This window comes from Zeus faber (assembly GCF_960531495.2).
Source record: "Zeus faber genome assembly, chromosome: 20".
Taxonomy (NCBI): Eukaryota; Metazoa; Chordata; class Actinopteri; order Zeiformes; family Zeidae; genus Zeus; species Zeus faber.
In genome coordinates this window covers 26,777,319-26,887,715 of record NC_137207.1, presented here as the reverse complement: position 1 = coordinate 26,887,715, position 110,397 = coordinate 26,777,319, and the positions used below count along the sequence as shown (strand labels likewise).

At 49.6% G+C, this 110,397-nt stretch overlaps 4 protein-coding genes across 4 annotated transcripts in view; all 4 read right to left on the bottom strand.

Moving 5' to 3' along the window:
* LOC307245720 (zinc finger protein 385C-like) overlaps positions 1-1,130 on the bottom strand; it is an 87,931-nt gene extending 86,801 nt beyond the window's left edge. Inside the window, exon 1 of the mRNA XM_080021370.1 lies at positions 1,096-1,130. Coding sequence (XP_079877496.1) covers positions 1,096-1,117 — 22 coding nt within the window. The 5' untranslated portion in view covers positions 1,118-1,130. The remainder of the gene's footprint in view (positions 1-1,095) is intronic.
* Positions 1,131-9,862: 8,732 nt separating this feature from the next.
* On the bottom strand, positions 9,863-18,644 carry LOC307245719 (ras-related protein Rab-5C-like). The gene is made up of 6 exons (XM_080021369.1): positions 18,521-18,644; positions 17,479-17,822; positions 13,438-13,589; positions 12,686-12,808; positions 11,924-12,017; positions 9,863-10,854 (listed from the first exon to the last, which is right to left on the bottom strand). Exons 2-6 carry the CDS (start codon positions 17,645-17,647, stop codon positions 10,724-10,726), a joined length of 669 nt encoding a protein of 222 aa, XP_079877495.1. The 5' UTR covers positions 17,648-17,822; positions 18,521-18,644; the 3' UTR covers positions 9,863-10,723.
* Positions 18,645-28,198: 9,554 nt separating this feature from the next.
* Positions 28,199-87,078, bottom strand: LOC307245684 (voltage-gated delayed rectifier potassium channel KCNH4-like; the record flags this gene model as incomplete). Its single annotated transcript, XM_080021331.1, has 16 exons — positions 28,199-29,434; positions 33,200-33,276; positions 33,819-33,910; positions 34,719-35,137; positions 36,828-36,863; positions 42,704-42,918; positions 43,697-43,946; positions 44,849-45,048; positions 45,891-46,085; positions 48,972-49,179; positions 50,188-50,345; positions 52,054-52,294; positions 63,377-63,510; positions 64,978-65,109; positions 68,657-68,890; positions 87,003-87,078. The coding sequence occupies 16 exons, from the start codon at positions 87,076-87,078 to the stop codon at positions 28,199-28,201; spliced, it is 3,903 nt and encodes a 1,300-aa protein (XP_079877457.1).
* A 15,684-nt stretch (positions 87,079-102,762) lies between these two features.
* Positions 102,763-109,746, bottom strand: ghdc (GH3 domain containing). Its single transcript, XM_080021368.1, has 11 exons — positions 109,531-109,746; positions 108,582-108,881; positions 107,838-108,034; positions 106,945-107,139; positions 106,468-106,587; positions 105,962-106,259; positions 104,895-105,084; positions 104,566-104,637; positions 104,147-104,280; positions 103,496-103,584; positions 102,763-103,365 (listed from the first exon to the last, which is right to left on the bottom strand). The coding sequence occupies exons 1-11, from the start codon at positions 109,613-109,615 to the stop codon at positions 103,144-103,146; spliced, it is 1,902 nt and encodes a 633-aa protein (XP_079877494.1). The 5' UTR covers positions 109,616-109,746; the 3' UTR covers positions 102,763-103,143.
* Between the last annotated feature and the right edge of the window lie 651 nt (positions 109,747-110,397).

The window sequence follows — 110,397 nt, the reverse complement described above, 5'->3', positions numbered from 1 at the left end:
CCTCTCTCCTCCTCTCTCCTCTCTCCTCTCTCCTCCTCTCTCCTCTCTCCTCCTCTCTCCTCTCTCCTCTCTCCCTCCTCTCTCCTCCTCTCTCCTCTCTCTCCTCCTCTCTCCTCTCTCTCCTCCTCTCCTCTCCTCTCCTCCTCTCCTCCTCTCTCCTCTCTCCTCCTCTCTCCTCCTCTCTCCTCTCTCCTCCTCTCTCCTCCTCTCTCTCCTCTCTCCTCCTCTCTCCTCCTCTCTCCTCCTCTCTCCTCCTCTCTCTCCTCCTCTCTCCTCCTCTCTCCTCCTCTCTCCTCCTCTCTCCTCTCTCCTCCTCTCTCCTCTCTCTCCTCCTCTCCTCTCTCTCCTCCTCTCTCCTCTCTCTCCTCTCTCCTCCTCTCTCCTCTCTCCTCTCTCCTCCTCTCTCCTCTCTCCTCCTCTCTCCTCTCTCCTCTCTCCTCCTCTCTCCTCCTCTCTCCTCTCTCTCCTCCTCTCTCCTCTCTCTCCTCCTCTCTCCTCTCTCCTCCTCTCTCCTCTCTCTCCTCCTCTCTCCTCTCTCTCCTCCTCTCTCCTCTCTCCTCCTCTCTCCTCCTCTCTCCTCTCTCCTCTCTCCTCCTCTCTCCTCTCTCCTCCTCTCTCCTCTCTCCTCTCTCCTCCTCCTCTCTCCTCCTCTCTCCTCTCTCTCCTCCTCTCTCCTCTCTCTCCTCCTCTCCTCTCCTCTCCTCCTCTCCTCCTCTCTCCTCTCTCCTCCTCTCTCCTCCTCTCTCCTCCTCTCTCCTCTCTCCTCCTCTCTCCTCCTCTCTCCTCTCTCCTCCTCTCTCCTCCTCTCTCCTCCTCTCTCCTCCTCTCTCCTCCTCTCTCTCCTCCTCTCTCCTCCTCTCTCCTCCTCTCTCCTCCTCTCTCCTCCTCTCTCCTCTCTCCTCCTCTCTCCTCCTCTCTCCCCTCTCTCCTCCTCTCAGACAGTCGCGTCGGAGCCGCGACACGAGGAAGTTTCAACGGAACAAACGAGACGCGGCGACGCGACCCGCGCGCGGTGTGAACCGCCTCGTGGACTTTACCCCCCCCCCCCCCACCGACAGACAGTTTGTCTGCGCGCGGGAAAAGGTCCGTTCCTACCTGTCTCGCCGCGCGGCTCCATTCCTCACCTGTCTCACACACACACTGACCGCCGCGCGCGAGCCCAGCCGCGGGCGGCGCGCTCGCGCGGTCCCGCGAGCGCGCGTGGGGGGGGGGGCGTGTGTGTGTATGTGTGTGTGTGTATGTGTGTGTGTGTGTGTGTGTGTGTATGTGTGTGTGTGTGTGTTTGTATGTGTGTGTGTGTATGTGTGTGTGTGTGTGTATGTGTGTGTGTGTGTATGTGTGTGTGTGTGTGTATGTGTGTGTGTGTGTGTGTATGTGTGTGTGTGTGTGTATGTGTGTGTGTGTGTATGTGTGTGTGTGTATGTGTGTGTGTGTGTGTGTATGTGTGTGTGTGTGTATGTGTGTGTGTGTGTGTGTGTGTGTATGTGTGTGTGTGTGTGTGTGTATGTGTGTGTGTGTGTGTGTGTGTATGTGTGTATGTGTGTGTGTGTGTGTGTGTATGTGTGTGTGTGTGTGTATGTGTGTGTGTGTGTATGTGTGTGTGTGTATGTGTGTGTGTGTGTGTGTATGTGTGTGTGTGTGTATGTGTGTGTGTGTGTGTGTGTGTGTATGTGTGTGTGTGTGTGTGTGTATGTGTGTGTGTGTGTGTGTGTGTATGTGTGTGTGTGTGTGTGTGTGTGTGTGTGTGTATGTGTGTGTGTGTGTGTGTGTGTGTGTGTATGTGTGTGTTCAAATCTTTGAAATAAAAGTAAAAACATTTAAAATTAGTTTGAAAAAGTCACAATAAACATGAAGCAATAACAACCACGTGACCCCTGTAATATCACATCTTTACATATGTACACATGTATTAATACTTTGTGTGTATACGTATTTATTAATAGTTAATAAGTATACAGATGTATTCATATGAATACTTATGTAAAATATGTAGCATATTTATTAATGTGTATACATGTTAATAAATATGTACACATGTACATATGAATACATATGTATAATATTTCTAAATAATACAAATTAATATGTATCATGCTTAATATCTATACATATGAATTAATACATAGATATTTATTAATATGTATACACATTTATTAATATTTATCCATATGTATGTATTTATTTATATGTATACATATGTATTCATATGTGTACGTAGTAATTCATATGTATCCGTATTTATTCATATATACAATATTTAGCAGCAGACATACTGCATAGAATACATTTTATCTTGATTCCCCACAAAATAAAACCACGATTCTATATTTTGGGGACATTCTTTTCCTTCCAGTTCAGCTGGGAAAGGTTGGAGCAGTGAAACACTTCAAGGCACAAGATCCAGTTCAGTCCTGAAATATTCACCTTCATCCTCCAAACGTCGGCTCTGAAGGTTCCCACGACGTCGCTGACGCTGAGGAGGCGGCGGCGGCGGCGGCGGCGGCGGCAGGTCCATGCACCGTGCAGCACAGCTTCAGCAGCTTCAGCAGCTTCAGGAGCAGACACCTGCAGGTGGAGGTGGTGCTGGAGACAGGTGGGGGCTGGAGCTCATCACAGGGGACAAACCTCCACGTTTTACATTTCGCCCGTTTTGCTCCGTTTTCCCTGCGTCAAGTGGATTTAGCGAGAGACGATCCACGGCCTCTTCTGGGGGCGTGGTCCTTGTTCACCTGAGGTGCATCCTTGCAGGTATTCCATTCACCTGTCCTCGTTACTTTCACCTCCTGGGTTTGCAAATCCACCTTCTTACCTTGTCAATGTTGTGTTTTGAGTGGTTGTTTTGGTACATAGCTACAGCATGTATATGTAGGTACAGCATGTATATATAGGTACAGCATGTATATGTAGGTACAGCATGTATATATAGGTACAGCATGTATATGTAGGTACAGCATGTATATATAGGTACAGCATGTATATGTAGGTACAGCATGTACTGTCAATATAGGTTTCAGCATGTAGGTAGGTACAGTATGTACTGTGTATATATATATATAAAGGTACAGCATGTATATGGAGGTACAGCATGTACTGTCAATATAGGTTTCAGCATGTATATGTAGGTACAGTATGTACTGTGTATATATATATATAAAGGTACAGCATGTATATGGAGGTACAGCATGTACTGTCAATATAGGTTTCAGCATGTATATGTAGGTACAGTATGTACTGTGTATATATATATATAAAGGTACAGCATGTATATGGAGGTACAGCATGTACTGTCAATATAGGTTTCAGCATGTATATGTAGGTACAGTATGTACTGTGTATATATATATATATAAAGGTACAGCATGTATATGGAGGTACAGCATGTATATATAGACACGCGTGGCGGGCACTTGGCGAGCGGCCTGTTCACCCATCTGTCTTCCTGCTCCAACCAGCCACCTTGACCTGTCTGTCCTCCTGCTCCAACCAGCCACCCCTACCCGTCTGTCTTCCTGCTCCAACCGGCCACCTTCACCTGTCTTCCTCCTCAAACCAGCCACCTTCACCCGTCTGTCTTCCTGCTCCAACCAGCCACCTTCACCTGTCTGTCTTCCTGCTCCAACCGGCCACCTTCACCTGTCTTCCTCCTCAAACCAGCCACCTTCACCCGTCTGTCTTCCTGCTCCAACCAGCCACCTTCACCTGTCTGTCTTCCTGCTCCAACCGGCCACCTTCACCTGTCTGTCTTCCTGCTCCAACCAGCCACGTTGTGTCACATGTCAGTCGTTACACCCCCACCCTCATTAAAATAGTTGGTGAGCGTCCAAAGGCAGAAAGTCCGAGGGTGGGTGGGGGCGGGGGGTGGGGGGGCAGCTGTCGGCCGCACCGTGACGGAGGCGGTGGAAACATACTTGAATCCAGGCGACGTCCGTTCTCTGGCTCAGGCTCCACAGACACTGCAACACAAACAGAAGACCCCCCAAAATACAACGAGAGGGGGGGCTGCAACGGCGAGCAACAACCACTTTTAGAACTTTAATAACTTTTATAATTTGAATAACTTTAATAACTTTAATAACTTTAATAACTTTTAGAACTTTTAGAACTTTTATAATTTTAATAATTGTTATAACTTTTATAACTTGAATAACTTTTAGAACTTTAATAACTTCTATAATTGTAATAACTTTAATAACTTCTGTAACTTCTATAACTTTAATGACTTTGGTCAACATGTTTTACTGCTTGGTTCTGTGTTTTATTCATCCAGGACGACGCCTCCTCACGCTGCTGCTGTAGCACACATTCAATGTCAATGTTTGTATTGTTATGTAGTGTTTGTATTGTTATGTAGCGTTTGTATTGTTATGTAGCGTTTGTATTGTTATGTAGCGTTTGTATTGTTATGTAGCGTTTGTATTGTTATGTAGTGTTTGTATTGTTATGTAGCGTTTGTATTGTTATGTAGTGTTTGTATTGTTATGTAGTGTTTGTATTGTTATGTAGTGTTTGTATTGTTATGTAGTGTTTGTATTGTTATGTAGTGTTTGTATTGTTATGTAGTGTTTGTATTATGTAGTGTTTGTATTGTTATGTAGCGTTTGTATTGTTATGTAGTGTTTGTATTGTTATGTAGCGTTTGTATTGTTATGTAGTGTTTGTATTGTTATGTAGCGTTTGTATTTTTTATGTGTATGTGTATAGTTTTATGGGGGGGGATTAAAACTATTTCAAAATGTACAGTAGTTTGACAGGAAGTGAGAAGGGGGGGACGTTTAAAGGGCCGCATTTGGCCCCCGGGCCCCCAGTTGAATACACCCCACATAGAGGTAACACAGTTAATCTGGAGGAAAAAGAGCGCACACACACACACACACACACACACACCCTCATCTCTTGTTAAAGGTACATTTTGGATTTCTTGCTCCTCGCTGCATCAAAGGCTCCGTCATTATCTGGAGTGCTTCCACGAGAGGCCATTGTAACCTCCACCCTGCCGAGTCAGGCCCCCGGACTCGTCTCAATCAAGACGCGGCCGCCCCCGTCACCCCCGTCGCCCCCGTCACCTCCTTCGCCCCCTTCGCCGCCTCACGCTGCAATTAAGCGGTTGCTATGGCGACGCCTTTTATGTTTCCCATCAACATACGCGCCAATTTGTTCTTTGTTGGCACGGTGGCGCAGTGCATTGCACTGCTGCCTCACAGCAAGAAGGTCCTGGGTTCGATTCCCGCCTGGGGCGCTGTTGGCACCGTGCTCCGGTGGGTTATCTCCCAAACAGGAGCCTTTCTGTGTGGAGTTTGCATGTTCTCCCCGTGCTCACATGGGGTTTCCTCCACCTCACGTCAGTAAGGACCCCCACCAAAAACATGCCCCCATCATGGTGTGACCAGCGATGGACACTTATCACCTGGTCCCCGGGCGCGTCCACGTACGCTGCCCACTGCTCCTGGCTGTGCCCCCGGAGGAAGGACAAGCCAGGATGGTTCAAAAGCAGAGGAGCCATTTCACCGGCACCATCAAAGCATGTGTGTGTGTGTGTGTGTGTGCAAGCATGTGGTGTGATGAATAAAGACTATTTCTTTGTGCTGCAGGGTCCACGTGGCGGGAAGCGTTTCCGGGCGGAGAAGAGGTGGAGGTGAGGCTGGAGGAATGAAAAGGGAAGGTTGGGGGGCGGTGCGTCCGGCAGCCCGTCAAGGGTTAATCAGTGTTAACTGATTCATTGATTTGGGCTTAATCTTGCAGCGTCGATCATGGAGGCTCTTTGGGAACAAACTGATTCAGCCTCTGTTTGAGGGCCAGGTGTACATTTTTAAAATAAATAATAATAAAAGAACAACAACAATAATAATAATAAAAATAATTAAATAACAATAAAAAAATAATAATAACAAAATTCGTTTCCCTCAACCTGGAATAACCTTTGACCTTTGTGTCCTCTCCACGTTGTTCTGTTTTCCCCGTTTAAGGTCTTCGAGCTTCTCCAAATCAAAAATTAAAAAAATAAATAAATAAGGTTCTTGTGGGCGTGGTCGTTGCCAGAACCGCCGAGCGGGCGGCGGCGGCGGCTGTTTGGGAGATTTGGCGTCAAATCTCCTCGCGCTGCAGCGATAAGCCACCGCACGGCGGAAACACGATTCCCAGAAGTGTATTTATGAGCTGGCAGCGGCGTCAAGGTGTGAAAGGCTGACGCAGCCTCCGCGGCTCAAACAGGTGTTTTACTGATTAAAGCCCCGACGCTGCTCTGGAGTCGCCGCCCACGAGAGGCTTTTTGGACGGCGGCGTCAGGGAGCGCTGGGGAACGAGCGTGGAGATTTGAAGGGAGAGCAGGGTGAATTACAGTATGTTTACCTTTTTATTGAATTGTCGCCGTTCGGACGCAGCCGAAGGCCACGGGACGCTCTTCACATCAGGGAAAGTTCAAACAAAGGCTTGAAGTAAAAACTTTTTTTTGAAATGGGGTTAAAAAACGTTTTTTTTAACCCCATTTCATGATTATTTTTTTACCCGCCTCTGGATTCCTTGGAGGCTCATGAGCGCAGCAAAGCTCCCACAAGGTTTCCTCGCGTACGTCAACGTACCTGGAGAAAACAACACGATTACGACTGCGACACGGGCCCCACTTCTCCACACCTCCGACCGACGCAGGAGGCAGGGTCGGGGCCAAACCCCCCTTTGATAAGCTCCGCCCGCGCCGCCCCCGGCCTGGAGCGCGTCCCCGACAACCCGCGGCCCCCCCCCCATCCGCGTCACAGCACGCAAAGAGGCCTACGTGGCGGCATCCCACAATGCATTGCACCAGGCCCAGAGCCACCGCCCCCAACAAAGAGAATTTTCGGTGCAAAAAAAAAAATCCTGACGCTGAGCGAGGACCCCGCTGCGGAACAAAGACGCCGTATATTTCCAAAGCAATGACTTCAGGCTCTGTGCTCCACCTCCTCCACCCACTCCCCCTCCCTCCCTCCAACCCATTACAAGGCGGAGAGATGTTTCATTTCAGATAAGGTGGAGAATAATTGTCGCTGGCGTCAGACACCGTCGGCGGAGATAATCTCAAACGGCAGCGACGGAGTCGGAGCCGTCGACGGGTGGCGGCGGCGGCGGCGTGGCCCCTCCCTCGGCCCCCGGCGACGCCCCTCGCGCTCTTCTGGTGACATTTCTGTGAACGTCCCAGGAAATGGGGAGGGTGGGGGGGTTGATTTAGCCCCCGTCGGCAAAATACAGCTGGGGGGGGGGGGGGGGGGGGCATGCATCCAAAACAAAATGGCCGATCAGAGCGCTCCCTTGGAGGCGGCGAGACGCAGGATTAGGGACAACGCACGTCGCAGTGGCCCCCGCCGGGGGGGGGGGGGGGGGGATCATTCACTCCACTGTGTCAACGTGGAAAGCGTTCATGTTGCTATGACGACGAGGCCTCATCAAAGTCCATTACAGACAAAGAAACAAAGATTGCGGTAAAAAAAAAAAAAAAAAAAAAAGATGTGGGCAGTGTCGGGGAACGCCTGCGTTCATGTCCGGTGCATCTGTCTCTCTCTCTCTCTCTGTCTCTCTGTCTGTCTCTCTCTCCATCTCTGTCTGTCTCTCTCTCCGTCTCTCTCTCTTGCAGCGGGGGTGCGTGGTTGGGGAGGTGGAGGATGGAGAGGTGGAGGATGGTGTGGGCTAAATGGTTTAAGGAAGAAAATCATCGCAGGGCAGTTAACTGTGTGTGTGTGTGTGTGCACGCTGTGGTTTTTGATTAGCCTAACCCTCAGCCTGGTTGGTGCACATGAGCTCCACCTGGAAAAACAAAAGTTATTCCTATGACGGTGATCTCTGAATAATAATCAGTGAATACCTAGGAGGGTGAATATTCGTACATTTTTGGAACAAGTCATTTCACCAACCCCCTCACGCAGAATGCTATAGATGCTGAAGTGGGAGGTGTGGATGCAGTAAATCAGCGGAAAAAGAGGCGGCCACGTCCCCACCCCCACCCCCACCACATCCATAAACGCTCTTTCAAAATCCTCCACCAACCTCCCTGGTGAGAGCACCCCCCCCCCCCCCCCCAGCGTGGAAGCCGCTTAAAACACGTTTTTCCTCAACCGATAGAATTTAAAGCTCAAAGGGCGACGAGCATCAACGAGGTCTTTTTCACCGCTAAAACGGGGCGAGGCACCGGGCTTTGAACCGGCCCTCCCACCTGGACTTCTCCACAATAACGAGGCCTACGTCTTAAATGATTTGCAGTTTGTACTCATTCACACTTGATGGTGGCACGGGGACAGCCCACGTTTATTTCCCACCTATTTTTTTATTCTAAGGGACTCCATTTAATACAAAGGCTCAAACGATTCTCCATAAGCGTCAACTCAAACTGCTCCTGTTTGAAATGAGCCTCGTGCTTGGTTCATACGTGTCACTAACTACTAATATCAACTGGGAGAAAAATAAATTCCCTCTCAAGTGGAAAAGAGCATTTCATGTTCCACTGCTGCATGATGATGGACGTCACCCCTGAACTCCTGTGGATGGAGTTTCTATCGTTACCAAAGAGCTGCGCTGCCCCCTAGCGGTGCAAGCATTTAACACATGACCGTGTTTCTCCTGGAATTTGAGAGATATTCCCTATTTTTTAACTATGAACTTGCATCTTAAAACAAGTGAATTGTTCATTGAACACGATACCAAATCCCCGGCTCGCAGCCATGAATGAAAAACTGAATTTCGCAAAAATAATATGGTACAGACATTTAAAGACAGAGCGTTGAATAAACTGCAAACGGCGTTCACGCCACACAACTTACAGGCTTTAGTTTATGACTAAAATCCTTCGTGCCGCAGCTGAATGTCCTTGTTCTTCTGTCAACATTTACAGTTTTTGTGACGCCTTGGGAAAATTTCCAAATTCCCGTCTCGGGGCTGAAGTTAAATTCCCCAAACTTTCGGCTGCTCAGCAGGACACGGCCCCTCCAGGGATTTCTTTGTCCTTATTCAGCTGAAAAAAAAAAAAAAAGAATAAAAATGCAGCTTCTGCAGCTTTTCCTGAGGATCAGCGGTGACAATAACACGCCTGTTCCAAGCTTTTGACATTGTTAAAGTCTTTATTTGTGAGACTTATTCCCACTAGATATTAAAAACCATCCATCTGCATGCACGACTAAAGCCTTCTCTGCTGTTGTGCCTCTAGTTGTTCCCACAGTGAGTAAACAACCTTCAGTTTAAATTAAATCGATTGACAGCTTAATAGCTCTTGGAACAGCCTGGATAAATATGGAACGCCGTCTTTATTCATCATTATTCATTTAAATCATCACTTTGTTTTGTCATTTGACCCCTGTGCATGGAACTGCTGCTTTTCAGCGCTCAGTGAAACGATGCATTGAGAAAGGTATTTGAATTTTAGGTTGTTTACTCACCATCCATTCATGGTTCTCCTTCAAGGCAAAATGATTCAAATAAAAATGAAACTGACCCAGAGTCTCTGGACGCCAGCGAAGCCGACACAGGTGAAGTTAATCACATCAATTGTGAATGTAAAATAGCTTCATGAAACAGTTGTTGTTCTCTTTTTGGCTTATTCAATCGAAAAGAAGTAGAAAATAAGAATTTGTACAGTTTGTAAAAAAAATATATATATATGTATATGTGAAGAATGATGAAAAGAGCTAATCAATATGAAACAGTTATCATACATTCACATTACATCATTTTCTTCTGGTTGTTTATTTTTTGCTTCTTTGTGAATATATAGTTTTATTTTACACAGCCCTTTCACACCCTTCCACTGCCCCGCCCTGACACACAACCTCAAATCTCTTCAACCTGGACTCCCTCCTTTTTGAATATCAGTGGATTCCGCGGTGACTTGAGACAAACAGGAAGCGGATTTCAGCCAAGAAATCTAGCATCATTTTATTACTTTTTGTTGTTGTTGTTGTTGTTGTTTTTGGTCTCACAATTATCGTACAGCTTTTAGGACATGGCTAACGACTGGTGTTACAGGTGTTAATACAATGGACACGACCAGCTGCTCAGAATCGGCTCAAAAGGTCGACTTCTGTACCAAACCATGACCTTGTGCCAGGGCGGGGCGGGTCCAGAGCTTTCTCAAGATTCTGTCTGGAGCACAACGCCTTCAGAGTTAGTTCCTTTTTGTTGCTTGGAAAGGTTGTTTTGTTTCTGCAAGGACGATCAATGCAAGGGTCAGTGACAGCAGAGAAAACCACTGCTACACTTCTACATCTACCTCCCACCACACACACACACACACACACACACACACACACACACACACACACACACACACACACACACACACACACACACACACACACACACACACACACACACACACACACGGCGATTCAACGTGTCGATCATCACTGTTTTAAAAAGCTGATTTGAGACAGTTTGATCAATCAACTGGGAGGGGGTTGGGGTTTGGAGATGGACAGGGAGGGAGTTTAAGGAGAGAAGGAGTGAGGGACGTTCGGGAGGCTCCCTCTAGCTTATGGCTCAAAAGAAAAACATAAAGAAAAGAAAAGAAAGGACTAAAGAAAGAAGGTTCCTTTGATCAAAGGGGAATCAGATAATCTCATCTGGAATCTCAGTTTAAGTGCAGGGTGGCAGAGCGTCCTCCTCCCTCCTCCTCCTCCTCCTCCTCTTCTTCACCCTCCTCCTCCTCCTCCTCCTCCTCCTTTGGATTGCCGTCAGACACCGCCCTCTAAAAAGTGGGTGGAGGCTGGGTCTAGTTCCCGCCGCAGCACTGGCCGCCGCTGCGTCCCTGCGGCGCCGCCTCCTGCAGGTCCACCCCCGGCCGGCTCCGCCCGCCCCCCGTGCCGCCCGCCGCCTGAGGGTCGCTCTTGGGGAGTTTCTTGGCTACGGGGACACAGACAAGGGCGTCAGAACGTCAGTTATTGATATGATCACGTCTGCTGTCATCTGCGGACGGGGGGGGGGGCGGCTCTGCTGGTTTGGGAAAGCCAAACGCCTGGACAAACCTCCTCATTTTTAAAATGTTATTTATTTTTTACTATTTTAGATTTTACATTCTTCAAGGTAGCCATCCTTTGCCTTGACAACAGCTTCGCACACAGTGTGGCTACTTTGGCGTATCTAAAATATAACATTTCACTGCATATACATATGAAAGTATATATATATGTATGTGACGAATAATCCTCTTGAATATAAAATCGACAAAAATTAGAATACATTTTTTTTAAATTAAATTTAAAAAAATGTTCCACTTTTTTGGTTACTACATAATTCCATATGTGTTAATTCATAGTTTTGACATCTCCACTATTATTCCACAATGTTGAAAAGAGTGAAAATCAAGAAAAGCCTTTGAATGAGTAGGTGTGTCCAAGCTTCTGACTGGTACTGTACGTCTTTACAGTACTTAGTTTGACACTTGCCACAAGTACCTTTTGTAAATAATGTCGATGAGCAGACGCAGTAACGCCACCGTTTTAGAAAGTTTTACTGTCAAAAAACCCCCCCCCAAAAAAACAACTCCCTCTGATTTGCACCGCACGCCGGGAGCAGCTTTTAAGCCGACCACATTCCATTTAGCGTCAAATCAGCTTCCTGTTGCTCATCAGGGGGCGGATGCAAGAATGTTCCATGAGGAGAGCATCCTGGCATCTACTGCTTCCTGACACAACAAGTCACAGAGCGGAGCTGGCCTCCTGCAAGCACCCCATCCACAACGTAGAAAAACAAGTATAATAACAATAATCATCATCATCATCATCATCATCATGCTACGGCTTTATATTTTCCCCCATAATTGCACTAATGCTGCGCCTGTAAACCCTTCATGGAATTACCACCACGACCCGAAAACTGTCAGTGATGAGCATTCTTTGTTTTGTTAAGAATGCTGCATCCTTGTATTTTCCGTGCAAACAGAAAACCAAATGAACGCACGTGAAGCTCTTACCGATAGCCATGAAGGTTTCGTTTACGTTCATGGCCGTCTTGGCCGAGGTCTCCATGAAGAGTAGACTGTTGTCGTCAGCGTACGCCTGCGCCTCCTGCGGGAAACGTTTCACCATTTTAATTCTTAAATAAACCATAACCAATATAAAACAAAATAACCGGAATAAATGGTTTGGAAAGATTGCATTGCAGAAATAAATTCCTTCTTTTTGGTAATGCATATTAGATGACCCAAATTGTGACTATACAGAGCAGATGTTTATGATTATTATTTTTTTTTAATCAATAACGCACATTATTTGCACTTGGAGTCAGCACCCAGGAAGTATTGATAAGGGAAATAGCCGCCCTATTGTTTTCCTTATCGACAAAAACACTTCCCGGAGTCTCACTGAGCCAGGCCAGCGACTCCAGGGAGCGGCGCCGTGAGGAGGAGGGGCAGTCGTCCAGAATCAACACCACAGCGTTTCATACGGCGTTTCCTCCATCTACAGAGGAGCTCCCCAAAGTTATTCTGTGCCAGCGACATTTCAGCCGCTCTCAAGCCCCCAACGGACCGTTCAGGCAACACAGCCGACGACGCATTTGGGAAAACTGGGCCGAGGTGAACAGTGAAAGTTGCGGAGCTCCTGGGCGTTTCCATTCCGACCTCCATTCCTCGCCGCCTCGCTCCCGGAGGCGGCGCACACCGGTGGACAACGCGCAGCGACCCTTTGCAGATCGTCGGGGTCCATTGCATCGCGCGACGCCACCGCCAGCGTACCTGCAGCTCCACCGCTCTCTTGTTGCTGATGTCGGCCTTGTTTCCCGCCAGGGCGATCACGATGTTGGGGCTGGCTTGTCTCTGCAGCTCCTTCACCCAGTTCTTTGCCCGTGTGAAGGTGTCCTGACGAGACAAACACGTTCCTCCTCATTTATGACTGTCGGTAGGACCACCTGCTGAGCGCCGCACTATGAAGCACCGTAGCACGACGCTGCAGCTTCTCACTGCGTTACATGCATTCCAATGGGGCAAAGGTAAAAAAAACGCCAATAAACTTCTGATCAACTTTTCGGGAAAGGGCATCACACTAGTGTCCGACGGTGTTTAAATAGTTTACCGATAACAAATGTTGGCAAACCGTGCATTTATCAGCTTGTTTCCTGGACTGCTGCGTTAACGCGAGGGACTAGAAACAGGAAGTTGCATCGCTTTCCACTCTCAGTCTGCGGTAGCAACTCTTGCAGGGTGCCACCGCTACACTCTGGATGAACTAAATGCACTAAAATAAAATAATATAATATGATGTAAGAAAACATAGACAAGTGACTAACGCGAGCTTCCCGTTTTCAAAAAGGAGATTAAACTTTTTTTTGAGGCTTAATCGTTTTCCTCGCTCCACAGCACCGAGCAGTGAAAATGATGTTTTAATGACAAGGCTTATTGTAGTTTCTGATAGCACCCACACAAACCCAGTCAGCGGTCACGTACTTTAATAAAAACATGAAAATAAACAGAGCTCAGCTCAGACTTACTGCGTTGGTGATGTCGTAGACCACTATGGCCGCCTGGGCTCCTCTGTAGTACATGGGTGCCAGACTGTGGTAGCGCTCCTGTCCAGCTGTGTCCCAGATCTCAAACTTGACGGTGGTGTCGTCCAGGCAGACGGTTTGGGTGAGGAAGGCAGCTGGGGGGGGGGGGGGGGGTTTAGCAGGTTATCGGACCAGATTATCACAATATCATGATATAGTGAAATGTCATATTTTCCTGCTCTTAAGAGCTGCATTACAGCAAAGTAATGTCCTCTAAATAATGAACTTCATAAATGGTTTAACTGCTAGATAACAATATTCACATAACTTATTATTGTTTTTCAAATATATCTTGTGTATAAATATCTTATGAAAGGACAAATAGACGTCTGTCAAATATTGTCAAATTATCAAGAGATGGTCGTAAAAAATTCCTGGGTGTTTGATTTTGTCAATATGGCCCAGCCCTAGACGTACAGTATATATGAAAAGAACAACAAACAAAAAAAAGGTAACTGCACCCCATGGAACACCCACCGAGGGAGGTTCATTATGTAACAAACGCCACAGAGTTTCAGAGCTGCTGTAGTAAAACTGAGAAGCTCATATGAAGGCGAGCCCTGTTCAGACCTGGAAACTTAAATAAATCCAGATTGTGTCTACGTCCATCTCAGACGGAACAGGAAGAGAACAGTTCTTGGAACATTGACTAACAATGGCTCCAATTCTTTGCATCTTTACATGTGCGTCTGGCGATACAGCTCAAGAAGAGGACGATGATATCAGCGTGCAAATGAGCAGCACATCAGCTCGTGCAGAGTGTCAGACGCTCCTTCAGTGTGTGTTCAGACTGAAACACAAATGCCTTCCTCACAAACCTCCTCACACTTGGATTTGGAGCTGAACAAAGTCAAAGTCAAAGTGTTGCACTGGTCAAATGCATAGTAAACCAGGCTCGTTCGGAACATTTAAATTCTTGAGACATGGCGAACAACAACGACGCAGTAGGCCGAAATAAATATTGAATGATTAAAAGAGTCACAAATGAGAACAGCAAAAATAAGACGTAACAGTGAACCACTAGCAGCAATTTCGGAGACTGCTAAGACAGGGAATATGAACAATAAGAATAGAGTATTATAATAACATAAATATAAAGTGTAGCAGTGCCAATGGATATGTACATTAAATTGTGGTGCTGTACATTGAAGGTCCATAGGAAGCCGCTCGAAGCACTTCATGGTGATGGAGGTCGGTGCTTCAGGGCGGTCATCATTCAGCCCGGTGACGGATGGTTTCTTTGGTGCGGGGACAATGGTGGTCTGTTTGAAGCAGGTGGAGATGGCAGACTGGTTCAGGGTTGAACATAGAGGTGAATACCGCCGCTAACTGGTCGGCGCACGCTCCGAATACATGGCCTGGAATGCCATCTGGCCCTGGTGACTTCCGAGGGTTTACTCTTTTAAAAGCTCCCCTCACGTCAGCAGGAGTTAGGGACAGAGCGTGGTTGTCCTGGTTCTCAGATAGCCTCACAGAAGGGATGGTGTCGCTCGCCTCAAACCGTGCGTAGAAGGCGTTGAGCTCATCAGGAAGAGAGGCGACGGGCTGGGCATCGCCGCTACTTCTCCCTTTGCAGTCAGTGATGGAACGCAGGCCACACCACATGCATCTGGGGTCTCCAACTTGCAGGCCAACTAGTCCTTGAAGGCTCTTTTGGCATCTCTCTCTCTAGCTTTCCGTAGGTCCTATTTGGACATCCAAGGCCTCCAGGTGCCCAGAGCTATAGGGAGAAGACCGTGGTCAGCTTAGCACCGACGTCACCAATAATCCAGAGCTTTTGGATGGGGAAAGTCCTAACATTGACTTTCGTGGTGACATCATCAATGCACTTGGAGATGTAGGCTGAGACAGAAGCTCCACTCCGGACAACGTCCGGATAATCAGGTCTGGACATTGTCCGGAGTTGCCCTTTTACACATGTAGCTTGCAACCGGAGACTGTCCGTGTCAGACACGTTTACACCTCCTGGAAATAATCTGTTTGGTTTAGACGAGGGGCAGAGCTTGGGTAGAGCGTGCAGAAGGCAGGATGTGAAGCAATGACGCGGCAGAGTTTTACAGCACACCCAAGATGGCGGACGAGGCTACCGACTTATCTTTTTTTGGGTTGATACTCCTCCATGTGTTTGGACGTATCTGTAATGTAAACGAAAGAGTGGAAAGGAATACAAAGGAAAGCAGAAAGGAGTGCACAGCATCTATGCTCTGTGCACAGAGATCAGCACAAAGGTAAATAACTGATAGTGATGTCATCAACACACGAAACGCCCACTCACTCGCTGTGAATTCTCCTGCGCTGTTCACACATACCGCTCAATTGCACAATAGGCAGACTTTGTACTCGGGTGCTGGCTGGGTAAAGTCCAGGTTATGTCCTGTACAACTGATTTGGACATTTGCGTTCACACCTACAGTTCCTCCGGATAATGTCTGGATCATTTCAGGGTTGCATTGCATGTGTGAAAGCAGCTACTCTGTGGACTCATCAATGTCCCCATCAGCTGCAACACAGAACATCTGCCAGAAGAACTGTTTTTGTCGTTTTAGACATTGTCTGTAAGATGGGAGGAGAAGAATGGAGATCCATGACCGGGGGAGGGGTTTATAGCTGTCCCGTAGTTGAGAACAATGGTCAAGAGTCTGATCACCACGGGTAGGAAAGTTAATGTGCTGGTGATAGGCAAAACGTTCCTAATATTAGCCTTTTTGAAGTCGCCAATAATAGATAGAAGCTGCTTCAGGGTAAGTGTGCTATAGTCCATTAAAGACTCCGTAAAGGTCCTCTATCGCACATTTTATCCACCTGCGGGCTTATGCAGACTGCTGTGATTATAGTGGATCTGAATTCCAGAGGAAGGTAGAATGGACAGACTTTTATAGTTGAGGGCTCCAGGTCTGGTGAGCAGTGTGTTGTAAGTACTGCTTCATCCGAACCCCAGCGGGAGTTAACCATAATACAGAACCCACAGAACCCCCTTTGTAGTTCTGTCCTGCCGGTAGATGGAAAATCCAGCCTGCGTAGTGGCCGAGTCAGGTGCCGTAGGATCCAGCCAGGTCTCAGTAAACGCCAGCACGCAGCGGTTGGCAATCTCCCGCTGGAAGTTAATCCGTGCGTGTCGTCCGTCCATTTCATTGTCCAGGGATTGAACATTTGCCAGTAAAGGCGAATTATAGTATCTTGTCCGAGATCTGCAAAGGATACCGGCACGTTTGACTCCTTTCCTCTGGTAAGTTGAGAAAAAAGGGTAACGTGACGAACAAATTTCCAAAAGTGCTTGTCGATCGTACTGTGCAGTTTGTACAAAAATAAAAACAATGCGAATAATAATAAACTAAAAACTATGTGACATTTAAGCTACATATTTGTTTTCATGAAAATAATTGTGATTCATGAATTAATTACATGATGGAAATGGAAAATTAAGTGGCTAAAACCAAATGCTCATTTTTCATTAGGGTGGGTCTGACTTGGTTTGACTCATCAGTCCTGGTGATCAAATGAGTGTCAAATTTGGATGAATCTCGACATGAGGAAAGTCATCTGCATTCCTACTAAAAGACAACAAAAGAGAAAGGTCAAATTACATTTACATTACATTTAGTCATTTAGCAGACGCTTTTATCCAAAGCGACTTACAATTGTTCAATCACCGACAGACGCAGACGTTAAGTGTCTTGCTCAAGGACACTACAGCATGCTAGCAGGAGGAGCCTGGGATCCAACCAGCAACCTTTAGATTACTAGACAACCGGCTCTACCGCCTGAGCTACCATCCCCCAAATTATTGCCCTGCCCCATTTCACAGCCGTGGTCAAAACCAATATCCAACACACAAGAGCGGTGAAGACAGTCGTGCAAACCGGTGTCCGACCTCTCAGGACCCATTCTTTACTGAAAATTGTTTTTTCAGTAAAGAAAAATAATAAAATACAGCGAAACCAGGACCCACCGAGGTTCACGGAGCCCCATTCACTGGACACGTACCTCCGATGGTGCTCTCCTGGTACTCGTGGAACTGGCCCTTGACGAAGCGCAGGACCAGGCTGGACTTGCCCACCGCCGACTCCCCGAGCAAAACCAACTTGAACTGGCAGATCTTACTGGCTGCCGCGGAGCCGTTAGGCCGCATCGCTCCTCCACCGCGCCCTGCCATTGACAGAGGTACAAGCTGGTCCAGATGACGGGGGCCCTGAGTCGTAGGAGGAGGAGGAGGAGGTGGAGGTGCTGGTGGTGGTAGTGGTGGCGGGACCTCTGGGTGTCACAGCAGATCAGATCCCCGGTGCACAGGGAACTCTTTACTGGGATGGGGCACGAGGGAGCGCCCTAATCTGCAAAAACAAGCGACATAGGAATTCAGTAAGAGAAAGCCCAAATGACTGCGAGACGGGGAAAGCCAGTGGAGCCGTCATAACTATCACGTAACCGTCTGATAGCAATCATTTGAGCAGGATCCCGATGCATGATCAGCGCATTCCAAAACCATTTGTTTCCATTCATATGTCAGGGGCATTTTGAAACCAATGTTAGGAATGTCACAACGACAACGTTCTTAAGGTGAGTTTTCCTGACTTGGGTCGAGGGAAATTAACTGTCCACGCCATTTAATTTTACGTTACAACATTAGAAAGTTATTACTAAGTTATTACCATATCCCAGGTCTCAGCTACTACGTTATTAGGACGTTATTATTATATCACTACAACATACACGGTCCAAGCTATTACGAAGTTCAAGTAATAGTTCAACTTCAATATTATTACATTTCCACTCAGAATATCGCGCACTTTAGGAACAGGAAGCGCTGATAAAACCACACAAATAATAAAACGCTGAATAGAAGAAGTGACACAATAACACCGCGAACAAAGTTGAACTTGTTTGCCTTCGACCGGAGCGGAGAGCCCGGCGGTGTTTACCCCACCGGGCTCGTCTCCAGTCTCAGCCCGAACCCACCGGGGCGACCGGGACGCGCGGTGAGAAGCACGAAAAGCGAACGGAAAGGAGGCCAGCGGGCGGTCGTCTTTACCGTCGGCCCGGTAACAGCGTGTTCACAGCCGCTCGGATCCCCGCTCACGGCGACTTGTCGCCCCCGTCAACACTGCGAGTTTTAGCAAATCATGCTAATCGCGCTAGCTGCTACTTCCGCGTTGTGTCACCAAAACACTTCCGGGATTCGCCCGTCACGCGACGCAACGTCGGAGCCAATCATTTCGTTCCAATTGAATTCTTGTATTATTATTATTATTATTATTATTGTTGTTATTATTATTATTATTATTATTATTATTATTATTATTATTATTATTATTATTATTATTATTGTTGTTATTGTTATTATTATTATTATTATTATTATTATTATTATTATTATTATTATTGTTGTTATTGTTATTATTATTATTATTATTGTTGTTATTATTATTATTATTATTACTATTGTTGTTGTTATTGTTATTATTATTATTATTATTATTGTTATTGTTATTATTATTATTATTATTATTATTGTTATTATTGTTATTATTATTATTATTATTATTATTGTTATTGTTATTATTATTATTATTATTATTATTATTATTATTATATACAGTAGCTGGGTCATAATTGTTATTTGTCATTGATCTTGATATGCTTATAGTAAGAAATTGGCACAATTATTATTATTGTGATTATTATGATTAACAATAATAATAATGATAATAATAATAATAATAATAATAATAATAATAATAATAATAATAATAATAATTTTGATTATTATTATTTATTTATTTTTATTAATTAATGATGTGATCATTGATTGATTATGATTAATCATCATAATCAATCAATAATAATCATTATCAAATAATAAAAAAAATTAATATTAACAATAATAATAATAATCATGATCATCATCCGTTTTGTTTTGTCTTCTTCTTGCCTGTGTATCCAGTTTACCCACAAGGTGGCGCAACATGAAAGGAAGAAAAGAATATGATCCCCATCAGCCACGTGACGAGGGCCAGCCTTGGTGATCTGGAGGCCCCGGGCAGGACCACCGTGAGGCCCCTCACCGCCTCGCTGAATGCAAGCGAAAGGGAACTATCTGTCTAGAGCAACTATCCATCTTGAGCAACTATCCATCTAGAGCAACTATCTATCCAGAGCAACTATCCATCTAGTGTAACTATCCATCGAGAGCAACTATCCATCTAGAGCAACTATCCATCTAGAGCAACTATCTATCCAGAGCAACTATCCATCTAGTGTAACTATCCATCGAGAGCAACTATCCATCTCGAGCAGCTATCCATCTAGAGCAACTATCCATCTAGAGCAACTATCTATCCAGAGCAACTATCTATTTAGTGTAACTATCCATCTCGAGCAAATATCCATCTCGAGCAACTATCTATCCAGAGCTACTGTCTATCCAGAGCAACGATCTATCAAGAGCAACTATCTATCCAGAGCTACTGTCTATCCAGAGCAACTATCTATCTAGAGCAACTATCTATCCAGAGCAACTATCTATCAAGTGTAACTATCCATCTAGAGCAACTATCCATCTGGAGCTCCTCTCCTTGAGCAGGGATGAATGAGAATTCAAACTGAACCATTCAAACACTTCTCACTCAGTTAGAAGAACACAAGTGAGAATATCAAATATTATATAGTTTTTATATATATATAAATATATTTTAATATATTATAAATATAGTAAATACTTCTAAATTCTATATCAAACGAAGGAGCACATTCAGAACCGGACCACGACAACACAACATGTTACAGTGCTGCAGCAACACCTTTATTACAATACATTTATAACAATACATTTATAACAATACATTTATTACAATACATTTATAACAATACATTTATTACAATACATTTATAACAATACATTTATAACAATACATTTATTACAATACATTTATAACAATACATTTATAACAATACATTTATTACAATACATTTATAACAATACATTTATTACGATACATCATAATAAATTTATTATTATAATACATTTATTATAATACATTTATTATGACAGTTATTATGATTATTGGTCTTATAGGAAAGTGAAAACAATTCACAGAAACTTTTAAAAAGTCAAACTAATTGACATCTTCAACGCGTTGAGCAGTGACTGCACCGTGATGACACCTTTAACCTTCAGTGTCCTCCCCCGACCCCACCCTCACCTCCCCCACCCTCCCCCGCTGCCCCCCTGCCACCGTACCCTCCACAGCCATTTCTCTTATCAGGCCTCGGTGCAGGCAGCCTCGGGGTCAAACTTTGGGCCGGTGTCGCCGAGCCGCTCTGGGTGTCTGGTGACGCCGCCGCCGCCATTGCGCCGCTCCCCTCCCCCGGCTCCACCTAAATTGCCCCCAGCACCTCGGCCGCCCCCCACCCACGGCCTATCGCATGGCAGAGGGCAATTTGGAAAAGTGGCCGGAGCCCGGCGGCTCCGAGCGCCGAACATAAGCCGCTGAGCGACGCGACCGGATGCTACAGAGCAGCACGAGCCACGCCCGATGAGAGATGAAAGGTGCAGCGGGTGTGGGCGGCAGGTGCAGTTGGCTGCAGGAACGCGTCGCTCCCCAGGGGCTCGTTGTTCCCATGGAGATGTTTTTTTTACTGTTTGGAAACAGGTGAAGAACTACTCCCAGCACCGCCCACCATCAACTACTCCCAGCACCGCCCACCATCAACTACTCCCAGCACCGTCCACCATCAACTACTCCCAGCACCGTCCACCATCAACTACTCCCAGCACCGTCCACCACTAACTACTCCCAGCACTGTCCACCATCAACTACTCCCAGCACCGTCCACCATCAACTACTCCCAGCACCGTCCACCATCAACTACTCCCAGCACCGTCCACCATCAACTACTCCCAGCACCGCCCACCATCAACTACTCCCAGCACCGTCCACCATCAACTACTCCCAGCACCGTCCACCATCAACTACTCCCAGCACCGTCCACCATCAACTACTCCCAGCACCGTCCACCACCAACTACTCCCAGCACCGTCCACCATCAACTACTCCCAGCACCGCCCACCATCAACTACTCCCAGCACCGTCCACCACCAACTACTCCCAGCACCGTCCCCCATCAACTACTCCCAGCACCGCCCACCATCAACTACTCCCAGCACCGTCCACCACCAACTACTCCCAGCACCGTCCACCACAAACTACTCCCAGCACCGTCCACCATCAACTACTCCCAGCACCGTCCACCACAAACTACTCCCAGCACCGTCCACCACAAACTACTCCCAGCACCGTCCACCATCAACTACTCCCAGCACCGTCCACCATCAACTACTCCCAGCACCGTCCACCATCAACTACTCCCAGCACCGTCCACCACAAACTACTCCCAGCACCGTCCACCACCAACTACTCCCAGCACCGTCCACCACAAACTACTCCCAGCACCGTCCACCATCAACTACTCCCAGCACCGTCCACCACAAACTACTCCCAGCACCGTCCACCACAAACTACTCCCAGCACCGTCCACCACAAACTACTCCCAGCACCGTCCACCACCAACTACTCCCAGCACCGTCCACCACCAACTACTCCCAGCACCGTCCACCACCAACTACTCCCAGCACCGTCCACCACAAACTACTCCCAGCACCGTCCACCACCAACTACTCCCAGCACCGTCCACCACCAACTACTCCCAGCACCGTCCACCATGACAGCATGACCAACACACGGTGCTGTGCCAGCCAATCCAACGGTGTCAATGCTGCATTTTGGCAGGTATTTCAGGTCGGAGCTTCAACAATTAGTCGATTAATTGATTAGTTGCCAAGTATCAAATTAATCTGCAACTATTTCGATCGATTGTTTTTGAGTCATTCTTTGAAGAATCCAAATTCTCTGATTCCAGCGTCTTAAATGTGAATATTCTCTGGTTTCTGTTTTCTTTGACTTCTGTTTGACAGTAAACTGAATATCTTTGCGTTGTGGACAAAACAAGGCATTTGAGGGCGTCGCCTCGGCCTTTGGGAAACCTCCATCGACATTTTTCAGCCTTTTCTGACACTTTATGGACAAATCAACTAATCGATTAATCGAGAAAATAATCGAGAGATTAATCGATAACAAAAATAATGATTAGTTGCCGCTCTATTCTCAGGGCTTTATTGACCCTTCCACAAATCAGCTATTATTTAGCTCCATCCGAGCTAAGGTAAGAGACTAGAAACAGGAAGTTGCGTCGTTTTCCAAATCTGAAAATTTGTATAATATTTACATTTTTTTTTTTTAATTAAATGCGTTTTGCTCATTTGCAATTTTGTATATCTACTTTTATTAGCATATTCCTGCCCTGTTTTTTAATTAATTTATTTGATTTGATTAATTTAATTAGTATTATTATATTATAATTGTATTTTGTAAATGCGTTTTGCTTTGCTTTTAGTGTCACCATTTGAGGGCCTTCTGTTAATGTATCGCACTTTGAGTTACATGCCGTGTATGGAAGGTGTTGTGCAAATAAAGTTTTTCTTTGTTTTATTTTTTTTCCTACTGGAAACCTGCTGAAGCAACGACCGTGGCAGTTACAAAACAGAGTTTTAAATCAAATATGATATCACTGTTACTTCAAAAATGTTCAAAAGTTCATTAAGACACATGTGACGATAATTCAAGTTTCCGGCTTTGAAAAGGAGATTTTAAGTTTTTTTTTTTTTAAGGTTTAAACGCCCATTGGACTGCGCCGAGAAGCTGCAGCAGAGTGGTAAGTTCCTCAGCAGCAAAGCACCGGGCGAGGTCGTTGCTACGAACCTGTCTTATAATAATAATAACAACAACAACAACAACAACAACAACAATAATAATAATAATAATAACAATAATAATAATAATAATAACAATAATAATAACAACAATGATAATAATAATAATAATAACATAAATAATAATAACAACAACAACAATAATAATATTTATAATAATAATAACAATAATAATAATAATAATAACAATAACAATAAAAGGCGGCAGCTGGAGTTAACTTCACACAGGTTAGAGCAGCTTCAGCACCAGTTTCTAACCACCCAGACGTCCACGCTCCAATCATCCACGGCTCCGTGTAACCGTGGCAACCTGCATCGCCGACACCGAGACTCGACCTTGAGCGCGAAGGGGGCCGAGGGCCCCCCCCCCTGGCATTGGCACTCTTCGGTAAACACTTTCCAGTCGCCCGCGGGGACGTGAACGGCATTCTGGGAAGGCTTCGGCCCCGACGCCGTGGAGATGCAGCGCCAAACGCTCTTCTGTGTGGTTGCCTGCACACGGCACATCCACCGTGCAGCGAGCAGGAAGCGTCACAACTCCCTGTTTCTAGTCCCTCGTAGCCAAAAGAGATGATTTGAAGAGGAAAAAGAGTCCAAAAGGGTAAAAAAAACCCAAAAAACCCGTAGAACACCGATAAAACACAGTTTGAAACAAAAACTTGTCTCGGTACAACTTATAAGCGCCGCCCGACCGCACTGCGAGTCCGAACGTGTTTTACAGGCTTCAGCGTTTGCCCCAGAGGACCGCGGCGGATCCCTGCAGCAGGGTGGGAAAGCGTTCAGTGAAGTCCTGCTCTGGACAGTTATAAATGGCGGAAACAACCATTTTGAGCTGAATAAAGCCCGGCCTTGCAGAACGACCGCCTTCTCCTCTCAAGCCTGTGGGTCCAGCACGGTTGATGCAGATGCTTCGCAACAGGGCGAAAAGAGCGTTTTCCTTGGACTGATGACACAAATGATTTGGCAGAAAATGGAAGTTGAGCATTTTGTCTCATTCCCAGTGGTGGCAATGTATTCATATCTTATGCCTAATAAAGAATTATGGGATGTCCTCAAATAGAAGATTCTTTATTCGTGACGCACGCGCGCACACATGCACGCACACACGCACGCACACACGCACACACACTTCCATGTTTCGGTAGGTACAAGGTTGAAAAGCCACATTTAATAGGAATGAGAAGTAATATCTATTTGATATGTGTGTGAGCTGGTTTGAGAGGAAAGGAAACAGCGAGACACCTCAACATACTTTATTGTAATTATTATCATCACACTTTATTTGACCGAGAAGAAATCATATCAAACAGAGTAAGGACTCTGAATACCATCAACGTGACATGGGGAACAGGGCGGACAACGTTCCTTCCCCCTCAGGGAGCGTTCGCCTCGTGAAAAATCCTGAAGACGTTAAACATTCATCTCTGCGCCTCAGGTGGTGAAAAGGATGGAAAACCTTTGTTTTGTTTCCTCCGTCTCAGTGGGATTTGCTGTTTTGCTGCTGATGCTTATTGAGAGGTAACTTTAATCAAAACCAAACAAGAACCCAAATTTTAAATTCCAGCCGCTTCCCGCCGCGCAGGCGTCCAAATTACTTTTACACCAAAAGGGTGTGAATGAAATACCGAACAATACAAATCCGCAGATGATGTCGTCCACGGCGATGTCAAGAGGAGGGATTTGATCACGAGCTGTTTCGGAAGCCAACACAAGACGTTCGATCAAATTCAATCCAAACCTTTTTTTCAAACAAACGTTAAGCCCACAACACCTGCGGCTGCGTCGCCCGCGTCGGATGGCGCGGATTTCGAGCTCCGGGTTCTTTTCACGAGCTCTCGTGCTTCCAAAGCAGAAAGCGCCGCGGCGGGAAAGAGAAGACGGCCAGCGAGGTGAAAAGGGAAGGACAGTCGCCGCTGCCGCCGCCGTGGGGTGGAGGCGTGTGGTGGGAGGCATGCGGTGGAGGCGAGCGGTGGAGGCGTGCGGGGGAGGCGTGCTGTGGAGGCGTGCGGGAGGCGTGCGGTGGAGGCGTGCGGGAGGCGTGCGGGAGGCGTGCGGGAGGCGTGCGGGAGGCGTGCGGTGGAGGCGTGCGGGAGGCGTGTGGGAGGCGTGCGGTGGAGGCGTGCGGGAGGCGTGCGGGAGGCGAGCGTTGGAGGCGTGCGGGGGAGGCGTGCGGGAGGCGTGCGGGAGGCGGCCGGGAGGCGTGCGGTGGAGGCGTGCGGGAGGCGTGCGGGAGGCGTGCGGGAGGCGTGCGGTGGAGGCGTGCGGGAGGCGTGTGGGAGGCGTGCGGTGGAGGCGTGCGGGAGGCGTGCGGGAGGCGAGCGGTGGAGGCGTGCGGGGGAGGCGTGCGGGAGGCGTGCGGGAGGCGAGCGGTGGAGGCGTGCGGGAGGCGTGCGGGAGGCGTGCGGGAGGCGTGCGGTGGAGGCGTGCGGGAGGCGTGTGGGAGGCGTGCGGTGGAGGCGTGCGGGAGGCGTGCGGGAGGCGAGCGGTGGAGGCGTGCGGGGGAGGCGTGCGGGAGGCGTGCGGGAGGCGTGCGGTGGAGGCGTGCGGGGGAGGCGTGCGGGAGGCGTGCGGGAGGCGTGCGGTGGAGGCGTGCGGGGGAGGCGTGCGGGAGGCGTGCGGGAGGCGTGCGGGAGGCGTGCGGTGGAGGCGTGCGGGGGAGGCGTGCGGGAGGCGTGCGGGAGGCGTGCGGGAGGCGTGCGGGGGAGGCGTGCGGGGGAGGCGTGCGGTGGAGGCGTGCGGTGGAGGCGTGCGGGGGAGGCGTGCGAGGGAGCGCGGCGGCGCCGTGCCAGCGCCGCACAACAAACGGGCTCGGGGGGAGAACTCTCACACATCGACGTGGGAAAGCTTTTCCTCGGGAAAAAGAATAAATAACTGTGGCATGCAAGGAGGCAACGCATGGAAAACGACTGAACATTCCTCTGACTGGAAGAAAGAGCAGATTGGGGAAGGAGCTCCAGGGTTCAGGGTTTGTTTTTATTTTTTGCATAATACCACAACGGAATAATGGAAATAGAGCCTTTGTAGATGGAGTTGTACATGAGTTGCAGTGGCGCCAGTTATAACTTTGTGATTTATTTCTTCAGAATAAATATAATATAAAGAATAAAGAAATGAATGAACACACAAACAAACAAATTATCAAAAAAAATAAATAAGCAAATAAATAAATGAACAAACAAATAAATAAATAAATATAATTGTAATGGTGTCGTGCTAAACGTCCGCTTAGCTATTTGTTATTTACTATTTGCTATAATGGTCATTGATAAACCAACGTTCATACTGTAAGCCCAATGGAAAAAAAAACCAAGTTTTAAAGTTGAGAGATGAAAATAAACTATGATTCGCTTCCTGTTGCGTTCCTATTTTCGACTCACGGAGCAGAAGTCAATTGGTACAAAAAACACAAGAAAACAATGAAGAGGGAGCCGTCCTGCCAGCGCTGACGCTCGCATCTCAAAGGGTTTTCTCAAAACATTTTGCATAATACCACAACGGAGTAATGGAAATATAGAACGCCTCTCATGGTTTTACGGCCGCCCGTTATAACTATTGGATAAAAACTTCCTTGATAAAAGAGTAAAAGTCAACAGCGGTGGTTGATAATAATGCCCGAACTGTGCGTAATGAGACTCTGACGCCAAATCGTTGAACCGGGATCCTAAAGCGTCGCTTTGTGGTCGTGTCTGTAAAAACCACTTCATGGCGTCGCTTCACGCTTTAGGGAGGGAGGGCGTCATATGAGTTTGTCTTTTCTAAAATGTCCAGAATTTCCCAAATTCTCACCCGAAGGTTAAAATCTGAATTTTCCATGAAGTCAACCGACTCACCAATTGAAACAACGCTGAGTTAGAGAAGGAGAGGGAAAGAAACCCGGCTCCTGGCGACGGGGTTCTCCAGAGCCGGGCTGCGGCCCCGCCCCGGCGACCGTTTGCATAGAGGGTCTGCGAGTCGCTTTGCGCACCAACAACCTTTTTTTTTCCCGACGGCGGCCGCCTCCCGAGCCACGGCCTTCCCTCAGGTAACAACCTGCTGACGCTGCCAGAGTTGCCGGTTCGGTCCAAACACAGCGGCAAAAAGAAAGAGAAGGGGAGTGGAGTCGTGGCCGCAGAACGTCTCCGCCATGGGGCTTGGGACGACGGAATGCGTCGACAAATTGCAAAGGAGTTGATTTAACTCTCACATCAGAAGCGATTATTTCAATCTTTCCACAATAACGTCGCATGGATTCACCAGACAAAACTGGATTTTCTGAAATCTGGGAGGAGACGAGAGGAAGACGTCTGGACGTACCGCCCGGCCTCCTCAATTTGAGGCGACGCCCAGGGATTTTTTTTTTGACCGAATACCATCTTCGATTGGGCGGATTATAAATTTGGTTCCTAAAGCAGCATTCTATTTTAGGATAACGCTGAATCGGTCGTAAAGAAAAACAAACAAACAAAAAAAAAAAAAAAAAAAAAAAAAACAAGGTTTGCCAAGACGACCTCTGCCGCGTCCACAGCATGAAAGGGAAGGATAGAAAAGTCCCCTCCCAGGACTCAGGATGAAGGTTAATGCCCCTGACGATGGTGTCGTTGTAATAAGACCACGGAGTCGCTTGTCTTTCAAAAATAACAAAAGTGGTCAAGGGCACAGCCGTGGGTTGGGGGCTTTCCTCTGAAATAGCAAAATAAGATTTATTTTTTTCCTATCTTTGGAACTCGAGATAAGACATGACAAGCACTTAAGAATTAGCTCTGTGACGAGGCCCCCTGTTGTCTGTGGTGGGAACGTGATTCCGAGGCCACGCCGGTGTTTTGATGAACACTGACGTCTTTCCGCTTCCGCCCACCTCCGTCACGTTTCAAGGGGGAGGGGGAGGCGGGTCGCTCCGGTCCGTCAGTCTGTGAGGTCCAGGCACCACAGCTGCTCCGTGCTCCGGGTCTGGACCCTGCTCTCCCCCGGGCCCCCGCTGCCCAGCAGGCACTGCAGGCTGGTGCGTCGCAGGGTGGGCGGGTCACGCGGCGGGCGATGGCTATCGAGAGACTCCGGCCTCCGAAGCTCCGAGTCCTGCGGGCCAGCGGGCGGCTGAGCGAGGAAGGTGGGCAGAGAGGAGGCGATGGAAGGGACAGAGGGGACAGAGGGGACGGAAGGGACGGAAGGGACGGAGGGGACGGAGGGGACGGAGGGGACGGAAGGGACGGAGGGGACGGAAGGGACGGAGGGGACGGAGGGGACGGATGGGACGGATGGGACGGAGGGGACGGAAGGGACGGAGGGGACGGAGGGGACGGATGGGACGGAGGGGACGGAAGGGACGGGAGGGACGGAGGGATGAGGCTGCTCCAGTGGGTGGCTGGACGTGTCTATTGTCAGGTTACGCCCATGCAGGTCCGTACCCAAGACGTGGATTTCCCCTGGAGTGTCCTGCGGTGGGTGGAGGTGGGAGTCAGGAGACGGGTACAGCTGGGGGTAGGAGCTGTGTAACGGGGAAAGAAGACTATGGGTGGATGTGGGAGCGCTAGACAGCAGACAGGAGTATTCAGCGCCACCGTTAGAAGGCTGCAGGCACAACGTGGGCTGGGACTGGCTGATCTCCGTAGGGCTGTCGCTCAGAGGCCTGCCGTCAGAGTCTCCATGCCCAGGATGAAGCGCCAGGCCCGGACCTCCACACTGGAAGGCGGAGCTGACGCCCAGAAGGGACGGCCCAGTCCACGGGTGGGGTGGGTTGCTCCCTGAGCTGTTGCACGGGCCAGACCTGGGCGCCGAGTCTATGAGGTGGGACTGGAAGAAGCCGGGAGGTCCCGGGCTAGATGACTGGGGCCGGAAGTGCTTCTCTGGCGGGGCTCCGGCAGCTCCCTTGTAGCCCCTTGGGCGGACACCAACATGTGGGAGGGGGTGGCGATTGTGGTGCTCCGTGTTCATGCCGTCGTGACGGAGGTGCAGGCCGGGCGCCAGGCTGTACGCCAAGCTGGTGTTTGGGTCGGAGGGAGGATTGGAGACCATTTGGACGCCGTACGGGAAGGTGGAGAGGGAGGCGCTGTAGTGGTGCGAAGCCATCTGGGCGCGGAGCAGATGCATCATGTGATGGAGGTCCTTGGTGAGCTGGGATACTTCCTGGTTCAGCGTGCCAACCTGCAAAGGGAATTGGCATAGTGTGTCATTGCTGCTGGCGATGTCGACACACCGCAGCGTCTCTAAGCTTAGTTTACACCAAAACTCCGTCTGACCTCCGGAAATTGCTCCTCAAAAAAAAACCAACATTGTTGACTGTCAGAACGTTGTCTCTGTATTACTCTGTATTTCCAATTAAAGGATGGGGATGCAAAACCACACAATACAAACGCGTATTGCATAACCGCAAACAATTATATTTTGAAAAGAAGACATCCACTGTGGTTATAATTATATTCTAACCACGACGCAGGAAGGACACCGCTTTCAAGGACGTGGTTTGGCTGCCATGACGTCAGCTGTGCTCCGGTCAGCTGAAATCACACCAGCTCTCGATTGGTGAGCTGGGCGCCGTGTGGCGTGGCGCGTGGCGATAGTGGCGCCGCCCCTAGCGGTCGCCTGCGCCGGCGCTCCGGTTACTTTCTCACTCTTTAGTATCTTTTTCCTTTTTCACCGACTGCGATGAGAAGGCCTACCGCGAGGAGGTGGCTGACCTGTCACTCTGGTGCCAGGACAACAGCCTCCACCTGAACGTCAGCAAAACCAAGGAGCTGATTGTGGACTTTAGGCGTGGATCACAATCGAGGACGCACGCGCCCTTGTGGATTAATGGGACTTCTGTCGATAGGGTGAGCAGCTTCAGATATCTGGGAGTCCACATCACAGAGGACTTAACATGGACTGTTCACACAGACACTCTGGTGAGAAAGGCGAGGCAGCGTCTCTACCACCTCAGGCAGCTGAGGAAATTCCGGGTCTCGGTGAGGATCCTCAAGTCCTTCTACTCTGGAGCAGTGGAGAGCATCCTGACAGGCAACATCACTGCCTGGTTTGGGAACTGTACTGCCCAGGACAGGCGGGCCCTGCAGAGGGTGGTGCGTTCAGCTGAACGTACCACTGGAACTACCCTCCCCCCCTTGCAGGAGTTATACACCAGGAGGTGTAGTAGCAGAGCCCGTAGGATCATGAAGGATCCTCATCACCCCAACAACGGACTGTTTCAGCTGCTGCGGTCAGGCAAGCGCCTCCGCAGTCACGCAGCGAGAACAGAGAGACTGAGACGGAGTTTCTTCCCTCAAGCCATCAGAACTGTCAACGCTGACCTCACCAGGGGTCCTAACTGAGCCATGCACTAGGCTCCACTACCTACTGTACTGTATGTAGCATACTGTACCGCATACTGTATCACTGTTCAGGGTTGTTCGTGATGCCGTATTGCTGCGCCGTACTGTTGTATACTGTGCTGTATTATCCCAAACACTACCTCACTCTATTCACATTCACACGCCACTTTAATTCACGTGCCACTTTAAATGCACATATCTGTATATACATAGGCATATTCCTTCTAGCTATTCCATTTTATTTCAATTTATTTTTATTGTATTTTATTCTATATATTTTTATCTTATTCTATAAGTATTCCACTTACTGTATTATGTTTTTGGAGTCAGTTAGTCGGTCTATTAGAAAGGAATTTTCTACTTTCTATTTTATTTTATTTTTTATTTTTTTCCTAGGACATATTGTGTGCTATCACCGGGTGCGTTGCATTACATTTCACTGCATATATGTATGGAAGTATGTATATGTATGTGACAAATAAAAATCTTGAATCTTGAATCTTGATTGATTCGCTCCCGGAGCGTTGGAGGTTGGAGGTCAGTTTTGGTCTGGAACGCCGCAATATCCTCGGACTATATTCTAACAGTGTTCTAACCGTTTTGGAAGTCGTGGACAAATAACAAAGTACAGTAAATGAAAATAGTTCGCTCCCCTTGCACAGAGAAACGGTGACAGACAAGCTGGTTTTACCTGGGGCCACATGTGTGGCCCTTATAAGGCAGGTTGCACAGCGCAGCCCACAGGACAACCAGCTCTTTCACCAATACCATCAAAGGAAATCATAAATGAAGGCATCATCGAAGAAAATATTCAAATTTTAGAAAGCAAAATACATGTTTTGCATATTGGGTATTTATTTTGAATTCATCATCAGCTGGCAGTTCCCGCCGCGGGGGGCCGCAGGTGGGCTCGGCGGCCGCTTCTCTAAGCGGTGGCCCCGCAACTTTAATGGCTGCCGTAACTGACGCAAATAGGGAAGAAAGTCGACAGAAACACGGAAATAAAGGGAGGCCTTGAAAAAAGGAAAAGGGGACAGAAAGGAAGAACAAGGTAAGTGGGGTTGTCATCACATTTTTTCTTCCCTTCCTCGTCTTTGTGGAGTGCGGAGTCAGCGCTCCTGGCTCCGCCGCACCGCAGAAGCACCCTGCTGATTAATTAATATCTACTTCAGACGGCGCCGAGCCCAGCCCATCTGGATCCTCTCCGTGCACCTGCTTTCTCTCCTATTTACATCTGCATTATGAATGCGGGGATGAAGCGCCGTGCGGGGCCAGAGCCCAGGGACCCGGGGAGCTCATCCTTCACTCCGGCCCCTTGCACCACGTGGCGCCGCGTGACGACCGCGCTGGCGTTTGAACCCATCGTTTCACCGACGGGGACGCGTTTGCGAAACAAAAGTGTGTGTAGTGACGGAGAGCTGCTCAGTGCGGCGTGGGCATTCATAAAGGTACTGGACAGTTTCAAGAGCCAAAAGGAGAAGACGGGGTCCGAAGACGGGGTCCGAAGACGGGGTCCGAAGACGGCGCCTCCCGCACGGTGCAGCGGTGGAAGGCAGACGTGTGGACTGGGGTTTGGACCAACCTGGAACGTGACTCCACAGGAAAGAAGCTCCTCCACACCCGACTTGTCTGTGCTCATTTTACGCTTTTCGGTTTACCACCCTCCTCAGAAGCGTCCTTAAAACAACTCTCCATCGAAAGTTCACATGGAAGATAAATTCAAATGTGAACAGTCGTCAAACAACACTGAGAAGAAATGAAGAAATAAATAAGCTTTTATAAGTTCATTTGTTTCTTTTGTTTGATCACATTTACTTCACTAAATATCGATCATTTTTATACAAATTGGATCCGTTTTCATGCTTTTTGAGCAGGTTAGATAGATTGGCCCAAATGTATCATTATCAGACAGGTAGTAACACCGCAGGTAAGAGACTTGACTTGAGACTTGGTTGTGACTCGGGTGAGTCTGACAACACGAAAGGACGAGGGCACCGGGGAATTTATCCTCCTCAGTTTTGCTGCGTGCTATAGTTTGGTCTGTCGAGGATGTCACAGGGCTCATTGTGATGAATCAGGCACAAGCCGGGGTACGCGGTCCCCCACCTGGACCGAAACACGAATCCGCCCGGACGCGGCTCGGATCGGACGCCCCGGCAACAGCGGTTCGCACGTAATGCCTCGACCGGCGTGGCGCCGAGTTTCACCGCCTGCCCTCAAACGGTCAGAAACAACTGACTGGTTTTGTGTCCGGGTTGATCAAGGCCGCGGCACCGCACCGTTTACCCACGCCCGCGTAGGGTTGGAGACACGCGGTGGATAAAGAAGCTGCTAAAGCAAAGTTGCTTCCACCAGCATCTCACTCTGCTCCGCCGCAAACTCCATTGGGAAAACGCCACTTGACGTCTTTCCAACAAGGAGGTCATAGTAAATTAGCGGCTACCCCACTAACCCCGGGAACAGCTTGCAGCCACAAAGAAAGATTGCGCTGGTGACTGGCTCTTCTCGGGGATGAGGGTCTCGCTTCCACGTCGTTTCACCCGGTTCGAGGCCTGAATCACAGCTCACCGCTGTAAAGGAGTTTTTCAATTTTTTCGTCTACCTTCTGGTTGAGTTGACTGATGCTCCGCCGGACCTCCTCCGTCTCCGACAGCAGGGAGGCGTCGGTGTCTCCGCGCTCTGCGGAGAGGGGGAAGAATATTTGAATATTTTGGGGGAAAAAGGAAAAGCCAACCATCCGTAACCAGGAAGCGTCGTCAGCTCAACACTGTGTGTGATGCTCCGCCTCCTTGCGCTTTCATCCCCATGCTCTCAGCTTCCATAAGATCTTTACGCTTTCCACACGTTTTCTTATTCTTTTCTGTTGGGTAATAATAACATTTCAGGCGTGACAAATTTAAGAGATATAAGGTGTAATTGTTTGTTGAGATGCAAATTTTTAGGCATTCATCGCTATAAATCTGCTTCTGGGGGGAGAGGGCAACGGCGGCAAAGTTCGAGGCTCAACGCGCCGCCGTGTCCGGTGGCCACTTGGACGCCGCGTTGGCTCCGTCCTCTCCCTTGGCGTCGGCTCATTCCCGAGAAGAAAAAAATGTAAAAAACGAAAAAAGGCGGACAGGAGGCGTCATGGCCGCCCCCGCCGCCGCCGCTCCTCTGGATCCCAGCGTTGGCTTCCAGACGGGGGCCGCGTGCGAGCCATGCCGGAGGCGGGTGCGTCTTACCGTGACCGCTGCCATGGCTGCGCGCTCGGGGCCCTGTGTGCTCCACGTCGAAGTGGAATGTGTGCGCGTTGTCTTCGACGCCATCGACAACCCTGGAGAGAGAGACGGGTGGGGGTGGGGGTGGTGGGGGGGGGGGTGTTAATGTAACAGTAGAGGCTTTCCAATTATCGCGGCCGGCAGGCGACCCAAGACGCCGCCACGGGAGCGGAGGCTGGCAGGGGCCCATCGCCGGCTGACGCGGGGAGCTCGGCCCCGGCGCCCGTCTGGACGGGAGGACACCCGACCCGCCTCCATCACACGTGGCGCTGAGCGGGCGACCTGCTGATACATTATGAATATGGATGGCTGCGAGGCGCTCGGGTAATGAGACGGGGGTATCTGTTGAAAAATTCAGTGCAAATACAATCTATTAAAATCAAGCTAATAAGGCCGGCTATAAATGGCACGGTTGTCATGGCTGTCACCGCCAAAGGACGACTATCCAACATCCTGAATTTGGACAAATTGGATTTTGTTTGGGAAGCGTCCTGGGGGCTCGGTGGTCCAGGGCAGCGGCTCTCAACCTTGTTCGCATCAGGGATCCTCAATTTGACGACGTGATTCATTCGATGAGATTTATTCGCTGGGACCAAGATCCCAGAAGATTTTTATGGATGATATCAAAACAGTCATCATTAGACAGTATATCAAGGTATATCAGTAAGACAGTATATCAATGTGTTGTAAACTGAATACAGGCAAAGTTTAACCCCCTGGAACCTCTTGAAGGACCCCTCGGTGGCCCTGGACCCCACGTGGAGAACCAGCGCTCTAAGTCAAGTACGGCAAAATGCACAATCCTGGCTTCCACGTGGGTCTGTGGACATTACTCGCACGGTATGAGACGAGGCGGTGCTGTACCTGGGGCTGAGGTCGGGCGGCGGGAAGCAGGTGACGGTGGGGATGAGCAGGTGGGAGGCCTTGGGCTGCTCCACGGCCGGTTCCACGACCAGAAGACCCAGAGCGGCGGGCGGCGGTGGCGGGGGCGGGGCGGGGGCGGCGGCGTGCTCCCGCTTGGGCGGCGGCTGCGGCGTGAGACTCTGGCCCCGCACGGGGCGGCTCAGGTTGGGCGAGCGGCAGCGGCGCAGGGCGTTGAACTGCCGCAGCTCGTCGCCCAGCAGGTTCCCCAGCGAGGTGCGGCGCACCGGGCTGCTGAGGCTCGGCAGCAGCAGCTTCCTGCGGGAGCGCGTCGCTGGGGAGAGGTGGAAGGACTCGTCGGGCTCGCCGCCTTTGGTCTCCACGATGGAGGGAAGCTTGTGCTCCACGGAGACCCGCGCGTTCTGGGGGAGAGAGCGCCGCGTCAAACTTTAACTTAAAGTGATTTTGGAAAAATTTGGTCAATCGCAAAAATCTGGACTTGTTCAATGATTTTCTTATTCATATTTTTCATAGCCACAGCATTTTCCACATGGCGACATCTTATGAGCCTGGATTCTATTTGGATTTTAACTCATTCATCCTTGAAACCTGACTTTACCTGATTTTACACTTTATTTGAAGGTTTACTTTGATATGTTCTTTATTTCTATTTGATCTTGCTGCCTCACACCTGGTAGAAATGCTTTTTTTTAGAGACATTTTTGCCTCATTAGCCATTTCACGCGGCTGTTTGTTAATCCCGGGGTTGTATATGTGAGGCCACAAGCACGGAGGGCATATGGATCCTGTGGTATTACGTAATATTAAAAGCTCAATCCTCTTCTTTAGTCATTTTGAGATACATCTACATAATGGGCTTCAACTCAAGAATGTGAGGAACAGCGCTCCCGGTGGAGACGACGGCTGCACCTTGCACTGCGTCGGGGTGATGGTTGAAAGGAGGGCGAGGAGCAGGTGGAGCTGCAGCCGCTTCGCGCCGCACGCGGAGGGGAGGCAGCTCATCGGGTTTCCCCATTAGCGCGGCTATCGACCCAGTTGGCTCGCCAACCCCCGGGGACGGAGCCGCTCTGTTTGATCCAAATGAGTTTTAACCCGAAGGGGAAGTCCTAGCATCAGCTCTCCCACCGCGCTCCCCGGCACCACGCCCCCAGGACACCCCGGGGGGTTCACGCTGGAAAGACACCAGTTGCACGCCCTTGAAGGATTTGCTGACAGTGACAGCACGGTCAATTCAATCACAAATTAACTGGAAATGTACTTATTGTGGACAAAAGTTAAAATGCTAAATTGTGTAATGCAATGGTGGGAAGTAAATAAGTCAAAATAGCAAGTAAAATAAAGACTTTACTTACTGGCAGTACACATTTCAAGCAACTGTACTCACTTTTGTATATTCAGTTTCGGAGAGTTTGGACTTTTACTCCACTATATTTCAAAGCAAAAATTGATGGTTTTTACACACGTTGGTTTAGTTTCTTTTTTCGTGTCAGGGGATGGATCGCCAAGACTGATGATGATCAATGATCAATGTTTTTTACCACTCGCTTTGTAAATTATAAACAGGATCAACATGAGCATCATCTGCCACAGCAGCACTTTATGACGCATTATAAACTCTTTATATATAGACTGTTATTATATACATGTAGACTGTTATAATATAGACTGTTATTATATACATGTAGACTGTTATAATATAGACTGTTATTATATAGACTGTTATTATATACATGTAGACTGTTATAATATAGACTGTTATAATATTGACTGTTATTATATAGACTTGTATTATATAGATTGGTATTATATAGACTAATGTCAGGGCACTGGATATGACAAGTGTTTTTAACTATAGTACTTAATACAATAATATAAGAGCAAGTGCAGTACTTAGTGGAAATATCAACGTGATACTTTCCCTTCTACTAGAGTACTTTTTGAGTCAGGGTTGTTTCAGTATTACTTCAGTGCCAGCTCTGAGTACTTCCTCCACCGCCGATTAAAAGCAACGCCTCAGACCGCGATTAAACCAGGATGTTGAGAGATGGGGCAGAAACGACGCCCGGAAGGTAGCGGCACAGGGCGACTCACGTGTTGCATTCTGGGCGACCTTGAAAACCGGAGTCCCTGCGGAGAGAAACAAAACCCGGAGAGATTAGGCATAGCACGGCTACAGGCCACGCCCAGACGCACCCTTATTTCCCGGCGGTAGGAGCCGAAAAACCCAGACGGAAAATAATTCTTTCAGCTGTGGGAAAATAATAGTCTCAGTTAAAAAAATACAAATAAAACAACCTTTTGAGACGCTTAGAATAAAGCACCGCAAATGAAGAGGCATTTATCCCTCCACAGCCGCATTTCATATTAATAAAAACGCGGCACATGAAGGGAACGGGTTTTATTACCATATTTCCCCCCGGTGCCGCTACCTCCGCTGCCGTGCGAGCTTCTCTGCTTAATTGATCGGGGAATGTGTCTTTCCGTCGGCTGCCGAGGCATCGGGAGCGGTTTGCCACGATCACGGACGAGAGGAGCGGCAGGCGGAGCGGCACCGCGCCAGGGGACTCCACCCGCGCGAGGAATCCGTCTCGCTGCCGCCGCCATGACGTGAACCTCCCGGGAGGTCGGGTCCGACCGTCTTGTTTTGAAGTTTCAAAATCTCGGAGAAATGTTCAGAAAGTGGCCATGCGTGTTTTAAAATGCTGCTTCGATGCTTTGTTTAGCCGGCGTTTCAGAGGAGGCGGCCATGTTGTGTGAGGCAAGTGAAAGGTGGGGTTCAAGTCAACACAACCACGTCACCACTAAGGAGGAGGCTTCAATGTCTCATTTGATCTGGTAAATCAACTGTTTTATACTGTTGTGATTTCTATGTATATTACTTTACCTCCACCTCAACTCTACCTCCACCTTAACTCTCCCTCAACTCTGCTTCGAGTCTACCTCCACCTGAACTCTAGCTCTACGCTACCTCCACCTCAACTCTACCTCCACTCCACCACAGTTCTACCTCTACTTTCACCTCAACCCTTCCTCTACCACAACTCTACCTCTACTCTACATCCACCTCAACTCTACCTCCACCTCAACTCTACCTCCACCTCAACTCTACCTCTACCTCCACCTCACCTCTCCCTCAACACCACCTCAACCCTGCCTCCACTCCACCACAACTCTACCTCCACCTCAATTTTACCTCCACTCTACCACAACTCTACCTCTACCTCCACCTCAACTCTCCCTCAACTCTGTCTCTATTCTCCCTCCATCTCAACTCTACCTCCACCCCAACTCCACCTGCCTCTATTCTACCTCTACCTCCCTCCAACGCTACCTGGATCTAATCTACTCCGCCTCCTCCTACTCCACCTCAACCGCGACTCTACCTCCTCCTATTCTACCTCCTCCTACACAGCCTCCTCCTACTCCGCCTCAACCCTGACTCTACCTCCCTTCACCCTCCTCCTCTCCTCTGTGGGGAACTGAGGGAATCACTCCTTTTCAGACCTACGTCAGCCACGGCGGCTGAAAAGCCTCCTCTCCTCCTCCTCCTCCTCCTCCTCCATCTCCTCCTCCTCCATCTCCTCCTTCTCCTCCATCTCCTCCTCCTCCATCTCCTGCTTTGCACCGTCAGAGTAAATGTGTTTTGGTGAAAAGCATTTTAAAGCGCTTCACACTGCAGGCACCGCCCTGAAGAACACTGACGCCCCGCACGGCTGTTTCCTACACCCTCACCTGGAGGTCAAAGGTCATGAGGACACCCTCCGCCCCCCCGTCGGGGCGGGGCGGCTCCTCCGTCGTGCCGCCGCTTGAGCGTTGGCCGCTTCGAGACGACTCGATTGAAATGAGTTGGCTGAAGGAGCTTTTAAGGGGGTGATTTGGAAAAGCAGGATGAAGAGTTTGAACAAACGCAGCAGAACGAAGGATCTGAACCCGGCCGCACAACACTCAGCAGGATGTGATCGCCAACGACGCGGCTTGAGTTTTATTGAGTCGTTTCATCGCAAACTGGCAAAAGCAGTAACGAGGGCGTCCGTTCGCGTGCAGCGCGTGCGGAGCAGCTCTAAAATACTTGTATGACAGAGCTGAAATATGCATTTTGGGGCTCAGGAAATGCGTTGTAGGTTTGAAGCCGGCCACGCAGGCCTCAGCCAGCCGCTAAAACACCATAAATAATAATAATAATAACCAACAGGCAAGGACAATGTGTTTGTGCGCCCGACGCGCTTCGTACGAAGGGAAAAGTGTAAATACTGACGAATAAGCAAATCTTTTTTTTGTCGTCATCTTGTCGATAAGAAAGAGACATAAAAACACGACGCTTTCCAAACGCTACTTAACCAAAAATGTGAGAATGCGGATGTGTCGGCGTCCGCTCCTCACGGCTCCTTCTCCTTGTTTGACCCGTTGGCGCGTCTTCGTATCTAAAAATAGCGAAAGTGGAATGTTCCCTCGTGCTCCTTCCAGCACCTTTTAAAAGAGACGTTCAGTCTCAAGCTGTGAGGAACGCCGACGTCAACGGATAAGAAAACACCAATCAGCGCCGATGACGTGCGGCTCATATTTGGCGTGTAAAACAAACACAAAACCCACTGTGACGAAATGTTCAAAAAAAAAAAAAAAAAAAGAGGAAGAAAGGAAGGGAAGGAAAGGAAGGGAAAGGAAGGGAAAGGAAAGGAAAGGAAAGGAAAGGAAAGGGAAGGAAAGGAAGGAAAAGGAAAGGAAAGGAAAGGAAAGGAAAGGAAAGGGAAGGGAAGGAAAGGAAAGGAAAGGAAAGGGAAGGGAAGGGAAGGGAAGGGAAGGAAAGGAAAGGAAAGGAAAGGGAAGGGAAGGGAAGGGAAGGTAAAGGAAAGGAAAGGGAAGGGAAGGGAAGGGAGGCGGGGAGCGCAAACACTGTTCACTTTTGAAATCAAAAAGCCCGGCCAGGACGACTTTGGCCCATCCACAATTGGAATCCTGGCACTGCTGCTGGAAGCACCAGAGTCAAACTCGTTGGCTGAGGCAGGAGAGGAATTTGGGGAAACACTAGGACTGACGCACGTAGATGATTTTATTTTATTTTTTGTACTTTATTTGACAGCGCTCCAGACAGAGCGCACCGCACCGTCTCCTGGTGGTGGCTCCAGCCCCAAGCTTGGTTTGACAGCAGTGGCTAAAGAGCCAAAGTGAACACGGGAAGAAGGGCCACGGGCCCCGTGGCCACGAAGGCCTCGTCTGCGCATGGGACGTGGAGATTTCTGAAAACGCATGTTTTCCCCTCTGTCGGAAAGGAACAATCGTGCGTTTTACAAAACCTCTCCGTCCACACCGGAAGGCAACGACGACACAGAACGCTCTGGTGAGCCCGCTGGGCCAGGAGGGAACCATGACAACGTCATGAAACCTGCGTGCAAAATAAAAGTAGAGCGTGCAGCGCGTTGAGCTCCTTCATAATATTCATTGACAATATTCAACACCCTACGGAAGGATCCCTGAAGTAAGTATTTATTTCTTACAGGTAATTTAAAGTACCTATAGGCTTTGGCACGGCGGTGTGATGGTGGCGCCAGGTTTACTTGCAAACATGTAATCGAGCCGAATGGCGCGGACCAGGCGTGAGCAGAACGGGCGTCGCCCGCCGGGTGTAGGACGCTGCTGCGGGCGGCGGCGCTGATGTCGGCGTTTTCAAAAAAAGGGCTCAGAGTTTGAAAGGCTCAGGAGGTAGAGCTGGTGGTCTAGTCATCTAAAGGTTGCTGGTTGGATCCCAGGCTCCTCCTGCTAGCATGCTGTAGTGTCCTTGAGCAAGACACTTAACCCCTCATTGCTCCTGATGGCTGCATCTGTCGCAGTTTGAATGATTGTAAGTTGCTTTGGATAAAAGCGTCTGATCAATGTAACGTGGTGTGTGTGTGTGTGTGCACGCCTCGCTGTGTGTGTGCGTGTGTTGGTCACCGTCACCACACGGGTGCACGCCTCGCGGTGCGTGTGCGCGCGCCTGCGTGAGGAATTGAGGACGTTCCTGGTCTTCATGTGGAGGCGAGGTGGCACTGAGACCCTCACGGGGAGATGTGAACCGATGCGTCCCTGCTGCGCTCCTGTTGGTTTTAATTCCCGTCTTCGCAGAGAGCCCGGAAGGAGCGGCATCAAAAAAACACTTTCCCAATTATTGGTTTTGGTTTGGTGCCACTGCGGCAAAACAAAAATCTGCCTGGTGCCAGCGACAGCGTATGACAACATCCAAACCCGTCCGCTGTGCTTTCCATGTTTTTTCGAAATAGATCATTCATTTGACTTGGGGGTTTAAGCGCGTGGAGGCCAAGGTGAGCGGACCGGGGGCATGAGTGGTGCGCGCTCTCTTTTGGGATCCCTCACGTCGCCCCGGGGGGCCTGAAGCCACTATTTGGGGGAAAACGCGGCGCTGAGCTGAGGTCAGGGCTTGGGCGTCATCCCAGGATGCTGAGCTCCAGAGGGCGAGGGGGGTGAGGGGGGTATGCCTGCCCTGCAGCAAAATGGACGCCTGCGAAGCTTCCCCACACGACCGGCGAGCACGAGTCAAGGAGAGAGTCAAGGAGAGAGTCAAGGAGGTAGTCAAGGAGAGAGTCAAGGAGAGAGTGAAGGGGAGAGTGAAGGAGAGAGTGAAGGAGAGAGTCAAGGAGGTAGACAAGGAGGTAGTCAAGGAGAGAGTCAAGGAGGTAGTCAAGGAGGTAGTCAAGGAGGTAGTCAAGGAGAGAGTCAAGGAGAGAGTGAAGGGGAGAGTAAAGGAGAGAGTCAAGGAAGTAGTCAAGGAGGTAGTCAAGGAGGTAGTCAAGGAGAGAGTCAAGGACAGAGTGAAGGAGAGTCAAGGAGAGAGTCAAGGAGATAGTCAAGGAGGGAGTGAAGAAGAAAGTCGAGAAGAGAGTGAAGGAGAGAGTGAAGGAGAGAGTCAAGGAGAGAGTCAAGGAGAGAGTGAAGGAGAGAGTCAAGGAGAGAGTGAAGGAGAGAGTGAAGCAGAGAGTCAAGGAGAGAGTGAAGGAGAGAGTGAAGGACAGAGTCAAGGAGAGAGTCAAGGAGAGGGTCGAGGAGAGAGTGAAGGAGAGAGTCAAGGAGGTAGACAAGGAGAGAGTCAAGGAGGTAGACAAGGAGAGAGTCAAGGAGAGAGTCAAGGAGAGAGTGAAGGAGAGAGTCAAGAGAGAGTCAAGGAGAGAGTCAAGGAGAGAGTCAAGGGCACTTTGGGGGCGTATCAGCTGTGTGATTCATTCTGTTCCAAAGCCTCAACTCTAAAATGACGTTTTGCTCACAAGTTACAGCTGCTCATTGACATCTTCTAGGGACATTATAAAATGAAAACGAGACAAATGTGTGAAATGTAAAATCAGGACCATTATGCCGTAAAGTGGACGGCTCCACGGCTTGAGCGGATGCCGCCAATTACCACAAGTTAAGTAGCAGTGATCCCTAAAAATCCTTGATGCCAACGCAACTATTGACACAGGAAGAACAACCATGATATTGTATTTTTCTGAAACCCAGACTGAGAAAAAAACCCCGAAAACGCACGCGTCCCGAGAGCTAACGTCGGGTCCAACGGACAAGGGGCGTGTCCTGCGACCCGCCATCTTTTTCCAAAAAAGGAGATGGGAGAGACTTCTCGGATCATAGGCCTCACATCGGATCAATATCTCTCCAATACTTTGATTGAAATAACTCGGCTTTTGAGTCACGGGAAGTGTGTACTCCGCCGATTTCACAGGAGCTAGGCTAGTCGATCCCATCTGCCCCCATGCATTGAGCTAACACAGTTAGCATGCAGCCTGTCTCTCTCTGTACCGGACACACAGGGATGTAATGGGTATCGACATTCTCGTCTGAATCTGGGTTAGATGGGCAAATGATGAATTTTCCTAAAAAAAAAGGTAAGTGCAACCCTGCTGAGGAGGCACCGATGAGCGGAGCGGCTCCACCGACGCCGGTGGGCGCACGCGCCAGCGTCAGAGCGGTGCCGTCTCTCGTACCTCGTCCTGGCTGCCCTCCCGCAGGTTGTAGGTGAGGTTGTGGTGGATGTCGGAGGTGAAGACGCTGGCGTACTCGGGGTACAGCTCCAGGACGTCGCGGAGGGCGCGCACGCTGATGTACTGCAGGTCGCAGTACGTCAAGGCCTTCACGTCGGCGTTGGTCTTGATCACCTGATCCGTCCCGGGCAGGTCGGACCCGATCAGGTCCCCTTTCCCTGCCAAGTCAGAAGCAGAGCGCTCTTTGTCTTTTGGGGTTATGCGGAAAAGTGAAGAGATTTCAGAGGTTCGTTACATTGAAGTGTATGGTTACGCAATGTATTACATCAGATGACATCAGATTATTTTTTCTGTCACGTAGAAGTTCCCCACGTGGCTGAATTTAAAACAAAGATCTGGTTTTTCTTTTTTCTTTGACTCATCATGAAAGACGCAAGATCTATCGCTAAAATAATTCCGCTTTTGAGATGAGATGCTGGAAGGTGCGTCTCGCTAGTTTTCCCCAGGAGCTAGGCTAGCTGATCCCCTCTGCGGCCATGCACTGAGCTAACACAGTTAGCATGCAGAGCTGCAGCGTCCCTGGTTCGATCCCAGGCTCCTCCTGCTAGCATGCTGTAGTGTCCTTGAGCAAGACACTTGACCCATAATTGCTCCTGATGGCTGCGTCCGTCGCTGTTTGAATAATTGTAAGTGGCTTTGGATAAAAGCGTCTGATCAATGTAATGTAATAATAATCTTGTTCTCATCAAAAAAAATAAAAACAATCACTTTAGACAACAAGAAGATATGTTGATTTCTACCTGACACACATCGCTTAAAGACAGCGGTGGACCGGTGCCCAACTACATATTTCAAGTATCTGCATTTAAATATATTACGTTTTGGAGACTTCTCGACTTCTACTTCACTGCATAAAGGTCTGGGTACTTTCTCCACCGCTGCTAAAAGACGCCTAACGACAAAAAAGAGCCAGCTTCCCGGCCAGGGCTGCGTTACCCAGAATGGCCAGCACCATGCTGTCCTTCAGCACCTCCAGGGAGCCGGAGCAGACAAAGTAGTTTGCGTGGAGGGCGTCGCCCTGGCGGATGAGGTACTCCCCCGGAGCGCAGAAGGACGTCTTGATGTGCAGCGACAGCGAGCGCAGGCAGCCGCGGCTGGCGCCCTCGAACACGGGCAGCTGCAGGATGTCCTTGTTCAGGTGCATGGCGATGTCGGCGCGCAGCTCGTCCGGGAAGTCGTGGAGAAGCTGGGGGAAAGCGGAGGGCCGGGGATTCAGGTTGACACTGAAGCGCCTCGACGGAGGCCTCTGCCATTTATCTTTTCGCCGACGCGTCGTTTTGATTCGTCCGTGTGAACGAGAAGAGGAGAAAGCGAGACGGTTGACGATAAGATTTAACTGATCACTTCTATAGACGGATTCCAAATTGTCGTTGACTGGTTGGATTTTCCGCAAAATCTTGTCTGAGATTGTGGCTAAATGACCTTAGAATAAACAATAATGAAAGAGAAAAAGTCCGGTTTACAGGGGGACACGTGTGAATGCTCTGTTGGAAATTTGAAGTCAGACATATGAAAGATGGTCATAAATATAATCAATTGCCACAAGGGGAAGAATATAACTCAATTCATATATCAATACTTTACCTTTACATCAATAAAATACATTTCCCAATCTCCTATGCCCCTATAATATAAGTCATGTTTTTGTGCAAAATTGTCTCATTAAGCTACATTAAGATCCGTCTTTTTTTGGCAGTGTCAGCCAAAATTACTAATTGGCAATTAGTTACAGATATATTTCTTTTTTCTTTTCATCAGTGGTAGTGCGAATGGTTCCATGCAACTGGATACAATTCCAAAGATTTTGATCAACGATAAAGGTTCTACTCATTAACATAGTGCCCCTTGGGCTCTGTGTCACTCGGGGATTGGGGTTTCTATTTCCGAAAAGGTTGCAGCATTTAGGGTGGCCGTTTTTGGGGCTATAATTGGGGCACTCTATGTAATTTTTGTGCTGAATAATGAAATTAATGCGAAATAATGAAACGTACATTATTCAGCATGAGTCATTTCACCTCTGGTGCTAATTTCACTGCTGAAGATGTGGTTACTTTAGGATCTCCTTCCCCGTCGCGTCCGGGCTCCTACCTCGTTGGCGTCGATGCCGTTGTTGACCGACCACGTGGTCTGGAAGTACTCCAGCATGCGCTGCTTGAGCTGCTGGGGCAGCCGGTGCACGCGGATGAAGTCCTTCAGGTCCTTCATGCGCGTGTGGTAGAGCGAGCGGCGCGAGTACATGCGCTGGATGATGGCGGTCACGTTCCCAAAGACGACGGCGTGCATCAGCGCTGCGGCAGGGGGCAGACGGAAAGGAGACCCATAAGGTTGAAAGGAAGCACAGAGACGACGAGTTAAAGGACAGCCGCGGCGAGGGCGGCGCCGGGAGCAGCCGCTAATGAGGTGAAGCCACATTTTAATAAGGCTCGGGGTGAAAGGCAGCGAAGCGAAGGCTCGCTTTGAGGTACTGTCTTTTGTTGTGCCTTCATTAAATGAGCTGTTGGGGAAACTCTTTGAGAGACAATGAGTCCCAATCTTCAAGATGCCGGGTCAAGAAAGTCATAAAATTAAAGAAACAAGCAGGAAACAAATAAGTATAAAAGTATAAATAAGTAATAAATAAATAAGTATAAAAACAATAAAATAGTGGTTAAATGAAAAAAAATTTAAAAAGCCCGATTCCCTTTGAGGAGAATAGACACAGTTCCCAAGACTCCATCTCTAAGCTGTTTTAAAAGCCCCATCATCTATCTATAATAGAGAATAAAATACCTCCAACTGTGATAAAGGTGAGTAAGTCAAAGTGATAAATACCTTAAACCAGACTTGATGTGGATCAAAAATATTTGCCACGTGTGCTTTACTAGATGGTCATGATATTCCATTTGGATTCTGCTGACATTTATATAACACAAAATAATACGGCCCAAATGGGGGGGATTTGCACCAAAACTGGCATCCGGTGCAGCGTGAATAATGTCTTTATTTATCGGTAAGGCCGCTGCGCCTCAGAGGCCAGCCAAACGTTTCCATCCCTCTTCCTGCTGACTCTTTGCCGTGCCAACCGCCACCCAGCGGCGCGGCAGTGCCAGGCGGCCGGAGGGAGCGGGCGGTGCGGCCGTGTCAGACATACCGCCAATGAGCATTGTACAGATGGAGAAGATCTTCTCGGCATCGGTGTTGGCGCAGACGTTGCCGAAGCCCACGCTGGTGAGGCTGCTGAGGGTGAAGTAGAGCGCGGCAATGTAGGAGCTGCGCACGGACGGACCGCCCACCGTGCTGTTGGCGTAGGGCGTCTCCAGGCGCTTGCCCAGCTCGTGGAGCCACCCTGGGGTGAGGAGGGTGAGGGGGGCGGAGGGTGGAGGGACGGAGGGAAGGCCGGTGTTAGCACGCTAAAAGCTTCATTTTCCGACGCGCCGTCTTCGATCGAGTGAATATCGACGAGTTTTCTATTTATGGAACAAGGCAGAACGGCGCCGGGAAGGCAAAGTCACTGTGGGAAAGTTTGGAAAATGGCCACAAAACAGTTAATTCCAAGTCAAATAAACACATTTTCTCCAGACAGTTTCAGCGCGAGACATAAAATAATATATCAAAAACGTCTTTTAATTGGTAAAATATGAATTTGATTGCAACTCATTGGAACCACACTGTCTCAGAAAAGCCATTTTCGACAGCCAAAAACACAAACAAACAAATAAGCCGACCCAACACGAGGGAGCAAGACGGAAACATGTTGAGTTGTGTCCGTTGCCATGGATACACGGCATGGTAAACATGCTTAATGATAACCTATCTTTCAAAAAAAGAACAAAAAAGGCTTGCGGTGGCACTTTTTCCTACTGCGCCTTAACACACCCTTAAGGGTGCAAGTTAATTGCATTAATGAATCAGATTATCAGCGAGTCATCAGCTAAATAATGGAGGGATAAAGGTCTAGAGTCGTGTTGCTGCGCTGCCCTACACGTGTGTGTGTGCCCATCTCCAGCTGTCACTGGAGAGCTGCAGGGTTTGGGCAGAAAGCCAAACGCCCGCCGGGCCTCGCCGGGCCACCGGCAAGACAAGCAGAGAGCAAGTGTGAGAAAGCAAGAGTGGTAGAGAGAGCGAGAGACAGTGAGAGAGGGAGAGACAGTGAGGGAGAGAGAGATGGTGACAGAGAGAGAGAGACAGTGAGGGAGAGAGAGATGGTGACAGAGAGCGAGAGACAGTGAGAGAGGGAGAGACAGTGAGGGAGAGAGAGATGGTGACAGAGAGAGAGAGACAGTGAGGGAGAGACAGTGAGAGAGAGAGAGATGGTGACAGAGAGAGAGAGACAGTGAGAGAGGGAGAGAGAGTGGGAGAGAGACAGAGAGAGAGAGACAGATGGAGTGTGTGTCAGGGGGCAGTGGCTGTCGTGTCTGTGCGGAACGGGAAGGAATTAAGACTCCACTCCAGGGACGGATGAGGCCTTGTGTTAATTAGCAAGTATGGGGTGACCATGCACACACACACACACACACAGATACTGTGCAGCATAGAACAATTTCAGACATCCAGACTATTGTACTGATCAAACACACATGATCAGCACAGTGGTCTGGTCTAAAATTGTTCTATGGTGCACAGTATCTGTGTGTGTGTGTGTGTGTGTGTGTGTGTGTGTGTGTGTGTGTGTGTGTGTGTGTGTGTGTGTGTGTGTGTGTGTGTGTGTGTTGACGAAGGCGCAAACGTTGGATAACGGGACTGTTATGGCTCAGGGGCTCACGCACCCATACGTGACGGCGAGATGTGACGGCAGACAGACAGGTCCTCGTCGAGGTGTCGCCGCTCGGCAGCAGCGGAGGACGCGCTGGGAGCTCCGCTGCTGAGCTTTAAATTCTGATGAAGCTGCTGGAGCACGGGCGGCGCAGAACGCAACGCAGACGGGACTTTTGGAGAAATAGCTTGGGGCGTCCTGGTGGCTCGAGCACGTTGCATGTTTACCATTTGGGGGAAGAGCAGCCAAGGTTCACATCCAACCTCCCACTCCGCCTGCCTCTCTCTTACCTGCTCACTGTAATAGCTACTAAATTGAGAACAATAACAATACCTCTACACCAGGTAGCTTTGCATTTTATTGCTGTCTGGATAAAACTGTCTTTGGATCCCTATCTCATCTGCTTCGTCGCCGTTTCCGCGCTTTTTTTTTTGCGCAATTGCTTTTGTGTTTTTAAACGTGCACGAAACCGTTGCGGATACTTTCCTGTATTCAAGAAACAAGAACGCTTCAAAACTTGAGTGACGCTTGGGTCATCACTTGATGACTGAGGACGAATCTGGCCAGGTTGAGAAGCTGGGTGGGTTAGGTCTTAGTAATTATAGTCAATGAGTCCAACGCACGTAGACCTGTTCATGGAAGGCTGTTTTAGTCTTAAGGGTGGAGGTCCAGCGGGCGCGGTGCCCCGTGCCGTAAGCACACGCCTCCTATGAAATCCATGTTAATCCACCGCTACGGCTCCACCGGCCATATAAGCTGCGCAGGGCCCGTGAAGGCAGCCTCTTCAACAGAAATACGAGATGAAACTACATAGAAATGTTTTTGTAAAGAGTGCAATCGAATTAAATGTGTTCTCAGTTCATTGTTGTCCTGTGCATAAGTTCATGTGATTGGAGGGGAGGTGTGCAGGAGAGAGGGAAGGTAGGAGAGCGCTGGGAGCGAGGGGAAGAAAATGAAAGAAGTCCAAGATAAGAAGGGAGGCGGCCGTCCCAGGGTGTCATTTTCCTGACCGGACACCTCAACCCCGGGGTGGTTGGAAGGCAATGAAAGCATGTTAAAAACATTTCAATCGCTGTGCCTGGGACGCTTCACCACGCAGCCGGTGGAGCCGGTTGAAAAACCACGCTTCGCACTGCACTCTGGATGGAAACCCGCCAATTTCATTACCCCCAAAATCCGCAACATCCCCTGCATCCCCAACATCCACAGCATCCCCAGCATCCACAGCATCCCCAGCATCCCCAACATCCACAGCATCCCCAACATCCACAGCATCCCCAACATCCACAGCATTCCCAACATCCCCAGCATCCCCAGCATCCACAGCATCCCAAGCATCCCCAACATCCCCAACATCCACAGCATCCCAAGCATCCCCAACATCCCCAACATCCACAGCATCCCCAACATCCACACTCTTGGACCTCCAATCCAAAAACAAAATACCATGTCTGGCCCCTGAGCCAGACCCGGACCCACCTATGTCCCAGGTGTCCGCGGCGTTGATCTCCATCTCCTTGCGGCCGATGATGTACCAGATGCAGGCCATCCAGTGCGCCAGCAGCGCAAACATGGACATGAGCAGCGTCAGCACCATGGCGCTGTACTGCGAGTAGCGGTCCAGCTTCTGGAGGAGGCGCAGGAGACGCAGGAGGCGCACCGTCTTCAGCAGGTGGACCAGGGAGGTCTAGAGGCGAGGAAGAGGAGCGGAAACACTGTCTGATCACTGAACAATTGTTATTTCTAATGTTTTTGCTTAACAATGTCAATAAAGATCCAATGAATCAAATTCAGGGGAAAAGATGGACAAACACAAAGAGAGAGAGAGAGAGAGAGAGAGAGAGAGCTGACAGATTGAGACGGAGTTGGGTAAATAGACAAACAGAGTAGAGGGAGGTAGAGTAGAGGTAGAGTAGAGGTAGAGTAGAGGGAGGTAGAGTTGAGGTAGAGTAGTGGTAGAGTAGAGGTAGAGTAGAGGTAGAGTAGAGGGAGGTAGAGTTGAGGTAGAGTAGTGGTAGAGTAGAGGGAGGTAGAGTACAGGGAGGTAGAGTAGAGGTAGGTAGAGGTAGAGTAGTGGTAGAGTAGAGGGAGGTAGAGTACAGGGAGGTAGAGTAGAGGTAGGTAGAGGTAGAGTAGTGGTAGAGTAGAGGGAGGTAGAGTAGAGGTAGAGTAGAGGGAGGTAGAGGTAGAGTAGAGGGAGGTAGAGTAGAGGTAGAGTAGAGGGAGGTAGAGGTAGAGTAGAGGGAGGTAGAGGTAGAGTAGAGGGAGGTAGAGTAGAGGTAGAGTAGAGGGAGGTAGAGTAGAGGTAGAGTAGAGGGAGGTAGAGGTAGAGTAGAGGGAGGTAGAGGTAGAGTAGAGGGAGGTAGAGTAGAGGTAGAGTAGAGGGAGGTAGAGTAGAGGGAGGTAGAGTAGAGGTAGAGTAGAGGGAGGTAGAGTAGAGGTAGAGTAGAGGGAGGTAGAGTAGAGGTAGAGTAGAGGGAGGTAGAGTAGAGGTAGAGTAGAGGGAGGTAGAGTAGAGGGAGGTAGAGTAGAGGTAGAGTAGAAACAGAGCAGAGCTAGAGTAGACTGCCTTGATCCTCTCTTTCCAGCTCAGGGGTTTGGACTCTGTGAGGCGCTGCTGGATTCAAACCTCCATCAGCGTGAAGGTGGAGGCAGCGGTGTGGAAGGTGGAGGAGAACCACGTTGGATTACCCACCACGGTGATGTTGAAGGCGTAGAGCAGGTCGAAGGGCAGCGCCGCCACCAGGTCCACGAAGAACCAGGTGGTGGCGTAGTGGATGCAGATGGAGCGCGCCTCGTACACCACCTGGCCCGACTGGCTCACGAAGGTGGTGCGGAAGTTCAGGATGATGTCTGCAAAGGCAAAGGTCAGAGGTCACGCCCCAGTCGGACCCAGTCACCTCGTGGTCCAGGTCTGAGTAACAACTACTGTGAGGAAAAGCATAGGCGGGGCGGTGGCGTCGGGCCTGCGTCCTGAAGGGAGGTGCACGTGCGTCCTGAGGGGAGGTGCACGTGCGTCCTGAGGGGAGGTGCACGTGCGTCCTGAGGGGAGGTGCACGTGCGTCCTGAGGGGAGGTGCACGTGCGTCCTGAGGGGAGGTGCACGTGCGTCCTGAGGGGAGGTGCACGTGCGTACGGTCGAGGTTTAAGCCACAGCAGCGGATCGGAGTCTTTTAAAGGGATCCAGCACGTCGCCACCCGATCAACACAGCTCTTTCCCCTTTACTTAATTTATCTCTTTTTCGACCGATTTATTTATATTCATTTGTTCTTTTCAGCCAAAATGATGTGATTATGGATCATGGTTGAAGTGGTAAAGCGGTCAATTTTGATCACATAACAGTTGAATACGTATCCGTGTATGTAAGTGTATATGGACATTTTGTTCGTATTTTTGTGATCAACTCATTCCACGTGAAATGCTGTGGGTGGTTGGGTGGGACTGTTTGATTTGGGCGTGGTCTTATAGTCTATGAATGCATACAAGTAAAATAATCGACTTCTGTTGAACGCTGGGTGCGGTATGCAACTATAAATGTGATATTTTTAATAAAAAAAAAAAATAATAATAATAATAAAAAAAAAAAAAAGGAAAACAATCCGGTATTGAGAGAATTGCTTTTTCTACGCGAGACGTGGTAGGATGGGGCAACCGTGACCACATCCTTTGGCAACCAGCAATGGCCCCAGAAGTACAGAACTGAGGCATCTTTTACGGGGGCTGACTTGTTGTGTTTTGGGCCCCTGTAGCTCTGCGAGCGTGTCGCTTGACGCTGCTGTGGTGGCGTCTCTGGTCACCCTGCGCCGCGTGAGGTCCCCTGAGCCCACGATGGATTTCACCCTCGACTTCACCCTCACGTGCTGTGTTGTTCCAAATACATTTACACACATTATCCTGAAAATGAATCCCCGGCGGGAGTGGGAGCCAGCTGGGGTAGGTCATGCCTTTCGTTTTTTTTTTTTTTTTTCCTTCCCATTTGTGATTCAACGGGTGGGCAGGGAGATGCGGCGTCTGAAGGGCAGGGAGCCGGCGCCTTATTCGGCCTCGAGTTTCACGGCAAACGCGGCGAGCAGAGGAAGCCGGCGGGAGCACGGCCCGGCAAAGGCTTCGCTGACGCATAAGCTGTCGCATCTATGCAAAAATAATGACTGAGTGCAGCCATCAGCGTCGATGATGACGTGTGCATCACATGACGGCAGCATTCTCGTGCAGAGAATTCAAGTGTTATTTAAAATGTTGTTTTTTATTCATCTAGACAATGAATTCAGGTGAAGTCACCTGAACACTTTCAATATCAGTCGAAAATATATTCAACTTATTGCGACTACTTTTCATATTTCCAAAGGGCGGAAAAAAACGTGAAAATGGGATGCAGTCTCACGTCGCCGAGGGGGTGCTGCATTTGTTTGAGTGACAGATGGAGGCAACCGTTGCCATGGAGACGGGGCGTCAACTACCTTCCCGGGTGTAACGCTAATTGCTGAACCGCTAGGTCCCCAGTACGGGCCGGAGATCCGCCTTTTTCACTTTCTCCGCAACATTCAAACACCTCCACGCTCACCCAGGATGAAGAGCATCTCCACGGCGATGTCGCTGACGATGGTGGAGCGGGCGGCCGTGTCGGCGTCGTCGTAGGGCGTGAAGCTGACGTTGTAGGGCACGGTGACGGCCACGTAGAAGGTGGCGAGCAGGATGAGCCAGTCCCACAGCGCCTTGGACACGCTGTAGTGGAGCAGGATCAGCCGGGACTTTTGCACTGAGGCCACCTTGTACTCAGGCAGCGAGGGCTTCTCAAACATGTTCTGCACGGAGGGAGGGAGCGACAGTGAGCCTCTATCTATCCACCATCCATCCATCCATCATCCATCCATCCATCTATCTATCTATACATCCATCCATCCAACTGTCTGTCTGTCTATCTATCCATCCATCCATCCATCTATCTATTTATCCATTTATCCATTTATCTATCTTTCCATCCATTTATCCATCCATCCATCATCTATTTATATAAAGGCAGAGAATACTACAGCAACATAACCTGAACATCCTGATAGAGACTGGATATCTTATCACAGATCTTGATTATCGTAACATTGTGATGTATTTAAATGTCGTCTTAGAGGAGCTTCACAGTAACATAACCACGTTTTCTCCAGTGCATAGACTCTTCTAGCTGTTCTAACCCAGGCTCATGAGCATAGTTTCCACACACACACGCACGCGCGCGCGCGAGCACACACACACACACACACACACACACACACACACACACACACACACACACACACACACACACACACACACACACACACACACACACACACACACACACACACACACACACACACACACGTAGGCTCATGAATCTCAAGTTCAACTTGATAAATACACAAAAGATGCGTCAGAAAGGCTGAATACATGAATAAGTAGAGAGCCAGATGCTCCCAACGTGGTGAACGCTGTTGAATTGAATTTCAACAAAATGGATTTAGTTGTGCTCCTATGTCATGAATGTCAAGAGCCACTCCTCTGAGCTCAATTCACGCGGGCGTCAGGGCAGTGTGAAATGAACACGCCAGAGCTGTTACCTTTCCTCGGCAAAGCCTTCAGAACGACGTCTGAAAATGCTGCGGTCAGTCAGATGCAAACCTACTGGCACCACCAGCCGCCGTCATTTCACAGGCGGCTCCAACTTGGCTCCACTCAACTCCTTCAAACACCATTAGCTCCTCGTCCCGGCCGGTGGCCAGCCGCCGGCGCCCTGCGTCATTGGCCGCTCTTTGGCGCTTAACTTTTAAAGTTATGCTTATGCATTTCGAGAGGATAGGGGCGGCCATCGCTGGTGAGCGGTCCAGCCCATTTGGCGCACTACAGACCCACTCATCTCTAGATTTGGACCCTGCCCGTGGCAGGAGAGCAGCCTCCCCCACGGTAAAGGCGGCAGGAGGCGAAGGGCAATAGCTTTTGGAAACCCGGTGGAAAAAAACCCCCAAAAAAACGGAAAAGGAAAGATGGGCAAATGAGCAGAGATCGATTCCAAGAGCAGCACGGCGGCCTCACACCCAGGCTCCAGCGACGCCCGGGGAGCCTGGGTCATGAAGTATCTCCGGCCCCCCTGAGCCGCTTCTGTGCCCCGACCCATCCCCCCGCGGGACGCCCCAGAGAGAGAGAGCTTTCATAGCGGGGGTGATGGGGGGGGGGGGGGGGTGCAGAGCGCATTATCCGGCTCCTCCAGAAGAAGAGGAAGCAGGCAAAGCAGAAAAAAAATAACACGTCCACGTCGGTCCACGTGTGAAACATGGCTGTTTGAACCAGGACGCTTGGCAATTTACAAAAAAATAATAATAATGTTGTGTTTTGTGGGGACATGAGCAAAAGCCGGAGTGTTTTCTAATTTGTCTTACATCACGGGGGGGGGGGATCGCCCGTCTGACCTTTGCCCCCAGAAGCAGCCAACCAAGGATACGCATCTGATTGCAAAGGATGAGCTCAGCACTACGGGGCCACGTGTCAGCACATGTGGGGCGGCCGCAGCTGATCTTCGCACTTCATTAACTCGGGCTTTAGCCCAAAAGCGCCGCCCTCGCTACTGCAAGCCCCGCCAGGGGGGCCCCGCCGCAGATGAGAAGACCTCCAGGCGGACGAGGACGCGCGGCTCCCGGCGGGACGGCAGCGGCCGCTCAGAAATAAACCCTAGATCTGTCTTTCGAAGAAGGCACCGCGGGGCCAGACCAGCGACGGCAGAGGAGGAGTCACGACGCTAAGGGAGAATTGACTGATTTCAGGGTGTCCTGTGTGATGCTTGGAGAGGTCACACACTCAGAGAGGGATGGAGCGGAGCAGGGACATTTAAATTAACAGCTGTATCAGCCCGAGGGAAAGGGCCACGCCGCAGACGGGATGCACGGAAGGATGCCCCTGGTAGTGTTTTGGATATGAATCGTCAGAAGATTGTCTCCATGTGTCAGATGCCGTCCATCACAGTGCTCTGAAGCTCTGTCCACTCATTTTTATGAAAAGGGATTTTTCCCCCCTCCATTAAAAAAATAAATAAAACATCTCCGTCCGCACGAAAACGCAAAAACGGTGTAAAGCCTTGACATAAGCATTTCAGGCCAGTAGGGGGCGATAATATCCCATAATTCCTGATGTCCACCGCCACAGAAGGACATGAGGAGCATGCAGCGCGTTGAGCTCCTTCATTACATGCGGACACAACGCTGAACGGGCGCGGTTCCAAAAGTTGGAGGGACTTTTAATCGCGGAACCACAGGGGGCGTCGCCCGTCGCTCGCAGGTTCCCGATGCACGAGCAAATGGGAAAGCCGAGGGGCCCCCCACGTCGGCGTCTCCCAGAAGCTCCCTTCTCACTTCCTCCGCACGAGCGCACGGAAAACCTAGTTTCGAACGGCGTCCACCCCGGAAGGCGTTTCACCCCGAAAGCGTCGTCTCCGGTTCCTAAAACGGCCTTTTGGTGCGGACGGGGCCTAAAGTCACAGCAGGAAGTACAGCCCAACGCAATCTCCGCGTACGTGCAGACAGGGCCTGACAAACTGCAAAAAGGTTGGGTGATTGGTTTCTGTTCCTTTCCTAATCTCTTCTGGCTGAATTTCCTTCTTATCGATGTGCGTTCGCCGTGCAGCGTCAACTCCAATTATGGTCTGAGATCCGCAGATACGTCCTGTCTGCCTCCGCCCCCGCGCGTCCAGTCGGGAGGTTCAGTCTTTATGTTCTCGGCTCCGGCTTCTTTCCAGAAAGATCGAGGGATTTGAGATCCTTCTCCGCGACTTGGCTGCTACAAATCTGTCGGTACCCGTCTCCATCTTCAGAGCATTTTAGTTTCTTCCAAGCATTGCTTTGGTTTCGGGTTTTTTTTTTTCTCCCTCCTCTAGCGCGTTTCCCCCGCGTTAACGTTGTCCGGCGAAATCATGCGCTGCCTGTTTTGGCCGGGGACCCCGGATCCCAGCGGTTGAGTAAAGGTTGTCTGGTTAAATAAGCCTGGTTAAGGAAAGGTGAAACGGTGGATCACAAATGTGACAGGAATCGATGCCAGCGATGGACGCCGCTCCGCCCACATCCAAAAGGGTAAAGTGTCAGGCCTCTCCTGCACGCACACAGGGACGGCATCAGGCTCGGCAAAATCTGAAAGTTGATTCGCATTCGCTGTGAAGCGGTCTGAAGCCCGATGTACATAACATTGCAAACTCAAAGCCCCGCGAGAATATTCCGGTTGGAATGAGAATTTTTTTTTTTTTCTCCCCTCAAACAGATGTCGAGGCTGAAATATTTCCCGCTTCAGGCCTACGAGGTCTTTTACATACTGAAATATCATTAGCATTCATTTTATTTTTTTAATTCACTCCACACATCCCGGAAATTACAAATGGGACGTCCTCGATGCGCTGCCAGACCTGGCGCCGGTGACACCTGTGGTGAGACGCGCGCCGAAACAGTGCTGACATCTATTGTTTTTCCTGGTTGGCAACGGGCCAACACCTCCTCCGACATGACACCACGTCCACTGGCGGACGCTTCTGCCCAAAGGGACCAGTAATAAGCACAACTGTCAACTGTCATACTGGAACACGCTGGAAGTGGTGTTTTTGGGAAGCAGAACCATCATGAAGAACAGAGGACATTGGCTCAGTCAATGTTGGTGTTTTTTTTTTTTTCAGTCCAAGCAGATGTAGGATTGCGACGCCCGAGGTTGTAATATTTTGACCTTTGACCGACGGTGGCCTTTCCAAGCGTTTCCATTGCAGCCTCGGCGAGCAGCCTCAGTGAGTCAACGCTCCACAAAGCGAGCGTCCGTGGAGCGTTGAGCCGTAGAATCCCGTCAAGTGACGCCCGCCTTGCAGACTCTCTGCATAGAGGAATCTTCAATTGTCACGCAACACGCCACACTACAACACACGCACACACACGCACGCTTTTGGGTGGTGACCGGTGAAATGGTTCCTCTGCATTTGACCCATCCTGGCTTGTCCTTCCTCCGGGGGTCAGCCGGGGGCAGGGGGCCGCGTTCGTCAAAGGGTCCGGGGACCTGGTGGCGAGTGTCCATCGCTGGTCACACCATGATGTGTGCATGTTTTTTGGGTGGGGGTCCTGACTGACGGTAGGCGGAGGAAACCCCATGTGTGCACGGGGAGAGCATGCAAGCTCCACACAGAGAGGCTCCCACTCGGAGTTTGCATGCTGCATGTGTGGATCGCGTGTGTCTGGGTGTCGTGCGTCCTCCCCCGGCACATGTCAATCATTTTCACGAGTCTTACTCGTTGTGATCGATCACTGTTCTTTTACCTTGTTGCCCGAGCAGTTTGTCAGAGGAAATGGTGCGCAGCCACGGCCTCACAGGTGGGGCTCGGTGGACCACCGGGTCACTCTTTTGCACACAGTGAACGGTCCATCCCGCCCTGCTCCCCCTCCCTCTCCCCCATCCGGTGACGGTCCTGCTCTCCGGCGCCTGGGGACTGCAGGACCGTCACCGGATCTCAAGCGCTGCTCCACGGCCAAACACGCAAGTACTAAACTTGACGAAGGCGCCTTCCGGGCATTTTTTTTTGTTGTTTTTTTGTTGTTTGTTCCACCGGAGCGCTGGGAGACGGGTACCGCGGCCACGCCACGCCGTCAAGCGGAGAGGCCTTCAGGTTGACGTGAGATGAACGTTCCAGCAGCTCGGCCACCGGGGAAGGGCCCGGCGATCATTCCGGGCGTCAACGTTTCCACGGCGACGGGAAGACGTCGGTTTAGTCAGCCGAGAGCAGCGAGAAGAGAGGCAGAATACATGAGCAGTGGACTATTACTTACATTACAGTACATATACTTGTGTGTTCATATACTTGTGATGATTGTCATTCCGTCACAAGGACAATGAAGCGACAGCACTAATGTGAAGTAGTGAACAGAACAACTCGTCAGGGATCTGAGGGAGACGATTTCAGGGATGTGTTGGCACTGGAGATCGATTGTCTCCTTTGTTGATTGTGTGTTGCTTAAAAAAAAAAAAGGGTGGTCCCGTTAACGGCTGATATATCAAGTCTGATGTAGCAAAACAAAACATTCCGCATGAAGAGCTGCGAGGCCGCGGGGCTGGTGCGGATTTAGGGAGCTTCAAAAGTGCACCACATATCACGTAAGGTATTACACGTCTAGGGCTGTCCAAACTGACTTTAACTTCCTGTGTGTGTGTGTGTGTGTGTGTGTGTGCATGTGCCTGTGTGTGTGTGTGTGTGTGTGTGTGCGTGCATGTGCGTGTGTGTGTGTGTGTGTGCATGTGTGTGTGTGTGTGTGTGTGTGTGTGTGTGTGTGCATGTTTGCTTTGTGTAATCCGTGCCCCCTCTTTCTTTCCGGGCCAGTGGGCTACAAATAGAGATCTATTCAGAGCGTGGAGCTGGTCTCACCCTGCGAGAGAGAGAGAGAGAGAGAGAGAGAGAGAGACAGGGAGAGAGAGAGAGAGGGACAGGGAGAGAGAGAGAGAGAGAGAGAGAGAGAGAGTGAGACAGGGAGAGAGAGAGAGAGACAGGGAGAGAGAGAGTGAGAGAGAGAGAGACAGGGAGAGAGAGAGAGAGGGACAGGGAGAGAGAGAGAGAGAGAGAGAGAGTGAGACAGGGAGAGAGAGAGAGAGACAGGGAGAGAGAGAGTGAGAGAGAGAGAGACAGGGAGAGAGAGTGAGAGAAAGAGAGACAGGGAGAGAGAGAGCGAGAGAGAGAGAGAGACAGGGAGAGAGAGAGAGAGAGAGAGAGAGAGTGAGAGAGAGAGAGACAGAGAGAGAGAGAGAGACAGGGAGAGAGAGAGACAGGGAGAGAGAGAGAGAAAGAGAGAGAGAGAGAGAGAGAAGGAGAGAGCGAGGGAGAGAGAGCAAGAGAGAGAGAGAGAGAGAAAGACAGTTGAGAAAAGGAGAGGTGTAGAGAGAGAAAAAGACAGACAGGTAGAGTTAGAGAAGGGGAGACAGAGAGAGACAGGCAGAGAAAAAGACAGAAAGAGAAGAAAACAAGAGGTATAGAGAGATGGATGAATAGAAGAGAGACAGACAAAAGAGAGAGAGCAGGAGGGGGGGTGATGGAGAAGACAGAAAGAGGTTAAGGAACGAACATCAAGTTACAGTGAGAGAGAGATGAGATGGGAGGAAGAGTGAATTAAAAAGAGGACAAGAACGAGGGAGAAAGGGATGAAGGGAGAAAGAGGGGAGAGAGGACGAGAGAGAGTGAAGGAGAGGGAGAGAGAGAGGGAGCAAGATGGAGACGGGGATCTGGGAGGGGGAGAGATGGGAGTGGGGGAGAGAGAGACAGAGAGACAGGGAGACAGAGAGAGGGGTGTCTGAGGGGATGAGGCTGAGCGGAGATAAGCTTGGAACGACAGATGGAGAACGAGAGAGAAAAGGCGAGTGATGGAGGCAGAAAGTGTCTGAACGGAGAGAGAGAGAGAGAGAAGGCAGCAAGATGCGATGGGAGAGATGGAGCGAAGAACAAACGAGAGGGAAGAGGACAAATGGAGTGAAGGAAGAAAATGAATGAGAGGATGGGACGAGGGAAGAGAGGGAGGAGGAAAAGTGAAGGAGAGGAGGAGGGATGGATGGAGACAACCTGGATCAGCATGATCCTCCATCTTCATGATTAAGTAACAAGTCTCCAACAGCAGCAACTACACAGAGATCACACACCCACCCATGCACCCATCCACACACCCACCCATGCACCCATCCACACACCCACCCATGCACCCACCCATGCACACACGCACCCATGCACCCACCTATGCACCCACCCAGGTACCAGCCCACGCACCCATGCACGCACCTTCCAAACAACACACACACACACACACACACACACACACACACACACACACACACACACACACACACACACACACACACACACACACACACACACACACACACACACACACACACACACACACAACTTTTCTTGAGCTCAAGATTTACAAGCCTCCGCCCTCGTGCGTCAAATCAACAACGTGAATGTTGCTGTGTTTGATTTTGGTTCTGGCTTCTGCATTAAATCCTCCTCTACTCATATGAATCCATTGTTCGCTCCGACATCGTCCAACTTCCTGTGACGTGAGTGGCACACGAGCAAACTATTCAGTCCAGCAGATCAGCGTTGAGATTTATTTTAAATTCCATGAAATATTTTTATTTCAATCTAATTGGATAGTAAATTAGTTTGGCATGACCTCATTTTCATTATTATTCTAATTCTTTCATTACCTTGCTCCACCTGCCCCTACTCCGCTCCGCCCCTACCTTGCCCGGCCCGCCCCTACTCCGCCACGCCCGCAACCCCACTCCGCTCCGCCCAGCCCTACCTTGCTCCGCCCGCCCCTACACCGCTCCGCCCGCCCCTACCCCGCTCCGCCCTTCCTTACCCTGCTCCGCCCCAGTGGGCAACAGGGCGGAGTGGCTGAGTGACTGTTTGCATGTTAATTGGAGGTTTATTCATAATACACGTGTCGCGTGTCCAAATTGCACCAAATTGAACATTGCACGTCGTTGGCCCCCCAGCGACACACACAGTGCGAAGCCGATCAGATGAACGGTTGTCAAGGTAATCCAAGGACGTACAGACAGAGATTGGACAGACAGAGAACAGAGGTTGCCTCCTTTATCAGTTGATTCACACACCGTCCGTCGCCCAAAACCGAGAGGGTTTGTGTGGGTGAGAGTCATCGTCAGTCACGTCAGATGTCAGGACAACACGACTCCCAGTCCAGCAGCCACAGGAAGCAAGTCGGATATTTCAGGAAAGTGAGGTGATTTTTAGATTTTCAGATCAATTATCCCAGACGTCAACGGCCTCGGGCTTCACACATCACACCGGGACGCATCGACCGTCACGTCCGGACGCTCCCGGGTTGGACTGAGCTCACACTGTGATCCGGCGACCGCAGAGCGGGCAGCAACGCGGGCCACGATGCGGGCAGATTAGTGGACGCCTTGTTAACACCGCGCCACGAGACGCTTGCGCTCACGGCTGGGTGCGGGAGCCGGGGGCGAAACACGCGCGCTCAAAAAAAAGTTTAGCACCCAGCCCGTATGGGAGAAGGGCCGTCGTTTGGGCAATATGTTCCCCGCCCCCTCTGGGACATAGACCCGTCTCCATGCTAACCCAAATTGGCGCTTCTGAATGTAAGGCGTGCCTCGAGTGTCGGTCTCCGCTGCTCGCTCCTCGACATTGTGTCCCCCTATTCACCGCTTAACATTTTAAAATGAAGGGCCGCAGAAGGGCTTCTCTTGCACCCGGTGCAGTGGGGGGCTCACGGGGGACGATCATAACATCGCGGCGCAGGGTAAGTGCAGTGGAGCTACGGCAGTTGGGTGGGTTCACTGTGGGCGTCCCGGGTGGGATCCCCGTGGAAGAGGAACGGCGGGGGGCGCCACGGTATCCTGCGGGGCGACACGGCCTCCGCGACAGGAGCGGATTACCTCATCGCGGCGCTAAGCTGAAAAAAGGGTTTGGTTTCATATCAGCGAGCAAAAACAAACAAAAATGGGAGAAGCCCAGGCGGGATGATTAACATGCCCGCCAGCGCGGCGTGACTTTATTATTCAGGACGCATAAGTGGCCATTGTTCTGCGAGAGCAGGGTTCGCGCGGAGCCGAGTGCGCTAAACACACTTAAAAGACAAGTGCCCTTAAAAAAAAAAAACGATGAAAGCAAATAATTCCAAGGGAGAAAAGAAAAAACACACTTATCTCAAAAGGACTGAAAAGCCTTGACATCCATATGGATCCATTCTGGGCCCTTTCTTCCCCCTCTGGTGTGTTTGCCAGTGTTCAATATTTATGGGGTAGGAGCCCTGCGGACCCCACGGAGGAAAACAGCGGGGGGGGGGGGCTCAGTGATTCAGGGCGACACCATGATGACATCACGACGGCATTACGACGACACCATGACGACATAATGACCCCGACCATGAAACTGACAAGCCGGGCGGGGTGACGCAACGCGACCCAGCGAGCACGTGTTCCAAGCTGCTGGTTCAACCTGCAGACTGCAGCCTGGCTTCATTAGTGAGTGTAGCAGCGGCGGACGAGTGGTGATGAAACAGCTCCTGTTTGTAGGGTGTGACCCATGCTTGTGGTAACTCAAAACTGTCATTTAATTTCACGTCATTTCCGCCCACACTGCAGTAAGGTCACTCCACATGCATTTATGTTGGCTGTATTTTGAATATAAGGCGGGTATTTATTATTTAAAAAATAACAAGAGCCCCCCGTACATCTGATTGATGAACCTGTTGATTTGGTAGAATATTGCAGTTTCGTTTTTGAATTCCCCTTGCAAGGTATATTTTCCCCCAATGTGCTGCCAAATATACTGTACGGCAAACTGCAACCCTGAGCGCCAGCTCGCCACACAAGATCAACAGTTTGTTTTTTTTATGAGCACTATATCACTGGATTCAACGATGGCCGTCGGGGACGCCGGAGGTCCACCAGAAACTGCTGCTTCCAGCTGCAGTCTGACTCCTCTGCTAATTGAAATCCTCCTCCAGCTCCTCACGCTTTGACGGAGAAAGCAAAGGAGCAGAGCAGGACATCCGGAGGACGTTGACTGACTCTCTTCTTTTATCACCACAAAAAAAAAAAAAAAAACATCCGACGCAGAGGTCTTGAAAAATAGAGAGCACGTCTTGGACGCGCGGCCGTGAATCTGGGCCAAGACTTTGCTCGAATTGTGTTCCTAAAAATAAAAAAGGTCCTTTTAGCAACGAACATCAATAATGCAGCGGCTGGAAGGAGGGACGTTCAGTGCGTGTTGGATTCCAGGGGAACGGTTACTTTTGAGGACTTCTTCATGAGGTTATGACGTCAACCACTTAAGGCGTCTCGCATTCAATTGGACAATCGTGCTTTGTCTCGTTCCGGATAAAAGCTTCTATTTCATCTCCTTCCAGACGGACCGGTGCAGGCTGACGTGCCTAGGGAACAGTCCTGCTGAGCTTAGGATCTTATTTTGTTTGAGCTGTAAAGGTTTGAGTCCCAGGGACCCAAGCGGCGGTGGGTGTGTCGGCATGTTTAAGTTGCACTTTGACCTTTTACCTGTGATTTATATTTATTTCTATTTGATATCATGTGTTTTATGTCTCCTGCAAAGCTCTGTGAATTGCCTTGCCTATGAAACAGCTGTTTTCAACAACTCCACCGATGAGGATGTCATTCAACGTGAATCATGTATTTCTAATGTTATGTGTTGTGGATAGGTATTATCATTGAAGTATTGAATATCTCCTCACCTAATCACTCCCAGAGAGGACGGATGCGACAAGGATGAACGTTGGAGCACTCCACAGGGGCTTTGAGTCACGGTGGTGGGCCGAGGGGCGGGGCGGAGCCGCGGCTGCAGACGGCAACGCGGCTTCCTTCCTGCGGCTGCACAAGCCGCCAACGCTGATGCTGCCCCGAATGCTGCCCCGAATGGCCAGCAAGGCTTTTTGTTCATGATTATTAATAAACCTCAGGCCACGTCGGCGGCCCCCTGCCAGGACGACTCCCTCTCCCTCCCTAAACCCTGACCGGCGGTTGGAGACCGCAGGCATCACTTTTCCACCGCTATTCTGAAATGAACGAGACGGATTTGGACATTGATGTTCCTATCGATGACGGCTCTTAGTCTCGTGTATTCTTTTTAGCGTTTTTATCCAAACCTTCCATGCACCAACCCAGGGGGTCAAATTCCTTCAATAAACCAAATCAATCAGTTTCTGATTCTCTTCACGTGGAATTAAAACCTGCATACGCTCAGCCCCTCCCACCCCTCACTCGCCCAATCAGGAGCGGTCGGTTATGGTGACGTCCGCGCGTCCTGATTGGTTCTCCCAGCAGCAGGAGGCCGTGTGTGGTGTGTTCTGGGTACTCACCCCGCTCAGGTTGACCTCCCTCTTGTCTCCCCTGGAGAACTGGCTGGTCAGCTGGTGCAGCATGGTGCGGCCCCGCCGCCGGGCCTCGCTGAAGTGGGAACTGCTCTTCCTGCTGCGCCGCGGGTCCTCTGAAACTATCACACAGTCGGGGCTGGAGTTAGGGTCACACACCTCCGTCAGGCCGCATATTCAGCTCGCCCAGGCGCTCACCTTGCGGCAAATCTTAAATACTTGTGTTTTTAATTTTGTGGCTAGGGACACAGTGTGGGAAAGCAGGGAGTACTCTTACGAACCTCAATGAGCAGGAAGCCAATGTCAGGCCTGACACGCGATACTGGCATCACCATCTGGACATTCCTATTTTAAGCTCTGGTTTCTACTAGCCCTTAAGGCGGAGGCAGACTTAAAAAGAAGGAGAACTTTTTGACCAAAAAGACGTGTTCAGAACAAGGGGAGAACAAAACGAGATTTGGATTCTCTCTATGTTTTCGGTGCGAGCCCACAAAACAAACTTTGCCTTTTATCTTTGTCTCGCTCTGAGAGCTCCCCTTGTCGCGATTGGTCCAAATGCCCTTGCGTTCGCGGGGGACGGGCTTCCTCCTCCTTCTCCGGGTCGGCCTCCTATTTCCTTTAAAAAAAAAAAAAAGTCCCTTTCTAAATCCCAAAAAGCTGCGGCTGACCCGCCTCCCTGTTGCACTCGTGCTTCTTTCACCGCCACCGTTGTTGTTTTGCTGTTTTGTTGCGCTGGAAATAGGCACCACTCAACCACTCTGCTCCCCCCAGTGGCGAGAGGGGGGCCTATAAAGAAGGAGACGGAGCATTCAGACAGCGGTGTTCCGGGACATGTTCTGGGACATGTTCTGGGACATGTTCTGGGACATGTTCCGGGACATGTTCTGGGACATGCTCTCCGTCCGGCGGCTCTTACGTATTTTGTTGTCACGTCTTCTAAAGTATGTGCCTCCGCCTTTGCACTCATCACTGCACTCCCCTGCAAAGGACTGGCCAGAAAGAGGAGGGTTGGGGCGTGTGACCCCCCCCCGCTCCAACTCACCAAGACTCCGCCCCTCTCCCCAAAGCTCTGCCTCCATCTAACCATCATCAAGTACAACTCCAGGCTTCAAAACCTTCCCCGGAAAGCAACGGGTGATGTCGCGGACGCTCAGATGAGCAACGTGTACCGTTGGACCTTTAACGTTTTTATTTGTTTTTATATTGCAGTTATGAAGTCATACATCAACCGACAGGCGGAAATTACACATCAGCTCCAGTAGCTGTCGCTCGGTGAGGCGGAGCGAGGCTCTCCTCCGGCTGATGCCCGGCGCCGGTGTTTGCCGCAGACTGCGTTTCTGGTTTCGCTTCGGGGCACGCGGTCCGGGGCTAAACTCCCAGCGGGAGGGCGGCGTCTGGCGTCGCTGAAGGAGCAGCAGGCTCTCACAACGTTGCCAAGTAGAAAGTGACAATGACAAACAGTTGAGCTCTGTAGCGTATGAAAGCTCGGGGCCGCGAGAGGGCCCCATCGTAAATCACATCCCTGGCTGGAAAAGAAGAATAAAATAAGAGAGACCATTTTCTTTTGTAAACAAGTTTTCACGGCCCACCTTCCTTCGTGCTGTTGCAGTGGCCTTTCCCGCGGGCGTCGGTGATGTCCTTGAAAGAGAAAAGGAAGAGGACCATCTCTCCTTTCTCGTTCTTGATGGGGACGATGTCTAGCAGGCACCAGAAGGCCGTCCCTGGAAGCAGACCAGCAGGGCTTGTTAACGACACATCATCGCACGCCCGGCGGCTCCGAAGGGCCGACAGAAGTAATCTCATTAAAAGGCTTTTTCCCAAGACACGGCCGCTGTAACCCCCCCCCCCCAAAGAGGACGCCTTCGCTATTATTCATCCCGGGACGAGAACAGAGTGAGGAAGGAGAGAAGCGATGAAACGTTGGTTCCCATGGTTTATAACCGCTCACGCAGCAGCACAGAACGTACGAGAGCAGACGCTTACCACTCTGCTGCAGGCTCTCGCTGCGTAGTGTCGTTGTACTGCGATGCCTGCGTGGCTGAGAGCAGCTCCAACACCCTCACAAAGTTTGATGACGACACAGCTGCGGTGGGCCTGGTCTCCAACCACGACGAGAAGGCCGACCTGGGAGGGGTGGAGGACCTGACCAACAGCCTCCACCTCAACGTCGGACGCAGCGGAGGGTCCGCGGCCCCCGCACCGCAAACCCAGCCCCGGGTGAGAGGGAGAGCGGCTTCAGGCACCGGGGACCCGACGTGGACATTATACACAGACACCCCGGTGAAAGAGGCGGGGCAGCGCCTCCATGGCCTCAGACAACCAGGGAGGTTGAGGTTCTCCCCGCAGATCCGGAAAAACCTCGTACCCAGGAGAGCGTCCCGACGGGGAGCGTGGCCGCCCCTCCCGGCGGAGAGCGCCCCGTCACCCGCCCGGCGGGACTCAGGCCCGGGGCCCGGGGGGGGGTCGGGGAGGATCCCCACCACCCCAGCCGGGGACCGGCGCAGCGGCCCGTGGTCGGGCAGACGCCTCCGCAGCCACGAGACCGGAACGGAGAGAGTGCTTCCTCCTCAGACGCCAGGAGGACGCTGCCCTCTGTCCCGAACCACCACTCACCTCATTAAGACTGTGTCACCTCATTTCTGCACTTGTCGGCATTTTCATTTGCTACGCTAAGACTAGAAACAGGAAGTTGCATCGCTTCCTACTGGAGAAACTAGAACTAACTTGTTTGAAATAAAATGTGAAATCACTGGTTTTTCAAAGTGCGTTCACGTGTGACTATAACGTGAGTTCACTGTTTTCATAAGGGGGATTTTAAGTTTTTAGTCCTTTAATCCTCTGCTCCCCTGAAGTCGCAGCAGAGTGGCAAGTTTGTCAACGGCAAAGCGCCCAGCGGGGACGTGGTTACGAGCAATTAAAAACGATGGAAACCAACATTTTAACAAGGCCTGGGCGGGTTGGGAAAAAAACACAGCGAGAAGACTCTTTAAAAAGAGAGACACAAGCTCACCCCTCAAAGACGTAAAAAAAAAAAAATCTAATTTGTAACACGTCCCGTTTACACAGCGACGCAACAGGAAGCGCCGTTAATTCCTTCCGAGCTCGTCGTTAGAAGCCCTGACGTGCACGCACACACACACGTGCGCACGCACGCGCTGTGGAGCGGTTATGAGGATCATTAGAGGGGAGCAGGCTGGAAGACAAAGGGGAGAGGCAGAGGGCAAGTCCTGGCTTCAGATGACGGGCGGGGGAGGTAACTAGCCCGGCAAGCCCGGGAGCAGCCGCCTCGCAGACCCCGCCGCCGCCCGGCTGGCTCATTAGCTCCTCCAGCGCGAGATGCAGCCTGCCTCCCAACGCGTTCCCCAGCTCCTGCCGCGCTCCATTACAGCACGTGCACGTGCGCGTGCGCGAGGAAGACAAAGATAGAAACAAAAGAGAGAGAGAGAGAGAGAGACGGAGGGAGAGCGAGCGAGCGAGCGGGGGACAGTGCACGGCAGACAATGTTTCAGCAAGTTTGCGGTGGTTAAAATGAAAGGCAGCATGGCTGTGCCTGTGTTTTCTGTGCCGGGCGTGTGGTTGTTCTCGGAAAGGCAGAGGCGTCCGCGGGTCCGCGCTGTGGGGGGAGGGGGCCGGAGCGGGGGGAGGCCGCCCTCTCGCCGGTCGCCCGCCGGAGTAATTAGCGCGACGGTGGGATGGAGGTCCGGGGGGGGCCGCGCGTGGAGGCTCAACGAGGGTCAGCGCCGCGTTCCGCCGCCTGGCCCTCGCTCGCAGAGGACGCCGCTCCCGCCGTCGGCGGTAAATCCCCAAACTGGAAAAATGTGCGAGAATCTGACGCGATTGTAGGCGCGGCAGGTAGGGCGTGAGGCCGGTTCGATACCGGCTCCGAGGCCAACACCGACGAGAGGGTTCTGCCGTATATCCAGACCGTGACGATGGATTCAACACAAAAATGGGACTTTCTACCGACAGTTTGACCGTGGGCTGGGCATCCCAGGAACATGGGAGGGAAGGGGTTCAGTCCCATAGGGGAACGTCATATTCCCCATTCATTTGTGATGGCGGTGACATTTAAACGAAAGGGTTGAATCTGGAGGTGAGAAGCGCGTTGCAAAGTTCCAAAAGGACAGAGCTCTCATTTAAATGTCATCCTCCGTGTCGACTGGTAAACTGCAGCACTCGCACGAGACAGAATATTAAACTCCTTCTATAAATACATCTGCTGTTCATCATTTATAAGCCCAAACTGGGATGTCGAGGGGGACTCTGGAGAGCTCAGTAAATGCCCAGGACCTGATGAGGAGATCAGCTCTTCCAGCGGCTGAGAAGCATTTGGAGTGAGGGGAAGAATAAATACTTAACTGCAAAAAAAGAGATTAAAAGATGATGACAATTCTTTTTAAATAAATACATTTTCCTTGGTTAGAGGTGACTGTAGCTTTGTTTTGGATTTAAATAACGTCTTAAAACTCTCTGAATATTTACACAATTCAAGAATTCTTATTTCTTCAATCCAGGGCTGGGATTGGCAGTAACCCTCAAACTATAAAGGGGATGAAATAAACATGCAATGCATGATGGGAAAATAATTGAACATTAACTTTAGTATACAGTATACAGTACAGTATGCGGACTGTAAAACCTTGTCAAAGTAGGTCTGGTCATTCTTTATCTAACAAAATGGGAATTTCGACTGCCTTTTAGTTTCACCATATTTCACAGAACAAATTTAGTTTAATTTCACTTTGTTTGTGACTATGTTGGTATTTAATTTAAGCTGAAAATAGTTGCATAAATTCAAATAAATATTCTTATCTCGTCTATCACTAGGTTATTGTAAAACCCAGTGTTATTTTTCATTGTTTATGGTTAGGGTTATTTTTTTATTGTTTATTGTACATTCCCTATCTTTTAATTTAGCTTTTCTGTATATCATCAAGTCTTCAGGTAATCCTCAGGTTTACTGTGTATTACTGTGTGTATTTTTTTCCCTCTTCGTACTCTAATTTTTGTTATGTTATAATTGCACATTTTTGATGCGAGCTCACTCAATTGGGGATCAGTGAAGTATCCATCGATCTCATCGCTCCATTTATCCATCGAAAAAAATAACAAATGGTAAAGGTTGTGTTTTTTTTATTTGTTTGTCTGTTTTTTTTAATGGTATTTCTGATGTTTCTGTGTTTTTCCCCAACACCCTCCAACCCATGCTCCCCCTCCGCATCCACCCAGCCACCCACTCCCTCCACTCCACCCGGCGCCCCCACCCACCGTCCTTGCGGTAGAAGTGGACCTCGGCCTGGTATTCCTCCCAGCCCTCCAGCGCCTTCTCCATCTGCTGGGCCACGTGCTCGCTGGTGTCGCCGCCGTACAGGAAGCGGCAGCTGCAGTTCTTCTGCATCACCTCGGTGCGGGCGAAGCCGGTCAGCTCGCAGAAGCCGTCCGAGCAGTACACGATGGGGTAACCACGGTGACCCTGCGCGTTACCCAGCAGGAAGTTGCTGTCTGCAGGGGGCGACACCGGGAGACGTCAGCAGCGCACATATGGTTTCATGTAAGAGCTCAATGAAAGTAAACTTAATCACAGCTGCAGCGTCAGAGAGCTAAATAAATAATAATCATAATAATAAAAATTATGATAATAATTATAATTAATATTATTTGTTTTTAATCATTATTATTATTATTAATAATAATAATAATAATAATAATAATAATAGAATATTATGCATAATATGAAATAATAAAACCTTATATAAATAGAACATTTATAAATAATATCAAATATCTATAAACAATAAAACCAACACAAATAACTTCACATTAATAGAAGGCAAACAAAGAGTTATAATGAGAAAGCAAACAAGGTATATGCATTTAATAAAAATTACATAAATATTAAACTTAATTTCATTTTTTATGTCTTCAGACAAGGATCACGGTCTTCTTCTTCTTTCGTATATCATCAGATGGCCAACTCAGTGTCATATAGCCACGCCCTCGTCTCCAGTCCTAGGTCAAAAAGGCCAGCTTCTGAGGGTGGGCTGTATAGGGGGCAGCTGGTGATTATGTGCTCGGCAGTCTGTTCAGGTTCGCCACACTCGCATGACGCACTGTCGGATAGGCCCCACTTCTTTAGAGAGGACTTGAAGCGCCCGACGCCAGTACGCAGGCGGTTCAGCGAGGTCCATAGGTGGCGTGGCATGTCTTCTCCTTTTACACCTCCTCCTGGGTCCCGGATGTATCGTTGGATGCGGGAGGGCGCAGCTGACTCCCACGATTGTCTCCAGGATGCTGCCAGCCAGGCGTCCTTGGACAAGTCGTCAGGGATCGACTGTAGCATCTCTTGTGCTGCCTTGTTGTAGGGATGGCGAGACTTGAGCCTGCATGGTGGTGCCGGTGTTGTTGTGGCTTTGTGTAGGATGTGCCAGTCGTTCTTCTGGGCTTTCCTTGCCAGGGCGAGGGTAGCTGCTTCCCGTCGGAGACTGGGTGGGGCGATACCAGCTAGGACTGGCAGGTAGGACACAGGGGTGGGTTTCAGACAACCAGTTACTATCCGGAGGGCGCTGTTGATGACAGTATCCACCTTGTTCGCATGTGGACTTCTGCTCCAGGCAGGGGCACAGTATTCCGCTACGGGTAGGACCAGGGCTTGCGTGGATATGCGTAGGGTCTGGGGGGAAGCTCCCCAAGTCGAGCCTGCAAGGCGGCGGATGAGCGAGACCCTTGCGGTTGTCTTGGCCTTCACTTCATCCAGGTGCTGCTTGTAGGACAGCGTCCGGTCCAAGCATACGCCGAGGTACTTGGGGGCTTGCTGGAACTCCAGGCGGATGTTGCCAACATGCACGTCCAGTTCCCTTCTTGCCTCCCGGTTGTAGAGGTGGTAAGCTGCAGACAGTGTTTTGCCCATGCTGAGCTGAAGGTGCCACTTCTGGAGGTAGTCTGCCAGGATGCCCATGTCTCGGTTGAGGCCTTCTTCCATAGTGTTCCATGTTGGGCATCGAAGCATGATGGCCAGGTCGTCCGCATAGCCGTACTTCTTGGATGTTGTGTCTGGCAGGTCGTGAATATAGATGTTAAATAACATTGGTGAGAGGACAGAGCCTTGCGGGACACCGTTCTTCAGCCTTCTGAGCCTGCTGGTCTGGCCATCGCTGGTTTGTAGGATGAAGCTATGGTTAGATAGCATCTCCATAATAAATCTCACCATGTGCCGGTCCGGGATTGTTCTCAACAGTTTCAGGTGTAGTCCACGGTGCCACACGGTGTCATAAGCGGCTGTCAGGTCCAGGAATACTACTCCAGCTTTCTCATTATCTTGGAAGCTGTCCTCGATGTCCTGGGTGAGTAGCGTTACCTGGTCCACCGTTGACCTGCCTCTGCGGAAGCCGGCTTGTTCCGGTGGGAGTTGAGGGTCCACCACTGGCTCAATGCGGCTGTGGATCAGCCTCTCCAGAATCTTGTACGGGACACAGAGCAGGGATATGGGCCTGTAGGACTTCGGGTCTTCGGCGGGTTTGTTCGGCTTTGGCAAGGCTATGATGGAAGCACGGCGCCAGGTCTTCGGGAGCTTGGACCTCCGGAAGCATGATGAGAAGAATGTGCGTAGCCATTGAGATGTTCTTTCACTTTGGTGCATAACAAACTCTGGGTGGATATTGTCTCGACCTGGTGATTTGCCCAGCTTCAGTTTTTTAATTGCTGCCTTTAGCTCGGCTGCTGTGAAGTCTCCTGAGAGATTAGCATCAGCGCTGGCTGCTCTGGAGAGGGATGATACCTCACACGATGTCAGTCGTGCGAAGTTTTTGTCCGCATCAGGGAAGCGACCATTTTTCAGGAGCTGGGAAGCAATAGCATCTGCAGTCACTGGACACCTACGAGGTGTTGTTTTTCTCCCTGAGAGCAAGTTGATGGTCTGCCACGCCTTCCGGCTGGAGTGGGTGAAGTCGATGGATTCCGCTACTTCCGTCCACCTAGCCCTTCGGGTGTCATCCAGCTTCTGCAGTAGGGTTGTTGCTGTTGCGTCCATTTCTTCCCTGGTGATCGCCTGCTGGTGTTGGCGCAACAGGCAGCTGCACTCCTCATCCCAGCCCGGGATATAGTTTTTATTGTAGCCACGTGGGATGTTGTGCTTTGCTGCCCTTAGGAGGACTTCACAGTAGGCAATGTATGCAGCATCCACGTCTTCTGCTTCTGGGTCCATGAGACCAGCAGTTCTTCTTTCTGTTTCCACCGTAAACGACTGCCAGTTCGCCTTCCTGAAGTTCCATCTCCTGACCGGTTTGCCAGCTACCGGCTGTACTAGGGATGGTACTTTGATGATGGATGGCCGGTGGTGTGAGCGAGGGAACCTGTCCAAGACACGTCTCTCCGGTTTCAGGTCGTTACTGCGGCATATGACGAAGGCCAGATCTGGGTTGGTATAAGAGTTCCAACGTGCAGAGCAGAAGCTTGGGGGCTCCTTTGGGTCGTACAGCAGTAGTGCCTCAATGTTAGAGGCCCACTCACTCAGTGCTTCTCCATCCTGTGATGTGTGTTGGTAACCCCAATCCGTATGTTGGCAGTTGAAGTCACCTGCATAGATGGCAGGAGCAGTCACGGATGGAAGTGATGATGCAGTCAGCGCTGTTGGTGGGGGCTTATATACGTTCACGACAGATGTTTCTTGGATTTTAGTGGCCAGCCACTCGATGTTGCAGCCAGGTGGAGATTGGCTGGTGGCTGCCCAGCTCAAACCATCTCGGACGAAGGTTGCCATTCCATGCTTCTTGCTGTGGATGGATCCAGCGAGGGAGAACCCAGGAAGCTTGAGGTTTTCATCTGACACCCAGTGTGTCTCTTGCAGGAGGACCGCTGCCACTTTGTTGGAATCGGCGAGATGCCTGATGACTTCGAGTTTTGCGATGGTAAGGCCCTCGACATTGAGTTGGAGCACCGGCAGACCTTGGTTTTCGACGGTGGGGGTGTCCGCCCGTCCTAAAGAGGATGTTCTCTGCCTTGGTTTTGGCATTGGCTTGTACCTTGGTCTGCCAGCTCGATGATTCTTTGGCGACATTAGTTTCGTGAGTTGGTCTTGCACCATTTCTCACTACTCACAGGAGAGGCCTCGTGAAGGCTGTCGTCTTCTCCCCCAGGATCACGGTCATTCCTCAGCGAATCATTTCCCATCATAAATGATATTACCATTACCTTATGATTTATTACTGTAATTTATGTGGCAATAAAAACCAGCAAAGCAGAAGAAAATACCAACATAGTTATATCTTGGCTTAAATATATGTATATACAGCGTATATATATCTACATATGTATATATATATATATATATATATATATATATATATATATAAAGAGAGAGAGAGAGAGAGAGAGAGAGAGAAAGAGAGATCCCATATATATTCTGTTTGGTATTTTCTTACTAGATAGCATAGTGTAGGAGAGAATATATTATTACAGGAATATAGTCGTAATAAAGTGAGGGCAGCATTAGACAGGAAGGAGGTGATTCATCAAAAACTTCCAGTAAAAACTTTCCCTCGTAATGTAGAAGTAATAAAATAAAGGCAAGAATAAAATATCAAAGGCCATGGAGGTCACAAGTCCTAAAAATATGTGTAAAAACATAACGCCGTCTCTGGCAGCTCAGTTGTAGTGGTACACTGAGGCAGCAATCAGGAAGTAGAGTAATTAATTCTGCGGGAAGCGGCGCAGGTTGGACCAAGCGGGGTGTCTTCTGTACCATTGATTTCCAAAGTGGGGGGGCGTGGCCCCGCTGGGGGCCGCAAAGGGCACTCCTGGGCCTGTGGCAGTGTGATGGGGGTGTTCTTAAAAATGACATTTAAAGATCATGTTATTCTGCTCGCAAAAATCTCGTATTTATTCGTGACACAAAATGTGCAATTACAGGCCTGTTTAATTGAAGAGCCTTTGATTTCTTTCTCTTGAAAATCTTATTTTCTTTATCATTTAAAGGTTTTTTTTTCCCACCGTATTCTACATGCGTCTGCTCTACACCTGATTTCTGCGTTCATAGCGAATGAATCTTTTTAAACGACTCGAGAGTAACCACAGGGTTCCCGGTTCGATCCCCGGCTCCTCCCGGCAGCGAGGTGTCGCTGAGCAAGACGCTGGACCCCCGACTGCTCCGCTTGAGCGTCGGTGTATGAACGTGAGGCATGCACCGTGAAGCGCGAGAAGCTAAGCAGTGATACTGGGAGAGCGGCGCATTTAGCGCTCAGCTCTGTCATCCGAGCCGCTTCGCACAAAAGCGTCTGTCGGTGAATAAATGTCAGACCTTCATGGGTCGGGGTTGAGAGAGAGCGGGAGCCACTCCTCCGCCTGGCTCGCCACGCCTTGCCACACCGGCTCAACCCATCCAGCAGAGAGTCGGACAAACGAACAAATCTTTTTTAACGAGCCCGAGGAGCCGAACATTTCATCGCTAGTTGGCACGCCGACGGGGGAACGGAAAAACAAATCCCCAAAGGCCCCCCCCCCCCCCCCCCCCCACACACACACACACACACACACTGCAAACAGGGGGCCGGCGAGAACGCCCGATCTGAAATCTGCCGCGACTCCACAGGGAGGAGCTGCAGCTAATTGGCTTCCTTTGACAGAGAGCGTCCGTGGGGGGCGAGGGGGAGGGGTTGGAGGGTGGAGGCGGGGGGTAGGGGGTGGGGAGGGGGTGGCGTCTCCTTTCCGCCAGCGAAGCGGCGGGAGAGACGGCCGGCGCTCCGTCCGCCCCTGGGCCGAGCGGCCGTCAGGGTGACCCCGCCCGCTCAGAGGGGGGCCCCCCACATGAAAGCAGGAGCCGGGTGTCGGTGTCTGCTCTTTGAAGGCGGCCGTGACGCCCGTCGCCGGGGCCGTTCGCACACTTTGAAGGTCGACTCTCTGGTCCGCAAAGCGAGCCGCTCGCACCAGAGATGGGATAAGGCAGGAGGTTATTAATCCACGCGGGGGGGAGATTCCCGCGTTATGGCGGCGGGATTTGACAGGCACACGTTCTTTATTTATTTTGGAGGATTAGGCTTGTGACGGTGTGTTTTCTACTATTTATTCCTCAAACATTTATCTGAAGACTTTGACGGCCACTCCCTGTAAAGGGGCTTCATAATTAACGTTTTTTGGAGCTGACAAAATGGCTAATCCCCATTCCCTTCCAAAGAGTAGCACCGGAAAAGCCTTAATGTGTATTTACTCAGTCGGTAAATTTGGAATTTATTTTCCCTTCGGCTCAAAAAAAAGCTTTTCTCAAATGTTGCCAATCCATTGGTTGTTCTGACCACCTACTGGGTAAACTGTTCCAGGTCCCTGAGGAACGGCAGTGCAGCCAGAATCCTTTGAGAGGGAGCTTCAGTGGAGCAACGCAGCGTGTTTGCGCCTCAGATTGCCTAAAATAATGGCAGAAAATCCATATTTCCATCTTCTATCTTTACAGATTCGGCGCCCTATAGATTTCCAACTCCGCGGGTTAACTCCGTGAGCGAGCGGCTGTCGGGGTGCGACTATTTCCTGCAGCGCATTCATCTCGGCATTTACGTAACGCTCCCTGAGAATAGATGCATCTCGACTCAGCATCGAAAACCAAAAAGCCGGGACGGAAGGGGTCAGGGGCCGGCGCCGTCATAAATCACCTTGGAACATTACCATGAAAACTAAGCCTGTAGCCCTCGGAGGGAGCTTGTTTGTGTTATGTTCCCATGTCACGGGTGTCAGAAGAAATGTAGGTGTTTCCAGCATGAATCCAAGTGTGTGCGTTTGGGTGCCTCGGTTAAAACTTTTATTCCCGTTTTTACCTCCATCCGTAACATGAAGCGTTGGAGTCACGTTGCTTGGACTTCATTGTCCGGGTCGGCTGCAGCACACTTTGCTTATTTGGTTTATTGACCTGAGAGGGGGATTATTTTTGCACATTTCGGGGAAGAAATATGTGCTATCAGCACATGGTGCACTTTGAATTTTACCTCATTTTAGGCAAAAACTCATTAATTTCGTTGAAGGGTCACTCAGGGTGTAACTCAATATCCAGGGTGAAGCTGCAAAACAGCTTTACATATTTAGTCGCTATTTTTCAAATAGTTCCAGTCTTATTTCTCTCCTTTCATCTTGGTCCTCCCAAACACACACACACACGCACAAGCACGCACGCATGCACACACACACACACACACACACACACACATACACACACGATAAACTTAAAACGAAAAAAAAATTTACTTTTAACCGACGGCACAAATTGGTTTGTTTCCATGTGTTTGTTTATTTGTTTCCATTGCTAGATTTCATAGTGTGACAGGTGAGGGGGCGTGGCCGTGGGGGCGGTGAGGGGGCGTGGCCGTGGGCCGGTGAGGGGGCGTGGCCGTGGGGGCGGTGAGGGGGCGTGGTCGTGGGCCGGTGAGGGGGCGCGGGAGGCGAGACCCTGCCGAACCAGACCACGACCCAAACGCAGCCGGACGCTCATTGATGCCGTTTTGCCGGGCGAGCCTCTGTGTTGATGTCGGCACCTCACTGCCCGAAGGCCTCCGCCTCCGTCCCCCTTCCTGAACACGTACCTGTGGGCGGAGCCCCCCACAAGTACAGGTTTGGAGAGGCGGAGGGAGGGGGAGGGAGGGGGTTGCCTCCGTCATCCGGCTCCGTTTGGGCTGCGATCTGCCTGCACGGGGACACGTGTCCTGCGCCGCGCGTCCCCCTCACTGTCTGTCACACCTAGTTATTATACTACATGCTGCCATGATAATTGAAATAATACTGAATGGTATTATACTGCGGCAGCACAGCCATCTGGAAATCTTTTTAGTGTGTGTGTGTGTGTGTGTGTGTGTGTGTGTGTGTGTGCAAAAACGCGCACATGCAACCCATGTGATTGTGGCCAAACCCACATTTCCCAGGGCCCTAATCCTCTCGGGGATATGGCTTCACTCCGTCCACGTCTTTAATTAAACATCTGCACTGACTAGCTACATGCTAACGCTAACAACAAAGCGCCTTGGACGTGTTTTTCAAAGTAAAAGCATGTCGCCCCGGTTTGTGGGACGTCCCATATGGATCCCAATGTCCTCTCCATGAATAAAAAGTCTCTAAAAGAAAAAAGCGCCATGTCTGGATATAGTACATCACAATATACAATAAACATTCAGCAGTACATATAAAAAAGTTTTAGCAGTTTCTAGAGGCAATGAGGGACTTAAGGCTGAATTCTGCTTCTCCTTCTGCAGGTGAACAACCTGCATCGTGTTCATGACGTTACATCACGATGACCAGACCCCGCTGTGTGTCCCGAGTCCCCACACACGTCTGTTTCAACGCTAAATGTCCAGCTGTTCAGCACAAGTCAAATTATAATAATATCAACAACATTATACGTGTATACATATATACTTATATACTACACTGTATACAGGCAAGCAGGAAGGAGTGTGCATGAAGATCCCACCGGAGAAGTGGCTGTCGTCATCAACACACTCCCACCCACTCACTGTCAGTTGTGTGCGTTCAAGGGTGTACGTGTGTGTGTGTGTGTGTGTGTGTGTGTGTGTGTGTGTGTGTGTGTGTGTGTGTGTGTGTGTGTGTGTGTGTGTGTGTGTGTGTGTGTGTGTGTGTGTGTGTGTGTGTGGGGCTGGTGTTTCCTATAGGCGACTCCACTGCGCGTCCCCGTGCCTCTCCGTTACTGTAGCTTATCCAACCCCCCTCTTATATATTTCACCGTGTTATGTTTTTCTTTTTTCTGCTTTTTGTGTATATTTGGCAGTTGTATTCTATTTTCTTTTTTTCTCAGACTTAAAGGGGACCTATTACGCAAAACTCACTTTTTGTGTTTTTGTCCCTGATGGGCCTACTAACACCCAAACTGTGAAATAAGACAGCGCAGTCAGTGCTGTAATCCAGGAGACATGTCCCGACACGAGCCGTCCAGCTTTGTGTCTCAGTACTGCGTAGCATCGAGACGCAGTAGAATTAGAAGCGCCCTCCATCTGAGTAACTCCACCACCGACCGGAGCGCAACCGGACCCGCTAGCATCGAAGCTAAGAGCTAAGCCTGGCAACTGCTCTGTTGCTGGCTTACGGACCAGCACAAATCTTTTAAAAGACAGAGGAATTATCACCAAATGTCTGTGACAGACGAGGGAAATGTAAGTATTTGCTGCGTGCGTGTGTGTGTGTGTGTGTGTGTGTGTGTGTGTGTGTGTGTGTGTGCACGCCAACGTAGATTGACCGCACTATAGGCTGCGGCGTGCGAGCCGCCCCTGGTTTCTCCAAACAGAGCCGTAGATTTATAGATTTAACCATATTTATTTTCTGATGTTTCCGTAAAGAACAAAACAAAAATAAATCCCCAAGCCCTGCCCTGCCCCGCCCCACGCTGCCCCGTGCTGCCCCGTGCTGCCCCGCCCCGCCACGCCCCGCCACGCCACGCCACACCGCGCCCCGCCACGCCCGGAACGGACTCTGTTCCCAATAACAACCAGATTAAAGAATCTCAGATGTCTATAAAACAAGATTAATTGGGTTCATTTGTTTCTGTTTTAAAAGTTATGTTTGTAATGATTTAATCATGTGATCCATCGCCTTAGAACACACAATGTTATGAAACGCAACCGTTTGTCTCGCACAGAGTTACTGAGTGACTGTTTTTTAAAAGGAAATGTATCTTTAAATGTTATTTTCTGTTATTTTTAGGTTATATATGTTGTTTATCACTGTAAATAGTCATATTTCTTTCATTGTGTACAGTTAACTGTTGGATTAATTGTGCATTGTTTATTTTCTGCATTTTGGGTGTCATGATAGTAAAATCCAACACTCCATTGAAATAAGAAAACCCTTTGCAGAGGAACTCTTATTGTTACACTGTTTTGAACTATTTTCATTCTTTTAGTTATTTTATTACTATGCTTTGTAAATGCATTTTGCTTTGCATTTATTGTCACCATATGACAGTCTTCTTTTAATGAAGAGAACTTTGAGTTACATGTCCTGTGTGAAAGGTGATTTATAAATAAAGGTTATTATTATTATTATTATTATTATTATTGTATATTTTCCAATTGTTCCATATATCGCCTTTTTTATTTTCATTTTTTCTGTTTTCATGTGAGCTGCTGAGACCATCTATCTATCTATCTATCTATCTGTCTATCTATCCATCCAGCCACTCATCCATCTATCTAAATATCAACATAGCCAAGGTCTACCATCTGTCCATCCCTCCATTCATAGAATTTTTATTTTTATTCTATAATGTTTAGATCAATATTTGAGCACTGGACACGTCCCTGGGAGCGACATGCACAATGGCTTCCCCCGCTTGACAACCCATTTATCACAAAGTTGACAAAAAAAAAAAAAAAGCGCTGGGAGAGGTGCATCCCAGCGCAGCCACCCCGGCGCAGCCACCCCGGCGCAGCCACCCCGGCGCAGCCACCCCGGCGCAGCCACCCCGGCGCAGCCACCCCGGCGCAGCCACCCCGGCGCAGCCACCCCGGCGCTGCCACCCCGGCGCAGCCACCCCGGCGCTGGCGATCCAGCTCCTCTTTCCCCTTTTGTCCTCATTCCCTTTTCACCTCAGCGTGTTTGTGGCTTAATGGAAGCCGGCGCTTATCTCAGCGTGCAGCCGCCCAGCGTCACCACCAGGGCCGCCTGTCACCAGGGAGGCTGCACTATGGGGAGGAGCAGGGGAACAGGAGGAGGAGGAAGAGGAGGAGGGAGAGGAGGAGGAAGAGGAGCAGGGAGAGCAGGAGGAGGAAGAGGAGGAGGAAGAGGAGGAGGAAGAGGAGCAGGGAGAGCAGGAGGGAGGGGGGAGGAAAAAGGAGAGGAAGGGGAGGAGGAAGAGGGAGAGGAAGGGGAGGAGGAAGAGGGAGAGGAAGGGGAGGAGGAAGAGTAGGAGAGAGAGGAGGAGGAAGAGGAGGAGGAAGAGGAGGAGAGAGAGGAGGAGGAAGAGGAGGAGGGAGAGGAGGAGGAAGAGGAGCAGGGAGAGCAGGAGGAGGAAGAGGAGGAGGAAGAGGAGGAGGAAGAGGAGCAGGGAGAGCAGGAGGGAGGGGGGAGGAAAAAGGAGAGGAAGGGGAGGAGGAAGAGGGAGAGGAAGGGGAGGAGGAAGAGGGAGAGGAAGGGGAGGAGGAAGAGTAGGAGAGAGAGGAGGAGGAAGAGGAGGAGGAAGAGGAGGAGAGAGAGGAGGAGGAAGAGGAGGAGGGAGAGGAGGAGGAAGAGGAGCAGGGAGAGCAGGAGGAGGAAGAGGAGGAGGAAGAGGAGGAGGAAGAGGAGCAGGGAGAGCAGGAGGGAGAGGGGGAGGAAAAAGGAGAGGAATGGGAGGAGGAAGAGGGAGAGGAAGAGGGAGAGGAAGGGGAGGAGGAAGAGGAGGAGAGAGAGGAGGAGGAAGAGGAGGAGGGAGAGATATATATATATATATATATATAAAGCCACTCAAGTAAAACAACTAAAGTACTTGATATTTATTGTATTAGAAAGGAAAAGTACTTGTACAACAACATGCGCCTTCAAACTGAAATAAGACGACATGTTGTTGATGGTCCAGTTTTGGTTCTCTTAATTGGGTACCTTGAGTAAAAGTACTCAGAAGTACACTGAAGGGACATTCTTTACTGGATGGTCTCCTCCACTCGTAAAACGTTTCTTAAGGATGGTGATGAGCGTGTGCACAAGGTCAGAGGTCATTCAGAGGTCCAGAAAATAAAACTCCTGCTGTACAAATGTAGTGCGCTGCTGATCTCTCTCATTGAATTCTACCTCTGTGCTAATTGTGCTCATAAGCAAATCCAGATGGTCGCCTGAAAATACTGGGGGAGGACTTTCACTTCCTCAGCCTGGGATTAGAGATAAAACTACTGCCCTTCAATCAGCTGCGTCTCAGTCTGCTCAACGAGGAACGTCACAGACAAACAAAGGATGGTTTCTGAGTGGCTCCACAAAGATCACCACCGACCACAGAGCGAGCGCGTGACGTGGAGGGTTCTTCATCTTCCTTGTTGGTTGGGTTATAAAAATGTTCTTAACCGACTTATCGGACGGTGGGCGGTGGTGTACATTTAGAAAGTAACCACACCCGTGCAAAACTGCGAATGAGCCCGTACAAGTGCAAGGGGCCGTGGGCAAATGCAGATTTTGCCCACGGCCCCTTGCAAATGCAGGGTGCAGGGGTCAAAGTTCATGAAACGTTCTCTGCAGAAGCAAAAACATCTTCAACCATTTCCGGTTCCAGCTGGAATCCTGCACTTTCCCCCCGTGTACTTAGCGGTGGAATCTGGGCAATGGCGGCGTGGCCTTGGCCCTCCATCCATTGTGAGGTCGGGGGTCCAGCCCTCTTCAACGCCAGGCTTTCGCCATTTAGAAATGGCCGTCAGCAAAAAAAAAATCTGGATCAGCTCCTGAGGCGCCGAGGCCGGAGCTGCCACTGGGCGCTGACCTTTCCGGGGGAAAAAGGCTTTCCCTCGAGGAATCAATGGTGTATCATAGCCAAGCAGATGTTCCACAAGTGTGCGCGCACGCACACTGCCCCACAGAGATCCTTTACGCAGGAAAATTGCTGACATTACTTTGAGCGCCACACTGTGTCCTGCCAGAGGTGACTGACTTCCAGTAACTTGTTCTGACATTTCACCGATCCTCCTGAAGTCGATCGACAAAAATCATTTATCATATTCCACCGAAACAGGCTCTCATCAGCCGCCGGTTCAAATGTCACTCCCGTGGCCTCGGGCAATCCGCGATCACCACCTCAAAAACACGTCAACTCCACTTCCAATGAGGAGCGTGCCGATGGAAAGCCGATTAAAGGTGTCCGCCGGACCACATGATGGGATGTGACACCACGTCCGTCTCCATGTGCCGGGGGAAAAACCTCCACGACACGTGGGCCCCCGCCCTTCCTGGGGGCTGCTTCCTGTTTGGAGAGGGGGTTTACAGTAAACGATGCGCGGTGACTCTCCACCCATCTCCTTCACGGCGCATTAGGAAAATGAGGTAGCACGTTATTCATTGCTCAGAAGCAAAATCGCGTTGATCCAAAAGCATCTCGTGCAGACTTCTTAAATCCAAATTCACGGAAGAGCCGTGGTGACGAACGCGAAGCTGCTTTTGGGCCGAGGGAGCCTGGGGCGCGATGCTCTTCTCGTTGTGTTCTGATTTATTGGATTGAATACAATTAAAAATGTGTTGGAATCAAGTCGTGGATCAATTCCTTCAGAGCAAGTCCGTCTGAAAATGAAGTTGAATTTGGGATGAGTCATGTTGGGTCATAGAGGCTTCCACATCAGCGTAACCCCCACGTCAATAACGATGGTGCGGAAACAAAGGAATGATCTGGGTGGTTTGGACTCCAGTGTCAAACCCAGAGCTGATTTTTTTTTAAGTCGTTATTTCTTCATGTTGTCGGCTTCAAATGATGTGGTTCAGGGTTACGGTTGGATAATTATATTCAGCCGTCAAAAAAAATAATGTGTGCATGTGGAGGGGGGGGGGGGGGGGGCTTGAAGTCGGCACGATGCTGAAAATCATCCCAAAACGCTGCAAAGCCCAAAACGCCGCCCATTGAAAGCCTTTCCTCCACAAGAGAGCAGCTGCACTCTACAGAGTCCTCCATTGGAGGACGCGGCGCTGCAGGTTGAAGTGTTTCTGTTTTCGCCGCCATCTTTTCTCAGAACCCAAAAGGCTCCAGCCTCGTCCAGACTCTGGGTCCCGCCACCTGCCTCCCAGGGAAACAGGAAGGAGCCATTTGAAGCCACGGGCAGATTTCCATCCACTCCTTCAGGAGCCTGCACCGTATGGTGCTTATCAAACTGGCAGACGTCTTCAAAGGCCTGCAGCCTGCTGCGAGAAGGACTGACTGACTGACTGACTGAAGGACTGACTGACTGACTGACTTACTGCTGACTGAAGGACTGACTGACTGACTGAAGGACTGACTGGCTGACTGCTGACTGAAGGACTGGCTGACTGACTGAAGGACTGACTGACTGACTGACTGACTGAAGGACTGACTGACTGACTGCTGACTGAAGGACTGACTGACTGACTGAAGGACTGACTGCTGACTGACTGACTGACTGACTGCTGACTGACTGACTGACTGACTGACTGACTGACTGACTGAAGGACTGACTGGCTGACTGACTGAAGGACTGACTGACTGACTGACTGACTGAAGGACTGACTGACTGACTGAAGGACTGACTGCTGACTGACTGACTGACTGCTGACTGACTGACTGAAGGACTGACTGACTGACTGACTGAAGGACTGACTGACTGACTGAAGGACTGGCTGGCTGACTGACTGAAGGACTGACTGACTGACTGACTGACTGACTGAAGGACTGACTGACTGACTGACTGAAGGACTGGCTGGCTGGCTGGCTGCTCATCATGGGTGGGGTCTGCCTACAGCAGCAACACGTGGTCATTGGGCAGCGCTAGTCTTGGGTAATAGCCAATCAGGAGGCAGGGGTGTGTCCTCAAAGCTTCTCAACACTAATGTGAATTGATCAAGGAAACACTGGTCTGTACTACATAGTACTGTTCTGTACTACATAGTACTGTTCTGTACTACATAGTACTGTTCTGTACTACATAGTACTGTTCTGTACTACATAGTACTGTTCAGACTCGGGGGGGGGGGGGCTCTGCCTCCTGCGGTGCATTCCTGCACACAAGTGTTGCTAAACAGGCGGCCCGCGGTCCCGATCCGGACCAACGCACAACTTTGTGACAGAGCAAAATATAAAAGTATTGTTTGTATTATCTGCGAGACAGCGCCCAGTCCGAGCTCTCCCCTTTCACCGCTGTTTGCAGTGAGCGCTTGTCTGACTGTCTGTCTGACTGTCCATCTGTCTGACTGTCTGTCTGTCTGATTGTCTGTCTGTCTGAGTGTGTGTGTGTGTGGGGGGGCTTGCCAGTCACAGTCGGCCTCCTGTCATTTCAACCACGGCGACAGGCTGCTCACGCTGCTCACGCTGCTCAGGCTGCTCAGGCTGCTCAGGCTGCTCAGGCTGCTCAGGCTGCTCAGGCTGCTCACGCTGCTCAGGCTGCTCAGGCGGACAGCGTGAGGACTTGAAGGTTGAGCGGCGTAACAGATACGACAGAAAGGTCTGAAGGGGCCAAGAGCAGAGCAGCAGGCGCTGAGGAGCTGCCTCCCAACGACCAGCGTCTCAGGACGCGTCTCAGAGCCGTGTGGCTGCCTTGAATGGAGCGGTCGCTCTTGGGCATTGAAACCCCGACCCTGCGCAGAGCGGCGTTTGCGTCTATTTATGGTTCAATTATTGCGGTTGCCGCTGTTTGAGTTCGGGCATAAACGTCAAAGTTATGTAAATGGAGACTTCTTTTGTGCCGATTTGCCCGTTGAGAAATACTCATTGTTCATGTTTGTACATTAACTTTGTTATTCATGTGCATGTGAATGTCTCCCATGACTCCTGTTATTTAGCAAATTTAAATTATTTGTTATTTAAATATATTTATTATCTCATTGTAGATGGTTTATTTATATAAAAATAAAATAAAATAACTTATATTTATGTTCATCGGTAATTGCCATTAATACAGTTTTCTTGTTTTTTTAGAAGCATACACACACAGCTCTATGCTGACGTACTGCTCCTGCCCCCCTCACCAGCCCCGGAGCTCTTTGCTCCACACTACAACCAAGTCATGATTAACTGCAACTGCTTGATGTTAACGGCATCACAACACCATCACACCAAATACAGCTCTTGTTTTCTCGTGTGTGAGTGTGTGTGTGTGTGTGCGGGCGGGCGAACAAGGCGACAGATGAAGGAAATGGGGAAATGGTGATTTTTGGATATCATTCATCATACGCGACACAAATGAATCGTTGCACCTGCGGATATTCTGTTCACAGCGCACGTCCAACATCCATGAAAAGTGAATGGATGAACACGCAGGAGGGCCCCCCCCCCGTTGATCCAGGATTCGAGGGAGGGGCTGGATGCGGCGACGGGGGACCCGCTACGTTGGTCCCGGTTTGAGCCGATCTGGTAGATGAGCTGTGCCGAAGCTGTAGAACCACAGACGGTGCTGTCCTGACGGGCCGATCGGGGAGTGTCGTCACTCCCAACGCAGGAATAAGACGTTTTGGGCTGTGCCTTTCTCCCCAGGCCGGACATTTCATCTGCCGACAGCTCCGCTGCTCATCTCTCTGTGTCCACATTTCATCAGCCATGTACAGTATAAGACACAGAGACGCTCAAAACTCTCTTTGATTTACCTCCAGGCTGGTGTGTGTGTGTGTGTGTGTGTGTGTGTGTGTGTGTGTGTGTGTGTGTGTGTGTGTGTGTGTGTGTGTGTGTGTGTGTGTGTGTGTGTGTGTGTGTGTGTGCGTGCGTGCGTGTGCGTGCCTGTGTTTGTGTGTGTGTGTCAAATATAATACTTTTAAACCTGTTTAATGAAATTGAAAAACCATCTCTCTTATCCACTAAAGTATTTGCAGGTAAGTACTATATACAGTATTTGGAACAGCGATGTCAGTGCTGAACTAGATGGCTCTATGAAGCGTTTCCTTCAGGTCACATAGCAAGACAGCAGATTAGAAACTGGAATTCATCTAACATTACTTTGTTTTCATTTACATTTTTCCAAAGGTAAAAACATTGAATTTCTCTGAGTATGAAGGTAAGTATGCAATTTGTTGGGGTTCATCCAGAACAGGGAAGTGGAAGGTAAGTGTGAAGTTATGTGTTTTGGGTCATAAATGTTGACTCATTTTGACAAAAATAAAAACATGGATGAATAAAATCATCCATAAAAAGTTTTACATTTATTTTAAGGGACTTTCAGTCGCGCTGGTTTAAAATGACATTCATAACTGATGCTGAAAACAACGACTAATCAGCGTTTAGTGTGTGTGTGAGTGTGTGTGTGTGTGTGTGTGTGTGTGTGTGTGTGTGTGTGTGTGTGTGTGTGTGTGTGTGTGTGTGTGTGTGTGTGTGTGTGGGTTTGTGTGCGTGGGTTTGTGTGTGTGTGTGGTTGTGTGTGTGTGTGGTTGTGTGTGCGTGTGTGTGTGTGCGTGTGTGTGTGCCCGCGCACTTTATCTCAGGAGACAGCGTCTCAGACCTCATTCGGGTGAATTACACCTGCCAGCTAGAATTACATGCCTTACACGCACACCACTTATACATATGCGTCACTCCTCCGACTTTCAATGTTTACTTCCTGCTGAGAGCGCCAGACACGCACCAGCAGAGCGCGCAAGGGAAAAAAATAAAATAAAAAAGGTTAAAAATAAAACCTTCACATTAGAGGAGCTGATGTGGCTGCCAGGTCTGAATCGACATGGTAACAAACACCACGGTCCCCCCGGCGTCGGCTTGCAGAGTCCCCCGAGGCGGCACAAGCTACAAAACAAGAGGCACCGGCCCCCGCCTTCTCGGCTGCTCCAACTCCTCTAACGCGCGGCGTCGCCGTCCGCTCACCGCGATACCTGAAGGTCGAGCGGCGTCCCCGCAACGTCCGAGTCCGATGCGACGGCAAAAAAAAAAACAAAACATCACGGTGATTGTGGAGGTAGAGCTGCCGGTGCCACTGCCACGTCGTGATGTCGCCGCAGATTGCTTTGGGAAGGACGCGCGGCGGCGGCGATTAGGACGACGTCTCCCCCACCGGTCGTGGTGGACCGGGTGAGGAACGTGTCCGGCGACGTGCGCGCCGACGCTCATCAAAGGGGTTTTGAATTCAATCGGCTCCGTTCAATCTGAGAGTCATTCTGTCGGCATCTAGAAAGGTTGTTTCAGATTAAAAGTTGTTTTCCTTGGAAGGTATCCCGTATCCCGTGCTGTATGCATTAGTAATAACCAAACCATTTAATACCTCCAACGCCAACAGGTATAAATTGTGTAATGATGATATGATATAGTATTGATATTGTGATTGCTAGATATCATCTGGGATTTTGGTTATGGTTACGCAGTTAAATGCTGTCTTTAAGGCTGCTTCTTAACTTCACGGACTGTTCTAGATGATCTTGCCATCAGCTTATTCATCATATCCACATCACTAATTATGATGGCTTTTCCAATATTTCTTCAAATGGTCAAATCAATCTCAAGGTGTTCGTAAATATATATATATATATATATATATATATATAGAGTGATATTTGATTCAGTGAATATCGCCCTGTGCTCAGTGTAATGACAGTATCACTACTGCTGTCGATATTGACAGGGTCAAGGTCAAGGTAAGATCTACAGCTCATCAGTTAAACCCACTCAGTCAGTTAAACCCACTCAGTCAGTTAAAGCTACTCAGTCAGTTAAACCTACTCAGTCAGTTAAACCTACTCAGTCAGTTAAACCTACTCAGTCAGTTAAACCCACTTAGTCAGTTAAACCTACTCAGTCAGTTAAACCTACTCAGTCAGTTAAACCCACTTAGTCAGTTAAACCTACTCAGTCAGTTAAACCTACTCAGTCAGTTAAACCCACTCAGTCAGTTAAACCCACTCAGTCAGTTAAACCTACTCAGTCAGTTAAAACCACTCAGTCAGTTAAACCCACTCAGTAAGTTAAACCTACTCAGTCAGTTAAACCCACTCAGTCGGTTAAAGCAGTTGGAGTGTTCTGGGGGGTGGGTGGGGGCTGTGTACTCACGGGTGCCATCGAAGCGTGTGGCGATGGTGTCCAGGAAGGTGTTCTGGGGGGCCAGGAGGCCCTTCATCACAGGCATCTTGACCCAGGTCTGGGACGGCCAACGGTTGCCCGGTCGCCGTCACACCATTCCCGAGTCCCGCGTCCGGGCTGGGGGGGCTTCCGGGGGCGAGCAGGGGGCGCTGCGAGGGTCCGTGGGGAGGAGAATCCAGCGCTGAGTGGGGGCGGCGCACATCTAAAACCCACCACCACCGTTCCCCCGCTCCATGCCTCCGAGTGCGGAGGAGCGGCTCCTGCGCTGGGTTCCAGTGACGCGGAGGTCCAGGCTCGAGGTCGTGGAGGGGACGGGGAGCAGCTCAGCCAGGAAGGAGGGTCCGGGGAGGGGGGGGGTTCCAGGGGTCCTCAGCACCTCAGCCCATTCGCTGAAGATCCGTCCGCCGGCTCGGGGAAGTCATCCTCTAAGCCCCCCCGCCCGCTGGGGTTCCATATGCCATGTGATGGAGAACCTGCCAGAGGGAGGGAAACAACATCCGACTCCGGCGCTCTCCGTGTCTCATCGCACGCCTCGCACCCCAGACAGACGATGTGACTGTGGCAGACGAGTAACATCTTCTTAAGCCTCCTCACGCTGCCCCGGTGGCCCCTCCTCTCCTCCACCAACTCTCTCCCTCTCTCCGCACTCCCATCCACTCCTGTGGCAACTCGGCCAATGGGATCCTCCGCTCGCGCTCGCTCGCCCTCTCTATAGAAACCTGTTCTCGTCTGTGGTGCTGAGGGAGGAGAAATAAAGGAAGGGGGGAGAGAGAGAGAGACAGAGAGAGAGAGACAGAGAGAGAGCGAGAGAGAGAGAGAGAGAGAGAGAGAGAGCGAGAGAGAGAGACAGAGAGAGAGAGACAGAGAGAGAGACGGAGAGAGAGAGAGAGAGAGAGAGAGAGACAGAGAGAGACAGAGAGAGAGAGACAGAGAGAGAGAGAGAGAGAGAGAGAGAGACAGAGAGAGAGAGAGAGAGAGAGAGAGAGAGAGAGTTAGAGAGAGAGAGAGAGAGAGAGAGAGTTAGAGAGAGAGAGAGAGAGAGAGAGAGAGAGAGAGAGTTAGAGAGAGAGAGAGAGAGAGAGAGAGAGATTTTTTTTTTGATTTTTAAAGCATCTTTATTTTAACATTTTCTCTAGTTCACAGTTACAGACAATACAACAAACACACTTGGTTCACTAACAGAGTCCTACACGTTAAAAACAGACTGGAAGCACAGGTCGTCCTCCACCAGGGAACAGATGGCGTCATTAAAACACCACAGCTTGATGAAGACGTCCAGACTCTTCATCAGTCTGTGAAAGTTAAAATCAATCAAGACTCTGGCCCTGACCAACGCTACAAACACTCTTCCTAAAACACTCTCCTTTCCCCTCAGTTTGTTCCTCCTCGTGAGGTAGATGGCCATCTTCGCTTCCCCGACTAGAAAATTAAGCAGTCGCCATTTCTCTGCGTTGGCCCTGTAGTATCCGGCCCCAAAAATAAAACAGTTTCTGGACCACTCCTCCTTGAAGAGCTTAAAACTTTCCTTTAAAAGACTAAAAAGCTCTAAAAGTCTGTCGCACTCTGCAAAACAGTGAAACACGGACTCTGGCAGTTTGCAGAATGGACATTCATTTGCGACCGTGGGATTAAAAACAGAAACAAAGCTGTTGACAGCTATGGCTCCATGTAGGACCCTCCATTGGAGGTCCCCCGTCCTTTTCTTGGAGGGAGCTTTGTAAAAACTCCTCCAACACGGCTCCTCCTGTCCCCCCATCTGGAGCCGTCCCCTCCAGACAGTGTCCTGCCGCCCCTCCAGTCCCTTCCTATTTAAAACAACCACACACTCTTTGTAAAAAGCCTTCCCGCTGGCTGTGTGCAGGTCCAGTTCTGCATAACGTGCCCTGTGCAGCAGCTTCCCGGAGGACCCCTCCAGGTTGGGGGTCAGGGTCATCTCCGGGAAGGGATCCTCCGAGTTTGGCTCCTCCGCGCCTTCGCCGTACTCCTTCAGCAGGGCCAGCTCCTCCTCCGTGAGCGTCTCCCTCCACCTCTTGAGCACCAGGTGTACGATCCTGGTGGACCTCACCCCCAGCCGCTCCGCCATGGCCTCGCCGTCCTGCAGGTCGCTCCCCGCCGCCGCCACCACCTGCCTCAGGGTCAGGACCCCCGCCTCCCTCAGGATGCTCCTCAGTCCTGGAGTGGCCCCGTCCTGCACATCCAGCCTGGCTCCTCCGATCACCGGCTCCTCCAGGAGCCAGTGGAGGGAATCTGCGGCCTCCCTTTTCCTGTTCTTAAATAACCCCCATGCTTTAAAAAGCTCCTGATAAAAACGGGGTAAGCCCGACTTGTTTAGAAGACTCGTGTCCATTAAAAACAACGAGCGGTCAAGTCCCATCCTCCCAGTCCTCTTTAAGACCAAGCCCGCCACGTCCTTCCAAACGTTAAAGTACCCCGTTAACAACTTCTGCACAAACTGTAACCTAAAAGTTGCCACTCTGCTTTTGATGTCCACCACACCGTGCCCCCCTTCCTCTTTAGGCAGAAAGACCCTTTCCTTCCTGACCCAGTGGAAATTCCGCCCCCAAAAGAAGTCTATCAGCTCGGCCTGTATCTTCCTAACTAGCAGGTCTGGTGGTTGGACACAGGCCACTCTGTGCCACAGCTGTGAGGCCACCAGGTTGTTAATAATGAGCGTCCTGCCCCTATAGGACAGCTGTGGCAGTGCCCACCTCCATTTTCTTAGCTTGCCCTGTATCTTTCCTAGCAGTCCTTCCCAATTCTTCCCCACCACACTTTCGCTCCCTAAAAACACTCCCAGATACTTTAACCCATCCCTTCGCCACCGTAAGCCTCCTGGCAGTTTTAAAAGTCCCCCCCTCCATCCGCCCACAGCCAGCGCTTCGCTTTTGCCCCAGTTGACTTTCGCTGCTGATAGCAGCCCAAAGTCCCTGACGATCCCCTCCAGTTTGCTGATTTCGTCCTGTTTCTTTATTAAGACAATGACGTCGTCCGCATAGGCTGATAGAATGTGCCTTCTCTCGAGACCGTTTAGAAACACACCCTCGATGTTCGTCCTTAATTGACACAGCAATGGTTCTATGGCCAGAGAGTACAACATCCCTGAGAGGGGGCAGCCCTGTCTCACCCCTCTACGCACTTTAAAAGGGCCGCTCAGCCCTCCATTAATCTTCAGTATACTCTCGATGTCCTGGTACAAAACCTGGATCATGGCTACCAGACCAGGGCTGAGGCCAAAAGCCTCCAGAGTTTTCCAGAGGTAAGGGTGCTCAACCCGGTCAAACGCCTTTTCCTGGTCTAGCGAAATGAGCCCAGTTTCAATGCCCAGAGAACTAGAGACGTCCAAAATATCCCGAATTAGGGACACATTGTCCAGAATGGACCTACCAGGCACACAGTAAGTTTGGTCCTGATGGACTACCAGGTCCATCACCTCCCTCAGCCTGTTGGCCAGTGCCCTCGACAGGATTTTATAGTCCGTGCACAGAAGGGACACAGGACGCCAGTTCTTGATCTCCTGCAGGTCTCCTTTCTTGGGTAGGAGGGTGATGACTGCCCTCCTGCAGCTGACTGGCAATAACTTATCTTTAAAAACTTCATTAAAAACCATTAAAAGGTCCTCCCGTAACTCCTCCCAGAACTCTTTGTAAAACTCTGCAGGAATCCCGTCGATGCCAGGGGCCTTACCCCCCTTCATGCTCTGCAGGGCCGTGGAAAGATCCTGCAGGGTCAGAGGTTCCCCCAGCACCGCACTGACATCTTCCGGGACCCTGGGCAAATTCCCACAAAAGGAGTAAAACAGTTCTTTTTGCTCCTCGTACTCACTTCTGTACAGCTCTGTGTAAAAGTCCACGGCTCTCGTCCGGATCTCCTCCGGCCTCCTGAGCTCCTGTCCTGTGTCTGATCTCAGGGCGTGGATAAACCTGCTCTGCCCGTTGCTCTTCTCCAGGCTAAAAAAGAAACTAGATGGTGCGTCCATCAGTGCTGCGCTCTGGAAGCGAGAGCGGACCAGCGCCCCCTGCGCCTTGGTGCCTAGTAGGTCTGCAAGAGCAGCTCTTTTAGACTTGAGGTCCTTAATGTGATCTCGACTCCCGATTGGTTCCACTACACCCTGTAACTCCACAATGTCAGTCTCCAGATCCCTCATAGATCTGGTGATGTCCCGTGTGACATTGAGAGTATACTGCCGACAGAGCTGCTCTATCTCCCTCTTCCCATAGTCCCACCACAGTCTTAAGGAAATAAAATCCTGCTTTCTGTCTCTAAAACCTTCCCAAAAAAACCTAAAAGCATCTTTAAAGTTGGAGTCACATAGTAGGGTGGTGTTAAAATGCCAATATGCGCTTTTTGGCTTTACATTGGCGATAAAGACACGGCAAACAACCAGGGAGTGATCGGTAAAACCAACAGGCACCATTCTACATTCCTTAAAAATGTTAAAATGGTGCTTAAAACAGTAAAACCGGTCTAGTCTGGCCAACGATAAAGAGGTGCCTCTGCAGTGCACCCAGGTGTACTGTCTTTCATCCCCGTTGGTTCTCCTCCACACGTCCGTTAGCTCGTTCTCGCTTGAGAGCAGCCTCATCGCGTTCTGCGATGCTCTGTGAGGCTCACAGTGGTTCCTGTCTAACAGGTCGTTCTCGGTGCAGTTAAAGTCACCTCCTAGAAACAAAAACTCCTCAGTACGAGTTTTGCTTAAAACCCCATTTAAAACTTGCAAAAAAGTGACTCTGTGTGGTCCTGTGGTGGGAGCGTACACATTTATAAAGACAAACTTATGATGCTCAAATGCTGCCCTCACCACCATCAGTCTGCCCTCCACCACCTCCTCCACCTCAAAGGATGCTGGGGCAAAGCTCTTAGAAAAGAGAAGAGCCACCCCACCGCTGGTGGTGCTCTTGTGGCTTAGCACCACCTCCCCCCCCCACTCCCTCTTCCAGTCAGCCTCATTGCCAGAGTCACTGTGGGTCTCCTGCACCAACAGCACATCCAGCCTCTTCTGCTCCATCAGCTCATACAGCAGAGACCTCTTAGCTGCGTCTCTGGCCCCATTCGCGTTCAGCGTGCTGATGTTAAAGTCACTCATTGCAACGGAAAAGGGAAACAGCCCGAACAGCAGCGCCCACCTCCACCTCCTCCACATCCTCTCCGTTGTTCAGCTCCTTCCTGATCTTCTGCACTATTTTCTTTAGCCTGTACACCTCCTGGTCCGTGAACCCTCCTCTCCCCTTACTCCTCATCTGTTGCTGGGCCGCGTTCGCCAGCAACTCCTTGTCTGAGAAGAAATCCTCCACCTTAATCCCTTTCACATTCTTCGTCCTGTGCAGAAACGCTTTTATTTTGCCCACACTGTAGCTTTTTTTGCCCTTTTTCTTCTTTACGCCGAGAAAAACCTGCCCCTCACTGTCTGCAGCAGAGTCCTCCTCCATCCAGGACTCTGACTCCGAGCCTCCCTGCTCCACCTCCTGACTTGCCTTCCCCTGGCTTGCTGTTCCTCTCTTCGCCTGAGAGTCTCCTGCCATTTTGTTGGACTTTCTTTTGAGCCGGGGGACTCTCACCCGATCGTCCTCGTCCCCCATCTCAAAGTCACTTCCTTCCAGTGCCTCCTCCTCCCTAGCTACGTCACCTGCACTCCTTTGACTTTGTTCCGTAGCTTCCTTTCCCTCACCAGTCCCCTCCTGTCCCCCCGCACCCACCTGCCTGTCTTCCGGACCCTCCTCCTTCCCCTCCTGTCCTCCCACCCTTACCTGCCTTTTTTCCAGACCCTCGCCTGCCTCCCCCCGTGTCTCCACGCTCACCTGGCTGCGCTGTCTACCTCCACCCGTTCCCTCCTGCGGCTCCACATTCCCCTCCCCCCCGTCCTTTTTTTTCCCCTGCCCCTCGCCTGCCCCCTCCTGTGCCCCCACCTTCACCTGTTTCTTCTCCTTTCCTTTCCGCCCTCCACCTGTCTCCCCCTGTGCCCCCACCTCCACCTGTCTTTCCCCTGCCTCCATTTGGCCCTCACCTGCCTCTCCCTGTGCCCCCACCTTCACCTGCTTTTCCCCTCCTTCCTTCTGGCCCTCCCCCGCCTCCTCCTGTGCCCCCACCTTCGCCTGCTTTTCCCCTTTCTGACCCTGACCTGCTCCCTCCTGTGCCCCCACCTTCGCCTGCTTTTCCCCTTTCTGACCCTCACCTGCCCCCTCCTGTGCTCCCTCCTTGTCCTGTCCACCCTTCTGCCCCTCACCTGTCTCGCCGCCTGCCTTCTTACCTGGACATGCCCTGACCTGGTGTCCCTCCCCACCGCACCCAAAGCACTTGGTGGTGTCAGTGTTGACAAACACCACATAGTCAAACTCATCCGCCCTGATTTTAAAAGCTACGTTTAGCTCCGCATCCCTGTTGTTCAACACCATCAGGACGTGCCTCCTGTGCGACACCACATGCTTGAGCAGCGGCGACTTGCACCCCGACGGGACTTTTTTAACTGGCGACACCACCTTCCCGTGCCTCGCCAGTTCCTTAGTGAGGGTCTCATCTTTAATAAACGGCGGAACATTCGCCAAATTCACCCTCCTCGCCGGTGTGGAGAGAGGCAGGACGGGAACAAACATTTTGTTCACCGTAACGCCGCTCGCCACCACCGCGTTCACCTTGTCTACGCCATCCAGGAAGATGACCACCGCGCTGTTCATCCGCGCTGCGGACACAACGCTGCTGTAGCCGACAGCCTTCCCTACTGCCAGGCTGCAGTCCTCCACCGAGACCGAGGGAGACACGGGCAATTTAATGCCGTGCTTCCTCGTTAGCTTGGTGAGGTCCGACATGGTTGCGGACCCGCACCACCACCACCACCACCACCCCCCACCCGCTGTGCGCACACCCTACAACCAACAAAAAACTGAACCCGTCACCAACAAATAATTATAAACATGCAATTGATAGAAAAAGTTAGAAAGTCACTCACTCTACCAAACGCTCACACGCTCCGCTCGCTCACACCTCCAATCACTCAGAGAGAGGGAGAGAGAGAGAGAGAGAGAGAGAGAGAGAGAGAGAGAGAGAGAGAGAGAGAGAGAGAGAGGGCGGGGGAAGCTGCTTTTGGTGCTCCTGACAGTATCACACCCTGTGCTGCCGTTCTCAGCACATGGGTTTTGTGTGAAAGACGGATTACCTTCCCGTCGATCAATGGTTCCCATCATCTGGAACGAGGCTGTGTTCCTATTGCTCTGGGTCGTGTTCTCGCAGGGGGGGGATGGAACGTGAGGGCCAATTTGGGGGGGGGGGGGGTATTTTATAGGCGTCTGCTTTATCTGGCTGTGCCATGCGGTGCATGTTGAAATGATAATTATTGAATCAATCAATATTACAAACTGACGGTGGCTCTTTGGATTGAGTTCCAGCTACAGCTTCCCAGTGATGTTTCAGCTGAAATTCTGACCTTAATTCTGATTTTTTTTTTTTTTTTTTTTTACTTCTGATAACAGTGATTATAATAAAAACATAAATAATAAAAAAAAAAAAAAAAAAGGAAAACACTCCCTGTATTTATTTCCTAGAGCACGTGTCTAGAAACTCCTTCATTCAGCGTTTCCTCGGCGAGGTGATCCCTGCCGCCCGGCTTGCCCCCTATGCCTCTGAGAGAGTTAAGACCCCGGGATGAAAGCTGCTGAGAAGGGATTAAACGGATGAAGCGGGAGTTGTTTATCGAGAGGACTTGACGCTAAACACACCCAAACTAACGGCGATTTCTTCTGATTCACCCGGACGCGGACGGGGCTCAGCAGACGGGGGAAGCGCCTCTCGGCGCTTAGCGGATACAGCCAGGAGTGTGTTGCCTCCGAGTGGCTGATCTCTTGATACGTTGCTTAAGTGGATCAGACAAAAAGCAGCGATTGTTGATCTCGCTTTCATGACGGGTCGTGGGTTGGAGTTACCTCCCGCGGTGCTCCACCCTGGCAACCGTCTACAACCATAAAGCAGCTTCAAACTCATTTCTCGGATGATTAAATCTCCCGGTGGTGGGCGGCCAAAGCGGTTTCTGCGAGCAGGGCTGTTTCTGCACATGGGGCCCTTAACGATATTTTGCAATAATAATAATAATAATAATAATAATAATGACACCCACGAGATGAGAAGGAAACCTTAGGTTCAGATCAGGGTAAGCGTGGCACTGATTATCGATTCTTATTGCTTTACCGAAGATTATTTATCGATTATTGATTAGTCTTGAGGAAATCTGGTGAGTCTGGAAGTTGGACGTTAATTGAAAGAAGTTTTTATTGGTGTGGGGCAGGGAGAAGTTGCAGATCAACACGGGAGAATTATCTTTTGACAACATGATTAATGAGAGGACGGCAACAACATTTATACCCTTCAACGCCCGCTGAAAGGCAATTTTGGCACCCGAGTGCCGTACGTAATTTCCAATAATTTGCTGTAGGGTTGAGTGAGGATGGTGTTATATAAATAAATTCTAGCAATATTCTCAAATCCATCATGGACAAAAGCTGTGTTTTGTTTGACTTCAACTCAATAATATTTGATTAATAGGAGAAATTAAAAAAATAAATTAAAAAAAACATTAACACCAGTGCCACAAATCCCATGTTAAACTGAAACCAGAGATGGTAGGAGGTGAAGAGATAGACAATGTGTGTGTGAGTTCTTGGGCTTTGTCGTAAGGCTCTAAAGCAGCCCCCCAGCGTGGGTCTTTCCACTGGAAAGTTGGTTTTCTCTCCGAAGTTGGTTTTCTCTTCTCACCAAATCATAGTTTTTATCCAGTGAAATAACACAGAGATCGCTGGTTTGAAGACACATTGTGTTTGCTTCTTCCAGTCGTCACTCCTATGTTCCTCAGATTATAATGAGAACATGACAAAGGGTCTTGTATTCCCCAGTTCTTCAAACTATATGTGCTCTCCCAAGATCCTATGTTCCAAGGTCCTACGGTATGTTTAAAAGGTCCTATGTTACCAGGGTCCTATGTTCCCAGGGTACTATATTCCCAAGGTCTTATGTTCCCAGGGTCCTATGTTACCAGGGTCCTATGTTCCCAAGGTCCTATGTTTCCAGGGTCCTACAGTATGTTTAAAAGGTCCTATGTTACCAGGGTCCTATGTTCCCAGGGTACTATATTCCCAAGGTCTTATGTTCCCAGGGTCCTATGTTTCCAGGGTCCTATGTTCCCAGGGTCCTATGTTCCCAGGGTCCAAGAGCATGTTCCCAAGGTCCTATGTTCCCAGGGTCCAAGAGCATGTTCCCAAGGTCTTATGTTACCAGGGTCCTATATCATGTTCCCAAGGTCCTACAGCATGTTTACAAAGTCCTATGTTCTCAGGGTCCTATGTTCCCAGGGTCCTATAGCATGTTCCCAGGGCCCTGTGTTCCCAGGGTCCTATAGCATGTTTCCAAGGTCCTATAGCATGTCCCAAGGTCCTATGTTCTCAGGGTCCTATGTTCCCAAGGTCCTATGTTCCCAGGGTCCTATGTTCCCAGGGTCCTATAGCATGTTCCCAGGGTCCCATGTTCCCAGGGTCCTATAGCATGTTCCCAAGATCCTATGTTCCTCAGGTCCTATGTCCCAGGGTCCTACAGCATGTTTAAAAGGTCCTATGTTCCCAGGGTCTTATGTTCCCAGGGTCCTCTGTTCCCAAGGTCCTTTGTCCCAGGGTCCGATGTTCCCAAGGTCCTATAGCATGTTCCCAAGGCCCTATGTTCCCAGGGTCCCATGTTCCCCAGCTCATCATAATCATCTTATTATCCTTATTCCCCCTCAAGGGATGAATAAAGTTTCTATCTAATCAAGTCAAATCTGATCTGATTGAAAGCCAATATCAATAGATGAATTATAAATTCAATTCAAATGAACTTCAATTCAGTGTCTGGTTTAAATAAAACCACATGTGACATGAAACTGTGACCCAGTTCCAAAAATATGACATGGGAACGTAAGCTCAATACAACATGTCACGTTACGCTGGCTTTATTGGAGCGTTTCACGACCTACAGCACCTCCCATAGCGTTCACCTCAAAATGAACTGTGTCAAATAACAGCAGGGAGCACTCACCACGCCCTGGTTCCCGGGGTACGTCAGGGTAAATCCACCAGAGGAATCCAAATGGTATTTTCAGAGTTGTTGGAGAATTATTTGAGAACTGCGTGGAGTAGCAATCATATCAGACAAACCCATTCACCGAGGAATGACCGTGATCCGTCATTTTCTTTCAAGTCAATAACCCCAAATTAAAATTGAGCGGAAAATTCATAATTTAGTTTATATAAAGGCCTTTGAATGGCCCTGTAGTATAGTAACATGTGCTGTATTAACTCACCTTACTTTGACCAATTTAGTGTGGTCATGTGACAACATCGTGGCAGGGTGGCCTTCATTTCAGGGAACACACCAGATTACCAACAGCATCATGTTAAAGTATTGTGCCCGTTTGGATTTTCTGGAGTTGCATGGAGTTCCAGGCTCCCAAGGCTAGGAGGTGGAAAGGTCAAAATGTTTAAGGTCTCTAGTGCTCCAGAGGGATAATGTTCAGTGACTACACAAGCATTGTCTATACTCTGGTATACTTAGGGCAAACAGACCCAATATTAAAGTGGTAATCCATAAGATTATTTTATCCTTTGTTTTTTTTGTTGGCCATTTCATGAACTTGCATGACATGCAAATTAAAATGCATGCGCCGTTTCCATTGTTGGCGGCGGGGTCCCCATTACCGGCAAGAAAGGCCGCCGCGGTGATTTGATAAAGCTGCGTCGCGAGTTGTGGTCAGTAAACTGTCGTTATGGACGAACATTCACAAAAAAAAAAAAATTAATTGGAGATATATATAAATATATATATAAACAAATGGATGGGACAGAAGAAGACAAACTTGAAGAGAAAACTAAGTGACCTTGTCTTCCAGAGCAACACAGACAATCTCATCCATGTGACTTTACCCCTTTGTTTGGTGTTTGGTGAGCAGAGGCAAAGTCACCATCTAATCTGCAGGTGAGACGTGATGAGACGTGGTGGGAGGTGGTGGGAGGTGGTGGGAGGTGGTGGGAGGTGGTGGGACTTGGTGGGACACGTTGAGATGCGGTGAGACGTTTTGGGACATGGTGAGACGTTTTGGGACGCGGTGGGACAGGGTGAGACGTGGTGAAACGCTGTGGGATGTCAACCCAATTAAAAAGGGACGGAGGTCCCTGCTGAGCTGCGGGGACAACACATACAAGAGGAAACAGACTTATGACATCGGCCCCTCGTGCGAGAGCTCCGTGCGGTCAAAGGTTTTTGTGGCAAAATGTCGTGAAAAGGTTTTAATCACGTGGAAGGACCGGACCACCACATGCACACGTGCAGACTGAGTGTGGGGGGAAGGATCCTGAAATGACAGCTTTGAGGAAGTGGCTGCGTAGACAGCGGAGTCTGCCGCTCAGTCACACTGCTGAGGTGGAAGAGGAGGCGTAGAAGTCACAACAAGGAGGCTTTTCACGGCCTGGTTTTATTATCTACCCTGCCTGGTTTTATTATCTGCCCTGCCTGGTTTTATTATCTACCCTGCCTGGTTTTATTATCTGCCCTGCCTGGTTTTATTATCTGCCCTGCCTGGTTTTATTATCTACCCTGCCTGGTTTTATTATCTGCCCTGCCTGGTTTTATTATCTGCCCTGCCTGGTTTTATTATCTGCCCCGCCTGGTTTTATTATCTGCCCCGCCTGGTTTTATTATCTACCATTATCCACCCTGCCTGGTTTTATTATCTGCCCCACCTGGTTTTATGTGTCCCGCCTGGTTTTATTATCTACCATTATCCACCCTGCCTGGTTTTATTATCTGCCCTGCCTGGTTAGTTTTTTTGTTGTTGTTTTTCCATTGTAAAGTGTCCTTGGGTTCCTGAAAGGTGTCATATAAATCCCAGTTATTATTACTATTATTATTACTATAATAATAATTATTATTAATAAATTAGAATTATTATTATTGTTATTATTATTATTAATAATAATAATAATAATAAATTATAATTATTAGTATAATTATTATTATTATTGTAATTATTATTATTATTATTATTATTTAATCCAAGGAACACAAGGCCGAGGATCCCTGCTCCCGGGAAAAAAATGTTAATTGCAGTGGTGGAAAGTAACAAAGTACAAGTACCCAAGTAGAGTTAAGTACATTTTTCAATGTGCTACATTCACTTCCATCATGAAGGTTTTTTTTAATCAGGATTTCAATTCATATCGATTTTGTTTTGAAAATATGGATTTATATCCACGTGCAGTCGTTAAATCAGGATTTATGTTTATATCCGTCAAAGCCATAAGACATATGAGGATATGCTGAGCACACAGAAATAAAGGTACAGTCGCACTTTAAGCCCTATTATAAACAGAATATGACAAGTACTTTTACTTTTACTACTTTAAGTACATTTAAGAGCTCATACAGTACTAATCCACTTTTACCTAAGCAGCAACGTCAACATGGTACTTTCACTTTGACGAGAGTAATTCACTTGTGCGTGTTTGTTGGTTAACTTAAGTAAAAGTACTTCTTCCACCGCTGGTAGTGTGTACATTCAACCCTCCATCCACATCATAAACTGCGTTAAACAGCCGTGAGCTTCCAACATTTCACTCAAACCAACCGGACAAAAAACGCAACTCTCACAACTCTCCGTCATCAGTGAGGACGAGCTTGTAAATATCAGAAAAATGAAACATTCATATAACAACAACGGTTTTGCTGCGGACCCCCCCCTGCAGCTCCTCTGTGGACCCCGGGACCCGGGACCCGGCCCCCGGTTTGGTAAGATCCCTGGTAAAGAACATGTGACTCGTCCCTCTGGCGACAATGCACACGGTGAAGACGTTGACGTGGGAAGGACTTTTGAAAGCGGGAGCAGCAGGTGTCCCCCGACACGCACGGATCTCAAGCAGGGGCCTGGGCGGGGGTCGTCTGGACGCCTGTTGCGGGGGCCCAGGGCCTCCATTCACACCACAGGGATGCCCCGCCCCGGCCATTGAGGAACCCGCATTTCTCAAATCCCCCCTGCCCCCCCTGCCCCCGGCCCCCCGGGGCAGATGTGTGTCCGTCAGTGTGTAAATCCGTGGCGCACGTGAGGACCGCGGGCCCCCGCGCTCCGGGGAGGCGGGGCCAGCGCCCAGGGTCACATCTAATGTCACCGTATTGGAGCCGCAAATTCCTTGACGTCCATTATTTGAGGATGGAGCGCGTGGGCGGTGGCACCTCCACAAGACGCGTCTGAGGAGCAGCCGCTTCACCATCAAGTTATTCACTGGACGGCTGAACCACAACAATCGATCTCTTTTTCGGACCGACTGTGAAATCTGACAAAAAATAAATAAAAAATAAAAATAATCACTTCTCTTTAGCTTTGTATCTCTGTCGTGTGAGGGCGTCCAGCATCAGCAGCTTCGACCCGCAAAGGGGTTTCTCGTGACTATCAACACAAACAAGTCTCTGGGCGGGAGCCTGCGTGGCAAGCTGCAGAAAACAGAAGCTCTTCTCTTTTTCTGTTTGACGTTTCTTCTCCATCTGCACCAAAAACACTTTGATTACCGCGAGTTCTGATCTTTTGCTGGGAGGCTCAAGGGGGGACGGCAACGCGGCTGAGCTTCTCGAGCGCAGACATCCAACTCACTCCCGTCTGTGAAAAGCTACAGATTATATTTAATTGCGGATCCTACCTTGTGTACATAAAAAAAAACTAAAAACCCCAAAACATTTACTTTTCAAACTTCTATTCTGTTGTTTTACTGCGTGTCCACACCAAACGGAGTCGCTGACGAGCAGATCCCTGCTGCGTGTGACGCCGTCGGCCAATCAAGTCTGATTCTCACTCGAACCCCTTGTTTGTTTTTTTTTTGCGATCGCCTTAGACACCCACACGCTGTTTCACTGCGGTACGGAACAGATAGACAATACTATTATCAGTATTGATGACGCTGGTTCGGGTTCTACTGCCTTGCTCAAAAGCCCCTACACCGGCAAAATTGTTTCCGGAATGTTGAAGCTAAAAATGCCATGTTTCTGTAAAAACTCAAAAGTCTTTTCCAGGAGCCGGTGGATGAACGATGAAGCGTCTCAGCTTCTTCTGGGGAAGCACGCGGAGGAGGAGCCGCTCACTGTTTCAGATCCATCGAGCGCCTTTTCCGCCGTGTGCGTGACCACAGCTCGAGGCCCGATGCGGAGCGGGCCACCGCGTCACGCCTCTCCGCTCAAATAGGACGGGGCTAAAAATATTGGCCCACTCGTGAACACAGAGGGCGGCGGAAAGGAAATCAGCGCAGCAGGCTGCACATACGCTCCGAGGGAGAGACGTGAAGAGTTGAGATTGAGAGTGCTTCTTGTACCGTTTTGAAGCATCGCGATACCACCTCATCACGCTGGTATTTGTGTGTGATTAAGGTTGCAGGCAGACATGGAGCTCAAAGAGGCCTCGCAACTTTTCAGATCCTTTCAACTGACGTCCTGATCAATGATTGGTGGATTCTTACCTGACTGGGCGTGGAGGAGCGGCCGCAGGTGAGCTCTGTTTACTGGAGCTCTGGCGCCCTCTGGTGGCGAGTGAGCGGCGCTGTCGGTCACGGTGATGAAGTGGGAAGACGTACTCAGACCTTTTACTCAAGTTAAAGTACAAACACCATGAATCAAAATGACGAGGAAAGGTTAAAATACCACATTGATATTTGAACCAATGTCAAAGTGCATACCTGCTCCTAATTACCCTCATATAACACTCCATTCCATCATTTGTTGGGGTAGAGAACTGTGTCTAACCTTGGATGTAAACTGGAAAATGTTGCTCTTCATCAGTCAGAAAATACAAATTAACTCATTCATTTGTATTCCTTGGCACACTTTACTTACTTTAACTTAGAAATATGCATACTTTTCATGAATAGACATCTTTGAAAATACCTCGCATAGACTTTCTACCTACTATAACAACTTTCTTTATTCTACATTGTTGGGAGTGGTTTGAACGTGGGGATGCGGCGGGCAGCTGCCATGTTGCCTGTCATGCTCCTGCCCCAGCGTGCTTCTCGTCCATCCCAAAAATGTAATCCCACTCACATTAGCTTCGAACACACACACACACACACACACACACACACACACACACACACACACACACACACACACACACACACACCCCAGCTCCCTCCTGGGTGCTTCCCTCTCCTTTCCTCCCTCATTCGCTGCCATAACTTTGACAGGAAGAGGCCACGTGACCAGTTGTAGTTCCACTTTTCCTGGACCTAATTCAGTTTTTCAATACATGTTTTTGTGTAAATGTTTGTTTCTATGTTTATTTGTCTCACCGTGGTGATTCTCCCTCTTGGGAGTAGTAATCAGTTGTTTATACCCAAACATGAAGAATAGTTCTCCAAAGAGGGGGGTTGGTGGTGGCTCTCCATAACCAAAGCTGTGCTCTTGTCATTCTACAGGTCGTCCACAGTTGATGATTTAAGAATGAATAAAGAGTTGCATTGCAGGTTGAGAACTTGAACTCCTCTTGCAGACTAACTCTGTCCTGGATGCAAATGGCACAAATACTCTGTGTTGTATGCCCAGCATGCTGACAGCAGAGGTAAAAAAATAAGAATAAATAAAAAAAGGGAGTGGTTTGAAGCATGACACTGACTGCACTCCTCAACATTTGATAAATAAAACTTTTATTCATTTCGAAATTTGCGAAAAAATGATTTAATTTCGATTTGATTCAAGATTTTTTTTATTTTTTTTATTTGTCACATACATTTGAGTAAAAAAACCCACTCTTCTTTGCAGTTTAATATAATGAATTATTTTCAGACCAAGAAAAATATCTGAAATCCAAATAAATCCGTTCAAATATTCAACATCTCCATCAGTGATTGAAAAGGTGTCTGCAGTCTTGCAGTATGTGTGAGGTTTTCCTCTCCTCTCGTCCAAAGTGCTTATCACATCGTTCATCTCTGAGCCACGGGGGAAAAAACTAACAACAACAAAAACAAAAAAAAACGTCATACCTTTGGAGTACTAGCCTGCATTTACTCAGTGCTCACCCACCTCAAAGTCGAGGACGCGCGGATGTAATTATTTATATTTGTGACGCCGCTTATCAAGAAAGTGTCTTCCCGAGGAGGAAGTGGGCGTACTCCTTCCTGCGCACCACGCGCTGCATCTTGAAGGTGTTGGCCGAGGTGCTGGAGAAGGACATCATCTGCCTCCGGAGCTCCAGGAACGCCCCGCCCGCCACCAGCTGCACCCGCATGGGGCCGATGCTGCCTTTGGTCCGGAACGACTTGTAGACAGACGAGTCCTGCTGGAGACAGTGGTCCAACTGGAGGAGGAGGAGGAGGAGGAGGAGGAGAGTAGTGGAAATGAAGGTTCTCTCAAGGTGACCTGGAATAACACTCTCTGCTGTAATCTCCGAGAGGGAACACAGTGGTGGTTCCTCATGTCCCATTCACCTTGTAGCGCTGCTCCTCCGTCAGGTTCCTCACTCCCTTCAGCTCCAGAAACACCTGGTAGTGAGGGTCCGATCCCCCCATCCTGTCACCTACAAAACACAAGGAAATGAAGGAAACTTGTATTTTTATCCAAATTGTAAAGTCCTTGACTACATTTCCTCTGTTGTTTCAGTCTTTGCTTCGAAATTAACGCCACCGTCCAGGAAAACACACCAGCTTTGAAGCAGAGTCTAGGTTCACTCTGCTCTGGGAACAAGCTGCAAATGATTTTTTTGGGCTTCACTGTACTTAGATTTCGAACCTAAATATTTTCATTGCGAACATAAATAACGAACAGCTCAACAATAAACCTTCTGCTCGATAATAACACACCAGAAATGCCCCAAAACGACCTGAACGCTGTGTTTTGTTCTCAAAACCGATCGTGAGGACAGAGGAGCTGGCAGGTACCGTGCAGGATAATAAAGACTTGAAACCACCGTGGAAGATACTTTGATGGGATAGAATCCAGCAAACTATGACTTTCTTTATTTGATTGAGTGTCACCTGTGACAGGGAACCAGTTCAATTTATATCGTAACGAATTGACTTGGAAATCTATCTAAACAAAGTTTAGATAGATTTTAGGTTTTTTTTAGTTTTTTTTTTTACCCAGAATGCCACTCTCTGCACAGCAGTAGTCCACCAGCTGAGCTCCGGGCCACAGGGCGACAGCTTTCTGCAGAGCCTCCAGGAACAGAAGCTCAGAGATCTTTTCCCCTCGGAGGTTCAGCATCTGACCCCGTCTGGAAGGAGAACCGTCCGGTTTACACCACCAGGGGCGGGCACACCCATGTACACAAACAAAGTATATATATCTATATATATATATATATCTATATATATATATATATATATATATATATATATATATATATATATATATATAAATTTAGTCGCGGATCCCTGGCAACACACGCAGGGAACCTCTGCCCTAATACACACTGTACCGATACGATGACATTTGTACACACACACACACGTGTATGTAAACAAAATGAGGCAGAATAAGGTGTCTGTGTGATTCCCACCTGTACTGAAACTCCACAATTGGACACCGGTTGTGAAATGCCACAACTTTGACGACGTCACCGATACGATATCTGTAGAAGGAAAAGACAGGAAGGAGCGTCAAAAATCAATGAGGGTCCTTCAGCTGCTGCAGGATTCACTTCACTTGAAATGACAATGACGGCGATCGTCAGTTTGGGCAGAGACTCGTTTCAAAGACGGACAGACGGGTTCCACGGCAACGAAGGTTTTCATGACAATATACATCGCAACCAAAGCCCTTCCCTTCCTTCAACCTCCGTGCCGCTCGCACCCGACCCGGAGACTGGACAGATTATGGCTCAGGGACCTGAAGAGGCCGGATGCGTTGGTGACGACCAGCTCGTAGCTGCGTCCCTCCTCCACCTCCTCCATCAGCAGGGTGTCCAGCGGCTCCTCGTCCAGGCGGCCCTCCGGCAGGAACTCGCAGAACATGGAGCGCGGACACAGCAGGTAGCGCCTGGAGGGAAGCTCCGGCCACAGGTTCACCCCGATCAGCCCTGCAGGGGCCCAAAGGCGTGACTCCCAAATCAGAGGAATCGGACACATATTTGGAAACGTCGAAGAAGTGGTTGAAAATGTCTTCGTATTAATGTTGAACTATTGCATTGATGTAAACGCTGCAATGTTATGGCCAAGATAAGTCATTTGGCCAATGAGGTGAAATAAGTGGAGCTTTAGGTAAGAGTACTCAGACTGCATTTTGGGAATGACTGTAGTGAGATCACTGGTGTTGAAGCACTTCAAAGAGCAAGGTTACATTTTTTTTAATGAATTTTCAATTTTGGGCTTATGGAGGAGATGGTCTGGAAAAGAAAATGGGAAGTATATAATGAAGCACTGTGTTTGTTCAGGTTGCACAAACTCTAGCTTTAACAATCAAAATAAAAACACAGTCCTGTGTTTATGTTTTCATTGCATACATGTAGAAAACTAATGGAAATAAAACAACATTTAAATAAAAACACCATCTTTTTCTCAAAGACTGCTACACCTCCTCTTTTTCCTTTTACTACATTCACTGCAGCGACAGCTCGGTCCCGTCTCCCATACGTGACATCACGTTCACGTTCGCAAAGTCAGATTTTTCGGTGGTCGTGGCCGATTGCATTACAAAAATAAGTCCAGTCGTGTAATTCTAAGTAGAGGCCAAATTGCTACACCACACATGGATTCACTCTGTGTGCCGACTGGCAAGTTGCTCTTTAAAGCACTCACTTGAGTATTGACTTCAAAACCCGATTGTAATTGTTGTTTAGCATTGATGCGTGATTCTTGGTTTTGGTCATCTGAGCGTTTTTAACCATGACATCAACTCAAGATGACAATCCTGACAGTCAACACTGTAATGCATGACGAGATTAATATGAATTCTACCTTCCGTGGCAGCGTAGAAGGGGGAGTAGAACGGCACCCCTTGGCAGTAGTGATCTCTCAGCATTTCCCCGTAGATCCGGTTGGAGCCGGAGTCCACGGCCAGCACCAGGTGCAGGTGGGGCCACAGGCGTGCGGCGATGCCCTGGAAGCCCTCCTCGAAGCGCGCCCGCAGCTCAGCGGCCCTCCCTGGGTCCGGCCTCATCAGACCCTCCAGGGCGGCCCGCACCTCGGGCTCCAGGGCCAGGGCAGCGCTGACCCTCCCCAGCTCCACGTCCTCTACAAGCTCCTGCCAGCGCTCCTGGGGGCGGCACGGTTTTGGTTTTCGTGATCCACCTTTTCAATCCAGGACATGTGAGTTTTGTGAGGTGGAAGATGACATTTTAAACTGCGATCAGCTTTGGAGCTGGCCTTCCAGTGCAGAATGAACGACTGAATCACACATCTGATTTTTCGGCTGTGGTTTTCGTACACACTTGGATATATCAGATTTATTCGATATTCTCTACCTGTAAGGCACTGAAGGCGTAGAACACTGTGGAGGCGAAATTGGACTCCAATGTTCCCACGCTGGGGTCCTTCAGGGCGAAGAGGAGATGCAGGTAGAGGGCGTCTCTCTCACAGAGAACCTGACGGAGGAGGGAACATCACAACCACTTGGCAAAAGAAACCTGCACGCTTCCAGCACTGGAATATGTATTGACCTAGTGAACAGTGTGTCAGATATGGGAATATTATTTATATCTATGTCTAACAGGCTGCTCTTGTCAGTGTTTTTCAGAGACTTGATGGCTTGATGCATTTTCTGTTTGGAGAAACAATAAGGGGCCAATCAGGAAGTAAAATTGACAGGAGACTTTAAAAGTTAAAATAATCTACAAATTTTTACCAATTTTTTAATTATAATATTGAACTGCAAGTCACAAATCACAACACAGAAATAATCAGCATCAAATCAGCAGCCAGAGGTCATTGCAGCGCTCCACCTGGTATGCAGGAGCCGGGGTGGTGTAGAGGTTCAGCATGTGGCGGGACGAGGCCGGCGTGGACGAGTTCGGTCCGATGGGGATCCCGGCCTCCGACTGACGGGAGGTCGGCGTGTAGAAGAACTTGGTGGTGCGCTGGAGACTCTCTGAGGCGGGGAAGGCCTTCCGCATGACGTCCAGGCAGACGGTCACACCCTGGGGGAGGTGGGGGGTTAATACCGCAGCTTGGATAAAATTAAGTTCCTTGTAGACAGTAAACTACGTGCTTATTTCTTAAAGGCACCTTTCTCAGCAGCTGAATGTGGTAGAAAGGACATCTTACTGACTGATCTGATGAGCTACTGAGCTGCTAGAAGAAGAGGACCTTTTCAAATATTTAGACAAAAAAAAAAAAAGAAACAGCAATCGCTGCCACACTGCTACTGCATGAGGGCACAGAAAGCAACTTTAGACAATATAAATATGATATATTTAATATGAATTTAAATATTCTCACATGATTTTAGATAAAAAGAAAATATGGATGGAAAAACCAAGATGCTTTTAATCAAACAAACTGCAATATGATTAAAACAATTATATTGATTAAAGCAACATTTCATTATTCAATACATTCATTTTAATTTCAAGTCTAGACAGTGTGTGGACGTCTGTTCTTTGTTTGAAGAAAAAAAATACATAACAATCTAATCTCAAACTTAACTTAAATTTCGGATTACTTTAGATAATAATAATCATTGAATATTTTAAAATAATTGCCAAGTATAGACAGACAGGCATAGATAAATATATATTATATAAAAAACAAAGAATTGAATTAAGCGTGGAAATATAAATAAATGGTCAAAGGTCAATTCAAAGCAGGCTGGTTACCCCTGCCCTCAGCTGGGTACCTGCAGGAAGAATTCTGTGTCGGTGTCTTTGGTGCTGAGCAGCATGGCGCTGGGCCCCGACGTGCCGGACGTCATGGCCAGGACCAGGGGCCTCCGGGCGGTGATCACCCCGTCCTCCCCGGCTGCAATGCGGCTGATCAGGTCCCGGTAGTGCACGTACGTGGTGACCGGGTGCCGTGCTCGGAATGTGGCGCTGTCTGGAAAACGATAATATTAAGGTTACTGTCGGGGAGGGGGTATATCTGATTTACTGCATTGGATATACAGTATATTACCTTAGTTTTGGTCTGAATTGATGACCCAAAATGGATATTGGGTATAATATTTACTTATTTTTACAAAATGCATTTTGCTTGTTTGCTATTTTGCTAATACTGTTTGATTGCCTTCTATTAATGTAGAGCATTTTGAGTTGCATGTTGTGTGGGAAAGGGGAGTGTTTTTAAATTGCACCTTAACCTTTTAATCTCTGGGATTTTATTACATCTTTTTGATTTTTAAATGTTTTTATTTATATGCTTCATTTCCTTTGCATGTGTATGTTATGCCTAATGCAAAGCATTTAGAATTGCCCTTGTGTATGACATGTATTACACAAATAAAGGTTATTATTATTACTAAAGCTAGTAACAGAGGTTACTAGTTTATAAAAGAGGTCAACATAACATGAGAAACTAATGTGCTTGCTTCTCTGTGGTGCTTGATCTACAAACTGTCTTTTTATCAGTTTTAATTCCAATTCACCTTTAATGGAACTGAAGTCATAGCGCTTTCCATAACAGGTGTCTGCGTTTCTGCGCAGGCGCTGCAGCAGGGTCTCCTCCTGGGCCCGCTTCACGTTCAGCGTGTCCGCCTCCAGCCTCCTCCTCTGCCGCTCGCCCAGCCAGCCCACCAGCTTCACCGAGAAGTACTGGCTCAGCAGGCCGCCCAGCGTCCGCTCCTTCGCCTTCCTCTTGGAGCAGATGTCCCTCCAGACCAGGGCCACGCCGGCCGCAGAGAGGGCAGAGAGGGCACCGAGGACGGCGGACAGAGCCACGGGCATTCCTGTTATAAAAAACAAAAAACAACTGGTAACATAAGCAGTGCGGCCGGTGCACCAGCGGGGGGCGCCCCGTCTCTAAGCCACCTGTAGATTTTGACTGAGCCGGGAAAAAGGGGCAACGCTATAGAAGTCAAAGGAAACGGCTTTTTGTTGCCCAAAATATATAAAAACATGTCGATGGAGAGAACGGCAGAAAAAAATAATGTGTGTATCCGGTTAATCCCAGGGACCTCAGACGAGTTGGTTTTTAACAACTTTGCACCCAGTTTGTTTGTTTTTAATCTTCTTCTTTTTCTCCTGTGGGCTGCTCCCCTTAGGGGCGGCCACAGCGCATCATCTGCCTCCAACACCTTGTGTTCTGCGCATGTATGACAGAAGAAAATAACTATTTATTTAAATAGATATAAATATAAATGATGATGATTTATGATGTCATTAAACCAGAGCTGTGAATAGAGTCTGTAGACGACGAAAAAAGGCCTCTTCGCTGGCTCGTACCTACTTCCGGTACTCTTCCGGTTCGTATCGCCCCCCCCCACCGGAAGTAGCTACCCGGGTTCTCCTTCCGACGTCGCTTCGCAAAGTGATCGAAGTGAAGCGACGTCGTGACGTCTGTTCCGTAAACCGCTCCCACGTCTCGACGTGACGTACCCTGCGCGTGTCCCACGACGGCGAGCGCCGCTGCCAAGAGCGCGAAGCCCGCGGGCCACGTCACACGACCCCAGGGGCCCGTCATGCTCTTCTCGACCGCAGGGTTTGGACTCCCGCGTTTGTGAAGTTTGAACGGACACCGGCGTTAAATCAATACGTAACTATTCGGTGCGGACGAGGGAACGACGCCATCTCTCGCTTTGCCTTGGGCGGCGTCATTTTCCACTTCCGGGTTGGGGCCCGCCCGGCCCCGACGATTGGCCGGAGACGTTGATGACGTCATCCATGTACGTCGCCAAGCTTGGGTTCCGCAAAAGTAATTCTCGGGAATTATTTAGAATCAGTGCGTTTATCGTTTTGGAAAAATACAACGTTGATAGATGTGAATTCAGTCATTCTGAAGGTGTTTGTTTGCGGTGTTCGACGACATCAGATCAGGCCAGTTTGCCCATCGCGTGGGCTGTTCAGAGATTAACGTCATAATCCAGAGCATTAGGTCAGTATCTGAGTTTAATGTCAGAGGTTTGAGAATTGATTTAAGATTCTATTTCTCACCATTTTGACTTTTCCCCTCAGAATTCTGAGATTTATCTTACAACTCGAAGTCATTTGATAATTTCACATTCCGCATGAATGTTTTTCCGCATGAAGAGAAGAGCAATGAAAGTCAGCAGGAGTAAGACACAATACATGTGCCTGAATGGGAGGGAGGGCGGAGAAAAGCTGAGAATGCAAGGAGTGGAGGTGGAGAAGGCGGAGGAGTTCAAGTACTTGGGGTCGACCGTACGAAGCAGTGGAGAGTGCGGGAGAGAGGTGAAGAAGAGAGTACAGGCAGGGTGGAGCGGGTGAAGAAGAGAGTACAGGCAG

Coding starts and splice junctions, on each gene's coding strand:
- LOC307245719 (XM_080021369.1), bottom strand. CDS start 17,647: ATGGCAGGGCGCGGTGGAGGAGCGATGCGGCCTAACGGCTCCGCGGCA. Junction 13,590..17,478: donor CCAGGAGAGCACCATCGGAG/GTACGTGTCCAG, acceptor CCCCCCCCCCAG/CTGCCTTCCTCACCCAAACC. Junction 12,809..13,437: donor TCTACGACATCACCAACGCA/GTAAGTCTGAGC, acceptor TTGTCTCGTCAG/GACACCTTCACACGGGCAAA.
- ghdc (XM_080021368.1), bottom strand. CDS start 109,615: ATGACGGGCCCCTGGGGTCGTGTGACGTGGCCCGCGGGCTTCGCGCTC. Junction 105,085..105,961: donor CTTCTACGCTGCCACGGAAG/GTAGAATTCATA, acceptor GGGCCCCTGCAG/GGCTGATCGGGGTGAACCTG. Junction 104,281..104,565: donor ATTGTGGAGTTTCAGTACAG/GTGGGAATCACA, acceptor TTCTCCTTCCAG/ACGGGGTCAGATGCTGAACC.